Source organism: Plectrocnemia conspersa, unplaced genomic scaffold (genome assembly GCF_051122295.1).
Source record: "Plectrocnemia conspersa isolate PC_06_02 unplaced genomic scaffold, ASM5112229v1 ptg000011l, whole genome shotgun sequence".
NCBI classification, from domain to species: Eukaryota; Metazoa; Arthropoda; class Insecta; order Trichoptera; family Polycentropodidae; genus Plectrocnemia; species Plectrocnemia conspersa.
Genome location: NW_028277175.1, coordinates 22,838,185 through 22,960,080, shown reverse-complemented (window position 1 = coordinate 22,960,080; position 121,896 = coordinate 22,838,185). Strand labels below are relative to the sequence as shown.

Genomic DNA, 121,896 nt, shown 5'->3' with positions numbered 1-121,896 from the left:
ACAATTATGCATCGGAACGAATTTCACCACTCAGAGGTATATAAAAGAACATCAATTTTTCACGCTGACTTATTACAAACTAACGCACAATATTCATACAAAATCTTATCACTATTTACATTGGTTGAATTTTCAAGTTCCGAATTGAAATGAAACGAAAGATTTTCTTTGAATAAAGACCTAAATAATTTGTACGTCTCTGCAGTATGTAAAGTTATATATATTATTATATAAGCGTATCATAAAATAAAGGCAGTATTATACGGAATGAAATTCGGGATTGAACGTATAAATATTTACAATGCCTTTATTTTTTGATTCGCAAATATATCACTTGACCGGCGATCGTTTATCTAAAAAGTTTGGTCGGTTCCACTAATTTACATTTATATAATCTAATCTAAAAAAGTTTTACATAGGACGTTAGGTTGACAACCTTTAATTGTAAAAATATATTATAACTAAAATTTCCACATACGATAAATATATATAAGCTATATTTATGATCCGGACTTTTTCTTGTTCACGTACATAAACTAAATATTTAATTTTGATGAGATAGATTCTTGTATTAAACAGAATAGTCCATGAGTAAATTCAATATTAAAATTACAACAATACTGACCAGTTCATCTCATGCTGATGCTGATGCTTATATTCATATTAGGAATTTAACCTATTCAACTAGCGATACATGGTTAGGTGTTTCCAGCATCGGTGATTTGTCACAGTTTGTCAACTTTAATTATAAACAACCAAGAACGTTCACATGAAAAAATATTGCATATCCTGCAATGGAGAATAGCATCAAATTAGAATGCAGTTATTAAGGTATATATATTTTGCTTGAACATATAGGTCAATATGTCCTCCAAAAATAATTGCAACTGTTTTTATCCAATCAATAAGATGATAATCTCTAAGCCGACTATATTTGTAAAGCAGCAAATGAAATCATTTACACGAGTAACTAAATACACATAATTACATTATTTTAATGTTAAAGGTACTCATGGACCATTTCTTATATTAATAATGAACAATGAATTTAAACTGAAATTGGGTACAAAATTGAACTTTCATTACGATATCTATGGACACTTGTTTTTAGAACATTTTGGCACACAAAATGTATGACTCACTCGCAAGAGCTTTGACCATTCAAAAGTTTAAGTTAAAAAATTACAAAGGCTTTCAATACAGTAATTTTAGTTGATGATACTTCTCGATTAATCGTGAAAAGGCATGTCATAAGACACGTAGAAGATATATTTTCTATTTAACCGCTAGACCTTTGCAAACCGTTGCAAATGTTCGTATCCGATTTTGAATCGAACGTTAAAGATCGTGACTATGTAGGCAAATATGCAGTCTTATGGCATTGTTTTGAATATAGATAATAATGATCATTAATCTTCTTTTGTATTTTGTGATAAATATTTGATAAGATCCCTTTCGTTTTTGCCGACCCACGCCACGTTCAATGCTATCGTTTCCAAAGATCTGTTTAGAGCCGGCCCGACATCAATATCGGCATAAAACTCGGATACTTCTTTAAAATCGTCCGGTGATGCCATGTGTTCTGCTACTGCCTCTAACAATTCCGGCGGTGGCGGAGATGCTCTCGCTCTCAAATGTCTCCACGCTAACAATCTTCCTGGTTGTCTGCGTGCCGTTGCAGCTAGTACAGTTCTAACATCAGAAGCCGCTACTAATCTGCTATCTAAAGTAGCTTGCAGATATCTAAAAATAAACATAATTAAATATATATTTCTGAAAAAGCTACTTTGTCGAATCAATAGAGAAAGACGAGGAAGAATCAATACAAAAAACAAACCTATTTAATAACCAATGATCCGGCGTAGAAGCCATTGCAGAAAGCAAAGCAACTCTTTCAGATGGATCTTCGCTCTTCTTGTAAGCTTTCCAGCATTTCATCCATGCTTCCTCTGCTCCGTGTCTCACTCCCGCACTATAGACAGCCTGTAAAAATAGCAAATTAATAAAATACTCGCCTATATCTGCTGAGAAAATTTTGATTCATTAAAAATGAGAAATAAAACACAATAGATTGTTTAGGCATTTAGTACATATGTGATTGAGGCATTGTTACCCACCATCTAGAATCTCTATATTGATAGAATTCCTATGATCCCTAACAATTTACTGTGGTGTTATGGCCAAGACGGTGTAGGAGCGACGCGCACGTGGACGGGAGTTCAGTTGGTCGGAGACCGCGGGAGTGAGAGGTCCCGTTACAAGCTATTTCGGCAGCCGTGTCATGGCGGGCGAGATAAGATTCGTGGACGTTGTGAAGCCGTTTGACGGCGAGGGCGACGTGAACGCGTGGTTCACGAAGCTGGAGATGGCCGCGAAGCTGCGCGGCGTGCTGGACATCGCGCCGATCGTGCCGCTGTTCCTGGAAGGACGCGCGAGCGTCGTCTACGCCCAAGCGGTCGAAGGTGTGCGAACGGATGCCACGCAACTGAAGGCTACCCTGGTCAAGGCGTTCGGATTGGAACCGCTTGACGCATATAGGAAGTTGCAGGGGATGCGGTGGGACGGGGAACCGCCCGAAGTGTTCATGGAGGAGCTTCGGCGCACGGCCGCGAACGCCGGAATCACGGACGGGGCGTTCCTGATGCGGCATTTTCTGTTCGGGTTGCCCGCCGAGGTAGCGAACGCCATCCGAGTTCGCGACCCCGACTGGAAACTGTCGACGGCGGAGCTGATCAACGCGACGAGACCGTTGCTGAGGAGTACGTCTAGGGATCCTCGTCGCGAGGGGCCGCCTTCGGGTTTCCGCGGCGATATCGTTGAGAGCGCCAACGTGGCGGCGGTGGTAGCGTCGCGAAGCAAGCCGGGACGCGACGTTGCCGGCGGGCAGGCGCGGCGAGCGAGCTTACGGTGTTACCGGTGCGGCGGACCGCACATGGCCCGAGTGTGCGGGGACGCAGATAAGGCGCAGTCGACCGCTGAAGTGATCCGGTGTTGGCGTTGCGGAGAGGAAGGCCACGTCTCGAGAGGTTGCAAGAAGCCGGGAAACGGGCTGCGGGGGGCTGGTGCGTCGGCGGCCTCTTCGGTGCGGGAATAGCGGCGTTGCCGATCGTTGACGCAATTGTCGGTCGACGGCGAGTGCGGGCGCTCATAGACACTGGGTGTTCGCGAAGTGTGATGCGCGCGGGACTCTGTCGGGCGACGACGCAGGGCGATGTGTCAATCATTGCGGTGGACGGTTCCCGGGTTAAGTGCGTTGGGACAGTGCGAACGGATACACAGGTGCTCGGAAGAAGTGTTCGTACGTCGTACCTAATAATCAGCGAATTGTTTGCGGGGGCAGACGTGGTGCTGGGGATGGACGTTATCGCGTCGCTAGGAGGAGTGACCATCGACCGGGACGGCGTACAAGCGCTTGAAGGAAGGGATCGGCGATCGGCGGGGCAGTTCTGGGAGGACCGCCCGAGAGGGAGACAAATATCCGCAGCCGCAGTGACGTCTCAGAGGGCGATAATTCAAGACGGCGATTTCGAAGCGGAGTTTGACGGCGACGCGTGGACCATCAAGTGGGAGTGGAAGGACGGGCCGGCGCTGCTGAGAAACAAGGTGCCGAACTATGGAAGCACTGACCGACCGGAGCTGCGGGAGCAGTTCGACGCTGAGGTGAGGAGATGGATCGACGATGGCCTGCTGCAACCGTGGAGAGGGCAAGAAGGCGGAGTTCTGCCGCTTATGGCCGTGGCGCAGCCTAATAAGGGCAAAGTGCGACCGGTTCTGGACTACCGCGAATTGAACGCCACGGTGAAGTGCAACCCTGGGATGGACGCGCCGGCGTGCGACGAGACGCTCCGGAAATGGAGGCGTATGAAAGGGCCGTTGCAGCTGATCGATCTTCAAGCGGCGTATTTGCAGGTGCGCGTTCACAAAGATCTGTGGAAGCACCAGCTCGTACGATTTAGAGGGCGCACCTACTGCCTAACAAGGCTCGGTTTTGGGCTAAGCAGCGCACCAAAAATTATGTCGAAGATCGTAGAATACGTGCTGGCGCAAGACCCAGATGTGCGTCGGGGAACGGACAGCTACATCGACGACATAATTGTCGACGAGAGCGTCGTGAAGGTCTGCAAAGTTGAGGCGCTTCTTAGTGCGTACGGCCTTAAGGCCAAACCTACCGAGAGCCTGGAAGGAGGGCGAGCGCTGGGACTCCGCATCGAGAGAGACAGAAGCGGACGGCTGCAGTTCAGGCGGGGAAACGCAGTGCCAGATGTAGAGGGAGGACCTTCAATGACCAGACGAGAATTGTTCTCTATATGCGGAAGGCTGGTTGGCCACTACCCAGTAGGCAACTGGCTACGAGTGGCGTGTAGCTACGTTAAAAGAGCGTGCGAAGGGGAGGCCTGGGAAGACGCGATCGGCAAGAGGGCATATCGTATGCTTGGCGAGATTGTGGAGCGCGTGCGTAAGGAGGACCCGGTGCGAGGACCGTGGGGCGTAGTGAACACGGCCTACGCCAAAATTTGGTGTGACGCAAGCTCCATTGCGTTTGGCGTCGCGCTTGAAGTAGGTGGAGAAATCGTCGAAGACGCAGCATGGTTGAGGAAGCCGACTGACGCGAGCCACATTAACGTTGCGGAGTTAGACGCGGTCGTGAGAGGCGTAAATCTCGCCATAAAATGGGAAGTCCAGCGACTGGACATCATGACAGATTCCGCAACCGTTGTGAGTTGGCTGCGGTCGGCCTGCGGAGCGGGATCGAGAGCGAAAGCATCCGGCGCAGCGGAGATGCTGGTGAAGAGACGTTTAGGCGTGCTGCGAGAGCTCTTCGACGAGTACGAATTAAAAGTGACCGTCTACCACGTCGCATCAGAGAAAAACAAAGCGGATGCACTGACGCGCGTGAAGAAGAGCTGGATAGAGAGAGCGAGCGAGACAGTCTGTGCTGCCTCTGTTAAGGATCTGCACGAGCTGCACCACTTCGGCGTAGATCGCAGCCTTCAACTTGCCCGGATGGTGGACCGCACTATAACGCGCCGAGAAGTGGAGAAGTGTGTGCGTGAATGCGCTAGATGCCGCATGATCGATCCTCATCCGGTCACACACGAACCTGGAGCGCTCAACGTGAACGAAAATTGGACGAGGCTGGCAGTCGACGTGACGCACTACGAGGGTCGTCGCTTCTTGACGATCGTGGACTGCGGTCCGTCCAGATTCGGCATTTGGAGAGAACTTCGATCGGAGTGCGCGACGGAGATAGTGCAGCACCTTGAAGAAATATTCTTGGAGAGGGGCCCCCCACGGGAGCTGCTGATGGACAACGGTACGTCGTTCAGATCAGAGAAGATGGCGGTCATGTGCGAGAAGTGGAATGCACGGCGTCTTTTCAGAGCGGCGTACCGACCGCAGGGAAACGGCATCGTAGAGAGGCACCATAGGACGATAAAGAGGACGGCAGCTAGGAGCAAGATATCTCCACTCCAGGCCGTCTTCTGGTACAATATAGCAGCTAGAGATGCGGCGGAGGAGGACTCTACCCCAGCGAGGCTGCTACACAAGTACGAATGGAGACACCCCTTAGCACCAAGGCCCGAGCCATCCCCAGTGCAATCACCTTTCACGGTGGGCGAGAGAGTCCTGATTAAGCCTACGCGCCCGTCGTGCACGGAAGAGTGGACTTCAGGGTACGTGACGGACATCGCATCGCGGAACAATGTAGTTGTCGATGGCGTACCGCGGCACGTATTAGACCTGAGACGGGCTCCACCGGAAGACACTAACACGACCCGAGGATCCTGGCTGCAGTGGAGCGCGCCGTTCCAACCCGAATCCGAGCAACCGGCAATGGAAGATCCAGCAGCGGAGTCCACGGCGCAGTCCGAGAAGACAGAGACCACCGCTCGACCAGCGAGGAGTCGAAGACGCCCACACCGCTTGGAAGACTTCGTGATGTAGACATCAGGAGGGCGTGTGGTGTTATGGCCAAGACGGTGTAGGAGCGACGCGCACGTGGACGGGAGTTCAGTTGGTCGGAGACCGCGGGAGTGAGAGGTCCCGTTACATTTACTTATTTGTTTAAAATAACGATAGGTATATAAATATATGTATGTATATTACCGCACATGGAAAAGTTGAAATCATATAATTTTATTAACACCTGCCAGATAAATTATATTGTCATTGGTAAAAATATATATCTACCAGTGAACATGTATTATTCCGATATGATTAAACTGAAATGCCATATTTAAATAAATATTTATGGGATTGATTCGAGACTTTTTTTTAGATTTTCTTTAAGGGATAACCCGAGAATTTCTGGTTTAGAATCAGGGACATCAGGATTTTTTAATACTTATATTTCATTAATATTCATAGTATCTAATTAAATGACATCCATTTCTAAGGGGGACCAAATGCCCATCTGCCTCTCCCCCTTAAACGATGTCCCTGCATCCAAGATTATATGTGCTGACATGAGAATATTTCAACAAAAAACTTTGAAGATGCAATATTTGGGTTTGAAAACTAGTATGTATGGGAACGTTTATGTACATGTAATATAATAATACATTAAAAATAGTCATACCTGTCTTAACTCGACTGCTACTGTTACATTATTATCGACCCAATCGTCAAACATCTTCTTAGCTGCTGCAACAGCATCCGGTAGCTCAAATTCAACTGCAGCCTCAACCAGTTCACCATCAACAGCGCTGATGTTATATACAATCATTATTTTATTGTTGAAAATGTGGCTGATATATTTATTAACATACCCAGATTTTCCGGATAAAACTCTTCTAGCGGCGGGAGCTACTAGTCTATAAGCTAAATGTTTCTTCAACGGTCCACCAGCAGCAGCTCCTGCTAATAGAGCAGTCCATCTTTGCAGATGCATTAAAGCGGCTTTCCACGGTGCTTTGGCAAGCTCGGCCTCAGGTTTAGTCCCCATATATTCGCAGAGGCTCAGAGCTACAGAAGCATTCAATAGACCTGCCCTATAATATAAAATATTAGTATAATATAATATCATCACATACCAAGACATTAGTAAACAAACAGATATACCTGCTCAGTGTAAAAGCATCGTCTAAAATAGACGCTCTGTCTCCAGCTGAAGATAATGCACCGTTACCCAAAGCCTTCTTCAAAGCTTTCCATTCAGCTTCTGGATAATTTGCCCTATAAAGCCCTCGCCCACCAACGTTTAACTTTACCCATGAAACGCCAGCTGGTACTTTGAATTTAACTGAAATAAAACTATCACTGAAGCACACGAACATCTTTCTTAATATAATATGAATCATACCTTCAGTCATGTTCATCCATATTAAATGCGTGCCATTGATTGATCCATTGTATTCGTGCTTCTTTTTTCCTTTGTGTTCATCGCTCTTCTGCGTAGAATTTTGCGCTTTCGCATCAAGAGGACTCTGCTTCATATTCTTACCACCACTTTTAGGAGATGTCGTAGTTGTTACATTTTCTGAGCCGCTAGCTTCCGTCATGTTATCGTTCGTTACATTTTCAACAGGACCTAATATATATGTCAAAGGAACGTACCATCTGTATCTGTATTTAGATTTATCTTTCTTATGCGGAGTAGGTTCTTTGTGAGGAGTGGGTGTAGTAGATGTTACTTTTTCACTTTCTGAAACGTTGTGAATATCGCCGAGTATTCCACGAAGCTCCGTATTGTTCATTCCGATTTCAATATCAGAGGACGGGTCTATCAATCCTTCCAATGAAAGTTCCAGTAATGATATCGAAGTTGTTATGTTGGTCTGTGGTACTTCGGCTGATAGCAGAAATCTTTCTTGTTTCACCGTTACAGTGTCTCCATTTCTCGATAGTGTTAAAAGCGGATAGCCTGCTTGTTCCGTCCAACTCTCCATCACAACTTGGAGATCAGCTCTGGCTTTTCTGCCGAGCAGCCGCCACAGATCGCGAGGATCTGCAGCCGATCGAGCATACAATGAGAGAAAATCTCTTAATGCGATCCTCGCGCCGCTACCGGCGGCTGACCAAGCCATTCCTACCAAAGCTGCTCCCTAAAATATAATATTTATTACATTTACAATAATAGCAAATAGCAATAAATTATTTTCTGAGAATTGGTCACTTTAATAACATTTAAATATAAATTACTAGTGATACATTTAAAGATTTAACGCAAACAAGCTTGTGATTAGTTGTGGAAACGTGCCTAGGCCTTGAGCAGGGTCATAAAAAACAACTACGTAAAATTTAATTTTGCTTAATTTATGCAAATATAGAGAAAAATCATGATGATGATATTATACATTTTCTAGTATTAACTTACTTTATGGTAAGAGAGTTCATCTTGAACTGCTTCAATATCTTCCGGATCCTGAACACTGATTGACACAGGATGCGCATTAGGCAATGCATCTAATCTGTTCAACATATTATTATTAATATAAATATATAAATTAATAATTATTTGCTTAATTAAAACTTACCTCAAAGCTGGTACAGTATGTTCCAAAAGCAACGTATCATCTTCAGGCGATTCACTTTCCGAAGGGCCGTGTTGTAGCAAAGCTACAAGTCCTTCAGTCAACCACCGCGATCCCCACCATTTTGGTGTAACCAATCCGCCCAGCCACTGAATTGATTTATTGATGAGTAATATTGACTTGATATATTGAGATAGTAAGTATTTTTAACTCACTTGATGTGCTAATAGTTTCTCTAGATGTTTCTTGTCCGGTAGTAGAGATGAACCGATTCCGAGAAGACCCCAACCTTCAGCCGTATCTTCAAAACCTTCCATGATTACCATATCTAAAATAATGAATAGAAAATAATCCACACATTGGTCACAATCATTATATAGTATATTATTTTACCTAATTTTGGCAACGGGAAAGTCACATTGAGAAAGTTCTCATATCGGTCTATTATATTCACCGCGTTTTCCAATATTGAACTGAAATTATTAAATATTGAATAGAGCGTTATATTGTTTGTATTTAATATTATAATGCTACTGACTGAGCAGCATCAGCGTGTCGTTTATCAGCATAAACGCTGACACTAGTTCCTCTCGGTGCCAAAGCTGCAGATCTTGCAAACTCACAAACAACAAGACCTACTAAGTATGTGCTCATCTCTGGCGATTCTTGGAAATCATCTTGTAACTAATAAAAATATATATAAACAATCAGACTAACTTATTTATTATAATATTAGATGCAAACATACCAATCTATGTCCCAAATAAAAGCCAGCTTCTTCAGTTGCGGCTATCGGCATGTTAGTCAGAGAAACATGAAATCTAAAAATTTAAAACCAATTATTATATACTGATTCTGAAATGTATGGTTTTGATATAAAATACCTGTCTCTCACGATTGTAATCTTAAATTTTGCTTTCAACTGTGGCTCATCGAAGCATGGAAAAGCAGATCTGGCATGAGTTAATCCAAAATTTGTAGCAGCTAATTGTCTATAAGCGTTAAAATATTATTTACAACACTAGCTTTAATTCTATTTCATGATGTGCTTGACATACTTTTTCTCTCCGTCGGCATTAAAGTAATCTGCAATGAAGAATCCTTTCGGCTTCTTTGACAGTTTAGTGTTGTAACGCAAACTTAACGTATAGTTTGCTCTTTTTCTAAATTTGTCCTATTTGAATTATAAAGGTTGCTTTTTAATACTATATTTTATCTAAGGATATCTCATTGAAGCAGCCTGACAAATTATTCACAAATAAACATAAAAATAAAACTCACTTTTATCTCAAAGTAGATTTGATCCGCAGGTTTGTATTCTAAGAATCTCATTATCTTCAGCGAGTTTCCCTTAGGTCCAGTGATCATTTTATCGGTGATGTTCAAATCTCGAGCGTTCAACACTACGAAATTTGTCTCCTTTTCTATATGAAACTCGATTATAACTTCGCCTTTAACTTCTTGCGTGGTCAAATTTGGATGCAGCCAGAGGGTGTATCGAATCGGTTCGGCTGACATTGGAAGTCTAGCTCCACCCCAAGGATATGAAGTGCCACCGACGGCCAGACGAGGTGTGGGAGACGGAGTTGGAAGACCGACTCCTCTTTTGGCACCCGGTGGAGGCTCTCCGGCACATCCACATTCTGTAAAATATGTTTGAAATGTATTTAAGAAAGAAAAGAGAAAATATATTAATGTATTATACATACCAGCTTGAGGTCCAGCATAAGCCAGGACTAAAGCAACAGTTAGCAATACTACTAATACTGTCAGGGATAATATAAGCGCTCTTTTTTGCGAGCAGACAGCTACTGCTCTTCCGGTTCCACTGCTTGAGCCGCCATAAGCAGCACGCTCTCTTGCCAATCTTGAAGACTGTGAATCAGGACCTGTAATTAAAAAAAATCATTCTTAAAACTTGATGTGAGCTATCCAGTTATTTAATATAGAGTTAATAGCCTTATTATGCAGCTAAAGAATATTTATCCATCAAAACTATGCAATGGAAGGCGGTTGGATATGATCGAGGTAACAATCCTGACTTTAATACATGATAATAAAAGACTGTAAATATGAATGTTTTACTCATATTCAGTTGTATGCAGCAATATCTCAAGCAGTATGTGTCAGCAGATATAAATGATTTAGCAAATGTCATTGTTAATGATGAAATGTTTTAGGATACGATATAACTACGAACAAAACGTAAACTAAGTCATAAACAAACAAGTATTATATAATTAAGCTTTTCCTATAGCTCATGATACTTATTTAGAGTTTTCTTGTATAACAAATTAACAAACATTTTAATTATTCTTTAAATAAGCTTAAGATAAATCATTGGAGGAGAGATAAGCAACTTTTTAACACTTTAATAACAATAAGAACCTCTCCTAATGAACTTAATAAAATACATATATATGTACTGTAATCATGTTATTATTAAATCTTATGTCATCGATAAGATTCTATAATGAAATAAGATTAAAATTAGGAATCTAAAAAGGCAAAAAGATGATTTGAACTTTGCTACTGTTCTTATACATATAATTATATACAATAAAAGAGAAAATAAGCTGCATTTGTGCCTTAAATATCAGTTTTGTGTTGGTAATATTTAGATCAATTGAATTCTTTGATTGTTTTTATAATGAAATTATTATTGGTAATAAATATTATATATAACATAGATACAGATAGCTGATCTTACGAAATACACAAAATACAATGCCAATTGAAAAGATAGTACATTATTATTAGCTATAATACATTAAATTATTCATATTTTTATTTTTATAAAATTTGTGAAACCTATCTAAACTTTAAATACTATCTGTAGGTTAAGAATCGGTCTGATTTATACCAAAATATTATTAGAAAGTTGATTTTTATAATCTTTACTTATAATACACACATATAATTTTGTGACATACATGAGTCATCATATAACTATTGAAACGTAACCAGTATATGATATGTGATAGGTTTTCACCAATATTTGATGGTGTCATTATTAGATGAATCATTACTTCTCTATAATGCGCATATCAATTTTTATTTAATTATAATTAAATATATATGATTATTATTATTCGTGTGTTTTCGACTACCTATTTTTACTGTCCTTATTACAGATAATGTATAATAAATGTATTATATATATAAATACCTGTCAGAAACGCGACATCGTCCACATCCTGCTCGGACATATTTCCAGTATGAGATCTCCGCCAGGAGTTACCGTCTTTGACTCCGCCACCTGAAGATGCCATATCTTTTACTGTAAAATATAATTTATTTGCACGTTTTCGTCGGTATAAGTTTACCCATTATTGGTATCGGTTGGTAAGTCCTATAGTTTGTTTCATAATAATCCAGGGTTGATATACTCCTAAGGATGTATCAGCACTTAATAATCACACACACATGGTTAAAATGGACGAGTTGACTATCAATCACAACGCAAATCGGTTCGACGCGAGGCGCGCGAGCCTTGGACCACTTCTTAAGGGTTTTTCACAAATTTTATGAATGAACACTAACGTCTGACTAATCAAATGTTATTGGGGTGCTAAATAATAGTTATGGGGTCTGATCGGAAGCGAATTTTGTGCTTTTTGGCGAATGTGATGCGGAATGCGAGATAGGCAGGTTGGCCATGTTTGGAGTTGCGCACGCAAACCACCCCCATTTACCACCCCAACGGGCGGCGTGGGTTTGAGGGTGGACATGTAGAAGGTAACTGATATGACGGAAATTTGTTCGCTGTCGAGATGAATATAAGATAAAAATGGATTTGGAGAAAAAACACTACCGTTCTCCATCATCTTTATGTGAGATCGTAAAAATACAAACTGATCCATTACATAAGGTCGCATTTAAAAAATCAATAATAAAAAAGTACTTACTTTTACGAGATTTTATAAAGATAAACATTTTAAAATATTCTGTTAATATAATTTGCTATAAAAAATTGAATAAAATGATTAGTGTTTCAGCGCTGATACTCTTTAAACTGTAAAATCATGATTTATTTTATCGTTGTAAAAAAATCTTGATTCCTTGAGGAATAAAGGAAAAGGTATTACCTAAAGATATTGTTCGCAGTTACCTCCACGAAGACGTGCACTAACGACCAATTCAGATGGACTTGGATATTGTGTGCAACTCGAATAAGATGTTGTTATAAATAAGAAAATAGTTTGATAATCACTGATTTAAATTATAGTTAATGCTATATTTATATCATAAGATTAGTTCTACTAGATTCGTAGAACATATATCGTCAGACGTAAGATGAAAGCCCATTCTTTAGTAGGGTTTTCTCCCCTTTTCACGAATGGTGTTTTCTGAATCATAAGTTATTGAAGCACAAACATGGGGTACGATTTTTAGATTAGAAATCTGAAATTCAAATAAACGAGTAAAGGGGAAAATCACATTTGAACACATAGTGTTGTAATCTGTTTTGATTCCCTACTTTTATCATTCCTATGAAATTCTTTAGTTTCTCAATGTATTAGTCTTTTTAAGCGAACTTTTTATTGAATATATGTATGTATAGTACAATATTTTTACCTAAGCTGTGATATATTATGTTAGATTATAATAATAAATAAATTACCTTTTGCGCTTCCGTTGTGGTTGTTCTTGAACTTCCCCAAGGGCTCCATCTGAATGATTTCCAAAAGTTCAACCGGTGAGCCTTTGGCGCCAATTTGAGGCATCTTCAAAGTCGAACTCACTCGATACACACTTTGTTTATAAATAATTGCATTTTAAGCCTAGAAGTATATAAAAGAAACGAAAATTCTGATGTGTTGCTTTTTATGTTAGGAGTAATATTATTTTGCCTTTTAACAAAGCACTTTGATTAAAATTCTTAAACAAATCGACTATTGTTTTTGAAGAAGAAAAAGGTTTTTTAATATTTGCACGTGCTACGATTTCTTTATTATATCTACTACCAAAATTTTCAGTTTGAAGCATATACATATATTATTATAATAAAGCAAGGTTAAAAACGATCAAGACAATATTTAAAAAAATAAATAATGTTCTATCAATGTATAATTCATAGAAAACACTTGCTTATATTTTGTTTTAAAAATAAGCAAGAAAAATAGATAAAAAAAATTGTAGTTGAACTATGAATTTTTCATATAATTGGTGATTACATTAACACTAATTTTATAAATTTGTTTTTATATTTATAGTAGTAAAAAACTACTTAACAATTAATATAATGTCTATTTGATTACTCTATCGTAATTAGCAATATAAATAATTATTTTAATCTAACATAATTATGTTATTCAATAATAATTATGTTTTATTAAAGTTATTTAGCGATAGTGTTAAATACGATAAAATAATCAAACGCACATTACAGTAAGTTTGATTTTCAGAATATTTATTTGTGATTGTATTTATATAAATATAAAACACGAAAAATGGGATAATTTTATTATGAAACTATTCTGTATAAAAATATATTTGAGAGGATATTTAGTAATATTGATCTATAGAAGAAAATTTAATACACTAATCGGCAACGTATTTTATGACAGCGTTTCACAAACAATGCTCCGCGGAACACTGGTGTTCCGTGAAAAATTTATAACAAAAATATTCTACATATTAAAAAAATAATTGTTTTTTGCCCTACATATGTGCTGGACAAATAAATTCTAAAGTATACAAGGAAATTTTTAGTATTCAAGGACATTAAAATCAAACTTTTTCAGTATTTTCCAAAAACTTGTGATGACATATTCTGGGATCGAAATGAATTTAACGTGAAATTACAGAGCAGTGATTATGAAAATCTAATTGATTAAATTTGTGACACTGATTTAAAACAAAAACACAAGGAATTACAGGAACATTGCTTCTCGAAACCATATAAGAGCTGTTTTTCAAAAAAGATACAAAGAGTGATTTGCCGATAGAAATTGCGTCTACTTCAGCGAATACCCTAAATACCTTGGTACACTAATTGAAAGAAAACTTTATAAAATACATCACTTATTATTAAAAATTGTTATTTTCACACTAGCAACACTATAAAATATTTCGCATAATCACATTAATCGAATGACTGTCGAAGACAAAAAAAAAAACAAAAAAATTAAATTAAATTAAAATGCCATGTTGCTCTAGAAGCAGAAATATGCGTTTCTGTAATTTCCCCACTTAAATTGTGATCATTTACTTTTTTGGTACTGGTCGATTTTATACCGGCCACCGCCGCGATTGCACGCGTATAAGAGCAAACATATAAAGAAGTAATTTGGCGCATGCGTAAAAGTCGTCTTAATACTCAACCGACCGACGGGACATTTATTCATTGCCTAATGTGTGAAAACGGCTGTTTCGCGAGAACTTTGCGCAACAAAGAGTTATAACAAAAAAATATGATAACTTTTGAATTAAAAGGAATTAAAAAAACAAAAAAGTATCAAATACTGTGACTTATATTAGTACATATTCTAAAATGATTTAATCGGTGGTTTTTATTATGTGGGTCGCATAAGATCAAAATTAAAATAATAAAATTTGTTCTATTCTACTTTGTTTTATTTCTAGTTTAAACAAATATTATATTTACAAAGAAACTAAATATAAATAAAATCAAAAATAAAAAAAGTTGCGTTTTGAGGATTATTTGACGAAGTGCATTGATTTTGTTTGGTACTTGTTTATTATCACGACGCCACGTTCAAAAACAGTTGTGAATCGTCCATTTTCTAATCAAAGTAACATCAGTGGTTTTTAATATGTGGGTCACATAAGATCAAAATTAAAATCATAAAATTGGTTTTATTACTAGTAAAAAAAACAGTTTGCAACGCAATATAAATAAAATAAAAAAAGCGATTACGATAACAGTAAAATGCTTAATTTCTTTAGGTTAGGTTTGGGTTTGAACCGCAAGCAAACGTTTCACAACTGTCAAATTCAAGCGTGGTGTCGTGATAATAAACAAGTATCGAAAATTTGATTTAAATAAAATAATTAATAAGTTTATTTTTTGTTACTTTCCTGCTATTAGGAATCAAATTCATTCTAAAAAATTATATTTATTTGTTTATACATTATATTTATTTATATACAATTATAAATTACATTTTTAAGTAGATTCGTTAAAGAGAGTTATTCCTGGGGTGTTCACTGTTTTGACCAAAGCTCACTCGCTACCGCTCGTTCACATCTAACTGGCTTAAATTTTGAAACAAACACGTATTTATGTGGCTAAACAACCGTTTTGCTACATCAATACGACGTTTAGGACCCACCGTGTAACGCATCATTTTTCGTGGAAGCAAAATCAATGCATTTTATCAATTTATCCTTAAAACCAGTATTTCAAAATATTCAGTTTCTTTGAAAATATTTTTATAAATCAAAGTAAATTAAACAAATGTTATTATTTTAATTTTAACTTTATGCAACCAACGTGTAAAATACCACTGATAAAATAATCCTAACATATGTACTAATACAAGGCAAAACATTTGATAATATTTAATTTTTCAAATCCTTTTGACTCAAAAGCTCATATTTCACGCAGCGTAAAAAGACACGTCACTCGAAGGTTAACTTTCGCGCATGCGTCCAATTGTTACAGTGTATGTGCAAGCACAGCGGTGGCCGGTATAAAGTCGACCAGTACCACTTATTCTTTACTTTTTCATTATATTGTGTTAAAATAACACAATTTTAGCCATATATCATTATAAACCAGCAACATTTAAAGTATGTTTGTAAATTTAAACGCCTTACATAATAGGGAGAACCGATTATTTTAACCAAGTGTAAAAACTAAAAAAGCGCGAGACTTACTACCTAATATTACTGAAGTTTAAAGTATCGCTACAATATTGATTTAAAAAGTATCATTTTTATAATAACATTTTATAGTTTTTTATTATTGCTAGTTTTATGACACAGAAATTTTGGTGTATCATCATTTTTTTCACAAGAATAAATGTTCTGTAACTAAAAACTGGACCATTTCACGCTGTTACATTTTTTATTTTGATTTATTTAATAATTCTTTGTTTAGTTATAGGTGTAAAAAAAAAAAAATTTTAGGTTAAAAAATATTTTTATTAAATCTTCCGTTGTAACCTGACAGGCGTAAGCACAATGCGTTACAACGGGGTATATCTATACCAATCAGATTTATGAATACATACAAGTAAGTATTAACCACCGGACTACTGAAAGTCTGGGAATCGATGACATCTATATTAATAATAATAAATTATTAGGTGTAATATAATTTATAAACAATAGATGTCACTGCAGTTGGAGCCGGTTTTTCAATAATAGCCCATTTTTTTAAATAGGAAATCGAGTGCTGCTGTCAGGGCTCGAACCCGCAACCTCAGAGTTATTATTCTGAGAAGTTACGGACCACGCTATTCCGTCCTTTAAATTGTATGTTGTTATCATGTATATTGCTGTTGACTTATAAGCTACATAAATAAAATGCAATATAATATTTATTATCGTGAACGGTTAAGTAACTATTTTCGCAATTTTCATAACGTAGCTGGGACAATCTGTTTCGTGAGATAAATAAGGGTTGCTGGGATATCAAAGAAGAGCAACATTCAGTTAGAAACTTCAGCACCGGACAAAAGCTAGTGTAATATAAAGCAATTATACCGCAGAGAAAATTGGTTTCAAAAACTTTACATTTGATGCCACAAAAAATAGATTTCTCAATACTAGTCAAATAAAATTCAACACAGTGAGGATAAATAACGTAAAATACCTTATATTTCCAAAATATTATATTTTGAGTTAGTTAGTTAGTATAGCAAACACTCGCAAATTAACCTGTCCCGGAAAAGTTTTTGAAAGAGTCGACAATCTTATGATTAAGGCGAAGCCTGGTTTAAGCAACACAAATTCAATACGATTTGCTCGTTAAATTATAATTTCCACTGGATTTACACAAACACACCCCTTTATGAGAGTAGAACTGAGCGAATGACGCCTTATTCACTATTCACACACACACACACACACGAACCGGCGTATCGGCGATCAATCGTTAATCACCTGTTACGTTTTACATACTACACTACCTCCGTATTGTAATTCATCGCTACGAGCTAGCCAATTTGGATTTCAATCAAAGCCCTCCGCCCGTAATCCGACACTGCATGATTTACTGCGTTTTATTATGCGAGTGCACACACGGGAGGCACGCTGCGATGTGTTCAAAACGAGACGTGGCAATGTTTTGGCCGGCGTTGTAGAGACTGTTGCTCGCTTGGGGGTATCCCCAAACCCAGTCTGCCCTGTGGCAGGGGTGTGTGTAGATGAACAGGGCTGAAATTTCATCTCGAATAAAGCAATCGATTAGTTGGGTAAATGTCGAGGGTTGTTCTTACTCTATGAACGTTGGGCTTATTACTTTTGAATAGACGTTTTGAAAACTGTATTGTTTAGTGTGATACGAAATAATGACATATGTAGGCAATCAAAAAGTATTAATTTATTTATCAATATTGACAAACCTTTATAATCGTCCCCATTAGATATTAATACACTTATGCCAGCATTTCTTCCAATGCGCAAATGGAATGAACTCAAATCGTTGTCCATTCAATGTTTTATTTGTCTGCGGGAAATTTTCTGCGAGAACTCAGTGAATCGTATCCCAACGCTTCTAAAAGAAAGGCACTGGGATATAAGAAAAGATATTAACCAAATATCCTCTTATAAAGCTATCGAAGAAACATTTTCTGAACCTTTTCGACTAAAAGAAAGTATTTAGTTATTCGGGGATTCCCAAGTAAGTAAGGCCCAATGACGCCACCTGGCCATAATGCGCACCAAACATTCACTTTTTGGACATGTAATAGCCTCTTGTGAATCACATGAGGATTTCCCTCATTTCATATGCGCCAATTTTGACTATTAACATTCACAGAGAGGTAGAAATGTGCCTCTTCAGAGAAGAAGATTTTATTTGAAATATCAACATCAACTTCCTGCTGCTCTAACACCCAATCTGCGTAAATTCTTCGCTGTCCATGGTTTCAGGACTTCAGTTCTTGTGCTATATAAATTATATACGAGTGTAGGTGCAAGTTCAAATGCGCCAAAGGGAGGCATAAGAATAGCCTAGAAGCTACGAATGTCGACGAATCGACAGTTCCGGTTCTTTGGCCACACTTTCACTTACAGCAGCAATATTCTCAGCTGAACGGGTGCCACGATGATAGATAGACCTTATCCTATCACTAACGCTTCCAGTCTCTTCAATTTTTTTTCACTACGTTGCGAATTGTTCGCTCAGTAGGACGATGAAATTGACCATAATCTTCCTGTAAATTTCGATACACAGTTCTTACAGACTTGTTATTTCTGTAGAAAAACTGAACAATTTATCGCGTTGAGCGGTAGTTAAGCTATCCATTTCGTAAATATATGGTTGCAAACTAACATTTGACCCTTTGAACACGCATGATTATTGACAGTTGTCTGATTTATAGTGCTGACAATATAGGAAGCTTTAATTGGATCAACCTGTACAAGCGGACGTGCCGATTGAATATTTTGGGCGGAATATGGCCACCTGTAAATAAACCTTAACAAAGGACTCTTTGTTGTCTATATAAATACTATCTGAACAAGTATCGACATAGACGGAGAAATGTGCTTAGTATGTAACAAAATAACATGTTCCTAGTGGGAGCGTTGCCAAATATCCAGCTGAATTATGGCTGTTTCGCAAAGAGTATTTATATAAGTATATTAACATACAATAACAGTCTGCTTCCGCCCCGAAGCATTAAGCAGAGTAGGAAAGAACCAAATACCTCGCCTAAAATTCAATAAAGCTTATAAACGCGAACATAGCACTTTAAAACACTTCTATCTGGAGAATCTACCAGATACATCATTCTGAATAAACTTATTTTACTGCTTTGTTTTTAACTTTTTAATAAAAAATCGAAATTTTATTTTAAAAAGTATAAAATAAAATACTTTCAGGTCCCTTATCCACGTCATCCAATAATTTTGCCACCATTTTAACACACAAACAAAGAGCGGATTACATTAACTGCGCAATTCTCCCATGAGATATAAACCGAATTTAGATTGAGGTTCATAGGTTTAACGATGTTCAAAAGGGATGCAAATCCACTTTTTACTCCGTTCTCTCGCCATCTTGTTCTGTACATTGTATTGTATCTTGTGACACGTTACCGTGACTTGCTGCTCATTTATTTTTATAGAAAATAATATAAATTAACAAATTGCATTCAGCGCTATGACGAAGCCCTCGATTAAAACCCACCCCTTGGTGAAAACGATCGATCGCGTGTATTCTAGGGGGTTGGTGGCGGCGTGGGATGAATGTCAGAAAAGGTCAAGCCGTGGTTCGTGCACTTTTTGTTTTCTTTTATCTGTCGCGTGATCGCAAACTATTAAAACCGTTGAAAGTCTGGTGATTATTTGTGTGCGATTTAATTAAAACTACTGGGTAGTATAAATTTGCGCATGAACTTTGAAGCTTATTGATTTAAGTCGCTAACAAGCTTTGAAACCACATGAAAAAATCATATCGATTTAATACATCATCCTACAAAAACAGAAGCGTTATGTAAGATTAAAAATATGTCTATTTTAAAGTTATTCTGATCTTTTATAAATAAAATGTGGTCGCACAGCGAATTTTTTATGTGATAATATTAGATAAGTTTAAAGAAGTCTCAAAACTTGGCTAAAAGTCTAGATAGTTGCTTAAAGTCAATCATTATTGTTGAAGACGAATTAGGGCTAAAAAAAATAAACTTTTTGTATTATTATATATTATTGACAGCTGTCTCACTTACAGCGCTTGTTTCAAATACCAACAACCATACAAATACAGTATATTATATTTAAAGCAAAAGTTGAAACTATGTAAAAGTAAGCCAAATCTCTCCTGAATCTCTCTCGAAAAATGAGAAGCTTAAAAATAATAAGTTTATATCTAATATAGTAAATAGCATTATTTTAAAACGATATAAACCTGTTTTGTTTTACCATTTTTACGTCCTCTTGAAATGCTGCGAATGCTAAAGGTGAAACGGACCATTTCTACCTGTAGTAGTATTTATGAAACACTCGGAATGGTCCGTCCTTAACGCTTTTCTTAAAACAGTGTATCGCAAAACACGTGAATCATGTTTGTTATATTCTTCTCGTTTTTGATCTACGATGTCTATCCTTCTTTACAGTGGGCACTCCGAATAGTTATTTATGTCATGTTGTTTGGGGCAACCCAAACAACATAACAAGAGCGTCGGTATTATGCTAATGAAAAATAAAAGATTTTGTTTAGTCAAATAATTCTTGAAAATAAATACTATCTAGTTTTCCATTACCTTCTATGTCCATTCCCATTTAGATCTGGCCACTTGGAGCGAAACCCCAAAGTAACCCTTTCCCATTGTGCATTTGACAATCATAGGCACCGTTTTAGGGATGTGGGGTGTAGCACCCAATATCCTAACTGCGTCAGTGTACGTGGCCATAAACGCGCGTCTGTGTGGGTGGGGCGGTCGCCATGGAAACGCCGGAGAGGGAGAGAGACCGTTTTGTCCGTCTGCAACTTTTCCCCGCCCGTTTTCCGGAACCTAAATTATTAATTTAACACCCTCTGTTGCCGCCTCGACGAAGCACCAGCGCGCGATTCAACAAGCCGCAATTGTACGACACAACAACGAAATGAATTGCATTTTTAAATGACTCTTTTTTAATTCATCTCGTTCGTAAAAGGGAGAGATTTTTTCATTTATTTTCAGTATTATATTTTGAAACATAATATTATCATTCGACATATGTATGTGAAATGTATGCATGACCTACCTCCAATTTCAAGACTATTATATCAAATTAATAATTATAAATAATATCCATGCCGTTCAAAATTCTTAATATTTATACGTATGGAGAGGCTTATCTTTAAGTCAAATCTAAAATCTATATATTGCTCATTTATATTTATAAATACAATAATATTTTTTTTAATTCACGCGATCGTCCTATATTTTTATTCTAACCGTATGTTATTTTTATTCTACCATTTGATATTTATTCTGACTCTAAATAATATAATTATGATCAGACTGTTAATAAAATTCTGACCGAGATTTGATTTTTATACTGACCCAAAGCTGATTTAATTTCTGACCATTTAATTTGTTGCCTAATATTATTACGTACACTTTTAAAATTTTTCCTTTAAAAGCTACTAGTTTTTGCTCAAGAAAATTAGTCGCGAAGTAAAAAATTCCTTTAATAAACAATAATTTGTATTTTTTATTTTTATTATAATCCGGTGACCCCACAGAAAACTCTTTTCGAAAGACCCACAGGTTTGGAACCAGTGATGTAAGGGGTGTAAATAATACTTTAATGTAATAATATATGTTATTTATATATATTTAAAAGTGCAAAAATATTCAGGCATGTACGAAATCGACTAAAACACGTGAAATAAAACAAAAAACATTAAGTATGTTTAATGTTTCTTTCTCAAATATTACTTTCGTGGCTGTTTTTTATTCACATTCTATATCTGCTTTGAAACCGGAGTTGTAAATCCGAATGCAAACATGCAGATTTTTATCAGCCAGTACGGAAGAAAAAATATTTTTTCTAAAACTCTTTGCAGAAAATCTGGTTGTAATGCCTTTTAAGCCATATAAACTAGCCATTTCTGTCACTGTCACTGTAAATGCCTCGAAAAAATATTATCAATTGTGCAATGTCTGTTATATCAGTACTTTCATCCATTGCCATTTCTTCCAAATTTATTGTTTAAATAATTTGCAACTGGGCCGCATATTATCAAATATGCCCAATCGCTTGTAGGCCGTAAAAAAATCCAAACGGACCGCAGGTTGCCTACCTCTGATACACATCAAAATAACTGCGATTAGATCTTTTTATTTGAAAGTCTTTCATATTGTTCTTAGTTACGTCCCTTTAAATAGTATAGTTTTAAAATAATTAATTTCTGCGCATTATGATTGTATTTATTTTTTTAATTGAACAAAAAAAACAGGAATTCTAATTAGAATTCTATAAGAACAGATTAACAATAATAAAGTAGATAATTAAATGAATTATTATGGCCAAATGCGCTAGTGTATCATAAAAAATGAAAATGATGAATGAACGAAAAGCGGCGGCGGCCAGAGTGCGTTCCGATAGTAACCGTCGTCCGAAGTAGTTACAATTCGTTCGGTGGTGCATGACGTCGTTGTCGGCGTTGCGCCATCCCTAGAGCGGCCGCTGGTGGTGGCTGTCGGCGGTCGGCGGCGGACGCTGGGGCGCGGCGGTGGGGCGCTGGGGCGATGCGCGGGGGCGGCGGGGGATGATGGGCCCCGAGGCCCCGCCTGCGCCTGCTCGCCTTCGCCGGGTCGCCTTCCCCGACGACGACGAGCTCGTCACCTCTTTCCTCGACCCTCCGCAGCCCTGGACGCACGGTCGGTACCCTCGACGACCTCGAGGCCTCTCCTCCTTTGTCCGCGTTATATAACGAAACCGCTATGTTGTGCAAATGTCATCGCGATCGATCCGATCGCATTGTGCATTGCTACATTGCTACATTGCAAGGATATGGCCTTCGATCTACTTCTTTTCCGTTTTGTTCGCATAATCATAATATGGTCACTATACTTTTTGACGTTTGACAGACCGGATAAATAATCACACTGCGACATCGTCCTTGTTTACGTTCGAAAACAATGTTCGTTTTAACGCGCGCTCATTTTTTAAGCCGTAATAAATAAATAAATCAAATTTCAAATCGACGTATGTCCAAGTTTCGCTCAAAAAAATACTGAACAAATATGGCCGCTATTATTCGTATAATTTATATGATAAACTTTGCTTAGTTAGAATCTTTTTTAAATACCACTAAACGAAAAAAAGGACGCAAAAAATCTCCAAACCCATTTTGTTCAACAAAAATATTAAAATAAAATTCATATTTTATAATACTGAAGCGCCATTTACATATTGTGTACTTCATCATCCACTATTTATAAATACACTTTTTCATATACGTTACAGGTTTTAGTAAAATGTAAACGAAGCAAATTACAAAAAATCACGACAATTTTTTTTTACATATCTATATATAATTCTCTATGAGCTGAAGTAGCTCATTATTAAAAAAATACGATCTGAATTATAATTATATAATAATCGCTAATTGCGATCTCCCAGACACGATGGAAATGGAAAAACACTGATCTATCATGTTGGTAGAATAATAATTTTAAAGCAGATGTATCAGAAAAATAATCACAATCACATAAAGATGTGTAATCCAATGCAGGGATCAACAGCATAATTTGGATGCTGGTCATTTTAAAACCTTGGGATTCATAGGATACATATTATTTTTTAATATAAAATAATTCAAAATTATTTTTTATGCATATTTTATTTTTTTAATTTAATAAGCTGTACAATTATTTACACTTAACGATAAATTTAGTGTTTTTGCATTTTTTTTACCAATTTATTAAAAATAGTGGTGCTAACTTGAAGCGTTGAAAAAAAATGTCCATCTGAATCTCATTGTAGAAAATGTCTGTTCACAAATATATATGCTGGCAAATTTTAGCAGAAAACTTTTTCAGAATATTGATAGTCCATTATAAAATTCTATTAATGACACTGATTTGAAAGAGTCTTTTAATTTGTTATTTGTTTTCAATCTCTTGAAAATTTGTTTTGCTAAGAATCGTTAAGAAAATTTGTTATTTGTGCTGAATCGTCTTGAAAATTTGTTTTGTTAAGATTCAATGCAATTCAATTTACTTATTGGCAACACTATGTTCTTTTATTTTTCAAATATTAACTTATAATATGGGAAATTATAGAGTTTCTTCTATATCAAGTTGCTTTTTAATAATTTGAGTTTCATTTTAAATCCTTTTTTTCTGAAAATGTTTCATGAATTAAATTTCTTATGCCCTGGAGTTTTAAATTTGAATCTTTCATGAGAGATATGATGTATACCAAGAACGCTAGTTGAAAAAAGCCATTATGCATCTTTTAGCCTAAAGAAACGCCTCATTTGCCTCTCCCTTGAATTTGGCCAAGAAAATGCATATCATCTAATGAAATACTATGAATCTTAATGAAATTGAAATACTGTAGATCCCCCAATAATTCGGTAAATTGGGGGTGTGCTATTTGGGTGCGTATAGTTGGGGGACTGGAAAATATAATTTTTTGCAATACGTATGTACGATCCCACAAAGTAACGGGCATACAAATAGCACGTCCCCAATTTACGGTGTTTAATTAGAGGGTCTATGTATTAAAAATACGACCACCAACTGACCAACTTTTGTCGTCGTCCCCTCTGAAAAAATCTGAAATGACGTCCCTGATCCTATAATATAGAAATTCTCAGGTTATCCCTCTAAGAAAATCTAAGATAAGCAGTCTCGTATCTATCCCGAAAATATTTTTTTTAAATATGTCATGTTAGTAAAATTAAATCATTTGAACTTTTCTATACATAATAATATATACATTTACATATTTATCATTATTTATATACATGCGATGTATAAATGTTACAGTGAATGTGTATTTTTTGTTAATGTTGTTATATGTTCACTAGTAAAGTCCAAATACATTTTCACCAGTAGATATATATTTCTACTAGCGAAAATATAATTTAACTGATAAACACTAGTGAAATTATATACTGCTCTAAAATGTCTGCAACTCTATTTGACAGTTGCGAAACGTTCATTTGCTGTTCAAACCCAAACCTAACCTAATATAGGTTCTAAAACTAATTATAGTTTTAGAACTTTCGTTAGGTCAAGTCAAAAATATTATAAAAACTAACACAACTCATTTCTAATGGGACGTTTCATATTACACTATGTTTTAAAAATATGATAGCTATCCTTACCGATATTACTTTAGACATTACATTTTTACATTAGGAACGTTCGGTAACGATCTTAATTTGTTTACTTTGATTGCTCTTAAATTGCCTACAAGGCGGTCAAATTTTTTCTTATGTTTCATTTCGTAGTGTTGTTTTAACTCACAGCTATCGGTTCACGACATATAAGACAGCATAGTTTGAAAAAATAATCGTTTGCCCAGCAGTCATTGAATATAATACAGTACCAAGAGTTGGTATTTAGGTAAAGAAAGTAATATATTTTTTAATTTGTCCGACGTGATGTTACACAATAAAAGACAACTTAAATACATTTTGAGGTAATGTTTGAATAGATTGAAACAAACCCCTCACTGACCACTTTTGGCCCCACGGTACATCTATTGGCTACTCCTGATCTAGTGTCAACGTTTAAAGCCTAAAATCAATATGTTGCGAAAGCAAAAATATCAACATTAAACAATGAATGTAATTGCAAAAGACAGGTATAAAAGACCGTCTCCAGAGCCCAAAATCAATAATTGAGTATTATTTAACGCAGACCTTGAATTACGAATACAATTTAACAAAAAGATTTAATCGATAATAAAACTTAGGGGTTAAAAAAAATTTCAATTTAAAAAAATTAACAGTAGCAATGTTTTGCACTAAGTATCAATATATCAAACTAAGGGAATAAAACATGTACTAGTTTTACATAAAAAAAAATTATGAACAAATATAGTCAGTGCTATAAACTCATTAAAATATTATGAATTAATCATTAATTAAATCTGCAATAATTACTCAACATAAATGGTATTTACTTATATGATAAAAGCAATAATTTTATATAACTAGGTAATGATAATCAAAATTTAACTCGTTTAGTTTGTTTGTATGGAATTTTCATTACAGTTCGTTTAGTGATTGTGCCATATTTTTTTTAAATATACGAAAACAAAAGACTGAAATAAACAAAGCATTTTGATTACGCCAGTGTTTTTGCAATTTTCTTAACATTACGACAAAAGTAAATAATATTCTGCATCATTATAAGTTGAATCTGAACTTGCAACTCTCAAAGGACTATGTTATCGTTCCATTATTTAATTAATTGAGTGTTGTTACAACTTTGCTTTTTGTTGCATCCAAACATTGCTCGATATCAAGTCCATGTCAAACAGTGGCCAGGAGCGACGACCGCACACAAAGCGATTATTTTTGTCACTAAAAAATGAAAAACACTGATGCAATGCATTTTTAATGTGCTTTGCAAAATATATTTAAAGGGTTATGTCATGTTTTACAAAATAAACATGGATTTTATGAATAAATTTAAGTAGGAAAGATTATGAGTCTTAATTGTACAGTTTTATTTGTAGTTTGATTTAATCAAATCATAACTAAAAAAATCTAAAATTCTTAATTTTATTTGCTCATTGTATATTTTGTCATATTAAATATAATTATGGCAAAAAATTCAATGGTCAGAATAAAAATCAAATCTCAGTCAGAATTTTATTAACGGTCTGATCTTAATTATATTATTCAAGGTCAGAATAAATATCAAATTAGAATAAAAATAGCATTCGGTCAGAATAAAAATATATAGGATGATTATGTAAATTTAAAAAATAATATAACATTTATAAATGGGCAATAAATCGTGTATTTTAGAAAATCTTATAAAATATCTCACTCATACGAAAATTGCTGGACAGGCTAGATGTGAGCGAGCGTTGGTCAAAACATGAATAACTCCAATGAATCTATTTAATTGTATGTAGGACGCGAAGGTATTCAGAGCGACAAACGAAGTTGGAATAATGACAGGGGGTCTACTGTACCTACCAATGAACTGTAAAATATTCTGAGAATAAATATTTCTCACCATTTAATATAAATTCTGTCCAGTCCAATTTAAATTCTAAACATTTAATTTGAATTCCGACCAATTAATATAAATTCTGATCACAACCGTAATAAAATTAACCCGAAAAATATGAGCCTATAATTAGTTTATTTAAATTGTTGCTAGATTAGATTGATTATGATTTTTTTTATTGTTTCTTATTAAAATTGTTTTCTCTTATTCGCGCTCAAGAATAATAGCTAGCTTTTTCCCATATTTATGGTTTTTTTCCTCATTGTTCGTAATTGCCAGGAAAACGATAGATCAAAGTGCCACTGCATATTGTACCATTCACTGCCGTCAAGGTTTCGATCTAATAATTTTCCATGTAATGCCTTTGAAAAGCATTATCATCGAAAGATGATATAATGAATGCATTTATAATATGGTTGAATAATTGCGGTCAGTAGTTCAAAATAACAACAGTTTCTGCATATACTAATGATGTCATCTTTATAGCAATTATAATTAATATGAATAAAAGAATAGTAAGCAGTTTTGGCGATGATATGCAAAGAAAGTATGATATTTTTATTCTCAACTCATTATTTTTTGCATATATATGTATATATATATATATGTATATATATATATATGTATATAAAATATAGTACATTTAAAAAACTTGTTATTTCGTAGTGCATAGATACTTTTTGCAAAGTAATTATAGTGTATGTCTAGAGAATTATCGGATCTCGTTTATTTCTTGTTCTACTGTCGCCACGCAGTCTCTTTGGCTCCTAATGACTTTGTCCTCATTTTGGCACAAATTTCTTCTGAGCTTGAGCCAAATGTATTGCTACATTATTCACGTCCGGTCGATACGGCATTTTAAGTCACGTTGTGCAAAAGCGATGGATAATTAGCAGGTGATTCAGGACATTATCTTTGAGTTTAAAGCTTTCATGTGGTCGGCGAACTGTTTGTAGACAAACATATATGTCTATTTGGCTAAAATAAGTGTTTGTTGAAATAAAACATGAAAAAGTTTCCGTACAAGTTTCTCGGAAAAAATATATTTTGGTTCAACAAATTAGATACGGTAAATTGGCATAGAATCTCGATTCTTTGTCAAATTAAAAATAAAATATGGAAACGTAATGATTCTTAAACATCATCAAATTGATCTGAATATGTATCGGGTGTAACCCAATTTTTTCAGATAATTCGCTTATGAATCTTGGAAAAGGCTTTGCGAATTTCATGGCGGATAGAGGAACACATCATTTTCTATTTAGAGTGTGTTTTGTGTTCATCGTGTTAACACTTAATAATAGCAAATTTACGTCCATCCTACATAAATATCGTTGTCGTATATTAGCTCTGTTGCCGCGATTTGTTGACGATAAATTTAATTTACAGCCACCTACATAATATTTACGCTTATTATTATAAACAATTTTATCTTTATGCTTCTATTTACTAACGTTTTATTATACATTTTTTCTTTCAGTTGAAGAAATATCCGCAGAAGAAATACTGATAGCGTATGAAAATTCATGCCTGAGACACAATACGGAGCCGATAAAATGTCTCATTGTTCAGCTGAAGGTATTTTTCACACTTAATATTTTACCATATAAACATAAAACATTATCATGCTAATTGATTGGTTTCGTCGGCTCCACAAAGGAACGATGCTAATTTTTTTGTTCAATTTTAATACGAATGGTTCGTGTAATCTTTTCAGCGTTTGTATGTAATGAGCCGCATTTCATTCTTTTTTTGATGATTAGGAAATGGGCACCCTTGGGGGACCCTCGCGGTCAGGGACGCTGAACCTGTCGGGATGCCACCTGACGCCGGCGTCTTGCGAAGCTCTCGAATCCATCCTCAAGAGAGCTCGCTTCCAACGAATAGACATACACAACTGTAGTCTAAATGATGATGCCGCCGTGAGTCGATTGAATCGAATCTATCGTATAACTCTGATGACAATAATTAATTTTACTTTGTATTTTAGATTGCTTTATTTGACATGATCGAGTACTATGAGAGTGCCGCCGAATTGGATATATCCGGCAACAAGAACCTTGGAATATTAGCTTGGCAAGCGTGTTCCAAAATGATCAATAAGGTGCTAATCATTTCTGCAAAAACTCTCCATGTGTAACACGCTGTAACATTTTTTTTTCTCCTACTTTGCAGTGTCAATGGCTGGAGCAGATTGAAATCAAAGAAACATCATTGGGCGAAAACACCGCTCCTGTTTTAGGGCGAAGTCTGCGCCCTCCGTGTTCATTGCGCAGTCTCCGCTTGGAACAGTCACACTTGTCAGGTCCGCCGTTGTTATGTTTGGCCGGATTCCTGAAACAAAACAAGTCCGTTCGCGAACTGCACCTCGGAGATAATAACCTTGTGACTTCCGACGCCAAACATCTGGCGTACATGCTCAAATCTAATTCAACGCTACAATTGTTAGATATTAGCAATAATGATATTCAGGTTGGCAATAAATCTTTGTGTTCTATAAGTAATATATCAATAAATTTGAGTTACACTTTAAATTTTAATAGGATTCTGGAATTGAACTGATTGCTGACGCTTTAGCCGAACAATCCTCGGCTCAATATTCTTCCTCGTCGAGCGGCTCTAGCAGCGAATCACCAATGTCTTCGCCGCAATCTGGTAGTTCAGGTAATCATGAATACCATATTAGTTATTAGCTAAAGATTATTTTTATTATATTGAATAATCGATTACTTCAGGATCTATTCAAGAACGAGGATTAGCAGTTTTGATTGTGTGGAATAACAATCTAACAAGAAACAGCGGTCAACATTTCAGTAAAGCATTGGTATGGATATTTTAATTGATTGATACAATTCTTTAAATAGAATAAATCAGTTACTTATTTTTCATACAGTCACGCTGTAAATCTTTAGAAGTACTTAACATTGGTCAGAATCCGCTTTGCGGCGAAACCATCAATAGATTAAAGGCTGCTCTTCAGCAGAATCGATCTTTGCTCAGTCTCGGCATGCAGAGCACGAGATTGGGAGCGGAAGCAGCCATCGCTTTGGCTGAAGTGATTGAAGATAATCCAGTCATACAAGTAATGCAATTTAATTTGTAACATACGCCATTTGTATTAAAAAAATATATACATTTATATATGTGCATTATTTGATATAATTGTAGAGAATCGATTTGAGAGATAACAAACTACAAACAGCCGGATTGTTAGCGTTGCTCAAAGCTATCAAGAAAAATCAATCCGTTACAAGAATTGATCTCGACGACGGATCGCCACCTCTGGTATGTTAATTAATAAAATTGTACAAAAATTTCACACTTTTTTTGTTACAAAAAAAATTTGACTTTGTATATTAACCTCTGGTTGCCGAACTTCTTAAGTTTACTGTCTCGATATAGATGTATTACATATAGATGTATATAGATGTATTACATAATCAAACATTTTCTAGCCTTTGCTTTTCTCGTTATTAAATTATGACAAATACGCCAGTTACAAATTCCAGTTTTCTTTTATATGTCGATGATTACGGATTATTTTTTTCTACAGAGTGATTGAGATTCTCTGTGGAGATAGGCTTCCATTAGACATCTACCTTTTAGTGTTGGAAAATGCCATATTATGTCATTTTCCCAATCTCATTCACCATCAAAATATTTCTACAATCTCAGTGATTCTGGCTAGAGAAACTTCCATTAAAGATCACATGCTGTATTATATAAAAAAAGTCACCGCCTCGACACAACAAGTAGCTGCATCACAAACCATTAAATTTAATGTATGAGAGGAACACGGTAAAAATAATGCTCTCTGATGCGGCTTTGAACCCCATTTTGTTTTCCTTGCATATTGGAGCTGTTATCATATCCTTGACCCCTTAGATCACATAACAACAGATTATATTTCTGTAACGTATCAGATATTTTTTCTGTCTTCCCTTAACCTATATGGTTATCATCTATGTTTATGAAATCTGGAAAACATTCTTATATTTCTACATATTTTCCTGCTCTATTTAAAAAAATGTAATATATTTACAAAATAGACTATTATTGTCATTTGTTCAGTTTGCAATCGACAAATATAGAATAATATTTACTTGTTTTCAACCTTGTTAAAATATTTTCTTTAATTGCAGTATTTAACATATTAATTATTTCATTTTGAATGTTTTTTTCCAAATAATATTGCCGAATTTCATTATAAGTGGATATATACTGTTATCTTATTCATAATGCAATATTTTGGTTTCTGTGAAACTGTAGTTTCTCCACTGTCATATATTTTCGTTTTTGAAACACTGTTGATGGTTGTACAACATTCAATTCTTTTTAAATAGTCTTTCCACCTAGTATAGGCTATCGATTATAAAAACTTGGTGTAAACTTTCTATTCCTATAATTTGTAAGATTATCTTGTAAATTCTGCTCTTCAATAGAAGTTTACCTAGAAATATTTGGAATACTTTTATTGACAAGGCTAAGTCTGATAGAAGTTCTTCTCGATAGTTTATTGCTACAGTCAATAATAGAAGTTGTTATTTCTGTATGAACTTCTCAGGGAATTTTTATTTGCATGTAGGTAAAAAGTTAGAGATATGACGTGATAATCACAGGCAGAACATTGTTTACAAACGGTGATATTTCGATTTAAACATGTATAATTTTACTAGCATTTTTACTGGTAAAAAGATATATTTACAGGTGAAAATATTAAAAAAATATTTTCAGGATAGATTCGAGACTTGAGGAATAACCTGAGAATTTCTGGTTTAGAATCAGGGACGTCATTTCAGCTTTTTCCAGGGGGGGGGGGGCAATAGTTGGCCAGTCAATGGTAGATTTTTGAATATTTCGATTTCATTAAAATTCATAGTATTTCATTAAATGATATGCATTTTTCTTGCCAAATTGAAGGGGGACAATGCCCCCAGCTGCCCTTCCCAAATGACGTCCCTAGAACTTCGAGCAGTCAAAATGAGACATTCTTTGTATTAAACCAAAGTAGTATTTTTTTCTGCTTTTCTTCTTCGTTTTTCTGCTCCAGAAAATTCTAAAATAAATTTAGTATTTTTTTTATATTTTGTTTCAATTTAAAAAATATTGTTTTTAATTTGCAAGAAATATTTTAAAGATATATTGATCAAAAATTAGGCGCCCTAAGCCGAGGCCTACTTGGCTCCACGCTAGAGCCGGCCTTGATCTTTTCTTAAATCCCAGCGCCTTTCTTTTAGGAGCATTGGGATACGTTCTCGCAGAAAGTTGTATATCGCTAAGCATTTATTCAAACTACTAAAGAGTGCTATTGACAATCTAAATATGTTGGAGGAATTCCAGTTTTGGGCTTCGAAATGTCTTCAAAAGTAACGATCGCATCTTTTCTGATGCCAGAGCCAAGAGATCGCACTAACTGACTCGCCTGTGGCTGTCGACATTCAGCTTCTTAATACGTTGGCATTACATATTGATATAGGTATTAAATGTCAGTTACAGGGAAGCTGTTCTGTATGATTTATTTTCAATGTTTTATGATTTATTCCTTTTTTATATATATATATATATATATATATATATATATATATATATATATATATATATATATATATATATATATATATATATATATATATATATATATACTATCCCACCATTCTTGCATTGGGGTAACCTGTTAGATGATTTTAATTTTTTTAAATAAATATCAGATTTCGGCAATCAAAGGGTTAAAAACAAGTTTTTTTTTACCTCTTCCTTGTGGTAAATGCTTACAGTTAAATTTGTTGCTTTATCAATATATATGATTATAAATATAAACTTTTAAATTTCAGACTGATAAGGATCAACCCTTGGAAGAAACAAGATTGGTGGTGGAAATCAGAGCATTTTGCATTCGAAACGAGAAACAAAATCGTAATTCTCTTCTAAGCGACGACGACGATTCAATATTATTGCACAGAAAACGTATGTCAACATTCACAACTAGGAAAATAAGTCTTACGTGTCAGACGCTACATACGCCTCCAGAGCCTATATTATCACCGCCAAGAGCAACCGTTCGGTTGAGATCTCCTTTGCCTAGTCCAATACCATCGCCGATCGGCAGTCCGATTCCGAGTCCGTCTCATCGGAGTCGCTTTCAAGTGTCCAGAGTCAACGATTCTTCATCGGGAACGTCTCAGAGTCCGAGTCCAGTGACGCCGCCTGGGTCTAGACCTCCTCCACACGCGGGAAGTTCGAGATTTCGCGTAGTTTCAGTCACAGAACCGCCTTCGATATCTGTGCAAGGACCCGAAGATGCTTTGCCTATGATCGACGTTTCGAGCCAAACCGACGAGAGCAAATTCGTGAAACTCGGCAATAGCAGATTCAGTATTGTCCGAAACGTCGGAGTGGCAGTCGGAAACTATGCCATGCTTACCAGACTGGATCCCCCAAAAAATGACGCTTGCGTTAGATCACCGAACTATTCTTTCGACGACGATAAAAGTTCATCGCCTTCGATCAACACCGAAATCAAAGATAGCTCGGTCGATACCAATATCAAAACTAGCAAACATAACATTATCAAGAAAAGTGCGAACGAATCAAGCTTGGATAGTCCCGATCTGGAAGTATCTAGATTGATGCAGAACGTGGAGAAAAAGAATAATTTCGGCAGCTGTTCTAGTTTAGACATATCCGAGGGCTCTTTAGAGTCTTTGAATACGTTGGAGGTGAACGTGAATCCAAAAACAATAGACAACTTACAAAACGTGAATGATCTCAAATTAGAAATTTCGACTGATTATTCTATAGATTCGGAAGAGAGCGACGTTTTCGGCTCGATTGACGAAAAACCACCGAGAAAACGGGGCAATCTATCCGTATCCTCGAACGAGAGTAGTTTAGACTTAAGTGCACCCGTAGATGTTCCTCAAGGTACAATATTTCAATTTTCAAATCAGTCCTTTTTGAACTCGTCGGTGTCGTCGAACGAAAGCGTGTCGCCGAACATCTTCGGTAAACACATGAAGCTTCACGGATCGGTCACCAGTTTAGAGGCGAGCGTTAGCTCGTTAGATTCTTTCAAATCTGGTAGCAATGCTTTAGTCAGTCCGACGACTTTCGTATCTGATCCAAATCGTTTGATCGATTCCACTGATTCGGGAATATTCCAATCGGAGAATTCGCCGAAAACGCTCAACAGCTCGATGTCGTCCAACGAAGGAACCCTCACGAACAATTCCAATTTGTCGAAAGTGGCGCAGGCGATGGTTTCGCCGCCGCCGCCAGAGTTGTACGGGAACATTATTCCGTCCGATAATATTACCAACGTTCCCAAAAGAACGTCGAGTCTGTTGGATGTGCCGTCGTCGGAATCGAAGCAGAGGAGCCGGAAAATATCTTGGGTCGCACCCAGCTCGACCTGTCCGAAAAAAGATAACGATGAGACTCAATCTTCGAAGACTCCATCCAGTCTGGAGAAGTTACTTAATCTTTTTCAAATACCTTCGAGTATCTTTTCGCGAAACATGAACGACTCCGCGGATAAGAAAGATTCTAACGCCGGTAACTCGCGCAAAGACATACCTTCTTCTATGTCTAACACTTCATTTTGGCCGTGGAGCAGTGGCAGCAGTTCGTTTTCAAAGTCGATGTTCAGCGAGAAATTTTCCGGTAGTAGTGAAAATTTAGGGAGCGACAGTGAAAAAGCATCGGTCAAGTCTGCACCGTCTGTTTCGGCTGAATACACAGTTAAATTAGCTGATAAAAAGAATGACGTCATGAGCGGTAGCTTATCAGACGGCAGTCCTGAATTATTGTCTGATACGTCGTTCGAGAGCGAGATCAAATTTTTGCCCACCGACCTGTTATCGGATTCGAGTAAAAAATCTACGGGTGAAAGTACAGATAAAGATCACTTCTCTTTAAACAATTTAGAGAATGATGACACTTGCAAAGACGGGTCTCTAAAAGATACATATAGTTTAAGTAAAGAATGTGAAGTATTACACTGTGATAATTTAAGTGAAATTGAAACTGTTCGCGATGCGAATGTTGTGGATTTAGAATGTAAGTCTGATAATATTGAAGAAACAATTATATCTATTGGTAATTGTGATAATGTAAATGTACAATCCGATGATGGTTTTGCCGAAACTAAATATACAGATGATGTTACCACGCTTTCTGATAACCGCCGCGAAAATAGTATTATTGCTAAGGATACAGTACAAAATAATTTATTGTTAAGCTTATGTGATAATAATTTGAGGTCTGAAGGTGCGATTAGTGGATCTCAAGACGATGAGTGTTTAAATATAAAAGAATTAGATAAATTAAAAGGCGAAGAAACTTCCAATCTGCTCTCGTTCGAAGACGCCATTACTCCCTCTCTACTGTGTAACGTCGAAGTTTACGGTGGGATCAGAAAAAGGGATCCGTCTATATGCTCGGTGACGAGTTCCGTCGACACCACTGACACCGATAACTCTCCGAACAACATGGACAATTGTCTGCTGGGAGAGCTAGCCCAAGCGGCTTTCGAAGAATACAGTCTCGACGATGTCGTCTTACACGATTCGCAACAAGCTTTGAACGATAATTTAGTTCAAAACGTTGACGAAAGCAATAACGTAACAATTGCTTCGATTAAGACCGATATCGATCAAAATGATAACACACTCAATGACAATCCAATAGAAAGAGAGCCGGTTCAAATCCCAGATTCTGATGAATCATTCTTCGATATTATGGATGAAAATAGCAAAACACATATATCTGAATATCTGATCGAAGAAAACTTGAACAAGTCGGATTGGTTAGACAGCGATATCTACAAAGAAAATGTTAAGAACAATATATTGCCATTTTCGCTTTTAAAATTTGACCAGGCGAAACCGCCGACGCCGGAGATAATAAATTACGTTACTGACAAATCACCGCCCATGTCGTCTATACTCAAGCAATCCATAGGGTTGGAGAATAAGCATTTTCCTAGCGATAGGCAGCTGAGTCCAGAATCTGGGCCTTCCATAGAGAACTTACCAAGTAATATTATCAAGCGCATCAAAGAGAACATAAGCCCAGAAAATACGCTAACATCCAGTATGTCCAACACTCAGGCTTTAGCTCAAGAACTTTCGGAAAGGCGAAAACTTTTCTCTAACAATACCATCAGAGATAATTTCGAATTGAATCTTGGCAAAAAAAACGAAGATTTCAACTCCGCGAAGTATAAATATTTCGATTTTAAAGACGATAGTCTCGATACTAGAGCTGAAATCCACGAATTGTCTAGTGCCAATGTAGTAGATAGCAATGAAGGTATTGCTAAAATGAACATACCAAGCATCATTCCTAATGAATCAATTTTCCAATTCAAAACTGACATTATTTCGAGCAATCCGAGCATTGAAATCGTTCATTTTGATTGTGAATATCCTTGTTTGTGTAAGGATGAGGTTATCATTGACGATATTCACAATTATTCCGATGTGGTCGTTGAAACTGGTATGAAAGAAACGGGTTATGAAGGATTGGACTCTGACGCTCATTCATCTACCGTCGAAGAAGCTAGAGACGTTCTAACGCTTGTGGACTTATCTTGCGATCAAGAAGCACAATCGCGAGGCGACGATGAACAATTAAGTGCCTTAAAATGGAGCGACAGTTCCATTGTTGACTTAGAGGAGAGCCGCGACAAGGACGAATTATTCGACGAAAGCATCCAAGAGAGCTCCACGTTCAAACCTATCTCGATCTTGAAACCGTACAATCCTGAAAGAGTACACCATTCGTCACCAAAAGACATACCAGAGAAGAGTTTCAATTTTCATTCGAGCACCAAATCGTGCGATTCGTGCGAGAAAACAATGCCAGTTCGGTGCGGCAGCCTACCGGAGTCCATCTCTGGATGTAATCCGAAAAACTTTACAGAGAACATGACATCTAAGAGCAAAATTAAATCAAAATCTCCAGTTAACACGTTGGGGAAGCTCGCACGCGATTCCTTGTATGGTCTTAATATGAGCGAAGACGAAATGATAGAGATCAATAAGAAGATATCGTCTTTCGAGAGAGTCCGTTCTTTGGGTTCTGTGTCCGAAGACGCCGGAGACTTTCCTCTTAAAAGAGGTTATTCGTCTAGCGAGTCGAGGAGTCTAGGTCCGTTCACGTCGCAAGAAAGCTTAGCTTCTTTGGCGTCGATATCGGAAATCGCAGGAGAAAACGATGAAATCGATGTTTCTAAAAATTTTGAAAAATAACTACATATTATCACGAGAAATATCTGACAATAGTTCGATATATAGACTATGTTACAGAAAAAAGAGAAAAATAATTTTTAAAAGCCTTGTTGCTGATGATTAAATGTTTTTATAAATAATAATTTTAAAATTTAAAACCATTTCAGAATTGTCATGTATGTAATTTGAATGAAAAAAGAAGATCAATAAAAAAACTTTATTTTTTGATATATAAAATATATATCTTATTTCTTAATAAGAATTTATATTTAATAAAAAGAAGTGTGCATCTGAAAGTTTTTTCGTATGCGTGTGAATATGTTTTAATGCGTGTGTACGCATACATTCTACGTGTGAATGTGCGTCAATGTTGAAAAATGTGTATAAATCTAAGTTTAATATAGCCTATTTATTATTATATAGACACTGTTTATATCGTCTGAGGTATGGATTTTTAAATAATATATACGTATGTATGTATATGTTTATACGCGCATATAAATATATGTATACATCATAATATGATATTTATTGTGAATTGTGTAAATAAAACGGTTTCTTCAGTTTCGAGTTTTTTCTTTTTCGTTCATCTTACGATAAAAATAATGTTATCTGTCGTAGTTAAAGATAGAGATCAATTGATTATATAAATGTTATAAATAAATACAGATGATATAGGAATAAAGATAGATAAAGGAAAAACTTGTAAATATATAATACACACATTTCGATAATTGATTCTGTAATATGTACATCTTCATAAAAAAACATAGATAACTAAGACTAATATTCATCCTATACAAAATTTGACATTTGAAGAATACATTTCGATAAGATCGTATTTTTGTGTAAAATATATAAGTATATTTTTTTTATGTGGTTAATTTCTTGATAGTTATTAATAAAATTATAAATAATAATATAAGCATTTTTAATGATCATTTATCTATAAAGATAGAACGATTTTTATATTGTATGTTGATATATCTTTACGATATACTAAAATTTCATACTTGGTGTGAAATGGCATGGAGAATTTTATTTTTCACCTATTGTAAATGCTTGAAAGAGACCGTATGATTGTAATTATTAGGTGTCATGTATGCAAGAGCAAAATGGAGAAGTTCTTGTAAAATGGCGGTGCCTCTCAGTGAGTATAATGAGCATCGTCAGTCACGTCAAGCTATCTAGTTGATGATTTAATATGTAGTCAGGAGGATAATCATCAACATCGTAGCCGCTGCTATTTATTTGTTGCCATGCCAGCATGCATAAGAAATTAAGGGTTCGCCAAGTCTGCTCACGATAGGTGCCGCATGTATAAAGTAAAAAAAAACTTGCATTACAGCATTTCATGCGCTACTGGGATAAAAGGAGTGTCAGACTAGCATTGGGTACATTATTACGCAACAGTGCAATGGAAACAACCCTCGACGCTAGTGGACAAAAATTTCAAGTCATTAGCGAGATAAATGATGTTGTAAAGGCGTTAGAATCATTACATTACATAAACACCGTAACGTTGTAATCATTCTGAATTCAACAGAAGCCACCAGGACTTCTCAAAATGAATTATATAAACATAATCAGAAGTTTTCAAAACTGAAAGGATATGTACTGTAACACTGTAAATGAAAAAAGTCGATTTTGTCACGCGCTAAACTTTATGTATTTTGTGAAGTAAATGTTAAGATACATTACCTTAAAATTTAGAATATCAATAGCTTTAATATTTCATGATCTTATTGGATCGCATAATGTGTCAAACTAGTGAATAAAAAATAAAAGTGATGACTTCAGCTCAGCATTCCATAGCGTACGGTCAATGCAACTATGCGATAAGCTGAAATAAAGTTGTATTTTAAAAAACTGTTGAAGGTTGAAAAATCAACTAGAAGACCTAAGAGGAATCCAAAAAGGAAGGCTAACTTCCTAATATACATAGATATATTGGTTTAACGTGTAGTAAGTATATCATAATCATTATCTAACATCGTTTATTGCTTATAATATAATTTACATAAATTTCTTTTTATTGATATTTTTTAGTGAAAAATGTTTTATCAAATAAACATTTTTATATATTCGTTTATAATGTAGTACTATTTTAAATAAAATATATTTAATATGTACATACACTGTCCCAAATACACGAGGACTGTTCAAATAACAAATATAAGACGTTTGTTATTCTGCAATATTATATTAATTTATTCAAAATACACCCCTTCCGAGTCAATATAGCGCTAGAGACAATTATAGAATACACCAAAGCCTCGTATAACGCGGTTTTGATATAACACGGTTGATGAATTGTGACATATTTTTGTACAGCACGTTTTATATAACACGGTTTCAGAAAACAACAACATTTAAAAATTAATTTACTTCCTGATTTCGGTTGGTTTCTTAAATTTCTGTCGCTGTTTTTAAATATTTTAAACCAACTTTGACATTTACGAAATTTTAAAATATCGCCGTAAGTTTCACAAACACTCTCAGTAGCTTCTTTGAGTTTTATCCCCTTGTCAAATAAAAACAGCAAAACACATTGCAATTGCATCTCGTCGATTTTTGGTCGTGAAATTTTTTCTATGGGTAAAAAAAATGAAAACCGTTACAGGATGAACAGAGCTTCAAAATAATAACAATATCGATGTACTTACGCAACGGCAAACTGACTTCAAAAGAGAGCACATAAAGGTCATTTCTTTCCGCTTTATCTAATATTATTTAATTCTTTTATTAAAAATCATCATAAATAACGCATATTGCATTATTTAAAATTGTTTTTTTTATGATTTATAAGATCTTGCAATTGTATAATATATTTTGCTTCTAAATCTATCCCCCCTTGAATTAAATTTAAATCAAAATATTTGTATATCGCGCTTTGAATAAATAAATTTGAATATATTTTATAATATTTATAAAACCCGTTTGCATCGAATACTTTTTAAATAATATTAATGGTCGATTATTTGGCGTCGACAATTTTTGCCGACTGGCAATATTATCCGCCATTTGTGTTTGCCCGGGCGGCGTCTGTGAGTGTCACCTTAATTCATCAAAATCTCTGTTATTAAATCTAATTCGCCAAAAATTTAAACGCGAATACGACTAACAAACACACAATCTATCGTAAGATACACTTTCATTTCAAAACCGAGCCTCCATTGTGTCAGAATAGTCTAGCATTATTGGCGCTGTCATCACATGGAACGTTTGGCATTCGTATTATTTACACCGTCTTGAACAACATACACAAAATAGTGCATTCGGCGATATATCTCATTCCATATATTGATGCGCGTGTTGCTTCATCGTTTAATATAGTCTGTATATAATTTTTCATTGATGTATTTTTAGGTTATGGCGACTATGGCTTCTGGGGTCAACAAGACTGGCAGCGGTTGGCCGAGAAAAGTGAGCGGTTCGTCCAATGCTGGCCCGCTCCCGGGCGTCGCCGGGGCTCCGGCGTCGCAATCCGCAAAAACCGAGCAAGGCCACCCGAATTTAAATCGGACCATACATTTATATCCGCTCACAAATTATACCTTCGGCACGAAAGAACCGTTGTTCGAAAAGGATCCTTCGGTGCCAGCGCGTTTTCAGCGTATGCGGGACGAATTTGATAAAATAGGCATGAGAAGATCGGTCGAAGGAGTATTGTTGGTATGTATACTAACTAAAATTGTATTATAAAATAATTAGATATTGTCGATAAAATTTCCACCACTACTTTGATAAAATATTCAAAAATTCTTGGAAATTGTCCTTACATACTTTTCACATATTTAAGTGGCAGCTTATCTCAAATTGCCGATTAAAGTTATCTATAAAGCTCACGTTACAAATTAGTAATTCAGAAGCAAAAATGTTTATCTAATCTAATTTCAATTTACCATGAATCACGAAAAGGTTTAATCAAATTTATCAACTATATTAACACATTGTTGTCGGGACACGGATTTTTCCGTTTTTGCGAAACTGCTGCTGGATTGCGGGACCCGTAAAAATCCGTTTTTTGTAGTCTGTTGCTAGAAGTCGGCTCACGTGTTTATCCGTGTAATTTGAACTGCATTTTTTTTTTTGTTGTCAGCAGCTAGATGTCACTGCTTTGATATTTAGTAAAGACATTATTTTATTCGTCGTCGCATTTATTACATTTCCACCAAATGTATTGTAGTAATTTTGATATTGAATTTTTATTCCGTACAAAAAATTAAATAACGAACTATAAACAATTCCTGTTATCCCAAATATCTTCTATTATGTTCAATTCTATTCAAGATACTTCGAGGAATTACTTTCTACCTGATGTAAAAGAAGGGATGGTTGGGAGTGAGAAAACAAAACAAATTCCAATGAAACTTGACCTGGGGTAGATAACAAGCAACAGTCATTGCGACATCTGTGACTTGTTATAAAAAAAAAGACATCATTACTAAAAAATAGTTTTACACCCCGAAATGTTTTCACCCGATAAAAATAAATCTGACGATGAATTTTGTGTGGATAATTTATCTGATTATTGATAATTGGGCCAAAAGTGTAGCTATGTATCTTTTGACATACCTCTACACAGAGGTACGTGTTTTTAGAGATATCATACGTTGAAAAACTATTCATAAAAACAGATTGTGCCATATTTTAGTTTTATTTAGTGTTGAATTCGATTTTTTATTACATACATTTTTATAGTACTTTTATGTGCAAAATAAACGCAAGTTTCCAGTGAATATAAAACTGTCAACCTCCATGTTTCTTCTTCATTTGATAGTACTGTTTATGGTAAGTCTATGTTTAAAATTTCATAATTTTATATTGTATAGTATAAAAGTTATGGCGAGTTTCCGAAAAAAAACGCGGAAATTCTTCGTTTCCGAAAAATTCCGCGGCTGCTAAAAAATGGCCCGCGCCAGGCTTGAAACAATGCGCGAAATCACCCGACAACAATGTGTTAAGGATCAACTTTTTATCTATTATTTTGATCGTTGGGTCTATTGTATAAATTAATTTACAAATATTTCATTAGTGTTATTTTTTTAAACAATAGGGTAAGTGATGTATTTTTTGCTTTTTACTTAATTGTATTTATTATTATTACATTATGTTGTATTATGTTTATTATCAATAACAACCCTAATATTTTAAGTTTTAAAATTTAATCAGCTAAAAGCTGGTGATCATTCTTGCATATATTTAATTTTATAAGTGTTTCACTAAAAAAAATTTTGTGCTTTTAATTTACATTAGATTAAAATTATTATTCTTTATTATTCACCATTTATCGTTCAAGTAAAAAATATAAAAATAATGCAGTAACAAAATAATTAAATTCTTCAAATATTTCCGGCTAATCTATATTAGTATCTATAACTGGGGTGGGCAAAATGTCAATCGTGGTCTACTGTTGGATCGCTTACACATTTTGAGGTGGACGTCTATGAGTTTTTAGTTATCTAGAACCAATTGTTACCCGTTTGAAGCGACCTGTTTCTTTTTAGGTGACTGTGTCATTTCACCCTTTAAGTACAGCATGTTTTTTTGCAAAGTTTTCTGAGTGTCAATAATCCACTAAAAAATAAAGTAATAATATTTTTTATTGCAATTTATTACTTCTAATATAATCATTGGTATTTTTCATAATCATCAGTATTTTTCATTATAATTAAGGAAAATTAGTAAAAAAAATTCTTTTGGAAAAATTAAAACATTTTTTTGAGAATTTTTAATGGGCAGTTGGAAAAATAAAAAATATCGTTGATAATGTATGCAACAAGACATATTTAGAATGTATTTTTATATCAAATAAATAAAATACATTTCAATAATAAACAGTAAAAAGTGGTTAATAAAATATGTACATAGCATAGAAACACAAGCAGGACTGCGGAGTCGTCGTAAAAAATCGACCGACTCTGACTCCATTTTATAATTTTATTTAACATGAGTGTGTTAAAGAGAGTTTATTTTCCATGCTTAAAATAATAAAATTTGATTTAAGAGCTTCCATTAACGCTGACTTATTAGAAGCAATTATTTTTTTAATATCTAATTTAGTTTAAATCAAGTTTGCATTTTTCTCTATAGCTTTTTTCTATGAAAAATAATATATATGACTAAAGTGATACAGTGGTACCTAGGTTTTTGTTGACATCGGTTATTGTAGATTTTTTCTGCGAAAAAATTGTCTGTTTTCATCGGTTGCCTCGAATTTTGTCGGCGTACGCGATCTATATAATATATGGCCTTTATTTTCAAACCTTTCTAGTAGATTGGTTACAACTTTTTACACAAGTCCGTCTTTGGGATTTGGTTGTTGTTCTTTCCCAGTATATACAACAAATTTTAATAAAAACTTATCTCCGAATCACAGAGTGACCACGGATCACAGCTTTACAACCACTGCCCTTTTTATAACGCTGCATAAGTAAAGGCAGGTTCATGCTTAATATGCATACTTCTTGGAAGGTGTAAAAAATTGTTTACAAATTTTTAACACTCAAACTCATTTTTGCTTAAGTAATAAAAGAAACCTTTCTGAAGGTGTTTATGCCAGATGTTTGAAATTATCCATAGTTTCTCAGAAGATCGAAAGCATTTGCTTGACCAACAATTTTTTTTGAGATTTTCTGTTACTCTAACCAGCCAGCGGCTTTATCTTTACTCCGGTGATTTAAGAACCCGCTCCGATAAGACGAAATTACGCAGAATACAAAACGATTTAGGGATATTTTTCTTTTTTGATATTCCAAAAAGGTTTTTTTTATATATTTTTTTTGTAAAGTAGCAACAGCAATTGTCTCACGATTATTATTGACAGCCGAAAGGGTCTTCTTTTTTTGGTAAAACTTTTGTTTTTTTAGAAAATTTTTGTTAAAACGATAGGAAAATATCAATTCTGAGCTAAGCTCGAAATTTCAACGGGCAATTAAAGAGCAATTATATAATCGAAGAAACCCTGAAATTGATATAATATATTTGAAGTATCTGAAGTCTCTTTGTTAATTAAACCAACATCAACACAAAACGAGAGCAATTTTACCGCAGCCGAAATATTTTTAACAATAAAAAAGAATGAGGATGTTTGATTCTACTTTAGATAGCATGTGCTTTTTAAATGTTTATTTTAAGAATAATATGTAATACATACATTTTTTCATTCATCAAAATTTCTCGAGAAATTTGAGAAGTGAAGTCAAGAATTCCCATTTTTTAAGAAAAGAAAATCATTGAGAAATCAGAATGCCTACCCTCATGTTATTTATTATTTCAGTTCTTAACTTTCTAATAAATACGTATTATAACTTTCTAATATATTTTCTATTTAAAGGTACACGAACATGGCCTGCCACACGTTTTATTACTACAACTTGGAACAACATTTTTCAAGCTGCCTGGAGGAGAGTTGAACACCGGCGAGGATGAAATTGAAGGATTGAAACGATTGTTGAGCGAAACTTTGGGTCGACAGGATGGCGTTCGTCAAGATTGGGTCATTGAAGATACGATAGGTATTTTCTATTTACTTTTAAATCAATACAAAATTCACCATAAAGCTAAATTATAGTTTTAAATTAACCGAGTTAAATTCGTCTGATCTTCTAGTGTTTAAATTCGGTGCTGCTGAGCCCATTTCAGATATATTTTTTATTTATTTTCTGAAAGCCATAGATTATGTAACTCATTGTTTTTGATGAAATGTTTTCTAATTGACTCATGATGCTGTTTAACATATAACATGATCCTTTTTTAATCAACATATAAGCAAAATTAAGTGACTAAGAATTGTTTACTGTACAAATGTAAAGATATACCGGTCTGAGTATCAGGCGCCAGTATCGAATAAGGAAGAGTCGTAGAGCCTCGCAGTTTTGAAAATGTCTCTCTGGTTCCTTACGATCAACTGAGTCTTGAGAGTGTGATGTTCATTCTTGAATCCTCTGCGTGAGCAAGTGCAAGATGAACTTTTTTTTCAAGATCGATGAACATTTAACATTTTAAAGAATGACAATTTATTATGGCTATTTCATGAATGTTTTATTATTATTATTAAGTGAAATATAATCATTTTTATTTTTACACCATTTTTATAATTTTAGGTAACTGGTGGAGACCAAACTTTGAACCGCCGCAATATCCATACATTCCACCGCACATCACCAAACCAAAAGAACACAAACGACTATTCCTCGTTCAGCTGCAGGATAAGGCGATATTTGCCGTGCCAAAGAATTACAAGTTAGTGGCTGCTCCGCTTTTCGAACTCTACGACAATTCTCAAGGGTACGGACCTATTATATCGTCGTTATCTCAGAGCCTCTGCCGTTTCAACTTTGTTTATATGTAGTCATACAATACTTTTTTTAATCATATATATTATTATAAATTAAGAGATTGCGGTACATGTAACTGTGTGATTTCATGTGACAATGTAACGAACGAATTGTAAGCGGCCCATTTCTCAAACTTATGTATATTTCTCATAATAAAAGCGATTACCACAATTCTAGTGTGAAATTGTATTGACGATGTTTCTGTACTAACAAAATATGACATTCCTCTCTAACCTTTTTTATATATACATGTAAAAATGATTGCCTTTATTATTATTAATTTTTGTTACTATAAGTTCTATCGTTTTATTGTATATATATAGAACAAATATATATAATATTTATAAAATACAAGTCTCGCAAACTATATAACAAAGTATTTATATTTGTATTGTTTAAGCAAATATATGTAAAACTCATAAATGTGTACTTTCAAGATTTGTAAGAATTTTCGAATAATTTAATTGTTAGGCAAGAAGAATGGTAATTTATTATTATTTATTATTATTGCAAACGTGATGCGTTTTGTAATTTATACTTTGTGATACTTTACAATCTCACTCTGTAATATCCATATTGATTGCAATTGTATAGTAGTTTAAAAGTATTCCTGTTGCGTACATTGCGTGTTTGGAGCATAGTTTCTATTATTTAACATATCAAGCTATGCAATGAGAAGACTGTTCAATCTGTAAATATAAATTAAAGTATATATTTTTTTATTTGATGTCTTTTAAAATTTTCATTGAATAACATTCAATATCTTATTAGTTTTGGCATCTTCGTTTTGATGGTAAGTAAAACGATCTAAACAAGTTTTTAATCATCGAATCAAACAATTCAAAATGCAGTATAGATAATAAAATAAACACTTTTTTGAAGTTGAAAAATATAACGAAAGCTCTTCAGACTCAACCACTTGTCCGTTTTCTAGAAATAATAATTTTATTTTTCAAAGTTACTAAATGTACTGACAAAAGTTTCATGTACATATATATTTTGAAAAACGAATCGATCTAAAATAACGCCTTATAAAATACTTCAGTATATTCTTAATGTAATCAATCAAACATGAACTACACTCCTATGAGCTTTGTAAATTTCAAACACGTGCCTTACTATCTTTCAGAGAATATATTGTGAAACTAGACTTTTATTTTAACAAACACTCATTATGATTATGCCATTTTTATATTTAAATTCTTAAAACCAAATGCAGTAAGTCCTCAACTAACATAATTAATTGATTTCAAAGTTTTTCAAGTAAGTAGAACATAACTTAAATTCGGTCAATTTTCGTTATAATACTGTTTGTTTCAACAGATAGGTGAAAATAAGACGTTCCTGCATACATATACTTCAGAAAATAGAACATAAACAAATATTTATACAAATACTTGCATATTATAAGAAAGTATGTGTATACATCAGTGGCGTACGGTGGGTGTTAATATTGGGTGTGCTATAAAAAATAAAAAAAAACGTACATTTTTTCATTTTTATTAGCCGAGGTTTTGGCATGCCTAAACTGCCTTACAGCTTTTTCCCATATATAAATAAATAAATAAACATCAAACCTAATCTAAAATATTATTATATAAAAATATCAAATTTCCAATAAACATAAAATTATAATTATTTATACATAAAATCTAATCTTCTTTCTTTAATCATAAATTTTTCTATCACGCTGTCATAAAAAGTGCTCTTCTTTTTAATGTCCATAAGGATCCCTTTTTCTATTGAAATCAAGCTAAGGCCACATAGCCTTTCTGGGCCTTGGGTACTTCGATAACAATTATTAATTCGTTTCAGAGCAGAAAATGAACGTTCTGCTGAAGCAGTACTGCTTGGAAGAGTTAATATTAGTTTGCCTAATTTATCTATTTCCTGAAAACCTGACTCAAGATTATTTGTGTTCATAAATTGTACAAGCTCATGAACAGATTTCTCTGCAAATTCAGGCAAATGATAAAGAACAACAAGCTCATTTTTTAAACTTATATAATCAAATAATGTTCCATAGAATTGTTGCAGTTTGGTAAGTAATTCATTTGGAAATTTTCCTTTATATTGCTCATATTTTTCTTTCTCCAGAAGGTGAAAATATTCCAATTTGGACATTGAAGAAAAACGGTATTCAATTTGCTTACATATATTAGCAACTATTGTATTAAATAGTTGGCTAAACGCGTGCTTTTCTTCAACAAGCAAATCATTACTCAGTCTTGGATAATTTTCTTCCGTTACATAAGAATCCCATAATGTTTCATAATTATTTTCCTGTTCATGTCTGAGTTGTTGCAAAATTTCGGTAACTTTCTTACAGAAATATAATATGTCAAAAGATTTGGATTGTAAAATGTTGTATAACACATCAGTTTTTCCAAAAAGGTTTGAAAATATGTGGAGAAGTTTTCTTGTTTCAAAATCTTCCAAAAAGCTAAGAAAACCTCGTGCTTTTATTACAGTGTCGGGGTCCCATAGTTCACAATTTTTCACGACGTTTCGAAAAAAGTCCGTAAATTCATTTCTGTATTTTTGCACTGTGTTACTTAACCGTGATGTGTATTTTATTATTATTTCCATTACTTCAATTCGTTGTTTTCCAAACATTTTGAGAGAAAAAAATGATTGAACGTGTGACTGCGCTCTTTTGTGTTTTTTCAGTGCCGTTATCAGATGACTAAGGTCAGCAAATCCACTTTTATTCCACACGCTTCTTTCTTTGGAAAACAATAAACATGGCCAACAGAACAATCTAGATCGAAGTTCGCAGCCTGTTAACCACTCAGTTCGTTCATATGACGAAAATGAAAAATGTCTTGTATATTCACATTTATTGTCTTTATGCTTCATAAATAAATTGGGAAGAGGTGGACGTGGTTTGCCAATTTTGATGATCTTCAATTTAATTTCATAACTTCTTTTTGAAAATGGATTATTCAAAATATCTTCAACAGTATTCTTCATCATTATTGGGATAAATAAAAAAATATAATCTAGAATAAAAAATTAAGTATTGATCATATGTAAATAAGATAATAAACTATTTTACGCCAAAATATAAAAAAATGAGTGACCTGTTATTGTGATATAATGTAATAAAAAAGCAGCGACGGACGCAAGAGTTTTTGAAGTACGTGCACCAAATTCGAGACCAATTTTACTACTGAGCGCTGCCAGCCGACAGATCGACTTCAGCCGTTAAATCTCGGAACAATTTACTTTAGTCGGCCGCCGCACTCAAGGTCGGCGCGCCACATGAGTAATACATAGCGTGTCGGTCGCGCGGAAACTTTTAGAGCGACTGACAAATACCAATGCATACTATACACTGCATATTAAAATTTTATAATTTTGCATACTACTGTATGCAAAATGATGTCGCTTTATGCCCTAAATTTTCTAAATTTCTAAATTTATATTTTAGATGGTTCTGTGGGTGTGCGCCGCACACCTAGCACACCCTGAATATACGCCCCTGGTATACATACTTATTAAAATATGTAGTTTGTAATAAAGTTTATGTAGTGTTTGCTTTAAGCTGCTATCTTACCAGTACGCCACGGCGAGGTAGCCAACGGTGTCTCCAGACACAATGTATATAATTGTATGGCATGTATCTGACCTAGCGACGGCTTGGCGATGTCGCCAAGTCCAAATCATCCATACATTTTGTCTGGAAACGCTGCTGGATATGTGGCCGTGGCGTCCCGGTGAGATAGCGGCCTTATAGCAAGGCCTCCCAAAAGGGGGGGGGGGGGAGGAGAGAGGAAAAATTCCTAGGGCCCGACTGGAAAAAATCATAGCAAGAATATATTTGTAAAAAAAGTAAAAATCGACCTCAAATAATGAATCTGAACTAAGCTACAGCTGTTTGAGATTACGTGTGTACTTCAGGATTTCAGATACAAGTTCCTTCAGTCTTTTTTATACATACAAGAAATAAGGAGCGGAACATTGCCTTCAAAGCACCCACTTTTTTGGTAGTACTTTTACAATAAACATTATTATTCAAAGGGACAGATTGTAGTTTTTTGACGCCCAATATACAAACTAAAGCAACTCATCTCTCAGGGGAAATTAAGCGGAAGAATACCTAAATACAGACGGACATCGCATCTCACATATTACTCCATATTTTGTCTGCATTTCGATATTCCACTATGTTTTTAAAATATGATAGCTATCCTTACTGGTATTACCATGGACTTCTAATAGAAAAGGGGTGATCAAAGTATATTCAAACCGAATTTTGGTCAATAGGAGAGCGCTAAAACAATTATCACTTCTCAGAAGTTAAAAATTTACGTCAAAAGCAATAAAATCGTGTCGGCACTGTCGCAGTGGGAACGCTCGGTAACGACCGTTTCATCTTCAAATCTTTCATAATATTCGCCCTTAGATTTTTACTCTGGTAAATTAGACATGGTTTGAGTTTGCAATTTCCTGCAACATTTTCACTAAGTAGAAGTATTAATCTACAAACATAGAAGTATTGATCCAGTTTGTCGTAAAAAACAGTTAAAATTTGAATTTGTCTTTCATTCTTAGATTAGATGTAAAAGTATTGGAAATTTAGAATTTTTGCCTAGACTCACATTTAGGAACAGCATAAAATGCACTAAAATGATTTCGTATAGATTATGATAGGTAAAACTAAAATAATTAATGATGTAAATATATCAGACAAAAAGCTTACATAAAAATGTCATTTGACATAATTATTAATAGTAATTTAAATGTTGTTTCAGTCTGTCTATAGTGCAAAAATTCTCATTAATTATACGATAATTTATTTTAGCAATTTATTCTGTTTGTTGTGCATTATTGTCATTATTTATAGTTAATATTCTCATTTTTAATTTTAGCAAATAACATGGTTTTTGCAACAAAGATATAATAACTTGATCATTAGTTTTTCCTTGTAAGGGCAAATTTTTAAAGATATGTCAGGATCACCACAATTGTTTGTCTTAACTATTTCTATAAAAGGTTCATTTGTGTTGCTTAGAAATACTAAGACTCGGCGTAAGTTATATTGGGTACCTGAAGGAACATCTAATAGCATTTTCAAAGCACATGCATAATGGTAGCAAATATCTCAGGGAAAGGGTACCTAAAAACAGTTGTACAGGATAAATGTTATGGGGTCAGGCGTCGCGACTAGTTGTCGTTTCCGCAATCCGTCCCCACTGTTCAGTATTGCCATTCAAGCCGCATCCGTCCCCACTGTTCAGTATTGCCATCATAAATCAAACTTTCACATTACTCCCCACTAGCAATATAGTATTGTGAAATTTAACTAGAATGAAAGACGGAGACATTGGCATTCACCTGAATCTTATGATGCCATCCGATTACACCAAGACAACGCTCCGTGACATATTTAGCGAAAAAACAGATGTTGGTTTGCATCAAAATGTTTGACGCTTTTAGAATGGCCTGCACAGTCACGAGATCTAAATCCTATAGAGCATTTATGGGCAAAATTAAAAAAAAGAAAGTCCATATTTATATAGATGGAATGGGGAAAATTGTCTCCGTCCACTGCAAGTCATTAGTTGACAGTATGCCAAAAAAGATTGCAGCTTCAATTCAAGCTAAGGATGAGTCTACTAAATATTAAAAATATTCTTAAAATTAACACTGTAAACAACCTCGATTGGTTTTTTACTTATATTTTCACGATTTTTAAAAATACAACACATTTATTAAGGTGCCCCATTATTATGGCCAAGCCTGTATAAATGTTTATATATTTATTTTAATAAGTGTATATAGGAACTTTATTCTAAATATATTATATTTTAAACTAGGTTTATTAACATGATCAATGATAACCAGTGTGTTAACATTATTTTTTGTAAATACGCATAAATTATAAAAATATGTATAATCATTTCGCACAAAGCAAATGATTGATTTTGTTTAAAGTAAAAATAAGGCGTAATACAATACTATGTTAAATGTTGTCATTATACATGTTTGATCAAGTGGCTTATCACTCATTTAAATTCGAAATATTCGTGACTTATTTGCGTCGTTTAATATACACTAATACATTTACCATTTTATCAAATTGTTAGACTTGAAGTAATTAAGTTAATTAATCAAAGAATGATCCAACTTCAGTTTCCGAACTTTTTTTTTTTTAAAAAAACATATTTAATCTTCGGAATTTTTTATTGATCGAACATTTGTCGTATTTCATTAATTATGAAAAGTAATATCAATTCGTATAAGGACCTTTTGCAGCATGATGACTTTTTCATACATTTTGGTCGGTATCTTGGCTATAACATTTTGGCGGATGTTGGTATTTAGGCGCTCCAACGTAGACATCAAACTTGACGTAATCCCACGTAAATTGCATGATCTTGGCGGCCAGTTGACGTCATATAATGCGACCTGGGATCTTTTCATGCAAAACATGCCATCTTGTTAGAACCACATGTATTCCACGGAAATATCTTTGATTTCGTGGCAAAAATAATCGGTTGTCATGCATCTATAGAGCTCACCAGTGATTGTTACAATCCGACCATCATCGTTTTCAAAAAAGTAAGGCCCAATGATGCCGCCTGACCACAATGCGAACCAAGCAGTCACTTTTTGGACATGTAATAGCCTCTCGTGTATCACATGAAAAATTTCCTAGCCCCATATGAGTACGTGACAATTTTACTTATTAACATACCCAAAGAGGTGGAAATCTGCCTCATTAGAGAAGAAGATTTTCTTTGAAACATCAACATCAACTTCCTGCTGCTCTAACGAACAATTTACATAAATTCTTCCCTGTCCATGGTCTCTAGGCTTGGTTCTTGTGTTATCTGAATTTTATATAGGTATAGGTACAAGTCCAGATGCAAAATCCGCCAAAGAGAACTATAAGAATAGCCGAAAAGCTGCGAACGCCGACGAATCGAAAATTACGAGTTTTTGGTTACACTTTTACTAAACTGCTAAAAAAAATCAATCCATATACCTCGCGAATCTCTTGGGTTTTCCTGACAACCTGAAATCTCCTAAAATATATTATTAAGAACGTAGAATGCAAAATTCATTTGAAATTTTAACTAAAATTTGTACATTCACTGATGTACGCATTAATAAATATGATGAAAAATAAATTATGGGGAATAGTGCTCATCTATTTAAGATGTTCATGATAATTGTATTTTTTATGTTATGTATAGTGCCCATAATGTTACATTGGTCATGCTGATATGTCAGTGAGAGTAGTTTTAAATACAGATAGATTTACTAGTTGTAAAAGTAAAGGTGATCCATATTTTTTAAATCAAATGTTCGAATAATAAAAAAATCCGAAGATATTCTTGAATTTGTATTTTTTTTTAGAAAGTTCGGATTGTACACAAATATTTAAAAAACACTCAAATTTAAGGATATTTAATCTAACATTTGATTTTAAAAAAGTTCGGTAACTGATGTTGGATCGCCCTATATGATTGAAAGATTGCAATGGTTTAATATTCAAGAAATATTGAAGATTAATATTTTACTATTTAAATATAAGTTAGAAAATAAAACCGGAGTCACCGGAGTATTTAATAAGAAATAAAGAGTAGTGTTAGGTATTAGAAAGTGAGTACGGCCAAAGAAATATTGTACGGAGGTGTGAATTTGTATAGTTATATTCTTAAAACAATCTGCAAAAATAAAAATGTAGCGGGTTTTAAAGTTTTTTATTATATTCTGTTTATGTTTATATTATATTTTATATGTATGTTTTAATTATATTTGTTTATTGTATAAGCAATTAGCTATATTAGTTAAATAAATTAATAAAATAAATCATTATATAAGCGCACATGCCTATTGCCTATTCGGACGGGTTAAAAACTCTCGCAAAAATTCACTTTGCAAATAGACCTAAACAGTAAAACAGTCGGTGCCATTAAAAAGTTAATTATTAAATATCTGCCTTAAAGAACGCAAATATGTTTATAAACTATTCAATGTTTTTTCGAACATTGGCTACTTTCCCGCGGCTTGAAAAACTGCCACAGTTTTTCGATTCCAAAAGCCAGAAAAGAACCTACTGTAGCCTCAAGCTACTTACTGTAAACCCTAAGTAGAATCTTTAATCGTTTTATTTTGAAAAAAAATACTTCTTAAAACTACTAAAATGATTCTAGATTTTTGCCACAGAGAAACGCTTAACTTTTATAGAAATATAAAAAATAAGAAGATAACTAACATCTGATCTTATAAAATATAATTTGTATGACATATTGTTTAGATACAATCATAAGTTATCTAAGTACATCTTAAGACAAGAGTTGTCTAAGAAGTTTAATGATCTGCAGCCAGGCGATTACTGCTATGACACTGTAAGAGTCTGGAAAAAGTGGGAGCGGCAAATGTACGGTTTCAAATCTGCGCTGGGGTCGTTCGCCGTTAGCTCTGGCACTGTTTTTAAAACTTTTTTACAATATATATAAGTATATAGAGTTAATCAAACACACTCAATAAGTATTAACCACCAGACTGAAAGTCAATGAATCGGTGACATCTATATAATTAATTATACAAACTACTATGTATTATAGTTTACAATCAATAGATCTCATTTATAACTTCATCCTGAAATTTTACGAACAATTACAATTATATATTACAAAATAAAACCGGTAAAATAATTAGGATATCAAATACAGATGGCCAATTTTAAAACCATGAGTAATATATTTTTTTTATTCAATCCACGATTAACTTCATGCGTTCTACGTAAAACTAAGTGCTTGATTAAATAAAAAATAAAACTTAATTAAATAAAAAATATAAATTAACGTAAACGCAGTTATTTTTTGAGGTTTACTTTTATGACATTTATGTTTTTTCTGCGATTTTTTTTGTTGGCACTACAGTTCCGAACGACTTGTTCTTTCTATCGGCAGTATATTATAGATATAACTTCCGATACATTTACAGACATACGCGATTCACTACCCTACGACAATAGCTTATCGGCCATCTATGTAAACAAAATGAAAACATTTCTTTCAGTTCAATGTCGACACGTCGTTCGTTTTCATCTCGAAGAAATTTACAGGTGGGTAAACAACGAACTACGTTCACTTATATATACATCAGTGACAAGCCAAATCCTTTCCATGCTTCTTTCGGGACTCAACGGGTAAGGATCAACACATTTCGTGTAAACAACAAAATGTATAAAACAAATTACGCACTATTTACATGTACGTACGTCATTATTATACAGGTGAGTAAATAAGTTTTATTAAGTTATTTCAAACATTGGTATGTTATAGTTTCTCAAAAGTTTATGTAATAATTATACTAATTTTTCAGCAAGTGCACAGTTATGCAATTGCGCCTGGGATAACTTTATGCGGAGACTATGAAAGCGACAATCTCGTTAAGGAACTTCACGATGCCATGTTTTCGTTTGACCCTGAACCTGTGCCACATAACATTTGCAAGAGAAACAAAAGAGATTTGAGTGAAGTGTTACAAGCGATTGAAGAAAATGTGGAAGCACCAGAACTACTACCAGAGCCTCAGTCTGTTCCAACCACTGAACAACCCAACGAAACTACTACTACGAGTGAATCAGATGAATCTGCACCTAGCACTGAAGAAACTGCGACTAAAGAATCACTTCCAGATGCAACTAAAGAATCTAAGACTGAAGAAACATTAACTATAGATTCTTCTTCTAGTGAATCTAATGAACATACAGATCAATCTGCACCGATCACTGAAAAAAATATTACAACAAAACCACTTGAAAATGAAATAAAAGAACCCATTGAATATATTACAACTAATACAGAACCAGAAAATACTACAGTTATAGAAGCTAAAGAATCTAAAGATGAAGAAACATTAACTACAGATACTTCTTCCAGTGAATCTAATGAAGATACAGATCAATCTACACCAATCATTGAAGAAAATATTACATCAAAACCACTTGAAAATGAAATAAAAGAACCCATTGAATATATTAAAACTAATACAGAACCAGAAGAAACTACAGTAATAGAACCTCCTCCACGCGAATCTGATGAACCTATAGATCAATCTACACTAATAACTGAAAAAACTGAAAATACCGCAACTACAATATCACTTCTAAATTACACAAATTCAATCACTGTCGAATCTACAGATCGCCCTACATCTATCACTGAAGAACCTAAGCATACCATAAATAGACCACCACTTCTAAGCGACACAAATGAACCTAATGAAGCTCAACCTATAGTTATAAATGAATTAGCTATAAAACCTCTTCTAATTGAAAGCGAACAAACTACTACTACGGATATATCTGAACATAAAACTGAAAAAACTGAGGATACTATGACAACAGAACCACTTTTAAGCGAAATTAAAGAATCCAAAACGGCTACAAAGCTTTCTTTGAATGATTACGATGAGCCCACAGATCAATCAGAAACTAAAGAAATAACGTTTAGACAAAGTGAAAGTAAAGAACCAATAGAATTACAATCTATTTCTGCTAATCAAGAAGAAACAGAGCCACTTCCAAGTGAAGCTGAAGAACTCATTGATGAAATTACTGACGAAACAGTACCTCTTTTTAGTGATTCTGAAAATGCTGTGAAATCTTATTCTGTTCTCTTTAAAGAACAAGAAGAAGACACCACAAATGAAATAGAAAATACAGAAACTACAACTATAGAGTCCGGTGCAAATGAAACTGATACATTTACAGGTGCACAACATGAAATAACAACTGAAGCAATAATAAATATGACGAATTCGAGTGAAAACGTTGAGTCAACTTCCGTTCTGCCAAATGTTGACGAACTACAAACGAGTGACGATGGAAATCCAACCGAGTCAACAATTGTTTCCGAAACTGAATCAACGCTTACTAGCGAAGAAACTACGTTAGAGAAACCGATACTAGAATTAGCATATTCAAATAAAGAAGAGTCGAAAACAGAATTTACAGAGAAATTAGAAAATGAAACAGAATCAAATGATTCAAATGAAAAGGATGATACACCAATTGTTGATGAATCAACAATCGAAGAAATTGAGACAGAAAATCTTTCAACTACAAATTCAACGGATGAACTGCTTGAAAAAGAATCCACTCCTAACATTGACGAGTTTACGACCGAAGAATATAAGGAAGAAGAACTGTTATCTTCGTCTGATAAACCAACGTTGATATCAGATTTAACATCATTCGTAAGTGTACTTGGAAAAGCGTTTGAAGACGGTCTTGATGAAATCACCAGAGGGTTAAACAAAGCAGTGGATGAAGCTTTTAAAAACAGCCCTACAGGCCAACTGACATTGGAAGATATTAGTATTATAGCGAATAGTTTTAATTTATAGTGAATCGTAACATATTAAAGTATTGTATGTTAGTAATAAAACCATTTGTGATTGTATTTGATACATCAAAATTTGTGTTAATAACACCAAGGTTTGTGTACAAACAAAGTACATAAGTTATATCGAAAGTACTCCAGATGTACTTCAAATTAGTCGTTATACAATAAAGAGAACGATTATTTTTTATAATAGCTTTGTTATAAGTAAAGCGCTGTGGCGTGTGCTGGTACATTATCGCGATGAAGCGAATGATTGTTTTTATTAAATTTTGGTTCGTTTCTAAATATCGGTATTATATTATACCGAATTATGTATTATTGTCTGCGTATTAAAGTATAAAGATAATTTAAGATATAAATTAATTGATGAAAATTTGATAGTTATGTGTTTCAGAATATGCAATTTATTTAATATTTATTATTAAAAATGTTTAAAAATGGATTTTTTTATTTATATACTTATAACCATAATATAAAATATTTTATTATTACATATAGATGTTTTACATATAACAAAATAACGAATTTAAGCTATGTCTTTCAAGAACGTGTCTTCAAAATTAGAATGAAAGTCATCGCAAAAGTTTAATTAGAATCTATTCAGGACATGCCAAGCAAAACTTTTGCTATGGCCAAAATACGACCCCAGACGCAAGTCTTCTACGTATTATTATATTATTGGCCGTAAGATTTGCTGGTCCTTCGAAGCTTGATTAGATGGCTTTAGACGGTGGACGAAGGAACGATTTAAACAAAACTGCTGTTATAAAATATTATGTAATAATTGCCTTATGTTTGGCTTAAAATATCCCAACTAAATTGTTTATTAACTTTGCATTGAACAAATGTGTAATATTTAGGATAATTTCAAATGTAAGATATTTTTAAAAATGTTCAATGATAATATTATATCACAGCGCTTCTCTTTCACTTTAAACGTTTTACTTTTGCACATACTTTAACGTAACACAACTCAGTTGATTATTAACAACTGTCTGTTTTGGAAGGTGTTCCCCAAATGGTATACATGAAATTCTTACTTTTCTGGGGTTAAGAAAGATAAAAGCTGTAGTACCTGAAAGTAGTGTACTGGTACCGGTGTTTTATATATTATATATGTACGCTCAATGGTAGCATAATTTTCGGATGGTACGGCTATTTTTACAACTGGGGAAATGATTTAAGATTCAACATATTGATTTTACAAATATAACAATCGATCTGTTACTTTAACAAATTTCAATTGAAACACTGCGTTAAGAACTGTATATTTTATTATATAATAAAATGTAAAACTTTCAACGCAGTGTTTCAATATCCGCGATTCAATCCTCATATATTTTTGCAAGAACAGCGTGTATGCAATATCGTGGGTCATTCGATGTATGCAAGGATGGACTTGGATTGTTGCGACAAAAAGAATAAATATTCTATTCGATTTAGCATCTGAAGATGATCCCCACATTGCGTTTGAAAGCGTTCGTGCATAAAAATAATTGCCGTAATGAAATCTTATTCTCAATATATATAAGGACGGAATAGCGCAGTCCGTAACGTTAGGCCCAATGCGTTACCCCATTGTAACGCATTGGGCCTACGCCTGTCAATTTACAACGGAAGATTTAAAAAATAAATAAATATATAATATTGTAGATTGGCATGGCTCAGACTAAAAAACAAAAATTAAAAAAAGTGGATGCAAACAGGAATTTCTCAATTATATTATGAAAACTGGTATGATGAACTCACACAATAAACTAAACATCACAAACGTAACAATCATATTATTTCTATTGCTAGAACAGAAAAATACAAGTGAATAAATTGATTATTGTTTCAATTAGATTACAATAATTAAATTATAAATAATATGAAAGAAGATAGATGTTCAAAGTCAGCACATAGCTATTTTCATCAGCGCTACACAAATATCCAAAGTATTTCCAAAGCATGAATATCCTAATCTTTGCGGACTAAAAAATAAAAAATCTATTAATACAACACAATATAAATATGAATATGGGACAAATTTATTTTCTCGCTCTTTATTTTATTTTTCATACATGTCTACAATTACTCTACTGCTAATTCCTGAGATGATTGCATCCAAACGTTGAAAGATAAAAATGAAACAAGTTTTAGTCATTTTATTATCTATTGGTCGGTAGGTATTATTAATTATAATTACTAATAAAAAATAATAGTAACCCTTATAGATATATTGTCAATATGGCAATATTTTTTAAATAGCCACTAAATAATTAAGAAATTTATTAGTTTAAATGATCGTTCTTACTATATTAAAACTATAAATTATTATATATCTTATAATTTAAAATAAATATAATAAAATATTAAAATAGATTGTAAAACATTTTTTCACTCATCACAATTATATCGTTCATTAATCAATTTCGTTCAATGTGACAAACTATTTAGTAACAATTTTTTGATTGGTACAGAGATATTTAAATATTGAATGTATCTTGTAATCAATTAAAATGATTCAATACAGATTTGACGTGTTTGTATAATTGACAATCGCAGATGCTCATTAATTAGGAAATGATGATTTTTTTCTCATCCAAAATTATATAAAAAGCGTTGGAAAAACTTATCAATATACTTATAGCAAGCAGTAAGCAGAGCAACATAAGATGACGAGCAAAATACTTTTGTTATTCTTGGTCTGTTTCGTGGCAGCACAAGTAAGTTATAATTTAATAGTATTAAAAAATTTGTAATATTTTAATAATTGCAATATTAAAAAAAACATTATCTTCTTTGTAGGTTATAGAAGGGTGTACTGTTCGAAAACCATGTGGAATCAAACCACTATGCGGACTCAAACCGATACTCGGAGGCAGTGGCAGTGACAGTGACAGTGATGAAAGTTCAGGAGATAGTGCAGCATGCACTAAGGCTAAAGCTGCCGCATCTGCAGCTGCCGCAGCTCAAGCAAAGTCTGCGGCTGATGCTAAAGCTGCCGCCAGTGCTCGAGCCACCGCTGAAGCTAAAGCTGCCGCAGCCGCTAAGGCTTTAGCGGATGCTAAGGCCGTCGCTGAAGCTAAAGCTAGCGCAGAAGCAAAGGCCGTCGCTGAAGCTAATGCTTCTGCACAGGCCGCTGCTGATGCCAAGTCTTACGCCGATGCTAAAGCAAATTCGGCAGCCAACGCGTTAGCTGAAGCTAAAGCTACCGCTCAAGCTAAAGCAGACGCAGACGCTAAGGCTGCCTCTGCTGCTCAATCTTCTGCTAGCGCTGCTGCCAAAGCCACTGCTGCAGCATCAGCTGCCGCAGATGCAAAGAGCAAAGCTGATGCAACAGCTAGCTCTTCAGCTAAAGCCAGCGCTTATGCTACGGCTACAGCTCAAGCCGGTGCTGATGCTAATGCCAAAGCGACTGCTACCGCTCAGGCGGCTTCAGATGCCAAAGCAACAGCCATTGCTCAAGCAACTGCCGACGCTAAAGCCTCCGCTGACGCTAGAGCTACCGCTCAAGCCAAAGCAGATGCCGATGCTAAAGTCGTCGCTATCACTGCAGCTTTAGCCGAAGCTAACGCTAAAGCCAACTCGGCTGCAATGGCCGCCGCAGATGCAAAGAGCAGAGCTGATGCCACGGCCAGCGCTTTAGCCAAAGCCAACGCTAACGCTTCGTCTACAGCTCAAGCTAGTGCCGATGCTAGTGCCACAGCTAGTGCTGCCGCTCAGGCCACTGCCGATGCTAAAGCTTCTGCTACTGCTCAAGCCTCCGCTGATGCTAAAGCCGCAGCAGATGCTAAAGCTGCCGCTCAAGCTAAGGCAGACGCTGACGCTCAAGCTTACGCAAACGCCCAAGCATTCGCCGACGCAACTGCCAGAGCTAACGCTGCTGCATCGGCAGCCGCAGATGCAAAAAGCAGAGCTGATGATAAGGCTAGTTCTGTATCTAAAGCCACTGCTAGCGCCTCTGCTTCAGCTCAAGCCAGTGCTGAAGCGAGTGCCCGAGCTAGTGCTGCCGCTAAGGCAACTGCTGACGCCAAGGCTACTGTTTCCACTCAAGTCTCTGCCGAAGCGAAAGCTTCCGCTGATGCAAAGACTGCTGCCTCTGCTCAGGCTTCGGCCGAAGCCAAAGCATCTGCTGATGCAAAAGCCAGCGCTGACGCCAAAGCTGCTGCACAAGCGGCATGCAACGTCTCTGGTGGTGGTGGATCAAATTCCGGCGCAACAGGTGGATCTAACGCTGGTTCTGGCTCGGGTGGATGGGGTAGTGGTGGATCAAATTCCGGCGCAACAGGTGGATCGAACGCTGGTTCTGGCTCCAATGGATGGGGTGGAAGTGGATCAAATTCCGGCGCATCAAGTGGATCCAATGCTGGTTCTAACTCTGGTTCATGGGGTGGAAGTGGATCAAATTCCGGCGCATCAAGCGGATCTAACGCTGGTTCTAACTCTGGTGCATGGGGTGGAAGTGGATCAAATTCCGGCGCATCAAGCGGTTCTAACGCTGGTTCTAGCTCCGGCGCATGTGGTGGAAGTGGATCAAATTCCGGCGCATCAAGCGGATCTAACGCTGCTTCTGGATCCAATGCATGGGGTGGAAGCGGATCAAATTCCGGCGCATCAAGCGGATCTAACGCTGCTTCTGGCTCCAATGCATGGGGTGGAAGTGGAGGAAATTCCGGTGCATCAAGCGGATCTAACGCTGCTTCTGGCTCCAATGCATGGGGTGGAAGCGGATCAAATGCCGGCGCATCAAGCGGATCTAACGCTGCTTCTGGCTCCAATGCATGGGGTGGAAGCGGATCAAATTCCGGCGCATCAAGCGGTTCAAACGCTGCTTCTGGCTCCAATGCATGGGGTGGAAGCGGAGCAAATTCCGGTGCATCAAGCGGATCTAGCGCTGGTTCCAACTCCGGTGCATGTGGTGGAAGTGGATCAAATTCCGGCGCATCAAGCGGATCTAACGCTGGTTCTAGCTCCGGTGCATGGGGTGGAAGTGGAAAAAATTCCGGCGCATCAAGCGGATCTAACGCTGGTTCTAGCTCCGGTGCATGGAGTGGAAGCAATAGTCAATCCAGCTCCTGGAGTGATTCCGGCATATTAAGCGGTGGATTAGTAGGATGTTTAATATAGTGAAACAATATTAACTTAAATATGCTATATATGTATATATATGTTGAAAAATATTTAAATAAATTACCAGTTTGCTTATGAAAAAATATAAAATATATTATCATTTACCTAGCTTTCGTAACCGAAAATTTTCGTATATCATATTCTTTAATAGTTGGCTACTAGCACATCAATTCCTATAATTAATTACTGTTACGTTAAAAAATCATATAGTGGTAAAAATAATAGTTTATCTCTATTTTTACGTAGAGTTTTTTTAACACACTATTACGATTTATTGGGACACCCAATCGCGCTTTAGACAAGAGAAAATAAGTTCAGTCGTTATCAAAAATACACGCTTTAATTATAGTATGTATTTTTAATATAAAATTACTTAAAGAATATTTATTATAAAAATAATAAAAATTGCAACTGTTTCAGAAAGAAGAAACCTTTCTCACATATTACATCAAAAGATCCGATAACGAGAAAGGTCCTGAATATATTTATATCATATCAGTGGTCATTGAAACAACAATGAAAGAAATTTCCTTAAGAAATCCGTTTAATTGACGAGTCAACTTACGAACTGCTTTAAAAATAAACGACTCCTAACATTGAAGAGTTTACAATATATTTAAAAAGTGAAGAAGAAAAATATTGTCGGTTGAACTAACGTTGTTAAGGGATGTATTATTATAAGTGAACTTAAGAATCCCTTTGTAGACTTTCATATGACGATTTAATCAAAGTATATGTTGAATGAAGTGTTTCCAGTCGAATTTTTAAGGAAAAGTTTGCAATAATATTTTTATAAATAAATATTTGGTACGTTCAATTTCTGAATTTATTACAAAATAATTGTGATGTCTAATGCATTTCAAATAACAATAGCAATTTTTATATGTACACAATAAGCGCATTGTAGGTGTGATTTGCGATTTACTAATATACATATATGTATATATAGGTAGTAATAAACACGCAACATAAGATTATGCTGCCAGTTTAGTCTCAACTCATATAAATTGTTTTAGAGCTGCTTCCAAGAAACAGCGATTTATTCGAAAGTGTGCTGCCATTAACTGGACAAATTTCATGTTGTAAAAAATAGAAGCGTTCAGAATTAGTGAATCGTAACGTTGTTAAACCACATATAACTATATAGTTCTTGGATTAAAAAAAAATATGGTGCACACCTAAAATATATGAGCACAATTCCACATTTTTTTCAACTCATCATAGTTATTGCAGAAAAAAATCTTCTGCTTGGCTAGTTCGTTGAGAAGCTAGATGATTTGTGCAATAAGGGCGTGCGTTCTCAAGTATTGCCATCCTGGTCGCAACAGCAGAATAAGGGACGCGATCGCGACTTTTTAGGGCATTCTAAAGCTCGCAGTTGAATGTGGCAACTTCGGCTGCGTCCTTAGCACCTTTAAAAGTGTTTCATTGAGTAGATGCTATACTGAGACAACAATGAATTGTATCACAACTCTTTGTGCGAATACTCTGAATCACTAGTTAAATAATTGCCGAATGCACAGGTTATTCCATAAGTATTTGAGTTTTTAAAAGTGTAGGTTAAATGAGTCAAAAAATAAAAGTGTAAAACTTTTATTGAATTATATAATCACTATTTTTTTCTACAATTTTTCTCCACTTGTTAATATTTTTTTTATATATGATTCGAAAAAAAAAATTCGTAAGCAATGAATTCTTTAATGTAGTTTTATATTTCCATTTTTGTAAAAAAATCCCTAAAAACCTGTTGCAGGGATCTAATTAGATGATTCGTTTGCAGCAATGTCTGAAGAATACGGTGTGTGGGAAAAAAAGTTGAGAAAACCCATTGATTTTTTATCGTCTTCCTGGATACATGAGGACTAGCGCTGTCTTATTGTTACCCTTATTTGATTCATAAGGAAAGGACTTTTTAGAGTCAGAGTCACTTTTAAATATAATATTTTGGTTATCGATTATTCCAGGTATGCAATCACATATTTATAATCATTTTAAAATGTTTATTAGATAACATCCAAGAAACTACACATATGAATATTGCGAGTCGTCACTCGGAACGGAACGATCTAGGTGATTTTTTTTACTGCAATAATGGTTTTAATTTATTTTGTTGTAACCAAGTTTCATCAGCTAAATAACCGATTGCATCACAATTATTGTCACGAAAGATAGTATCCCCAAATAGCAATAGATAAAAAATACGTTTTAATAATATTTATACGGTTTGTTCGACATTAACCTCAATCTTCATACGTACTAAGTATATATTACATGTTTACGTTTAAACCGTACCTAGTCTAGTCAAATCTAACGTATATGTGCATTAAATCGGAAGCAATGATAATGTTTATATATAATATTATAAAAGGAAAAACTCACTTTTCGGCCTCGGAGCCCATCGACGGGAATTCAAAATTTGAAGATTTCATTACGAAGATTGTTTTATTCTTATTCTTCTTATCCTCAACACATTATGTATATTAAATTTTAATAGTTATAATACACCTAGCTAATTTGCAATCCGATTATTTATATTCAGTCAAATGGAACAACGTACATGACGAAATAATGAAAATTATTGTCGCATAGCAAAATTTTATTTATAAATATTAATTATTTAAAACTGTTGTCACGTTACTATCGGTCATTTGTTTTATATTTGAATGCTTATTTTTTATTGGTCGGCAACAATAGAATAAATTAGCGGAGGCTCGAAAATTATTGTGCCAACTCTATTTTTATTTTTATTAATTATAATTATATATATTTCCCCTTTGTTTACGTGTATTATACACCGTTCATACAAAGCGATACGATTTACAAAGTAGAAAATTGAGCATAGAATGTTTCATTTGAATTTATGCGCGTCCGGAAGCGAAAGCGGCTTAGAACAATTATATTATAGATTTTATTCGAGTTCTAGATTTAAAGCTTGATAAAAAAGGAAGTTAACTTTATTTCTTAGCGATATTTAAAGTTACTGCTACAAATTATTTTAAAAGTATTTTTTAAATATCATAGAAATTATATTGTTTTTTACAAACGAAATTAATTTGTGACTGATATAAATCATTCGAAATGGCAAAGATATCTTGTATTTTATTTAGGATTGATATCACAAAACTAACTCACATTAAATATACAATTACAATAAAGAACCTTTGTTTTTTATTTATTTATAAATCTCGTAAACTCAATCAACATCTATAAGTAAATAGTGAGACACAAGACTAAAAGCAGAATGTAAATCAATGACACCTATTGTTGCGACCTCTCCCCTTTGGAGATGGCCGTCTTTTCTTTTCGAAGGACCACCGTCTCTCGACGGAATTAAACGCCTCTAACCATAGAAATGCTTTATTATCAGAGTTTACATCCTCAGAATCCTTGCTGACGCACGACCATACGCCGTGACAGCTGAGGCGTCTTCAGGTTATTTATACACAAAAAACCACGCACGGCCATAACACACTTTTATTCGGCCATGCATAAATATATGTAAAATTGTCAGAACATTCTCCCCCCTTGAAGGAACGTACATACTTTGAACAAGGGAGAAGTATTGTTCTTTCAAAACACTAGTTGAACAAACTTATTGAAAAACAGTTGGCTGAACGCAATTATATTAACTCACTCTGCCACATAGGCGCAGAAATTATAACACATGAGTATTCCCAACTGAAAAACAATATCAAAGTATACACAACAAAAATTATAATACACAAGTATACAGAACAGATAACACGTACAAACATCGTAACATATGAACATTGCAAAAACTTATGTTTGGAACATTTTTTCCTCCCTACACTTCAAGTAGCTTTGTATCTTATTTTGAAACGATACTTGCTTACTCACTATCTTCTAATTTCATCGCCTGAGCGATGTTTACGCTCATTTGTTTTATTACACTGTGTCCTGTTGCTGCTCCACTGGTAAAAGTGCTAGCCTGCTGACTGCACGTTTGGTGATGCCGCTAGGCGTTTTTACCGAGACAACGCGTACAACTCCATCTTCTCCTGGCTGCAACCCGATCACCCGTCCAAGTTGCCATTGAAGAGGAGGCAGATTGTCCTCCCTCAACAACACCATGTCGCCAATGTCAGGATTGGAGGAACCCGATCTGAAGCTGCGCTGCTGCATCAATGTCACATACTCCTTGGACCACCTGGCCCAGAAGTGCTGCACCAGCTGCTGCAAACGTCTGTACTGAGACAGCCGTGACTCCGGCACGTCGTGCACGTTTTCCTGGGGACAAGCAGTTAGTGGCTCGCCGATAAGGAAATGACCAGGAGTCAATGGAATGAGGTCATTTGGATCATTGGAACTTGGAGTGAGCGGACGCGAATTTAATACTGACTCGATCTGCGCAACGACGGTACTGAAGGCCTCATATGTTAAGGACGCGTTTCCCACTACCCTTACCAGATGTCGCTTGGCTGATTTGACAGCCGCTTCCCACAGACCGCCAAAATGCGGTGACCGTGGTGGTATGAATCTCCATTTAATCCCTTGTTCAGCTAATGAAGCCGGAACTTCCTTGAAGTCGGCAGATCTTAGAAGCCTTCCTAGCTGACGAGAGGCTCCCACAAAATTGGTGGCATTTTTGGAGTGCAACTCGGCAGGTTTGCCCCTCCTCGCGATAAATCGTCTCAAGGTGTTCATGAACTCATTTGTAGTGAGTCCCGTGACAACCTCCAGGTGCACTGCCTTTGTCGTAAAACACACAAAGACACACACATAGCCTTTCACCATTGATCGGTTCCGATATGCTTTGGTGGACACATCGCAGAATCCGACCAATTTGATCTTAGACAGATACTGCGCAAACCCATGGCGTGGGACAACTGTTGCCTTTAGGCCATTTAAACCCCCGTACAACAATTGCCAGGAGCTGAATAAAGAGCTGGGGATTTTATAATCCCAGCCAAGCTTCTCCTTCCACAACTGCTGCATGTATATTTTTAATATTACAACAACGAGACCGACGAGACCCAGTGGATCAAAAATTTGTGCGATCGACTTGAGGATCTCCCTTTTGGTCACTGGGAGTGTCTCCGGGAACGCTGCCATAAAAAAGAACCTATCTGTTCTCGTTTCCCAGCCCATTCCCAGTGTCGTTGACTCATTCGTCTCAATGATATGGTGAGAGATCTGTCCCTTTGCGTCCTCCTTGAGATCGCTTATCACCCTCGGCTCGTTTGACAGCCATTTTCTCAGGGTTAAACAACCCTTTCTCAATATGACGTCAATTTGAGACCGTAATGCCTTAAGGGCCACAATGGAATCTGCTCCGGTGAGCAGGTCATCAACATAGAAATAATTTTTTATGACTGCAGAGGCTGCAGAAAAATCAACCTCTGCCTCAGCTGCAAGTTGATGCAGGCAACGCACCGACAAAAATGAAGCTGGAGCTGTCCCGTACGTTACTGTGTTCAGCTGGAACGATTTCACGTCGTCCCGTGGGTCAGATCGCCACAGGATTTTTTGAAATCTCCTATGGGAGGCGTGAACCTGAACCTGCCGGTACATTTTCTCTATGTCAGCCGTAATGACATACGTGAACCGACGAAAACGAATCAACACGACAAAAATATTCTGCTGTAGTTTTGGACCAACCATCAGTAGATCATTGAGCGAGGCACCGTTGCTGGACTTGAACGATGCATCGAAAACCACTCGGAGCTTGGTTGTGAGGCTACTTTCCTTTATCACAGCATGGTGTGGAATGTAGTAACCCTCGTCCCTTATGGACGGATCGGTGGGAAGCTCAGACATGTGACCAAGAGAGATATACTCTTTAAGAAAGTCAGTATACTCATCCCGAATCTTTACAGACTTCGCCAGCTTTCTCTCTAAAGCAAAGAACCGCTTAAGCGCTGGCTCGTATGATACACCCAAAGTGCGGTCATCAGTTTTGAATGGAAGGCGTACAACAAATCTACCTTCCGTTGTACGACTTGTTGAACCCTTGAATTCTTCCTCGCACTTGTCGCTGTGACTAGCTCTTAGGTCATTACTGACCTCTTCGAGCTCCCAGAACTTTTTTAACTGCCTGTCCATCTGCACCAAGCTAAGATTGCAGGCAGGATCTTTAGCGGCCGGTGCTAAGATGCTACCCGACACTATCCATCCAAATGTGGAATTTGCCAGAATTACTACTGACCCATCCTCAAGTTTGATTCTTTTGCGCCCATTGCGCATTGATTCAAAGAACCAACTTGCGTTAAGGATGACATCCACCTCTCCCGGCAAGTCAAATTCATTGTCTGCCAGTTGGATATATCTAGGGATGGCCCTACGTACATTGCTGATGGCCATGCTTGGAATTTTTGCAGTCAATTTCGGCATGACCATAGCGTCAATTACCGACCACTGCTTTTCCTTCCTCGAGGCTATTTTTAGCTTTACAGAGCCTTGACTAGCAGCCACAGACTCCGCTACACCCACTATATTAGCGCTAGATTTGCGGATGTTCAAACCCAGCCTGTCAACCAGTGCACATGATACAAGGTTCGTCTCAGCGCCAGTGTCAAGAAGGGCACGGCAGACTTGCGTGGAATCATTTCGACCCCGGATGGATAATTTTACCGTCGAAAGTAAAGCTATTTGCGATACTACCTTACCGGTTTGACCTGGCCGGCAGGCCATTACAGCGGACATTGTCGCTTTTGGAGCTTCTGCTCGATCTCTATCTTCATGGAGCAAAAAGTGATGCCTTTTTGCACACACTGAGCAGCAACTGCCCCTGCAATTACCAGCACTATGACCTTTCCGCAGGCAATTAAAACATAGTGCGTTTCGTTTCACGATGACCCACCTTTTATGGACATGCAATTGTTTGAAACTGGGGCACTCACCCAGCTTGTGAGTCCCCTTGCACTGAGGACATACCTCGCGCAACGGCTGATGGCTCACTTGGTGAACAACTTTAGGCTCCTTAATAGGAACCTGAGTCGGGATAATTGTGTTTTCCAGCACTTGATGTTTCGTTTTTAGGAATGTTAACAACGCCTCGAACGTTGTCAATTTGATTGTTAGTGCTGTCGCTTCCCATTCACGGGCCAGCACCACTGCCAATTTTGACACGATGATCTGCACTAGGACAAAATCCCAATGCTGCACTGGCAGCCCAAGACCTTCCAGTGCTCTTACGTGCAACGTAGCCGCATCGATCAGCTTCCTTAACCCCACATGGGAGCTGGCGCTAACCGTCGAAATACTGAGCAGTGCTCTCCAGTGCTCAGTGGCCAAAATTTTCGGGTTGTCGAACCGTGATCGCAACAACTCCCATGCGAGGTCAAATGACTGACCTGCGGACTCTATACCGCGAAGGACCTCAGCGGCTTCTCCCTTGACCGAAGTCAACAAATAGTGGACCTTCTCTTCATCTGATATGTTTGCCTTTCGGCAAACAATATTTAGAAAAAGGCTAGAGAAATGCGGCCAATCTTTGTAGTTACCTTCAAATGAAGGCAACCGAAGGGCAGGTAATGAGACATTAGTAGGCGGCGCGACTGTTGGGAGGGGGGGTTGCCCCCGTGCATATCGCACTATTAACTCTTTCGCGGCGTAAATGGTTTTGTAATAATCCCTTTCGAACGCCGAGGTAGCTTCATCATCCACCTTACCTATGGTGTATTCGATGTCCTCCTGGACCTGCCTAAAGGTCCTTAAGACATCCACAACGTCATCAAGATGTACTTGAAGACCCGACGCGTCTCTTCTCGACACGCAGCCCTCAACAGCGTCGGCAAATCGCTTAAGCTGCGACTGCAGCCTAGAACGCTTCAGTATGTCGCGTTTTGACATATTGACTCGAAGGAAAAGTTTGAGGTTAGGAAATAACAAGTGGGGAACGGCTAACCACTAACCTAAATGTCCTCTCCTCCGTCTGCGCAGCTTCTCGACCCGGCGGCTTCCCTGTGATGCCCCGCAGTTGCTCAGCTGCTGCTGCCCCGAATGCTTCCTCAGCGAAGCGCTGGTGGTCCATCCGGCTCGTAGGACCAAATGTTGCGACCTCTCCCCTTTGGAGATGGCCGTCTTTTCTTTTCGAAGGACCACCGTCTCTCGACGGAATTAAACGCCTCTAACCATAGAAATGCTTTATTATCAGAGTTTACATCCTCAGAATCCTTGCTGACGCACGACCATGCGCCGTGACAGCTGAGGCGTCTTCAGGTTATTTATACACAAAAAACCACGCACGGCCATAACACACTTTTATTCGGCCATGCATAAATATATGTAAAATTGTCAGAACACCTATTTTACTAATTATAAATTTTTATATGATTATACTATGCGCGACTTAGCTCAATTTTATTTTAATTATCTATCTGTGAGCTTAGTAAAATCTGGGAACACCTAATCTGTGCCTATCGATTAAAGTAGTTCACCATTTATGACCCAAATAAATTTATTTTACTCTCATCACAAAGCGTTACTTTTCCTCAATTTGTAGTCATTTTGATTTTATGAATGTTAGACGCATTTATTTGATCATTTATGTTTTTGCCAGGTATACGACTGCGTAAGCCACATATTATTATTTATTTATATATCAAATGTTTCGCAAATACTCACTGGTAAAATCAACAGTAGTTTTAGTAGCACATTCACAGTAAAACTCTATCATTTATAAGAGTAGTAATTTTTACCCATTTTAACATTTACAAATATTTGAACTAATGATTAGTTATAACCGACAAACTATGAAATTGATATTGCCTATATACTTATATATTAACTAATACATAATATAGCATTACTCAATCTCAATTATGGACGATTTAGCATTATAATTTTTATAAATATTTTCAACGCGAAACTGACGATCAATTGGCTGGATTAAACTACTGAAAAACAATAAAGATATGGCAAGAACCAAAATGAACAATACAATAAAAAGTTCCGAGAAATCCAACTAAGGATTCTTATGATTTCTTTTAATCAATTACCAAATGTCGTCACGCAGTTGGGTTTTGTTTTTATTATTAACATATATTTAAATAACGAATAATAATTTCTGCAAGAATTAAAAACATGGTTCTTGATTATCAGTTCAGAATCTCTGAGCCCTTATAAAGAATTTAAATACATATGTTGTTTAAAGTTTTAAAATACGGTATAAATGATATTCCTATCACGAACTTTCGTCCAGGCTGTATCTCACATCTTCAGGCACTGAATTAAGTGAGTATTGTTCTTCTTTGCTGTCGCAGCATCCCGTCTTAAGCTTAAACGGATCGGCTTAATATGTCCTAGAAATAGTACGATTGCGAAAATTGGTGCAGAATACGACACGGCTATTAAAACACTGTTGTTATTATTCCATTTAGAAATAGATTGTAAAACGTAAGTAACATCGTTTTTTCATTAATCTCGTTAATGCATTAATCAATTCCAAAGTGTTCAAAAAGACAAACCAAATATGAAAAACAATCATTTTAGATTGGAGCAAAAGATATTCAAATATGTATTGTGTCTGCAATAAATTAAAATCATTAAATATATATTTGACGTGTTTGTATAATTGACAATCCCAGATGCGCATTAATTAATTAGTCGTGATTTTTTACTCATCTAAAAATATATATAATGCGTAAGAAAATCTCATAAAAATCAGAGTAGATAAAAAGCTTAAATATTAGTACCACACACGGCAAAAGCAGACGAGCAATATGACGAGCAAAATTCTTTTGTTTTTCTTTGCCTGTTTTGTCGCAGCGCAAGTAAGTAATATATTTACTCATATAAATAGTATAGACATTAAATATAATTTTATCGCTGTAAATTTTTGACAGGTTATAGACGGGTGCACTATACTTCCAGTGTGCGGAAGCAAACCACCATGTGGAAACAGTGGTGAAGACACTACGGCATGCGCAAGCGCTAAAGCTACTGCCGCTGCAGCTGCCTCAGCCCAAGCAAAATCTGCCGCTGAAGCTAAAGCTGCCGCTAACGCTAGAGCCAGCGCTGACGCTAAAGCTTATGCAGCCGCTCAGGCTTTAGCGGACGCTAAGGCTATCGCCGACGCTAAAGCCTGCGCAGAAGCAAAGGCTACCGCTGAAGCTAATGCTTCTGCACAGGCCGCTGCTGACGCCAAGTCTTACGCCGACGCTAAAGCAAACTCAGCAGCTAATGCGTACGCTGAAGCTAAAGCTACCGCTCAAGCTAAGTCAGATGCTGACGCTAAAGCTACTTCTGCCGCTCAATCTTCTGCTGATGCTGCTGCTAGAGCCACCGCTGCAGGATCAGCCGCCGCAGATGCAAAGAGCAGAGCTGATGCCACAGCAAGCGCTTCAGCTAAAGCCAGCGCTAACGCTACGTCTACAGCTCAAGCCAGTGCCGATGCTACTTCTAAAGCTAATGCTGCCGCTCAGGCTGCTGCCGATGCTAAGGCTTCCGCCGCCGCTCAAGCCGCCGCCGACGCTAAAGCCTGCGCCGATGCTAAATCTGCCGCTCAAGCAAAGGCAGACGCCGATGCTAAAGTTGCTGCTATAGCTGCAGCTTTAGCCGATGCTACCGCCAAAGCCAACGCTGCTGCAACGGCCGCCGCAGATGCAAAGAGCAGAGCTGAAGCCACGGCCTGCGCTCTAGCTAAAGCCAACGCTTTGGCTTCGTCTACAGCTCAAGCTAGTGCTGATGCTAGTGCCCAAGCTAATGCTGCCGCTCAGTCCGCTGCAAGCGCCAGAGCTGACGCCGCCGCTCAAGCCTTCGCTGATGCTAAAGCTTCCGCCGAAGCTAAATCTGCCGCTCAAGCTAAAGCAGATGCCGATGCTAAAGCTACTGCTTCGGCTCAAGCCTACGCCGACGCTACTGCAAGAGCCAACGCTGCTGCATCGGCCGCTACAGACGCAAGCGCCAGAGCAAACGATAAAGCTAGCTGTGCGGCTAAAGCCGCCGCTAGCGCTACGGCTGCAGCTCAAGCCAGTGCCGAGGCTAGCGCCCGAGCTTCTGCTGCTGCTAAAGCCTCCGCCGACGCCAAATCCTTTGCCTGCGCTCAAGCCATAGCCGAAGCTAAAGCCTCCGCCGATGCAAAAGCTGCCGCCTCCGCTCAAGCTTCAGCTGAAGCTAAAGCCTCCGCTGATGCAAAAGCCAGCGCTGACGCCAAAGCCGCTGCAGAAGCAGCTTGCCAAACCTCATCCGGTTCATCCAGTGGAAGTGGATCATGTTCCGGCTCTAAAAGCGGAAGTCAATCTGGCTCCGGCTCAACATGCGGGGCTGGAAGCAGTGGTCAATCCGGTAGTGGATCATGTTCCGACGCATGTACTGGATCTGGCTCTAAAAGCGGTAGTCAATCCGGCTCTGGCGCATCAGGTGGTAGTGGATCATGTTCTGGAACAAGCTCTGGAAGCGGTTGTCAATCTGGCTCCGGCGCAACGAGTGGTAGTGGATCATGTTCCGGTTCATTAATCGGATCAGGATCTGGATCTGGATGTGGAAGCGGTAGTAAGTCTGGCTCCGGCTCAACAACCGGAGGATGTTTAAAAATTATAAAATAATAAACTTATAAATATTTTATACAACTTAATTTATAAAATGCATATTTATTGATGTACATAAGTTGTTTTAAATCACAATAATTATAAATATATTTTAACGACAGCTACTATTTATTTAATAAATTTATATCAAAGTTATTTAGATACAAGATAATATGTTTAAGTATAAGTTAAAACTTGCGTATTCGCTTAGTGTACATATGTCACTGTGCTGTGTATTCTTCACACATGCCAAAATGAGTAATTACAAATCGGAAAAAATAAAATTCATTGACATCGCTTGAATTAATTATTGCTAAAGTCAATACAGTATAATTATAATGGACTAAAAAATATTTGCTGAAAATAAGAAAGAACATTGGCCGACGACCACAAACGGCTTACTCAAACGGAGTTTACTCAGTGGCGTGGCTATGGGGGGCGGATGGGGTGGGCCGCTCCGGGCGGCGCTTGCTTGGGGGCGGCATATTCGCGATGGGATCGTCTAGTGTTGTTCTTAACCCTGAATGCACTAAAACATATATAAATCCACGAATAACAAGAGCTTAATAATAACCAATTCATTATTTTAAGAAATGCTGATTTTATGACCCTACAAAAAATGTATGGGGGGAGGGGGGCGGCCATTTTAAGGATCTCCCTGGGCGGCACATACTCTAACTACCCCACTGAATTTACTCAAACGGACAACCGAGAGCAACTGGCCTCCATTTGCACACTGTAGGTCGCTGTTAGCAACGGAATTTGGCATAATCACCAGCAAACTGGAGACTGGTGGTGTCTTTTGAATATTTCCTCTCCTCACAACAACAAAAAAGGTTAAAGGGTAGCCCCAGTTGAACTAAAAATTTATATAAATATATTTTTTTTGGAAATATTAAATTTTTTTTAGTACCATGTGCATAACTCAGAGTCTTAGTCGCTTGTACCTGCAGTGACGTCTTTGCAATTGCTTCTATGTGTACATGAATTCATAAAATTAAGTACAAGTGCACTTAAATTTATAATATATTTTACATATTTAATAATCTTTTTTTGAGTTAGTCTTAGTTATTTGTGTGTGTTTAGAATATTTGGTAACTTCGTAGTTAAATTCGTATTGTTTTACGAAAACATAATTTCTTTGAAAAAATTGCATTCCTTCTATAACCCCAGAGCCTCAGGCATCCAGCCTTGCAATCGCAGCACCGTCTTTGTAACTGTTTCTGTGTGTGCAAAAATATATAAACAAAGTACAGGTGAATATTAATTTATATAATAAGACGAAATAGCGTAGTCTATAACGTCTCAGTTGTTCGAGGTTGCGGGTTTGAACTTCAGCACTATTATTAAAAACTGACGGCACTAATAAAATCCACTATTATTAAAACTGGCCTCCAGCTGCAGTGACATCTATTGATTATAAACTGTATTTTACATAATAATTAATAATTATTAATTAATAATATAGAAATCACTGATTCTCAGACTTTCAGTTTGGTGGTAGGTATTTATTATTTCTGATTGACTTACCAAGTTCGTACATACTAACCCCGTTGCAACGTATTGGGCTCACATCTCTCAGGTTACAACAAAAAATTTAAGAAAAAATAAAATAAAATAAATATATTTTACATATGTTTGTATTTAATATTATAATACTTTAGGTTTGGCTAGGTTAGGGTACAACGTCGGTCCATCCGCGTACCGCCCCCTGTGCATGCTGGACGGTTGTGGCAAAATTATGGAGAGAATGATCCTGCAGCGCCTCCACGCCACTCTAGAGGTCGAAACGACCGGACTGTCGGAAAAGCAGCACGGTTTTCGCTCCGGCAGATCCACAATAAAAGCTATCGAGAGCGTCGTAGCGAGAGTAAGGAAAGCGTGGGAAGGCAGCGTTAAAGCTAGCAGCCACGCTGTGCTTATTGCTCTTGACGTCCGAAACGCCTTTAATTCGGCCAGATGGCAACTAATATTAAAAGCGCTTACAGAGAAGAAAGCTCCAGCGCCCCTGGTAAGACTCGTCGAGAGCTATTTCGCTGATAGGGTGCTGGAGTACGGAAGCGGGGTTGGTAAACGCCTCCGCCGAGTGACGGCAGGCGTTCCGCAGGGGTCGGTACTCGGACCTACACTCTGGAACGTTATGTACGACGAGCTGCTGCGAGTGGCCATGCCAGGCGGCGTGGAACTCGTCGCATTCGCGGACGACGTCGCGGTGATGGCCACCGCCAAGACGACCACGCAGCTGCAGACTGTCGCAGAAGAGGCGCTACATGCGATCCAGAGATGGATGGACCACGCCGGGCTCACACTAGCGACTGAGAAGACCGAAGCAGTCTTCTTCACTAGGAAGCGGAAGCTACCGCCGCCCAAGATAGCTTGGAATGGCAACGAAATAGCTTTTAAAAGAGCAATACGCTACTTGGGCGTGCATATTGACGACAAGCTGCGTTTTGCAGCCCACGCGGAAGCGACTGCGGCCAAAGCCGCCAGAGTTGCTGAAGATCTCGCCAGGCTGATGCCGAACGTGGGTGGACCCAAGCAGAGAAGAAGAAACCTGTATAATGAGGTGGTCCACTCAGTCCTCCTATACGGCGCCCCGATATGGGCGCAAGCAACGAAAATAGAGAGGACCCGGCTCACACTGGCGAGAGTCCAACGCAGAAGCGCTCTGAGGGTAGCTTCCGCCTACAAGACAGTGTCCGAGGATGCCATCTTAGCCCTGTGCGGCATTCCACCGCTAGACCTACTCGCCTTAGAGAGGCAGTCGGTCTACTACGGACAAGAAAAAGCAGCCGCCAGAAAGGCGACATTCACGGAGTGGCAGCGAAGATGGAACGAGTCCACTAAAGGCAGGTGGACGCACAGACTAGTCGCCGACCTGTCTGCCTGGACGGGAAGGACACACGGCGGCGAGCTGTCGTTCCATCTTACGCAAGTAATGACCGGGCACGGCTGCTTCGGTCAGTATCTCAGAAGAATCGGCAAGACAGCAAGCGCCGCGTGCCTCCACTGCGACACCGCTGAAGACGACGACGCAGAGCACACCGTCTTCAAGTGCACAGCGTGGACGGCGAACAGAGCGGCGCTGGAAAAGGCCATAGGAAGAACTGCAACAGCAGACACTATGGCCCAATTCATGCTGGAAAGTCGAATAAACTGGGAGGCATGGACAAATTATGCGTCCGACGTTATAAAAATAAAAGAAGAAGCTGAAAGAGAGCTCAAGATAGCGGCCCTGACGGGACAGAGTCTCTAAACTGGACGAGCTGAAGTGCAATATCGGAAGATAGTACCGGCCGTCCAGGAGAGGGCTGGGGAGAGGTTTTAGCCGGTAGGTGGCTGCTTGCAGCGGAATCCGGCACAATCACCAGCAATCTGGACGCTGGTGAAGTCTTTCGAAGATTTCCTCTCCTCACAAAAAAAAAAAAAAAAAAAAAAAGGTTAGGGTACAACGTAGCCTAACATAGCCTAACTCAAATTGTTTTATGAAAACACAATTTATTAAAAATAATTTTTATGTTTATATTTATATTTATAAATTTAGATGCACACAAGGGAGTTGGTGGAGCGGGTGTAAGGCACTCCGGGTTATGCAAAGGGTCTAAAATAAAAAATATGAAATATTAATAAAAGGTAATTCTGACAAAACTAACAATAATAAAATTAATTAATCTCATGTTTTTGAGTTAAATATGTATATAAATAAAAAAAATTAGGAAGAAAGAGATATTTTACACTTTCCTCAATAAATTTAATTAAAAAAGTAAAAATTAATTGCATTTGTAATTTCAAATGGTCACCCTATTATATTTTCTCACCAATACTGTGACGATGAGCGTTCATGTCTTGGATGGACTGTACATATATATTGGCACTCCTCACTTAACGACCAAGCTTCGTTACTAGGTCGTAAAGAAAATTGGTCGATAAGTGAGTGGCTTAATCGATTTTTTTATTTATTGTTTATTCTGAATAGGTATAAGCAAACGAATTACCTATTATTAATTATTATTAATTAATTACCTAAAAAATGCTAAGAAAATACAAAGCTGATTAACGAATAAACTGCAATTATTAAGTGAATCTGTTCAAGTTCAAGTGGTTGTTAAGTGAGGAGTACCTGTAACTGTGAATTTTAAAACTTTTGTTATTAAAAAATAATATATAAGAAAAATGTTTTACTTATCATATTTTATATAAAAAAGGCAATATTCACGTGTATGTACTCTATAGACTCAAAAACTACTGGCTCGATGTTTGTTTTTATTAGTGCCTAAGTGTTTAGAGAATGGTTTGAATGAAATCCGACATATAACGTTGTTGTTTTTATAGTGCTGTCGGGCTCAAACGCGCTAACAATATTACGTCATATGATGTCACATCGTGGCCATCGTATTTTTCTTTTTAACACCTAAATTAAATTTTAGATGCTTGTCGCCGCACTGTGGGGTATTTGCCCGATCTGGGCGGCCAAAATTATTTCTCCACTTTGGTTGATTCCATAATTTTTTCATGAAATAATTCATGCAATTTTATTTTAATAAGTATTTAAAATATTTCTAAAATTGTAGGCCCGAGGAAGAGGAATTCCGTGTTAAACAGTCGTGCGAATTTCGCCGCGTCAAGTGTTAAAAATAAAAAATAAATTGTATATGTCACAAAGTTTGATATTTGATGTTTTTTACCAAGAAAAAGTATTTGACTAGTATTTGATCATACTCGATATCGTTTTCATTTTTAAATGTGTGTATATTTGGTGATTCTAAACCAGTGATTCCCAAAGTGGTCTATATCGACCCCCAGGGGTCTATGATAACCTGCAAGGGGTCTACGTCAGCGAAAAAAAATTTTCGGGTCCATGAAATAAAAATGGGGGTCCACTGAAGTGGATCTCAACAACCACTGATAGTACCTATCTACGTACATTATAATCTTATAAAATAAAGACATATACGTTATTTATAAAAGTACCTATGAAGTAAAAAATGTATTATATATGTTTATAAAATTGTGTAAGTTGTAGGATGTAGGCATTCTCTTTGTGGTCGCAATACATTTTGAACTTGTAAAAACCTGCACATAATGATATACCACCGTGATTCTCAAAGTGGTCTATATCGACCCCTAGGGGTCGACGACGACCTGCAAGGGGTCCATGTCAGTGAAAAATAAAATTGGGGATCCATGAAATGTAAATGTGGGTGACTTTATTTTTGGCTTTCAATGAATGGAATAATCCACATACACAGATAGTAGAAATCTTTCAAAGTGAGTAGCACGATACCAGCTGTCAAAAACACATTTGAAGTTGATGAATTTGCAAAAAATCAATATCAAGCAAGCAGGGGGTCTACCCAAAACCGAAAAACATGGCAAGTGGTCTACGAGACAAAAAAGTTTAGGGACCTCTGTTCTAAGCAAATTTTTATTTTATTTTATTTGATCCACAATTTGAGGTTTACTGATTTTACCATGGTGATCATATTATTAAAAAATAACAATCATTATAAAACTGTATTTTAAATTTGACGCTAACACGTCACCTAATTAAAAAGTTATAATAGTTTAAAACGTTTAGGTCCTAACTTTCGCGACTAAGCCCCGTCCCATTTTTAAAAATAATGGTTTGCAATGTGTTAAAAACCGCAAAAATCCGCAGCCAATTTTACATGCATGATAAAGAGAAAGACCTAAGCTTTACATTTTATATAAAATATACATTAAAAAGTGGTGGGAAATATAACTAATGAACTCAAAATTAGAAAAAAAAAATAGGAAAAAGTACTAAAAAATGGTGCTTATTCAAAACAGTATTGTGTGTTTAATATGACAGCAACTGCAACAAAGAGCTATGAAACGTAGAAACAACTATCTGATTTATCACAATCAATGGATTGGATTTTTAACTGTTCTCAAATAAAATTATAATAATTGTTCAATGTACGAGTATTTTTTTTTACCTGCGCTTAAATTTTCATAATCGACTTTTGGCCGCCCAGATCGTGCGCCGTGCCACCGTGCGCCGTTCTATAATTTTTATGACGTCATAGCATGATGTCACAGCGCCGCTTTCGAATTTTTCTTTGTTTAAACATATCTTAAATGAATATTAAATAGCCGCATCCTGTCACCTATAACCCATAAATTAAGTTTTAGATGTCACTGCCGTTCTAACTATTATATAAATGTATCTCAAATTCCTGGTATAATGACATTATACCCTTTCATCTTCACTTAGGTCAAGCCCGTGTAAAAAACGTGTAGCCAATTGTTAATTTTTAAATATGAATTGTGATAATTGAGTGTTTGTTGTTATGTTGTCGTTGTTGCATAGCAATGCCAATGGCAGCAAAACGACAAAATATTGCTTGTCAAACATCTAACAATTACATTTGATCGAACATTGCAAGATTTACGTGGAAACGAACAGCCATTCAATGGTGCGATAATATTATTATCAGGTAATTTTCGTCATACATTACCAGTTATACCACGTTCAACACCAGCTGATGAAATAAATGTGTATTTAAAAGCATCAAATTTGTGGAGAATCATTAATAAATTTACATTGACAACAATCATGCGGGTTCAATTGCAAAATGATGCTTCTGCAGAACGTTTTGCAAAATAATTATTGGATATTGGAAATGGCAAAATTACGATTGATAAATTAACAAACCGCATTAAATTACCAACCGATTTATATAGTGTAGCGCAGGTCTCGGCAACCTTTTTTGGCTGCGGGTCAAAATAATTAAAATGTAACTATTAAAAAGACTGACGGGCTAGTGAATATTTTTGGTCCTAACAACCATATATGTGGTCTAGTCGTGACATCGTAACACGTTAAAAAAATGATATTTGCAGAACTGAAATGGGTCACTTCAAATCATCAAACGGGTCACTCGGTGACCCGTGGGTCACAGGTTGCCGAGCCCTGGTGTAGCGCATGTGGTTTTTGAGGGCTATTTAATTAAACGACCTTTTTTGGAGAGGTGGCGGGGACGCGGGGTGTTAAACCGTAGTCAAGGCGAGAGAGAGGGGAAGAATGTATATATTACCAGTTGTTAAAAACCACCCGCTTCACAAGTTGAGCGGTGGTGTGGCAACACTGGGAACTGTCAGAACGCCGCCATAATAATACCTATCACAATTTCAAGAGAAAAATTGATTCAATGCGTATTTCAAGATATCACACAACATTACAAAAGCCATCAATGGTTAAGTGAATCATTCAACATGTGATACTAGGCGAAACATATACATATAAATCAGTAGATACTGTTATGAATCAAGACGAAGCAGTCAATTATCCAAATTAATTCTTTAATACAATTGATTTAGCTGGATTGCCACCACACGTCATAAATTTGAAGATTGATGTTCCTGTCACTGTTCATAGAAACGTTGATCCGCCCCATCTTTGCAATAGTACTAGATTGACAGTCAATAAGTTGTTAAAAAATGTCATTGAAGCAACGATTTCAACTGACAAATTCAAAGAAGATGTGCTGCTACCACGCATACCAATGGTTCCAACAGATATGCCATTTCTATTCAAACGATTGCAATTTACAATTAAACTGGCTTTTGAAATAACGATAAACAAATCACAAGGTTAATCAAGGTCAAATATGTGGATTTAATTTGGAGAATCCATGTTTTTCTCATGCTCAAGTATACGTTGTTCCCGTGTAAGAAAATCAAGCGATTTGTTTGTATATGCACCAAATGGAATCACACATCTTATATCCCAGAGCATTGTAATGATCTTCAAGGTAAATAATTCATTAATTTAAATTTATTTAATTAAAATAAAATTAATAATGAATTGAAATTGTATATTTTATTGTTTTCGTAAAATATTCAGATAGCGCTGAAGCTGAAAAAAAAGAAAAAAAAACAATATCAAAAACAAAACAGCAATGAAGCAGAATAAAAAATGAATTATTCCACACAATTCAATTCAAGTGATTTTAATTGAATAAAGGAATTGATTTCAAGCTTACTAATTTAGCAATAGCGAAGCATTGCCGAGTCCGATGGTAAGAAATAAACATGTTCACCGCAAGATACCGCACATCACCTTCTCGTTATGTTATATTATATACTATTAATTTTATTTTGAGAAACGTTAATTTCTGACCTGACATTCTTTAGACTATTCACTCATTAGGTTGTTCACAATATTTCTTATTAAAAAAAAAGTTTTAAAAAAAGTAATATTGAGCGAATTTAACGATAACAGAATACAAAATGATGTATCCAAAGTTTATTATGGTTTATACCCACTTTATTGGTGTATCCAAATAAAATATAAATTACTTAGTAATTCTATTTATGTTTGATAATTGTTGAATGGACTAATAATTTAATCTCAATTTGATTTTTTGTAGAAATTTGACCGAATTTAAACAATTTGTTCTCTGTTTCCATCATCATAAATATTACCAAGAATATTTTTTGATCATCAGTTTAAAATTTTGGATTAAAGTGTGATGGGAAGGGTATCAAATAATATTCCTTTAAATGTTTTAATTTTTTAAATAGCAGTAAATTTACATAAAATATAAACATTAAAAAGTCCATACGGTTTCTTAGCTCAATTGTATGCGTATGAATGCCATCTATTGTATATTAAGTATACAAAAATATTTAAGTGACAACTGTGTGATTAAAATTAATATTAAATTTTACCATGTTCAATGAGTCTACAAAATAAAAATAAATATTTTAAGAAAGTACAATTATATTATTTGTAAAATTTAATGACACTTTTTAGGCTCATTGTGTGTGTTTTTTTTAATGTTATTTGAAGAATGCTTTTCCGAACTATGACTATGGTTTGATCCTTTTCCGATGTTATTATTAGTGTTTCCAGGATGCAGTGATTTTGATTCTAAACTGTGAGATTTTTTAGACACCGTATGTGTATCCGCACAGTGCTTTTTCTTCGATTCAGAGCTATGATCATTGTGTGATCCTTTTCCGGTTTGATTTGCGCTAGATCTAAGATGTAAAGTATTTGATATGGAACTGTGACTATGACTGTGAGATTTTTTAGGCTCATCGTGTATTTCCTTCTTAATGGCGTTCGCAGAATGATTTATTTTAGATTCAGAACTATGGCTGTGGGTCGATTTTCTTCCGGTTTCTTTGATATGTTCTGCTTTTGATTCAGAACTGTGACTTTGATTGTGAGATTTTGTAGCCCCTTTGTGTGCTGTATGTTTGTTGTTACTTTTACAATGCTTTTTATTAGATTCAGAACTATGACTATGGCTAGATTTTCTTCCAACTTTATGACTATTGGTTTTAGAATGCGCTTGTTTTGTTTCCGAGCTATGGCTATGACTGTGATTTTTTTTAGTTTGCTTGTGATTGTTTTTCTTAACATTTTTCAAAGAATGCTTTTTAACACCATGCTTTTTCTTAGATTCAAAACTATGACTGTTTCTTGATATTTTTCCGATTTTACCTGTGTGTTTACGATGCAATTCTTTTGATTCAGAACTACTGCTTCGACTATGTGTTTTTTTAACTGACTTATGTGTTGTTTTTTTACATGTTTTCACGGAATGCTTTTTCACAGAATGCTTTTTCTTAGATTCTGAACTATGACTATTGCTTAATTTTCTTTTAATTTTATGAATATTAGATTTAAAATGCGACTCTTGCGATTCAGAACTATCACTTCGACTGTGAGATTTTTTAGCTATCTTGTGTCCTGCTTTTTTAATGGATTTCAAAGAATGCTTTTTTTTCGATTCAAAGCTATGACTGCTACTTGATTTTCTTCCGGTTTTATGAATAGTGTGTTTGTGATGCGATTCTTTTGATTCAGAGCTATCACTTCGACTGTGCGATTTTTTAGCTATCTTGTGCACAGTTTTTTTAATGGTTTTTACGGAATGCTTTTTTACGACATGCTTTTTCTTGTGATGTTCAGAACTATGACTGCTACTTGACTTTTTTTTAATTTTATGAATATTGTGTTTGTGTTGCAATTCTTTAGATTCGGAACTGTTGCTTCGACTGTGAGATTTTTTAGTTATCTTATGCATTGTTTTTTTATGGGTTTTCACTGGATGCTTTTTCACTGCATGCTTTTTCTTATGTTGTTCAGAACTATGGCTGATGCTTGCTTTTCTTCCAATTTTATGATTGTGGTGCAATTCTTTTGATTCTGAGCTATTGCTTCTGCTGTGAGATTTTTTAGCTATCTTGTGCGTTGTTTTTTTATCAGTTTTTACAGAATGCTTTCTCACTGCATGCTTTTTCTTATGTTCGAAACTATGACTGCTACTTGATCTTTTTCCAATTTTATGATTGTGATGCAATTCTTTTGATTCCGAACTATTGCTTCGACTGTGTGATTTTTTACCAAATTTATGTATTGATTTTTTTGAATGCTTTTTCTTCGATTCGAAACTATGACTGTTGCTTGATTTTCTTCCAATTTTATGGATATTATGTTTATGATGCGCTTCTTTTGATTCGGAGCTATCACTTAGACTGTGAGATTTCTTAGCTACCTTGTGAATTACTCTTTTAATGTGTTTTACGGAATGCTTTTTCTTAGATTCAGAACTATGACTATTACTTGAATTTCTTCCGAATTTCTTAGTTATTAAATGTAATTCTTTTGATTCGGAGCTATCGCTTTGACTGTGGGATTTTTTAATTATCTTATGCAAATGTTTTTTCTTTGCTTCGAAACTATGACTGTTATTGCTTCTCAAGTGCGATTCTTTTGATTCAGAGCTATCGCTTTGACTTTGAGCGATCTTGTGTCTAGTTTGAATGATGGTGTTCACGGAATGTTTATGCTTTGATTCAAAACTATTACTTATGCTCGATCTTCCTCCGAATTTATTTGAATTGTGTCCGAAATAAAATTCTTTAGATTCGAAACTAAAGCTATGACTGCGTGATTTTTTAACAACTTTGTGTATGGCTGTATTATGCTTGTTCTTCGATTCAAAACTATGACTAATGCTTGATCGTCCCCCAAATTTATGTAAATTGGGTCTGAAACGAAATTCTCTGGATTCCAAACTAAAGCTTCGACTGTGAGATTTTTCAGCAACTTTGTGTATAGTTATATCAATTGAATTCACCATATGTTTTTTCTTTGATTCGAAACTATCACTCAAACTTCCGCGTTTATGTATATTGTGTCTGAAATGCGATTCTAAATTATGGCTTTGACTATGAGATTTTGTTGCCACTTTGTGCATGTTTCCATGAATGTGATTTCCAAAATGTTTGTTTTTCGATTCAGAACTATGACTCGATCTTCGGAACATATGAACATTGTTTCTGAAATGCGATTCATTCGATTCTAAACTATGGCTTCGATTATGAGATTGCTTAGTGTGATTAATGCTATTCACGGAATGTCTATTTTTCGATTCAAAACTATGAGTATTGCTTCCGAGCTTATGAACATTATGTCTGAAATGCGAATGGTTTGATTCTAAGCTATGGTTTTGGCTGTGAGATTTTTTAACAATTTTGTGTACAGTTGTATCACTGGTGTTGATGAAATGTTTTCTCTTTGATTCAAAACTATGACTTTGAAGCTTATAAGCATTGTGTTTGGAATGCGAGTCTATATTATGGCTTTGAATGTGAGATGTTTCTGCCACTTTGTGTATGTTTTCATTAATGTGATTCACGGAATGTTTGTTTTTTGATTCAGAACTATGACTTGCTCTCCTGAGTATATTATTTCTAAAATGTGGTTCCTTAGATTCTGAACTATAGTTTCTACTATGAGATTGTTTAACCCCCCTATGAATGGTATCCGCAGAATGCTTTTTCTTTGATTCAGCACTATGGCTATTGCTATTACTAATATGAATATTTATATCGAAATGCGCATCTCTTTGATGTATTTCTTTAGATTCAAAATTATGGCTGTGGTGGTTATGTGAGATTTTGTTGTTATTTGATTCAAAACTTTTACTATGTGACTTTATATAATTATGTGTATTGCCAGTATGTGCGTGAATCGATTTTGAACAACCATGATGATTGTCAATGTGGTTTTCTTCTCCAATTGGTTTGGTTATAACATGATGTAATGGTGTGGTTTCTAATCCATGAACTGATGGATGATGGATGTGATGGGGAGCATGGGATGTAGCTCCAGAATGTGCTACAGCGTGTGTTTCAACGTGTGCTCCAGCATGTGCTCCACCATGTGCTCCACTGTGTACTCCACCGTGTGCTCCAGCGTGTGCTCCAGAGTGTGCTCCAGAGTGTGCTTCATGATGATGTAAGACGGAAGAATTCACGTTCTAAATAAATAAATTAACACTTATGATAAAAGACTCAATAACGTATTAAAAATATGTGTAAAAAAACGTACAAAGCACGATGCCCGATATTGATTCTTATTTTTTTTATATTATCTTATAAATATTTCTGATCTTAAAATATTTAGAGTTCAGCAATATTTAAAAGATTTTGGTAAAGTACATAATAAACAAAATAATCTCATCTACATATGTTTTAAAATAGAAATTGAAAATTTAAAATATCTGCCTAGTCAGCCTATTAGAAAGGTTAGATTGACCACTCTCATTTTAAAAGTAAGCAACTATGTACGAGTTTTAAAAAAATAGTAAAACTCAAAACTTACTCTTACTACTGCCAAGCACAAAAGTAACAGTAAGTCAATTCTGATTTTCATCGTAGCTGATCTTCTTCAACTACCGAAGTTCAATCAATGTGTGTTGACTCGCACTGATTTCTATGGCTATATATTGCCATCAAATTGGTATGTCAGAATCTTTCCGAATAAAAATAATTCAAAGGAATCAATGTACAAACATGTAATGAATTAAATTTGCAACAAAACATCTCAAGCATTTGGTGAGTTATTGTGATATGCTACATTTTGTTTGTCATGTGGAACGTGAATATTGGATTCAATTAGCTCTTTTGATTTATAGGAATGTTTTCAACGAAATCAGTGTTTAACAATTGTAAATATTATAAGTGTGCGTGCTTTTGGCGGACATTTTTTGATTGTATTTTTAAGACTGGCAAAACACCTAAACCATTTTTGTTATGTCATTGTTTCTTTTTAACTCTTTGTTAATTATAAACGCAAATATAGAATTCAGTTAGGTATTCAATAATTATTTAAGATAATGTGTGTTTATTTTGAATCTATTGAGTTGAAAAAATACAGATTTTTGTTTTGCGTCACGTTTTCAACTGTTTGTTTTCTTACATATTTTGGGTCTTTTGTTTGCAAATCACACCGTAGTACATTTTTTTTGCCATAAAGACTTAATAAATGATATGGATTATTATGAAGAATATAACGCTAATATCATCTGTAGTAATTGTAGTTTTTAAATACGATTTTCTTTTTAGATGAATACACTTTTTTGCACTGACATCCTTAGATTATGGATAGAATGAATGTTGTTATTATCGATCGTTGCATCATCCCATACAAATTGCAGCAAATATGTCTTCTCGCTTAAAATCATAAGTAATACAATATATATATATATATATATATATATATATATATATATATATATATATATATATATATATATATATCGATAATTAAATACACGAAATCTTCTAGCAAACATTTTATTATCTTCGGAAATCGAAAATTAAATATTCTCATAATATGCGCAAATGTAACGATACTTCTTTTAGTAAGAACTTTTCAATAAGTAAGGTTCTTCCTTATTTTTAGTATCTATAAAAAAAACATTTAAAATATACAAATAACACAGTAAAAATAATAACCGTAATAGATACACCATTGTGATAAAACCAGTTCTTCAAATAATATCATAATAATCTAGATCCCAGAATAAAAATTGTTAGATTATCTAATTATCTATGTAATTTGACATCTTTTTATAAAATATATTGGTTTAAACAATAATGATTTTAATTTATTGTGACCATGTAAATATATCACCATTTATCAATATAATACAATATGCAACGTCACATACCATTATATAATTTTCAGAATAGAACAGATAAATCAAAATTATTAAAAGTACAAATATTGTAGAATTCATTGTTTAAATTTCTGTACAATGATCACATTTGTGTATTGAAATATACAATGTTGTATCAACTTAAGATTAACAAAAGGTTTATTATATTATATTTGCTGTATCTGTAAATATTCAAAAACGCCTATCAAAGGAATATTAGCATAATTCGCAGATGCTCATTAATTAGTAAATAAGGTATCGTTTCGATCAATTTGAATCAAATAAAGTATGGCTATAATAAATAGTTTTAATATTAATAATTAATAAAATTATTAAGCTTAAGATTAATAATATCTTTTTATTATACTTAACTTGGGACATGAGCTAGTAATAATTAAACGTATTCCTCTAAAACCAGATGTGCTAAAGCTTTATGTTTTTTTTTTGTCGTAGTCACTGGCTCAGAAGTGTAATATTTTATAGAATATTTAGATATTATTATGGCAATGTTTTATATTTATGTATTATTATTGCAATATGGCAATCTACTATAATTTTTTAAATGTAAGTAGTAAAAGCTGTTAAATATATATTATTTTTTTACTGACTGGGAGTTGAAAAACAAATTGAAATACTGGTGTTACTCATATAATATATTTTTTTATTTTAATAATTATTTGTAATATATTTTTATATATATTCTATTTAATGCGCTTTTTGTTAAAAATCTGTTTTGCGATGTTTTGTGAATTTAAGCTTGGAATCCAGATGTATACTCAGGTACTTGACACTCGGCCACCATTAAATGCTTATTTTTAATTCATGTTTAAATTTAATAGATAGATGCCTAGATTATCTGCGTCTTGTAAAAATTATTGCTATTATTCAGGTTTGGTAACTTTTTTGCAATTAAGATTGTAGTATTAGTTATGACAGCTGTGTTGACAGCATACATTAGTATTCATTAAAAATATTATGTTAATTATATAGAAAGAAGAAGAACGGTCCAAGCAAAATAGACTGTGGGACTCCAGCTGGAATTTTTCGCGGTATCGATAGTTCATTATTAGCGAAACAAGATAGCTTCGACCTTTAAGGTATGAGCATATTATGGGAATAATATAATTAAGGTCCTTATATTTAGATAATTTTTAGGATAAGAATGCTTCTTATACATCTAGCATTATTAATCCAGTATTTTGTTCACGTTTTAATTATCAAAAATAAGTTGATTTTTCAGCCTGATAAGTTGAATGCGTTCGTTTTTTATGTATCATTAAAAAAAAATATTCTTTAAATGTAAAACTGAGAAGCATTAATAATCGCTTTGAAAGTCGAATTTGTTAAAGGCATAGTATTACTATAAAATCATTATAACTAAAAATATAGTAATAATAGATTTAAATTTATTATTATTATCAAATATCAATATATTTGACCAGCAAAATGTACGTTTACATCTTCTTAAAAATACAAAGTTCTATATTTTAATCATCCCTATTTTTATTATTGGATTATTCACATAGTCTTTACAATGTCGGAACAAAGGTTTCAATATGTTTATTATCAGCGTATTATCAAACTTCTGCTGTACAAATTAATTATATATGCGTATTTGATTTTTACACATGCTCAATAGAATTACCGAAATAGGCATATGTGTGAAATCATATAAAATGCGGTTAAAAATCACATCTATCATTAATTGAGTTGAAGCTTCAGTAGTATTACCATTAAAGCAATACAATACAGTAGCAACATGTCGAGCAAGACACTTCTTTTCTTCTTCGCCTGCTTCGTCGCAGCTCAGGTATAGTTGTTTTCTAAAAATACTTTTTTTAATTTTACATATGAATATATAGCAAATAATATAATTTGTTTAATTTATTAGGTAATCGAAGGATTGGGAATTCCTCCACCATGCGGTACCAGGACAAGTAGAATTAGTGGCTGCAAAGGAAGCGAAAGTCGTGAATTGATATCACCGCCATGTAATAACGCTTGCGCTGGTGCAACAGCTTCAGCTGCAGCCAGCGCCTCCGCTTCGGCTACATCCAGTGCAGCAGCTAAAGCAGCTGCATCGGCTAAAGCTGCTGCCGCAGCTACAGCTTCCGCATACGCTCAAGCATCTGCAAGTGCTCAAGCTTACGCTTCCGCTCAAGCTTCAGCATTAGCTAAAGCCCAGGCTGCTGCCAGTGCTGCAGCTAGTGCTACCGCAACTGCTCAAGCTAGTGCAACTGCCGCTGCAAGCGCTTCCGCTACTGCTAATGCTGCTGCCAATAGCGCAGCTTGCGCTGCAGCCGTAGCTGCTGCTGAAGCTAAAGCTGCTGCCTCTGCTAAAGCCGACGCTGCGGCTAAGGCTGCTGCCGCCGCTCAGGCCTGCGCTGCTGCTGATGCCAGAGCTGCTTCCACTGCTCAAGCTGCTGCTGCTGCTAAGGCTCAAGCGTCCGCCAAGGCTTCTGCTTCCGCCTCAGCCACCGCGGCCGCCAACGCTGCCGCTAGTTCATCGGCTGCCGCTAGCGCTACAGCTTCCGCGTATTCAAGTGCCTCAGCTGATGCTGCTGCTGCTGCAACCGCCAGAGCATCTGCCGCGGCAAGTGCTTCCGCAAGTGCTCAAGCTGCCGCCAACGCCAGTGCCGCCGCTGACGCGAGTGCTTCCGCTGACGCTACCGCCTCCGCCCAAGCCAGTGCTACCGCCTATTCAGCTTGTTGCAACTCCGGCCCTGCTCCTAGACCTCCCAGATCTGCAGGACCTTCTAGTGCCACAGGAGCTAATGGTGCCGCCGCAGCCAACGCCGCCGCCGAAGCTAGCGCAAAGGCTGCCGCCAATGCCGCCGCAAACGCAAACGCAACAGCTGCAGCTAATGCCGCTGCAAATGCCGCCGCTAATGCCGCTGCTAATGCCTCCGCCAATGCCGCAGCTAATGCCGCTGCTAATGCTTGTGCTGATTCTAGTTCCAACGCTTGCAGTGATTCTACCAGCACCGCCGCATCCGATGCATGCGCAGATGCTGGCACAGTTTCCGATGCCGGATCGATTGACTGCTAAACTATCATTCGATTAATCAGCTTTTTCCTCAAATTCTTTCTTGTGACCTATTATTGCCTTTTTCTTACCCTTTTCTCGTTTTTTTTATAATGATTAATTATTAAAATAAAGACCGATATTAATATGCAAATATAATTTTACTGACTACTCTTTCTAACAACATTTTTATTTCACAAATATGATCTGCATTAGTCTGCAGCGGCTCTACTCTGTGTATGATCCATCCGTCACTACTAGGGACTGCAACAAAACCGGAATTTCAAAACCGGTATTACCGAAAGAAAAATACTGATTTTACTTTATTTTTATTATTATTATTATTTTAATTAATTGCCATTAAAATTATTATTTTAATTATTTGACCGAAAATATAATCCGAGTACAGCTCGCATGATTCGCCATGTTTATTGATTAACAAAACCAAAGCATCACCTAAAATAGCCCAGCAACTACACATAAGGATTCCGTTTTGTGAATGTATTTTATACAGGTACATATATGAGAGGGAGAAGCGATATAAGCGCGTATGCCATATGTACCTATTGACTTTGTTGTCTCACTTTCTTTTTAAAGGACATTCATTGATTCGTCATCGCTGTTATTCATTTTTGAAGTACAGTGTTACACGGATAGTTTTTGATTTTATTATCTAGGATTTATTTTAAAAAGAAAAGTAACAATTATTATGAAAATTAAATTTATTGTATTATTGTTTTTCGGTTAGGTTAATTAATTATGGTTCATTTAATATTTTTAGAATAATGTCAAAACTTAGAAAAAGAAAACCACTTTCCGCCCAATCAAAGGAAATAAATTTATAATGTCTACCAATTTATAGAGGACTCTTTGTAATATCATAATTGTGTGTTTTAAGAATAAAAAAATAAATAATATTCTGAGCGAAATTGTTTTGAGTCACATTCTACACGCATACAGCTACAAACCGGAATCCTTATCCCGAGCGTACTCTACATACATATACATATATGTACATATATACTTTGGTGGCTGGTGACAATTGAAACAGATGGGGCCAGGGGTCGAAATAAATGTTTTTTATTTTACAAACTGAATTTTTTTATAAAAGTTAAAAAGTTAAAAAACGCTAAATGCACAATACTGGTACCATGGCTCCCACATCCTAAAGCGGGCTTCCATGTCAAAATGTTTATCGGACCCCCTCCTCTTACCGAAATGCCGATATTTTTAAACTAAATAGTTATACTGTTCCTTTTTATTTAAATAAAAGAAAAAAAATATTTTTCAAATAATTAATTAATTAAAATTAAAACATACAACTTTTCTGCGTGAACCGGTGTGAAAGAGTTTTAAAAAAATCATGTTTTCACAATAAGCACTTGGGAGTAATTGGATGAAGAATTACCTAATAATACACAAATTTTAAATGAAATTCTTAATTAAGATAAAAGCATAATATTTATATTATTGGTATACGTCGTAAAGATAATTAAATAACTTATCGATCTCGTAACGAATAGGGAAAAAATAATTTTATAAAATCGATCGCTGTCGGGCTTTTTCGCCAGCCCCACCCATGAGTGGTACATAGCCATTTTCCTTGTTTACAATTGGTAAAGTTATACAATAAAAAAATATCCGCAAGTATAATAAAATTCAAGGAAAAATATGATAATAAAGTATACATACTTATATAAAATATAACATATACAGAATTTAATAAACCTAACCCTGTAGACCTGAAATTATTGACATTGCAGTAGACTTAACTGCGTCAAAGCAATATGTGCTTAGGCGTTTTATGTTTGTATTTGAATTTAAGTTTTGTTTTGTTGTAATCACCGATCCTTGAGATTAGTGGATTTGCAAAGTCTCGCAAGATACTTTTGTAGTATTTTTCAGTTTGATAATAACAATATTCTTTAATGGTAGGAATTAAATATCTTGTGTGGAGTTTTTTAAGGTTAGTATAAAACAGTGTATTATCATATTTTTTATGATTTTATTTTATGTATTATTTTTTATGTTTTATTTTTTACGTATTTTTTATTTATTTTTATGTATTTTTCATGTATTTTTATGTATTATTTTTATAGTTTTATTGTAGATAACTTGAAGCTATTTAAAATTAGTATTACTCGCGTTATTCCACACTGGACAAGCGTAAGCTAAAACAGGTCTGATTAATTGTATATATTGACTAGGATTTCATTTCTTATAGTTAGCGCGCTTTTTCAATTAAATATTGCGTTTGAAGCCGCAATGGGGCCAAATCCTTTTGACCGAATCCAGTTATATGTTTGTTGAATTAAAGTCCAAGTTTATGTAAGTATTTAACGCTTGCTCTCCATTCATTGTTATGCCCTTGTTCACTCTTAATGAGTGCAGGCAAGGGTTGTCTACGTTTGGTGAATATTACTGTTTCTGTTTTTCTTGATTCATTTTAATTCTCCATTTAATAAAAAAATATTTAAGTTTTCAGGAGATTTTTTTGAAGTTTTTTAGACCATAATAACTAGTTAGATCATCGTACACTGATAGATTAGTATTTTTTAAATTGGAATATTATAAGCATATAGAATGAAAAGAAACGGCCTAGGTATACTTCTGTAGTACACCAGCTGGTATATACATGTAGTGACAAATCATAATAAGTTTTTTAATAAAGAAATACTGAAGAAACAAAGATACAAACATAACTAAGAAAATAAATAACGTATGTATGTATATGTATATGTATATGTGTATGTGTATGTATATGTATATGTATATGTATATGTATATTTATATGTATATGTATATGTATATGTATATGTATATGTATATGTATATGTATATGTATATGCATATGCATATGCAAATGTATATGTATATGTATATTTATACGTATATGTATACGTATACGTATATGCATATGCATATGTATATGTATGTGTATACGTATACGTATTATTTTTTTCTTACAATAGCTGAAAAAACGATCGAAAATAAATTCATAAATAAACCACAAAAGGTCTGAGAACAATTAATTAATCAAATTGGCAATAAAAATTTAGAATTTCTCACTGTAAAACTCTAAGATCAAGTATTCTTTTGATTTTAAAAGTTGTGAAAACGGCTCATATTATCAAATTACCTATTTCTTTGATGGAAAATTTTGCTGATAAGAAATATTTACAATCCGATGAAACTTTTTTTTTTTAGATTAAGAAAAGTGTTTTTTAAAATATAATTATATCCCTTTTATGTGCTTTTGTTTTTTTCCTGAGAAACAATGTTTATTCTCGGATAAAAAATTGTACAAAATTACAAATACTTCAAATTGCACTGTTTTAAAATATAACCTATGTAAACCTTTAATTATTGATTATGTTTTACTTAGGATATTGAAAATTATTATAAAGTGGCAAATTTAAATTGTTCATTTGTAGGAATGTTTGAATAGCCATACCACGAGAAAGAAGAGTAGAATAAAGGTTCAATTAATTTTGTAGAAGTTTTTAGATTTTGGACTTTGTCTGTTATTGAAGCTGTAGTTTCTACTTATATTGTGAGCTACTTAAATGATGTACGTATAAATCTTTTATATATTTAACAACATCGGCTTATAACTTACATAATTATACCAAGCAACTAGCTGTCGGTACTTCACTGTCGTGAGGTACCGAAGCTAGCAACTGTGCGAATACCGGAATCTCAACTTTTTGGGTTTTAAATATTATTTTTCTTCGTTCTGATTTTTTAACCCATTTTTATATTTAATGGTTGAAATTAGACATTAAAACCACTGTGTAGCTGATAACAAGGATATAACATTATATCCTTGTCTGTATTGCGTATTGCAAAGCATGACAAAATAAATTGTTTTCTTCAACTTCACTATCTTACCAATAGCTCGCAATAGCAATTAAGGGGCACCCAAAGGGGCAATGGCGTTTTATGAATAAGTACAATAGCATACAGACACATTAAATGCACAATACTGGTTCATAGCTATTTCCAATGTTTACAATCGGTTCAGTTATACAATTGCATAAAAAATTTTATAGTATTCTAAATTTAAGGAAAAATAGATAAGACCTTTTACAAATTTAAAAAAGAAATAAAAAAAAAATGAAGAAAAATAAATATATACAATATATAAAATATAACACATACAAAATTAAATAAACCTAATCCTATAGACTTAAAACTAATGACATTGCAATTGGCTTAACTGCATTAAACAATATGTTCTTAGGCATTTTATGTTTGTGTTTAAGTTTTGTTTTGTCGTAATCGCCGATTCTTGATATTATTGTGTTTATATGGTCTCGTGAGATATTTTTATTGTATATTTCAGTTTAATATTATTTAATGGTAGGAATTAAATATCTGGTGTGGAGTTTTTTAGGGTTAGTATAAAACGGTGTATTATAAATTATTTTAAGGATTTATTTTCAATTACTTGTAGTTTATTAAAATTACAAGCTGGACACGCGTAAGTTGAAACAGGTTTGATTAATTGTCTATAGACTAAGATTTTATTTTTTATTGTAAGCGCGCTTTTCTATTAAATATTGATTTTAGAGCCACAATGGCGCTAAACACTTTTGACTGAAGTTCAGTTATCCTGTTCAGGTGTATACCCTGGAACATACCAGGTGTATACCCATTTATTTATTTATTTATTAAAATTATAACCATCGTCACGATAGTCAAAAGTACAAATACATCATAATACATACAAATATAAACAAGACAAAACAACAGACACAAATCACCTCAACATGTGTGCATTGTCCCATACGAACTGAACCAAAACTCCATATGTGCAAGAGAAAATGTCAATATTTCTATGGACAGAATTGAGCAGATGAATAGCCTTGGCCAGAGAAGAGTTGGCAAGTGCTCCAGTTCTAGACTTTACAGGCAAGAATAGTGGACGCGACCGAGAACTATAACCACCTTCAGGAGCCCACATTTGAAGCTGCTCGAGCACTGAAGGATTGTCTACGATGCCCTCGAGCAATTTCCAGAAGTGTTTAATTACATAAACACTTCTGCGAGTCGACAAAGAAACGTATCCCAGGGCTCCCAAAATAAAAGCACTGGGAAACAAGAATGGATAATACCCGTATTCCTTCAAGTATAAATATCGAAGAAATTTACATTGTACTTTTTCCAGCTTCAATTCATTACATTGATTCATTACGCCTGGGATCCAAATGATGGAGCTAGTTTCTAGTATGCTGCGGACTAGAGTATCATAAAGAGTGCGCAATACTAAAGTATTCTTGAAGTAACGCGCATTTCTCAAGATAAAACCGAGCATTTTTAAGGATTTGCTATGAGTCTCTGCAATGTGCTGGCTAAATTTCCAACGTTCTTCGAAAGTCACTCCTAAATCCTTAGTTGAAGAAAACCTTTCCAGAAAATATCCGTCTAGATGGTATTAATATTTTGCCGGTGTTAACGACCTTGAAAATGAAATTGTGTGACATTTATTTACAAGCCCATTTCCATATAGAGTTGAGATCCTCCTGTAGGTCGAGGGAATCAGAAATCGAATGCATTTTCTTGTAAATTTTCAAGTCATCTGCATATAATAAAAAAATCTGAATGCTCTATTGCTGTGTCTATGTCATTAATGAACAATAAAAACAACAATGGACCCAAATTGGATCCTTGAGGTACTCCAGTAGGGGTTGTATATTTTGTTCTGAAAAAGAGTTATTATACTTGACGAATTGATATCTATTGGTCAAGTAACTTGAGAATAGATTTATGAGATCTTCAGAAAACTCGAAATTAGATAACTTTTTTACAAGTAAAGCATGGTTAACTTTATCAAATGCTTTTTCAAAATCTGTGTATATGACATCCACTTGTACACCAGAGTCCAATGATTTTGAAACATAGTTAGACAAAATCATTAGATTAGTGACAGTGGATCGAGATTTACGAAAACCATGTTGTTGGTCGAGAAGCATACACCTGCAATGATTAAAAATGTATTTATGCAAAACAATTTCAAATAATTTTGCAGGTGATGAGATCAAAGCTAATATTTGGAGATGTAATGACAAAACTGTGCGCCTGTTTCTAACCATACGCTTATTATTTAGATATTGGAAAATTTAATGATTTTTTTAGGCAAACTAAGCTGTTGTAGACATCAACAGATACTTCATTAAAATTATAAGTTGAAACAAACAGTTTTAAATATTGACTGTTTCTGCGCGCATCTCAAGTAAATCTATCAACGGTTTGACATATTTGCAATCGCTGACAGTTTGATATTAATTATACAATTAACTAGATCTTCCCTCGTTCCAAAATTTATAAAATAAGGTCGAAATATTTTATTATTTATGATATTTTTTGTCAAAGCCAACTTTAATCCTGCTAAAAAAAAAATTTAAACATTAAATATTAAATATTGTTTTAAATTATCTCGTAGATTAGAACTATCGTTTACACACGGATGATCTCATTTTAGTTTACAATATTTTATATTAAAATGGCGATGACTAAAATCGCTGAAATACATTTATTGTTAGCTCATATCATTCTGCAGATGAATAAATAAAATACATGTTTTACCTGAAACATAAATATGTCAATTATGTACAGAAATTCAAACTGTTTTAATTTATTTTAGATGAGATTACATAAAGTTCTGATGAACGTCACTAATTTTTCTAAATCTAAAGGAAGGGTATGCAACTGCTTTCGTTTTGGCTTCGATCAATAGTACTATCTAAGGAAAGCGTGTTTTAAATATATTTACAAAAAAAAATCTCAATCTTTTTAATTAGCCTGTGGAATGCGATTGAGATTCGTACTTCTGCGGTGACGCAATTTTTGTCTTATTGTGGTTATATGTACACTCAAGCGAGCAAGTCTTTAAAAAATATTAATCTTATGACTTTCTCTTTACTCTTAAAATTTTAGTGTCATTGCTACAAGTAATAAATATTGTGGCACATTACTTATTTGCAGAAATAAGAAGATTTTGCGATATTGCTGTTAATATTGCAATAATTATTCGAATAATATGAAATCGCTGCACAGTTTTACTCAACCGATGCTGCTCTTCACAACAATTTGCGTTTGCATCAATCAATTTGTTTAAACATAAATTACTTAGTTGTGTCAATTTTAAACTTAAGACAAAGAATTAAATATTTACTCTATACAATTACATCTAAAACAATATATTACTAATTTGACGTATTTGCTTGATTGGTATACAATGGTAAATACGCAACTTTTTCGCACTAATCTGAAATCATATAAAATGCGGCCGACAGCGATCTCATTCACAAACACTTTAGGTTTACACTAATTAACTCCAAGCCAAGATGTCGAGCCAAATCGCATTGTTCTTCTTAGCCTGCTTTGTAGCAGCACAAGTAAGTAAACCTACACGATTTAATCTATAATGCTACATTTTAATCAATGACTATCTTGCAGGTTGTAAATGCGAGTCCCATCGGAGACTGTTCTTGCAAGGCGGACTCAATGTCTATAGTAACTAGTGTAAGCAAATCTAATACCGATAACAAAGGGGCTGGAAACAATGGAAATGATGGAAACAATGGAAACGATGGAAACAATGGAAACGATGGATACAATGTAAACTACGGAAACAATGGAAACAATGGGAACGACGGAAACATTGGAAACAACGGAAACAATGGAAACAATGGAAACAATGGAAACGGTGGAAACAGTGGAAACAATGGAATTAATGAAAACTATGGAGCTAATGCAAAAGACGCTGCTAAATCGATTGCTGTTAGTGCATCTAAAGCTGTAGGTGAAGCAAAAAAAGCAACTAAAATTGTTACTGGCGCAAAGAGCGCTGCTGAATCCATAGTAAACTCCAACAACGGAATCAGTGGATTCAGTGGAAACAATGGAAACAATGGAAACAATGGTAACAACGGAAACAATGGAATGAATGGCAACAATGGAAACGGTGGAAACAATGGAAACAATGGAAACAGTGGAAACAATGGAAACAATGGAAACGATGGAAACAATGTAAACAGTGGAAACAATGGAAACGGAGGAATCAATGGAAACAATGGAAACGGAGGAATCAATGGAATCGATGGAATTAATGGAATCAATGATAACTATGGTGGTAAAGCAAAAGACGTAGTCGAGACCTGTAAAGCTAAAGCTGCTGACGCTAAAAGCACTGTCGAATCAAAGGTTTCTTATGCAACTAAAATTGTCGCTGGCACAAAGGACACTGTTGAATCCATAGTAAACTCTAACAACGGAATCAGTGGAAACAATGGAAACAATGGAAACAATGGAAACAGTGGAAACGGTGGAAACAATGGAATGAATGGAAACAATGGAAATGGTGGAAACAATGGAAACAATGGAAGCAATGGAAACAATGGAATCAATGGAATCGATGGAATTAATGGAATCAATGATAACAATGGTGGTAAAGCAAAAGACGTAGTCGAAGCCTGTAAAGCTAAAGCTGCTGACGCTAAAAGCACTGTCGATTCAAAGGTTTCTTATGCAACTAAAATTGTCGCTGGCGTAAAGGACACTGTTGAATCCATAGTAAACTCTAACAACGGAATCAGTGGAAACAATGGAAACAATGGATCGAATGGAAACAATGGAAACGCTGGAAACAATGGAAACAATGGAAACAATGGAAACGGTGGAAACAATGGAAACAATGGAATGAATGGAAACAATGGAAACAATGGAAACGGTGGAAACAATGGAAACAATGGAATGAATGGAAACAATGGCAATGGTGGAAACAATGGAAACAATGGAAACGGAGGAATCAATGGAATCGATGGAATTAATGAAATCAATGATAACTATGGTGGTAAAGCAAAAGACGTAGTTGAGGCCTGTAAATCTAAAGCTGCTGACGCTAAAAGCACTGTCGAATCAAAGGTTTCTTATGCAACTAAAATTGTCGCTGGCGCAAAGGACACTGTTGAATCCATAGTAAACTCTAACAACGGAATCAGTGGAAACAATGGAAATAATGGAAACAATGGAAATAATGGAAACAATGGAAACAACGGTAACAATGGAAATGGTGGAAACAATGGAATGAATGGAAACAATGGAAATGGTGGAAACAATGGAAACAATGGAAATAATGGAGTCAATGGAATTAATGGAATCAATGAAAACTATGGAGCTAAAGCAAACGACGTAGTCGAGGCCTGTAAAGCTAAAGCTACTGACGCCAAAAGCGCTGTCGAATCAAAGGTTTCTTATGCAACTAAAATTGTCGCTGGAGCAAAGGACACTGTTGGATCCATAGTCAACTCAAACAACGGAAACAATGGATTAAATGGAATTAATGGATTCGATGGAATTAATGGAAACAGTGGAAACAATGGAAACAACGGAAACAATGGAATGAATGGAAACAATGGAAACAATGGAAACAATGGAAACAATGGGAACAATGGAATCGGTGGAATCACTGGAAACAATGGGAACAATGGAATCGGTGGAATCACTGGAAACAATGGAAACAATGGAATGAATGGGAACAATGGACTCGGTGGAATCACTGGAAACAATGGAAACAATGGAAACGGTGGAAACAATGGACTCGGTGGAATCACTGGAAACAATGGAAACAATGGAATCGGTGGAAACAATGGAATCAATGAAAACTATGGAGCAATTGCAAAAGACACTGCTGGATCGTTTACCTCTGGTGCGACTAAAGCAGCTGGAGATAAAGTTGCATGGGCAAGCAAATCTGCTGCTGACGCCAAAGGTGTTGTCGTATCCAAGATAGCTGGAGCTAGAGACATTGTTGAATCAAAGACTACGTATGCAACCAAAGTTGTCGCTGGCGCAAAGGACACTGTTGCATCCATAGTTAACTCCAGCAACGGAAACAGTGGAATCGGTGGAATCGGTGGAATCGGTGGAATCGGTGGAATCGGTGGAAGTAATGGAAACAATGGAAACAATGGAAACAATGGAAACAATGGAAACAACGGAAACAATGGAAGCAATGGAATGTCTGATGACTCTTGTAGCTGTTCCTGTAACAGTAATGCTTCGGCATCACCTAAAGGAGTATTTTCAGTCTTTTCTCTATAGATGATGATCTGCTCACGTTATAAATATGTCTTCTGAAAAAATATTTAATTCCGTCTTTGTCATCTGCATCAATAAATATTTTTTTATTACTGTTGTCTTTAAATTATTTAATTGAAGTATTACAGCAATTAAATGTAATAACTCATGAATAGACAGAAAACCGTAACAATAATTACCACGAAACTTAACCTTCTATAACCATTTATTACCACTAAGTAATATGTATTATACTTATAAATATTATTATTTGTTTCGTCAAAACAATAAAAATATTGTTTCGTTCAACAATCAGTTATTCTAATGCGTGACCTCATGTGACCATCGAGATGCAACCACAGTAGTGTCGTTTGTAGAGGATCACTCGAGTTACTAATTACAGAAGCGGTGTTTTACAGTACAGCCTATGTGATTCAAGTAAGCCTTTTCTAATTGGTTTAAGGTTATATGAGAGAAAGTTTTAAAGCTTGGGAGAGATTCACTTCGACACATATCAGTAATTCTACGACTACTCTGTAACTTCAAAGACTACTCTGTTTTGAACTCGACTACCTACTGCTTAATACTGCTGAATTACATCTGTATAGTTGATATACGTCAGTGAAATTCACAGCGTCCAATATGTACACACATACGTTCGCGCGTGCTAGAGCCCAGTCACAAGAATAAAGTCGTATACGTCGCACGAAAATACGATTGTGTGTTCTTTTTGCTTCTACCTGCGCTGCAATAAAGGTTATTATCGGGAAACTGCAGCGTATCGGCATAGTTTGAAAAGTTTAGAAGAGATCGTGAACTTTTACAAAATCTAGTTTTAAGTTTTAGTCACTCGAAAGCTTAGCAAATTCCTCTTGAGCTTTATACGGCAGGTGATCAATCTTACTCAAGGCAATTAAAAATAATTTTTGAATCCAATATAATCAATATTTTAAATAAAATATTTACGAAATTGTGTTTCTAGCGCTTTTAAGTGACCTATAATAATTTTTGCGATAAAAGTTTTACAATGATTATAAAATTGTCGATACTAGAAAACATTTCGAACGAATCCTTTTCTACCCTACTTTTCCAAACGTTGATTTTCTAAATAAACTTTCAATTTTTTCCTTGAAGAGACAAGCTAAGGTAGTTTATTATCTCAAAAATATTTGACAGATAACGCAGCTTCGATAGATATAGGTCATTTTGGAAAAAAGCAACAAGATCACATTTTTGTTCGGTTAAAAACGTTTCAATTTCGTCCTTTAATAACAACAATCTTCTTAAACTTTGACCTTTTTATATCTATCTTACTTCTGCATGTAATAATAAATTTGTGTAGTGGGAATCCGTATCCTTACAGAGATTTGAAAATAAGCGGCTGTTAAGGGCATGGCTCTTAATAAAATTTATAATCTTCTTCCTGAAGCACATTGTTCAATTCTGCTGCTATTTTTCGCTCCAAATGCCTTCCTATAAGGCAGTAAATAAAAGTTATATGATCATAATGAACGGCTTGAAAAAATGATTTAAAACATTTAATTTAAATATTTTACATTAAAATCTCGCGACCCCAAGAAGCCCTGCTATAGAGTATAGAGTAATGAAATATAATAGAGAGGGCGATGCAAACAAATCCATTGTGCCTAGAAAAATCATATTACTAGTCTCTAGGTAAGGGGTTCCCAACCTTTTTGTATCCTAGAGCGCATTTTACAATATCGGTAGGGCGGCGGGCACCACCTGACTCGTCAAAGATTCCTTTTTTGCCACTTACAGGACCTATAATCGGAAAAAAGTCGGCGATCTCGGCTGATTTCAGTTGTAGTTTCGGTTCGGATAACTTCGAGAGAGTGTAGTAGAGACATAACAAATAATTAAAGATAATTTAAATTTTTAATTAGTGTTTGTGAAAAAAATTCTATTGCGGTCGAATAGTGGCGGGCGCACACAAATCGGTCCGCGGGCGCCATGGCGCCCGCGGGCACGGGGTTGGGAACCCCTGCTCTAGGTTATTCAACTCGAGCACGTGGTCGGTGAAACGTCGGTGAAATATGGCTTTCTGTTCGGTATTATCGTGTAAAAACAGAGCAAAACAGTAGAGGAAATGCAATTTATCATTTCACAGGTTACATTTTGCAATCATTTGTGTCATTTTAGGTTTTTTTATTAAAAGTGACACGTGCAAAACACGTAATTATACACGGCAGGCAGTACAGGCGACCGCATGGGGCGGTGGATCTTGTGGGGCGCCGTGATACCAAATAAAGGCGCAATATTCACTTAAAATTATCAAACAATAATGTTATAGAATATAATCTGATATTATTTGCCGAGCTAATACGATGACCTAAGCGAGATTCGCTCTAAAGCAATAAAAACATGCATATATTATTTCTATTTGATGCGAATTACGTGGTCATTTGTATAGAATACAATACAACCAATTCATCTACAGACCCGATACATAAAACGTGTAAAATGTTCAGCCTTTTATATATTCTTAAAAAAATATTAAAAATATATAAGAAACGTGTGTAAAAAAATAAGCAAATCGAGTCGATGGTTTGTGATCAACGCAACACATTATGACTCATTTCCTTTCATAAAACATCAACTTTTGGTATATCTGAGTTGATTATTTTTACATCGGAGTTGGTAGTTATTTCTAAGATTTAAAAAATGTTTTCAATCTGTGTACAGAAAGAGATCGGACAACAAAATCTTGACCTTGTGTGAATTTTGACCTTTGGATCAGTGTCGGTCGGTGAAATACTTTCCCTCTCGATCGCTCGCGTGTTAGTAACTAGAGTGAAAGAGATGTAGAGGCATGCATGTATTTAAGTATATCGAATGATTCGATCTGCTTAAATACATCATCAGTAAGGGATTATCGTTTGGGGAAAGCGGTACTGCAAGATAAGAGATAAGATTTTTTGTTAATAATTATTAATTGTTTATAATATTCTATTTTCATATTTCATTTTATGTGTTACCACAGGTTTTGATATCATCATTTTGTACTATCACTTGGCATTTGACATTTCTCATTGTAAGTTTCACCAAGGAGATTAGTTTTTTTGGTACACTCTACTGTCTACTGTGTACTCTATTTCTATTTCACGCGTAAAAAATCGCGACAAAAAACTACAAATTTTTAAATACCCACAATCGCAAAAAAGAGTATCGTGTCAAATACACTATTAGATTACTTTAAATTAAATTATACTTTTAAGCTGATGTAATGAGTTATAAAAGTATTAATCGGGGGGGGGGGGGTGCGCAAATTTAGTTTTTGCCTGGGGCGCCAAATAACCTAGGGCCGGCCCTGGCTGCGCATTCCATTCTTCGAGATTATATTTAATTTATATTCAAATTAAATATAAATGATAAAAATAGTATATGTCATTAATAAATATTTTTGCCACATATTAAGATTAGTAATATTATACACGTTTTTTAGATTTCCTTTAGAACCATAATTGCGGGAAATATGACTTGAACATATTTTACTTCCTTGTATTAGGTATAAGGTACAGTAACCTTCATACGTGCAATAAATCATTTATTCGATATTTTCAATTCAAAAAATTTAAAGCAGGTCAACTTTAAGAAACCTCTATGTAAAGCAAACTATTTAGAGATTCTTTTGAATATGTTAAAAAATACATAATATCTCTTCACCATAATGGCGAAAGAGTAGTCTCTAGTACAGTGATTCTTAACCTTTTCAAAGTCACGGTGCACTTTTGATCATGGGAAAAAGTGGCGGTGCACCAGAATTAAGAGGTTGAAAAAAATATGTGGACATAATTTTTATTACATATTTTAAAAAAATAATAGTTACATACAAAATTACATTACATTACAAAATTTTTTTACATATTTTTTAAATTAAATTATATAAAAAAGTTTAGTATTGGAAATAAATTTAGTTAGTTAATTTTGCCCTAGAAACAATTTTTAATTACGTATTTTATTAAAAATATCTGTATTAATATTTAAAGGTGCTCTTTGGGTGGCAAATCTAAGTGGTGCATTTTCCCTCCTTTGCTTACCCAAAATGACGTTCCTGCTTAACATAATGGTATTTATATGATCAATAAAAAATTAATTAATGTGATACCTGAGCTTGTTGGCTTTTGCAGATATCAGAAATATTAGATCGAATATTTTATGTAGTTACCCTGAATTCTTCATTTAACTTTTTTTCTGTCTTTCTCGTTTTTTAGTTTTCATATTAGTTGTTGTTGAGAAACCAAGCTCACACAAATATGATGTTGAAAACTGTAACAAAATTTTCAGTGCCTTCATGTAAAGAACCGAATATTTTTCTTGGACAGTAATCCAAAAATTCTTCATAGTTATTTCGGAAAATTTAATTTTTAGAGTACGATCAGTCGACAATGAGACTAATTTGATGATTTCGTATCCAGTCATAATTTTCTATATTTAAGAATGGAAAGTGCAATCTTTTCTTCCAATAAAGTTAAATGTTCTATTATTGCTGAAATAACTTCCTCGGGAATGTTTTCGTTAAGTGAAGGAAACATATCTACTTTTTTTTCTATTATTCGATTTTTCCAAAGAGTTTTTTTTTTCCGAAATCCTGTCAATTTGTCAATGGATATCATGAATTTTTTGTTTTTTCCTTGAATGCTTGTGTTAACGTTATTTAAGTAATTAAAAATATCTGCTAAATATGCCACTTTAGCAAACCAATCATTATTCTGAAGACATTTTACAAAATCATCCATACCTTCGTTTCGAAAAAAGATTAACAATTCATTCTTAAGTTCTATGAATCGGCATAAAACTTTACCCTTAAATAATCACTTGACTTCAGTGTGAAAAAGCAAACACTCGTACATAGCTTTCATAGAAATGCAAGTTTTTTAAACATGCGTGTTTTTAAAGGTCTTGATTTTATGAAATTCACTATATTTACAACTTGATCTAGTACAGGTTTTAGTGCTGTTGGTAATGTTTTCGAAACTAAAGATTCTCTATGTAAAAAACATTGCGTAGATATAATATTAAGTTTTCTTGTCTTTACAAGGGTTACAAATCCTATAAATGAGCCTACCATTGAAGGAGCACCATCCATACAAATTCCTACACATAGCTCCCATGATATTTTAAATTGTTCTAAATATGCATGAATAAGATCAAAAACATCTTGTCCTGTCGTATGCTCGGTAAGTTCTTTGCAGCATAGATATTGATTCCCTATTTTGTTTTGATTTATGAAACGAACGAATCCTAGTATTTGTGCTTTACCGCTAATGTCAGTAGATTCGTCGACTTGTAAATCAAAATATCGCTTGGAAATTTTATCGTTAACTGTTTTCTCAATATCATCAGACATATTTAATTATTTTTTTTATTGTATCGTTTGAAAGAAAAATTTTCATAATTTCCTTTTTTGCTTCATCACCAAACATAATTTTTCCTATTTCACAACATGCAGGTAAAGTTAAAGACTCTGTTATAGTATGTGGTTTTAATTGTACAGCAATCAATTTAGCAATCTTGTATGACGCCAGTTGTGTCTTATCGGAAATTTTAACAATTTTTTCAAAATATTTCGCTTGTTTCTTCTGCATGCTTAACAATTTTTTGAAGTAATATTTACTTTTTGATGCAAGATCGGAGTGCTTCGTAGTGAAGTGGCGATTTAACTTGTCAGGATACATCGCGCCATTGGACAGTTTTTCTCCACACACAACATATAGTGGAATGTGATATCCTTCCTCATTGATGCTAGTAAAACTGAAACGTAAATATTCTTCAGAATACTGTCCATTATTTTTTTTATTTTACTGGATATATCTTTTGTATGAGACGTATGATGTTTAGTAACATCGTCACTACTTCTTCCACTTGTACTCCCAGTGTCATTAATATTTTGGTCTGATTCACAATTTCGTTTGGTAATAAATTTATCCATTGTGGGGTATCACTACTATAATAAAATATAAATTGATTGAAACATTAAAATTTTACTATTTTGCGGATTTTTTGTTTATACCAATTTTCTCGCGGTGCACTTGCAATAAGCTCGCGGTGCACTGGTTAAGAACCACTGCTCTAGTAGAATAAAAACAGGATTTTTAGGATTCTTAATTTGCATGGTTAAAGCTAAACATTTATATAATAATTTGGTAAAACAAGGAGTATTAAATTATATACCATTTTATAAAATAAGTAAGGACCATATAGAACTTTTTATTAGTAATAATAAATCTCACGGAGGGCATAATAATAATCCAACGGCATGACAATTTAGGGCTATCTACAAAAAACTTCTTTCTCACTTAGAATTAGGAGACTCGTTTAGGGGTAATTGCATCCCGTTAGAAAATATTAGCATATTGTCTCCTACCAACCATATTAATATAACATCAGATAGGCATAGAAATACTGAAGTCAATAATACTGATTAAAAATTTGACGATTTAAAATTATTATCAGATGTTTTAACTGCAAGTTCTCGCGAAATTGTGGCATACATAGCCGGCTGTGTAGTAAAAAGTTTATCTAAAAAAACTGTTTGCGAAATTTGCATAGATTCTCTTTTAGGTTCCAATAGTAATAGTTTTATAAATCATAAAAATCAGGGAAGCTTGTTGTCGCCGTCTGATGACGTTAAGAAAATTGTTTAAAATGTGAAACATTTATAAAATACTAACTGTCGGTACCTCACTACCGTGAGGTACTGAAGCTAGCAAGTGTCCGAATACCGGACCCTCAACTTTTTGGGGTTTAAATATTATTTTTGCTTCGTTCTGTTTTTTTAAATATATTTTTAAATTTATTGGTTCAAATTAGTCATTTTTCTTTAGGATTTTCAATGATAGTCAAAATGGTTCAATCTATATAAAAAAACTACTTAGCATTTTCAATTCATTTGAAAATAGGTTTACAAGTTGACTAAATATTTCCAGAAGAAAACATTTTATATTATTTAATGTTAAATTTAAAACTTAAATATTTAATGATAATTTTAAATATTGTATATAATTTATGAATAAGTAATATAACTTAGCTAGATAATAATAAATTAAACATTATATAGTGAAATCTCAATATAGCGAAGCTCGCGGAACCAATGATTAAATTTCGGTATACTGAAAACTCGTTATATTGAATGTAAGAAAGATGATATATTTTTATTTTATTTTCAATTACCATATTACTACAGCATCAAAATAACCTCTTATAAGGTTGACAGATCGTTTTTAGTCCATTTTTAAGGATACTGTATGAAACACAATAAAATTTGTAAAAAAATGTTTTATAAAGAAAGTTTGAGGGTCAGCGTAACACCTGTAATGTCACTTTTGAACACATCTAGCACACGCCAAGTCATGGGCGAACTGAATTTGGAAAAGTATTGTGTCAAGTTGTAACGTCATTCTTAAATTTGGATCAAAATATTTCGTTATACTGAGAGCAATCTTAGTTACAATGAAAACATTTTGTATGAAAGTTTTTCTGGGACAAATTGAAGATTCGTTATACTGAGAATTTCGTTATTTCAGTATTCGTTATAAAGAGATTTCACTGTATTAATTTTAAAAATAGGTTTGTAACTTAACTAAATATTAATAAAGCAAATAATACCAAAATGTTTTCAACAAAAAAATGAATATTAAAACGTAACATTTATTATTATTTAAAAGTAGATTTACAGTTTAAATAAATAATAATAACAAAGAGGATTGGTTACACATCCGCCCAAAAATATTACTGATATTAAAAAATACATTTTTACACCTTACTGACGCTACAACACAATCTATAGTTGGTGCAATGTGAGCGATTATATATCATTGATTGGGTTTTGAAATCTTGAATTTTTTTTTTTGAAACTTCATAATTTAAAAAATATTAAAATTAATGTTATACAATTTTGTGTAGTTTCCTTTCAAAGGCGTCAGTAAGAGGGATTTTTGCAACACTATGTGTTTAGTAGTTGGTTGGTAATGAATAGTACTTATTTTGAAACTTTGCCCCTTTTTGTTGAAAATGGTTTTTCAACCGAAATTTCAAAATTCTCTAAAAACTATAACTTTAAATTGCCAACGTTCGCCAAAATTTAAGTACATATTTTTTCTGTATAGAGAAGCTAATACAAATCCACATTATTTATATTTTATTTTAAATCCCGTATAAACTAAACATATTTTTTTAAATATTTTTTTAGAATTTGATGATTTTTATACATATTTTGCTATGTGTTTTACAATTTAAATCGCTAAAATTAATTTCGCTGCTCGCTGCGCCCATTTCTGTGCAATTAAATAAACAGTGAAATATGTTATAATCACGACGTTTTTCTTACAAAGTGTCAATTGAAGATGATTCAAAGTGATGTAGCATTGGAATTATAGACAATATAATTAAAACTATAAATTATGAGTTTGCCAGTAAGTGTTTGGTTATATGAATAATATATTACGGTTATTCTAACAAAATTACTATTGACTTTCCAGGATCTAATATTAAAAGACAAGCAGCGGTGATTTGGCAATTAAGAGTATACATACCAAAATTAATTTAAAATATTACAATGCTAGTAATAATGAAAAATCTCGTACTAGTGTAAACAAAAAGTTACATTTTACCCACTATACAGTATCGCTTACAGTTAATTTTCAGAAGTAAAAATAGATTTAATAACATTTACGCATGGCAAACAATTAATATATGACATATTGCGACAATTTTGAAGAAAATGAAGAGATGCCAATCTACGTGTTTAATCCTCTACAGTAACTTCCATCAATTTTGTTCTTCGGTTGTCGTTTAAATTTAATTAATGGATTATATTAGTAGTAATTATGTGTTCAATGTTTACTCTTGATAAAGGTATTATTGTTTTTAATTATTTTTCAGAAGCAATGATGAAACAATTTAATGACCTATACGGCTACAGCGTAGAATTGGTATATATAAACAAAGAGGCAATCTTCTCATGTTAAAGTCACTGTCAGCAATTGTTATCTTTTTATAAAGAACATACTACATAAGTTTGATGTAACTGAATATCTTGAATTTGGCTGTTCCGAAAGAGGAATGATGGCACAGAACAAAAATTGAAGAAAAACTATGACATATACATATTTTGCCATATCGAAATTAAAAATAAATCAATCTTAGATATTTTGCCTATCGATTATTCCAGGTATGCAGTCACATATTTATAATCATTGTAAAATGTCGTTTATTAGATAAGATCTAAGAAACTACACATTTATAAGCTGTTCGTTGGCTGATATAATATAATATATATATATCGTTCCCACTGCAACAGCGCCGATTTGATCGACATTAACTTTCAATCCTCATACATACTAAGGATATATTACACGTTCACGTTTAAAATGTACCTGGTTTATTTACAATTCTTAAAATCTAACGTATATGTGAATTAAATCGGAAGCAATGATAATGTTTATGTAATAGAAAAAGAGAAACTCACTTTTCGGCCTCGGAGCCCGGCGACGGGAATTCGAAATTTAAAGATTTCATTACGAAGATTGTTTTATGATTGTTTATCTAATTTCATCAATGTATTATTTTTATCCTAAACACATTATGCATACATTTTATTTTCATAGTTATAACACCCCTAGTTAATTTGCAATCCGATTATTTATAAAAGGAAAAACTCACTTTACGGCCTCGGAGCCCGTCGCCGGGAATTCAAAATTTGAAGATTTCATTACGAAGATTGTTTTATGATTGTTTATCTAGTTTAATCTATGTATTCTTCTAATCCTCAACACATTATGTGTTGCGACCTCTCCCCTTTGGAGATGGCCGTCTTTTCTTCTCAAAGGACCACCGTCTCTCGACGGAATTAAACGCCTCTAACTATTGAAATGCTTTATTATCAGAGTTTACATCCTCAGAATCCTTGCTGACGCACGACCACACGCCATGACAGCTGAAGAGCCTTCAGGTTATTTACCTATTATATTAACCTTCAGGTTAGGTCACACAAAAAAACCACACACGGCCATAACACACTTTTATTCGGCCATGCATAAATATATGTAAAATTGTCGGAACATTATGTATATATTTAATTTTCATAGTTATTACACACCTAGATAATTTGCAATCCGATTATATTCAGTCCAATGACGAATTAATGAAAATTATTGTCGCGTAGCAAAATTTTATTATTAAATAATAATTATTTAAAACTGTTGTCACGGTACTGTCGGCCATCTTGTTTTGTATTTGAATGCTTATTTTTCATTGGTCGAAACAACAGAACGCATTACCGGTGCCTCGGACAAATTCAATTTTTATTTTTAATATTATTTATTACTATAATTAAATATATTTCTTTTGTTTACGTGTAATATTATACACCGTTCATACAAAACGATACTTTTTACAGAGTAGAAAATTGAACGGAGAAGAATTGAATGTTTCATTTTAAGTTATGCGCGTCCGGAAGCGGCTTAGAACAATTATATATAAGATTTACTTCATCAAAATTGGCAAAAAATTATTGCCTAAATATAATAAAGATTAAATTGTAAGAAAAATTTTAAATCATTAGAAATTCATACGTTTGAACAAGCCCCTACAAGTAATCATTATTTGCATTTAATTAGAGCTGTTGCTGATAAGTACGTAAATATTAGAATTTATTATTTAACTAAAATTAGCAATAGAGAAGAAAGCAAGCGATATTGAAGAATGAAAAAGTGCGGGAATGAAGAATGAAAATGTCTATAATGATATCATAAATATTGGTGACAAAATTGAATAAATAAAGAAAAATATATATTAAGAAATTACAAATGTGACGTGTGAAGATATTCGTTTGTCAAACGTCACAAGTTCATTTTGTCCGTCGGCGATCCAGAATACGCTACGATTTTTAATATGCGTCGCCCTCTCTACTTATTTTATTACTCTATGTTAAATATAAATGCGAAGTATGGAGTGCACAGCCCTAAGCCTGAGCGTTACAAACACTGCCGGCCGCGCAGGCGCACACGGCGAGGTGAATTACCGCGAAACTAGCATACATATAAGAATTTAATTTGCACGATTTTTGATATACGTCGCCTTCTCTATTTATTTCTTTACTCTATATGTTATACACTCAAGTGAGCAAATATGAATCTTATGACTTTCCCTTTATTCCTAAAATTTTAGTATCATTGCTATAAGCAATAAATATTGTGGCACATTGCTTATTTGCAGAAATAAGAATATTATGCGATATTGCTGTTAGTATTGCAATAATTAATCGAATAATATGCATTCGCTGCACAGTTTAATTCAACTGATGCTGCTCTTCACCTCAATTTTCGTTTGCATCAATCAATTTGTTTAAACATAAATTACTTAGTTGTGTCAATTTTAAGCTTAAGACAAAGAATTAAATATTAACTCTGTATAATTATATCTAAAATAATTTATTACTACTTTGACGTATTTGCTTGTTTGGTAAATACGCAACTTTTTCGCACTAATCTGAAATCATATAAAATGCGGCTGACAGCGATAACATTCATAAACACTTGAGGTTTACACTAATTAACTCCAAGCCAAGATGTCGAGCCAAATCGCGTTGTTCTTCTTAGCCTGCTTTGTAGCAGTACAAGTAAGTAAACCTACACGGTTTAATCTATAATGCTGAATTTTAATCAATGACTTTCTTGCAGGTTGCAAATGCGAGTCCCATCGGAGACTGTTCTTGCAAGGCGGACTCAATGTCTATAGTAACTAGTGTAAGCAAATCTAATACTGATAACAAAGGGGCTGGAAACAATGGAAATGATGAAAACAATGGAAACGATGGAAACGATGGAAACAATGGAAACGATGGATACAATGTAAACTACGGAAACAATGGAAACAATGGGAACGACGGAAACAATGGAAACAACGAAAACAATGGAAACAATGGAAACAATGGAAACAATGGAAACGGTGGAAACAGTGGAAATAATGGAATTAATGAAAACTATGGAGCTAATGCAAAAGACGCTGCTAAATCGATTGCTTTTGGTGCATCTAAAGCTGTAGGTGAAGCAAAAAAAGCAACTAAAATTGTCACTGGCGCAAAGAGCACTGCTGAATCCATAGTAAACTCCAACAACGGAATCAGTGGATTCAGTGGAAACAATGGAAACAATGGAAACAATGGAAACAATGGAAACAATGGAAACAATGGAAACAGTGGAAACAATGGAAACGATGGAAACAATGGAAACAATGTAAACAATGGAAACAATGGAATCAATGGAAACGGTGGAAACAATGGAATGAATGGAAACAATGGAAATGGTGGAATCAATGGAAACAATGGAAACAATGGAATTAATGGAAATAATGGAGTCAATGGAATTAATGGAATCAATGAAAACTATGGAGCTAAAGCAAACGACGTTGTCGAAGCTTGTAAAGCTAAAGCTGCTGACGCTAAAAGCGCTGTCAAATCAACGGTTTCTTATGCAACTAAAATTGTCGCTGGCGCAAAGAACACGGTTGAATCCATAGTAAACTCTAACAACGGAATCAGTGGAAACAATGGAAGCAATGGAAACAATGCAAACAATGGAAACAATGAAAACAATGGAATGAATGGAAACAATGGAAACAATGGAAACAATGGAAACGGTGGAATCAATGGAAGCAATGTAATGAATGGAGTAAATGGAATCAATGGAAACAATGGAATCAATGGAATCAATGGAATCGATGGAATTAATGGAATCAATGATAACTATGGAGGTAAAGCAAAAGACGTAGTCGAGGCCTGTAAAGCTAAAGCTGCTGACGCTAAAAGCACTGTCGAATCAAAGGTTTCTTATGCAACTAAAATTGTCACTGGCGCAAAGGACACTGTTGAATCCATAGTAAACTCTAACAACGGAATCAGTGGAAGCAATGGAAATAATGGAAATAATGGAAACAATGGAAATAATGGAAACAATGGAAACAACGGTAACAATGGAAATGGTGGAAACAATGGAATGAATGGAAACAATGGAAATGGTGGAAACAATGGAAACAATGGAAATAATGGAGTCAATGGAATTAATGGAATCAATGGAATCAATGAAAACTATGGAGCTAAAGCAAACGACGTAGTCGAGGCCTGTAAAGCTAAAGCTACTGACGCCAAAAGCGCTGTCGAATCAAAGGTTTCTTATGCAACTAAAATTGTCGCTGGAGCAAAGGACACTGTTGGATCCATAGTAAACTCCAACAACGGAAACAATGGATTTAATGGAGTCAATGGATTAAATGGAATTAATGGAATCGATGGAATTAATGGAAACAGTGGAAACAATGGAAACAACGGAAACAATGGAATGAATGGAAACAATGGAAACAATGGGAACAATGGAATCGGTGGAATCACTGGAAACAATGGAAACAATGGGAACAATGGAAACGGTGGAATCACTGGAAACAATGGAAACAATGGGAACAATGGAATTGGTGGAATCACTGGAAACAATGGAAACAATGGAATGAATGGGAACAATGGACTCGGTGGAATCACTGGAAACAATGGAAACAATGGAAACGGTGGAAACAATGGAATCAATGAAAACTATGGAGCAATTGCAAAAGACACTGCTGGATCGTTTACCTCTGGTGCAACTAAAGCTGCTGGAGATAAAGTTGCATGGGCAAGCAAATCTGCTGCTGACGCCAAAGGTGTTGTCGTATCCAAGATAGCTGGAGCTAGAGACATTGTTGAATCAAAGACTACGTATGCAACCAAAGTTGTCGCTGGCGCAAAGGACACTGTTGCATCCATAGTAAACTCCAGCAACGGAAACAGTGGAATCGGTGGAATTGGTGGAATCGGTGGAATCGGTGGAAACGGTGGAAACGGTGGAATCGGTGGAATCGGTGGAAGTAATGGAAACAATGGAAACAATGGAAACAATGGAAACAATGGAAACAATGGAAACAACGGAAACAATGGAAACATTGGAAGCAATGGAATGTCTGATGACTCTTGTAGCTGTTCCTGTAACAGTAATGCTTCGGCATCACCTAAAGGAGTATTCTCAGTTTTTTCTCTATAGGTGATGATCTGCACACGTTATAAATATGTCTTCTGAAGAAATATTTAATTCTGCCTTTGTCATCTGCATCAATAAATATTTTTTTATTACTGTTGTCTTTAAATTATTTAATTGAAGTATTACAGCAACTAAATGTAATAACTCATGAACAGACAGTGAACCGTAACAATAATTACCACGAAACTTCACCTTTTATGACCATTTGTTACCACTAATAACCAACAATACTATCACTTTCTAATGATGTAGAAGATTGGTAGTTTATTTTCAATATTTAAAAGGTCACTATGAAAAATTGTGAGTACTGGATCTAAAAACAGTTTGCTGGTAACAGATACGTAAAAAATTCGTACTGCAATAATTTTGTAAATGCGTTGTCTATGTATACAGACGTATGCGAGAGAGAAGCGATACATGCGCGTATGAATATTCGTGTTCTCGCTTGTTCTTGTTGTAGCGGCTTATGCTTATTTCAAGGATTTTGTCTTTGTCGTATGTGTGTTTTTGGATGAAAAGTGGATAGCGTGATGACCACTGATATACGTTATAACTTGTACTATTTTATCTTTATATAAATGGTTGTCGATAATTTCTTACGAATTCTATTCTACGCTAAAGTCTTTAATGTATAGATTTTAAGGTGCACAACTTTATCTTTCAAGCAATAAAAGTTACTATTGAAATAATTTTAAAAGTTACATACAAAATAAATCTGGTTAAGCGTTATTAAAATATTTTACTTTATAAACAAAACCATTTTATTTAATACATTTTTTTTGCACATATGTAAATAATTAAAATACAATACATGCACCCATTTCAGTGTTAGTTTATTATATGTTAGTATTGTTAGCGTGCATAATAATTATTACAGATGGCGATAAATCAATGTTTGTAAATTGATCTTTTTACGATAGAATTGTTTTAAATCTTTTAGGTTTAAAACAAATTTATCGTGAATATTTTTTGCAAAAATTTTGACAGATTGATTTTATTTCTTTGATATTTTTTTATTTATTGGTGCTACATACAAATCATTGTATTGAAAAGTTACGGAATTTTACGGATTTTGTATATACTTATAAATATATATATATATTTTATAATAAGAATTTCGAGTAATAACTTACATGATTTTCTAGTATGTACTATATATTTCATATTTTTTTTTATATTGTTTATCAAATACGTAGATATTCAGTGAATTTTACAGGAAAAAATGTGACGGAACTCACACTAATGTAATTTTTATTTTTTTAATTTATTGTATTTAAACTTAAAATTGTTTAAATTTCCATTAGTATTTGCGAAATCCACGAATCATTTCTCTTTCGTTTAAATGTAGTCTGATGGACATGTTCCTATTTCATCTCTTTAAATATCAACTGAACATCAATATAATCAGGCCAATATTTTTGGTCAAAAACGCGAGCCCACACACAACATTCTTGATATCTAGCTTCCTTTTTTAAATTTACTCTTTCAACGTAGAATAAAATGTTTTCTAGTAAATTGGAGGATCATTTTTTTATTTAATTTATGGTGTGAAAAGTACAGCAGCTGCAGCACATTTTTAATAGGAAAAAAAATCAGAGACGTAATTCCCCCCCCCCCCCCCGCTATGTTATTGACCAGAAAAATGCATGTTATTTAATGAAAAACTATGAATTATAATGAACAAATATTAAAAAAACGATCACTCACTGACCAATTTTTATCTCCCTTTTCCTGGGAAATGGGAGACAAAAGTAAGAGAATGGGGGCCTTACTTTTTTTGAACAAAGGCGTACTTTTGTTATGAAAAAAAATACCTTCTACGTATTACGTGTTCCTAGTAGCTCGATTGCATAATTTAGAACAAAGTTCGCGCTTGTTCGCAGCGGGCAAAACACGGTAGAACTTTGCTTTTCCCAATTCAAATCTATATTTTTTTCTACTAATATTAATTCTGTAATCAAGTTTAATAACATTTGAAGCGCCGAAAAATTAAAATAAAATAGAATACGTTGTGTATAATATTATAGCCCAGGGCACCAATTTTCATGCGATGGATCTGGAAGTTCTCATGCTTTAAAAATAGTTAACAAATAAAAACACCTTATGTAAATCCATTCCATTAAAAAATCAAACAATATTTAATTAGATATAACAACACAAGCACTTTCTTTGTTTTATGATTTATGCAAATGTCATTATTCCAACTGCATAAACTAAACGTTTATATCTAGGTTTTAAAATCAAAAGAATTTCACGATCAATTGACTATTTTTTACCGCTTGACAATAAAACCATACTTATTTTTAGAAAAAAATATTGTTTAACGGTCAAAAAAATAGTACACAATATATTTTCAATAAATAGTGTTTGAAAATTGAAACATTCACGATAGCTTAAAGAAACTTCAAGAAGTGCAGCTAAGAAGTGAGCTAACAGCAAGATGAAGTTGACTTTCTTATTCGTTTCTTTAACGGCAATTTTATGGGTAAGTAATATCATTTCTATTTTTGTTTTTTATTGAAATAAGTTAAGCTAATTTTTTTATTGTATTTAAATAATCACAATGTCTTACTAAAACTATAATACATCAAAATGAAATATAAATTACAAGAAGAATCAATGCCGTAAATAATATGTATAATACATACATATGTATATATGTATATACATACATTTTATTTAAATGCCGGGATTCATCGCGATTGAAACTTGCAATTCGATATTTCGACAGTGATGCTACTGCCATGATCACAAATTCTCAGATACATCAGCTTCTGAGTATTTATGATCATTTTGAAAGAATCTCGGCATTTAAATAATATATACTATGTATTATATATTTGCGAAGCTTTAAAGAAATACATACATGTATTTATATTAAATAGCAATTTTTCCACACAGCAATATATTTTAACGTTTACAACAATTAAAATAAAATATTTCAGAGAGTCAATTCGTGTACATTACCATGCCGTGGAGGTAGCGTTAGTTCATCCAGTGCCGTGACGTCTTCGTCGTCAGCTTCTTCTGCCTCAGCTTCTCCAGCGTCTGCTTCGTCAGCCACAGCATTTTCTGCGTCTGCTGCTTCAGCAGCGTCGGCGCATTCTGGATCCTCAGTATCTTCAGCATCGGCTTCATCTGCTTCGTCAGCCGCAGTATCTTCAGCGTCTGCTGCTTCAGTAGCATCGGCTTCATCAGCCGCAGCATCAGCGGCATCCGCAGCATGTGTTAAATCGACTCATAAATCGCATGAATGTCAAGAAACGCATCTTAAATGCTGTAAATCAAATTTTAGCAAATCACACTCACATGAAAACGTTCATCCAAAATGTGACCATATAAAACCGAACGAGTCTCACAAATGTCATAAAAAACACCCAAAATCCCATGACAAAAAATATCACGAATCTGGAGAAAAAGCTCCAAAATGCTGTAATCGAAAGAATCTTAAATCACATGAATACGCTAAATGCCATGGCCAAAAAACTCGAGAATCTCAAGAGTCGGTTGAAGAACGTACAATATTCCACATACATCGGAAAGCCCACAGTGAAAAGTCTCATAAAGCACATAAGCACCCAAAATGCTGTCATCACAAGACACCACACAAATCTCGCGAGACTCATATTTCCGGTGAAGAACATAAAAAATGTAAGTGGCAGAGAAAATGCCACAATGGAAAATCGCATGAATCGCACGAATTTAATGACATCCATCTAAAAATTAATATTAAAGAATCTAACGAGTCTAGTGAAAAGCATCCAAAAAATCATGTACATAAGTGTATTCAAATCCACCCATGTAAACCTCATAAATCTCATATGTCAAAATGCCAAGAAGGTAGTAATTCTCAAGAGTTTCATAATTGTCAAAAATACGTTATAAAAAAACATGTACATGTATCTCATGAGTCTCATAAACTACACAAAAAATGCCATGAAAACATTTCTAATGAAATTCATATTCACAAGAAGTGCCATAAGCAACATCATAATAAAGCAATTAAATCATAATCTGAAGCACATAAACATATAAATTGAAATCCAGACCTATTTGTACAATAACGATTAAATTAAATAGAACTTATCTTGTGCTTGAAGTATTTCTGAAACCAAACCGAGTGTCGCTCGTGCCTTTCTCACACCTATTGCGTATTTTATTATGAATGTTTTTAATGAATATTGTAAGCATGCGTCTCTTAAAGCTTATTTTTTATATTTTTAGAACTGTTTTTGCTTTTCGCTTCTTAGGCAGGGTTATGAAGATGGATTTAAGAGAGTCATTTGCTATTTAATAATAATACGAATAATATTTCAAAATTATGAATCAAATGAAAATTATTATTTAATTTGTTTATATATATATGTATATAATAAAATGTAATTTTTTAACGCAATGTTTCAACACGTCTACAACATCGTAGGTCAATCGATTTTATTATTTATTAAATTATTGTAATTATTACAAAAAACATATTGTTACACTTTTATGTCACCTGAATTTCATCTTATTAACCTAGTTTTATTATAGGAAAATGATTCACACTCAATATGTATTAATAATATTTAATTTTATTAATCCTATTATTACAAATTTATTTCAATACTTGACTATATACAATAGTTATCTTGTTGATCATCGGCAATGATCCATAAATTAATAACAATGTTAAAAGTTCAACGTTAAAGCTAACCTAATAATGGCAGCCATAATGATATGTGCAAATGTCATGCTGCTACTGTTCACCGTTTGCGAGGAGTTCTTGTGACAGACAGGTAAATATACATAGACAGACGCATGTATTTTCTGTTTATTACTTATTTATAAGAACATTTGTAGATTACTCATTAATAATAACATATTAAACCAAACTCACTTAAAGGTAAATCAACGTTATCAAAGAAATCATATGTCATAGAGCGCCACAGGGAAAGACTAAAAGAGACTTTGACACACGCAAGAATAACAACTTACCACTGCAAAGAATCATTGCTACTTCTACGCATATAATTTTTAAAGAAAAATAATTATTAATATGGGAAGCGATCACAATGGTTTTAAAAATCACTCGTTAAACTCATACTCGAGCTTCATCTTCATTAATCTGCTACTACTGCTACTACTACTTTTCCACTGCAAGGACTACTCAATATCGAGCTCGACCCCCTGCTCGATATGACAAAGTATGTTATCTAATTTATATCCATTTGCTTTCGAAAGGTCGGTTTTTTATATAGTTCACGATTTATATGTCACAAAGTATGTAATTAATACATTTAAGTTTTAAATTATTCTGAAGCAACAAACTAGTGGAAAAAATACTTTTATGAACAATAATACTTTATGTTATATGTACCTAATACATACGTAGCTATCCCTTGGTAACTACGCATATTTTTTGCGAACAATAGCCGAAAATACGTATCAAAATATTGATAAACAGTTCAAAACGTGACGTAAAACCAAAACGCATATTTTTTTATTCAAATGATCTAAAATAAACACGCATTGTCTTATGAACTATTGAATTCCATATTTATGTTTGCTATTCACAAAAAGTTTAAGCGGAAACAAAGGCACAACAAAAACCGTTTAGGTATCTTGTTAGTCTTCAAAATATAATCAACGTCCGCCAAAAGCACGCACACCCTAATATTTACAATTGTCACATATGGGTTTTGGTTTTGTTTAAAACGATCTCATAAATCAAAAGATTTGATTGTGGCAAATTTTTAAAGTCTGTGTAACAAACAAGACATACCATATCACAATATATTGGTAAATGTTTACTGAGACTTTTTGTTGGGAATGTTATTCAACGTAGGTCCGTTCAGCGATTCCTTAGAAATATTTTTAATTAAGCAGATTTTCAATTACAAATCTGATCGCAATAAATAGCCATTGAAATCTGTGCAATACAGCACTCGCCGATTGAAGTTCTCGATAGTTGGAGAATAATATCAGCTGAGATGAAAATCAGAATTGGCCTACTGTTCATTTTGTGCCTAGCGGCGATAGGTGTAAGTTAATTTAACTATTATTTTAAACTTAAATCTTTATATATTATATAATCTAAATATTATTCAAATTAACAGAAAATATAAGACACAGATATTTATATAGATATTTAACTTAAAACCAGTATAACTTTAGACGCTATTTATAAAAATAAATGATTATGTTACTTATTTATTGTACCTCGAGGATATGACTTAGATCCTATATAATTAAAGAGTTAAGAAAGCAAACGCTTAATTAATTATTTTCCTGGCTAATAACACATGGACTTTATTACTCTTATGTTTAGATTAATGTTTTTAAATTAAAATATTAGAGTTTTTTTATTAAAAGTAAACTTAAATACAACACCTCTCTATATAGTCACCTTATATTAACATTTATTTTAATTAACATATAAAGTAAAAATTAAACATGCCCATTGGAAAACCTTAACTTTGTTTGCTTTCTACATTAAATTAGTGGAGCGCGTGAATAAGTTGACAACTCGAAATATATTAAATTAATTATTTTTTAGTTGTCAATGCTAAGAATAAATAATTATCTGGATAAGTTCAAAAACATTATTTTATTACACTTGTGAAGAACATTACTTCCTTAGTTGGGACTAAGCCAGCAAATTACATTAAACTCTAGAGTTTCAATCCATAGGCAACAGCGATCGGTCCAACCTCCTACCTAGATGTCGCGAGACCGATCACGATCAGATTAACCTTTGCGAAGCTACTAGTGGTCTTCGGCATATATAACGGAGCTCATTTAGGACAGTAGTAAACATAATAAATGTAGACAGTATTACTAATGCTTGATAGTGGCTAAAGCATTATAAAATTATAATATATGCACGTCA

At 34.8% G+C, this 121,896-nt stretch overlaps 11 protein-coding genes and 3 long non-coding RNA genes across 21 annotated transcripts in view; 9 read left to right on the top strand and 5 right to left on the bottom strand.

Moving 5' to 3' along the window:
- Nucleotides 1–513: 513 nt before the first annotated feature.
- Nucleotides 514–20,889, bottom strand: LOC148230006 (leucyl-cystinyl aminopeptidase). 5 transcript variants are annotated; one of them, XM_088197339.1, is made up of 19 exons: nucleotides 20,532–20,889; nucleotides 13,099–13,147; nucleotides 11,644–11,754; nucleotides 10,184–10,363; nucleotides 9,756–10,117; nucleotides 9,533–9,648; nucleotides 9,359–9,466; nucleotides 9,223–9,295; nucleotides 9,013–9,158; nucleotides 8,868–8,947; nucleotides 8,690–8,802; nucleotides 8,478–8,623; nucleotides 8,318–8,411; nucleotides 7,304–8,045; nucleotides 7,063–7,243; nucleotides 6,771–6,992; nucleotides 6,581–6,707; nucleotides 1,838–1,983; nucleotides 514–1,743 (listed from the first exon to the last, which is right to left on the bottom strand). In XM_088197339.1, exons 1-19 carry the CDS (start codon nucleotides 20,532–20,534, stop codon nucleotides 1,410–1,412), a joined length of 3,333 nt encoding a protein of 1,110 aa, XP_088053465.1. In that variant the 5' UTR covers nucleotides 20,535–20,889; the 3' UTR covers nucleotides 514–1,409. The 5 variants fall into 5 exon arrangements, with proteins under 5 accessions (XP_088053465.1, XP_088053467.1, XP_088053463.1 ...); XM_088197341.1 differs by lacking the exon at nucleotides 20,532–20,889 and adding an exon at nucleotides 17,576–17,730 and having other exon boundaries at nucleotides 11,644–11,733; XM_088197337.1 differs by lacking the exon at nucleotides 20,532–20,889 and adding an exon at nucleotides 17,576–17,706 and having other exon boundaries at nucleotides 13,099–13,258.
- Nucleotides 20,890–22,771: 1,882 nt separating this feature from the next.
- LOC148230005 (uncharacterized) lies at nucleotides 22,772–37,625 on the top strand. Its single transcript, XM_088197336.1, has 10 exons — nucleotides 22,772–22,981; nucleotides 28,785–28,882; nucleotides 29,068–29,226; nucleotides 29,295–29,408; nucleotides 29,480–29,776; nucleotides 29,848–29,968; nucleotides 30,040–30,128; nucleotides 30,198–30,386; nucleotides 30,473–30,589; nucleotides 33,136–37,625. Exons 1-10 carry the CDS (start codon nucleotides 22,870–22,872, stop codon nucleotides 37,552–37,554), a joined length of 5,715 nt encoding a protein of 1,904 aa, XP_088053462.1. The 5' UTR covers nucleotides 22,772–22,869; the 3' UTR covers nucleotides 37,555–37,625.
- A 2,879-nt stretch (nucleotides 37,626–40,504) lies between these two features.
- Cpsf5 (cleavage and polyadenylation specificity factor subunit 5) lies at nucleotides 40,505–46,064 on the top strand. 2 transcript variants are annotated; one of them, XM_088197334.1, is made up of 4 exons: nucleotides 40,505–40,580; nucleotides 40,903–41,208; nucleotides 44,873–45,053; nucleotides 45,642–46,064. In XM_088197334.1, the coding sequence occupies exons 2-4, from the start codon at nucleotides 40,906–40,908 to the stop codon at nucleotides 45,887–45,889; spliced, it is 732 nt and encodes a 243-aa protein (XP_088053460.1). In that variant the 5' UTR covers nucleotides 40,505–40,580; nucleotides 40,903–40,905; the 3' UTR covers nucleotides 45,890–46,064. The 2 variants fall into 2 exon arrangements, with proteins under 2 accessions (XP_088053460.1, XP_088053461.1); XM_088197335.1 differs by having other exon boundaries at nucleotides 40,533–40,674.
- LOC148230003 (uncharacterized) lies at nucleotides 45,670–50,068 on the bottom strand. The gene is made up of 2 exons (XR_015811361.1): nucleotides 49,435–50,068; nucleotides 45,670–46,564 (listed from the first exon to the last, which is right to left on the bottom strand). It is a non-coding gene; the product is annotated as an uncharacterized LOC148230003 (long non-coding RNA).
- Nucleotides 50,069–52,050: 1,982 nt separating this feature from the next.
- Nucleotides 52,051–53,196, bottom strand: LOC148230002 (uncharacterized). Its single transcript, XR_015811359.1, has 2 exons — nucleotides 52,870–53,196; nucleotides 52,051–52,769 (listed from the first exon to the last, which is right to left on the bottom strand). It is a non-coding gene; the product is annotated as an uncharacterized LOC148230002 (long non-coding RNA).
- Nucleotides 53,197–54,550: 1,354 nt separating this feature from the next.
- Nucleotides 54,551–57,689, top strand: LOC148230001 (uncharacterized). The gene is made up of 4 exons (XM_088197326.1): nucleotides 54,551–54,587; nucleotides 54,915–54,960; nucleotides 55,002–55,131; nucleotides 55,221–57,689. The coding sequence occupies exons 1-4, from the start codon at nucleotides 54,566–54,568 to the stop codon at nucleotides 57,246–57,248; spliced, it is 2,226 nt and encodes a 741-aa protein (XP_088053452.1). The 5' UTR covers nucleotides 54,551–54,565; the 3' UTR covers nucleotides 57,249–57,689.
- A 2,180-nt stretch (nucleotides 57,690–59,869) lies between these two features.
- Nucleotides 59,870–73,972, top strand: LOC148230000 (uncharacterized). Its single transcript, XM_088196964.1, has 4 exons — nucleotides 59,870–59,955; nucleotides 60,038–62,358; nucleotides 62,514–62,523; nucleotides 72,169–73,972. The coding sequence occupies exons 1-4, from the start codon at nucleotides 59,905–59,907 to the stop codon at nucleotides 73,867–73,869; spliced, it is 4,083 nt and encodes a 1,360-aa protein (XP_088053090.1). The 5' UTR covers nucleotides 59,870–59,904; the 3' UTR covers nucleotides 73,870–73,972.
- A 6,861-nt stretch (nucleotides 73,973–80,833) lies between these two features.
- LOC148229998 (uncharacterized) lies at nucleotides 80,834–91,018 on the top strand. 2 transcript variants are annotated; one of them, XM_088197328.1, is made up of 5 exons: nucleotides 80,834–81,629; nucleotides 81,722–81,896; nucleotides 88,830–88,936; nucleotides 89,479–89,649; nucleotides 89,731–91,018. In XM_088197328.1, the coding sequence occupies exons 4-5, from the start codon at nucleotides 89,599–89,601 to the stop codon at nucleotides 90,886–90,888; spliced, it is 1,209 nt and encodes a 402-aa protein (XP_088053454.1). In that variant the 5' UTR covers nucleotides 80,834–81,629; nucleotides 81,722–81,896; nucleotides 88,830–88,936; nucleotides 89,479–89,598; the 3' UTR covers nucleotides 90,889–91,018. The 2 variants fall into 2 exon arrangements, with proteins under 2 accessions (XP_088053454.1, XP_088053453.1); XM_088197327.1 differs by lacking the exons at nucleotides 80,834–81,629; nucleotides 81,722–81,896 and having other exon boundaries at nucleotides 88,693–89,649.
- LOC148229999 (uncharacterized) lies at nucleotides 82,376–88,491 on the bottom strand. 2 transcript variants are annotated; one of them, XM_088197323.1, is made up of 2 exons: nucleotides 87,637–88,491; nucleotides 82,376–86,156 (listed from the first exon to the last, which is right to left on the bottom strand). In XM_088197323.1, the coding sequence occupies exon 2, from the start codon at nucleotides 85,158–85,160 to the stop codon at nucleotides 82,617–82,619; it is 2,544 nt and encodes an 847-aa protein (XP_088053449.1). In that variant the 5' UTR covers nucleotides 85,161–86,156; nucleotides 87,637–88,491; the 3' UTR covers nucleotides 82,376–82,616. The 2 variants fall into 2 exon arrangements, with proteins under 2 accessions (XP_088053449.1, XP_088053448.1); XM_088197322.1 differs by lacking the exon at nucleotides 87,637–88,491 and adding an exon at nucleotides 86,501–86,700.
- A 7,155-nt stretch (nucleotides 91,019–98,173) lies between the features above and the next one.
- Nucleotides 98,174–101,060, top strand: LOC148229997 (uncharacterized). Its single transcript, XM_088197324.1, has 2 exons — nucleotides 98,174–98,264; nucleotides 98,326–101,060. Exons 1-2 carry the CDS (start codon nucleotides 98,214–98,216, stop codon nucleotides 100,969–100,971), a joined length of 2,697 nt encoding a protein of 898 aa, XP_088053450.1. The 5' UTR covers nucleotides 98,174–98,213; the 3' UTR covers nucleotides 100,972–101,060.
- Nucleotides 101,061–108,701: 7,641 nt separating this feature from the next.
- Nucleotides 108,702–112,369, bottom strand: LOC148229996 (uncharacterized). Its single transcript, XR_015811360.1, has 2 exons — nucleotides 110,629–112,369; nucleotides 108,702–110,539 (listed from the first exon to the last, which is right to left on the bottom strand). It is a non-coding gene; the product is annotated as an uncharacterized LOC148229996 (long non-coding RNA).
- Nucleotides 112,370–112,494: 125 nt separating this feature from the next.
- LOC148229995 (uncharacterized) lies at nucleotides 112,495–115,120 on the top strand. Its single transcript, XM_088197325.1, has 2 exons — nucleotides 112,495–112,585; nucleotides 112,647–115,120. The coding sequence occupies exons 1-2, from the start codon at nucleotides 112,535–112,537 to the stop codon at nucleotides 115,029–115,031; spliced, it is 2,436 nt and encodes an 811-aa protein (XP_088053451.1). The 5' UTR covers nucleotides 112,495–112,534; the 3' UTR covers nucleotides 115,032–115,120.
- Nucleotides 115,121–117,413: 2,293 nt separating this feature from the next.
- Nucleotides 117,414–119,503, top strand: LOC148229994 (uncharacterized). Its single transcript, XM_088197329.1, has 2 exons — nucleotides 117,414–117,513; nucleotides 117,974–119,503. The coding sequence occupies exons 1-2, from the start codon at nucleotides 117,469–117,471 to the stop codon at nucleotides 119,039–119,041; spliced, it is 1,113 nt and encodes a 370-aa protein (XP_088053455.1). The 5' UTR covers nucleotides 117,414–117,468; the 3' UTR covers nucleotides 119,042–119,503.
- A 107-nt stretch (nucleotides 119,504–119,610) lies between these two features.
- Nucleotides 119,611–121,896, top strand: part of LOC148229993 (uncharacterized) — a gene marked incomplete at its 3' end in the record, with an annotated part of 15,033 nt that continues 12,747 nt past the window's right edge. The window contains exon 1 of the mRNA XM_088196962.1: nucleotides 119,611–121,048. Coding sequence (XP_088053088.1) covers nucleotides 120,998–121,048 — 51 coding nt within the window. The remainder of the gene's footprint in view (nucleotides 121,049–121,896) is intronic.

Bases quoted from the DNA above. Each gene is read 5' to 3' on its own strand.
- LOC148229995 (XM_088197325.1), top strand. From the start codon at position 112,535: ATGTCGAGCCAAATCGCGTTGTTCTTCTTAGCCTGCTTTGTAGCAGTA. The intron at 112,586-112,646 runs GTAAGTAAACCT...ACTTTCTTGCAG, and splicing joins CCTGCTTTGTAGCAGTACAA to GTTGCAAATGCGAGTCCCAT.
- LOC148230000 (XM_088196964.1), top strand. From the start codon at position 59,905: ATGACGAGCAAAATACTTTTGTTATTCTTGGTCTGTTTCGTGGCAGCA. The intron at 59,956-60,037 runs GTAAGTTATAAT...TCTTCTTTGTAG, and splicing joins TCTGTTTCGTGGCAGCACAA to GTTATAGAAGGGTGTACTGT.
- LOC148229994 (XM_088197329.1), top strand. From the start codon at position 117,469: ATGAAGTTGACTTTCTTATTCGTTTCTTTAACGGCAATTTTATGG. The intron at 117,514-117,973 runs GTAAGTAATATC...AAAATATTTCAG, and splicing joins CTTTAACGGCAATTTTATGG to AGAGTCAATTCGTGTACATT.
- LOC148229999 (XM_088197322.1), bottom strand. From the start codon at position 86,551: ATGAAAATCAGAATTGACTTACTGTTACTTTTGTGCTTGGCAGTAGTA. The intron at 86,157-86,500 runs GTAAGTTTTGAG...TTATTTATTTAG, and splicing joins TGTGCTTGGCAGTAGTAAGA to AACGTGAATTCTTCCGTCTT.
- LOC148229998 (XM_088197328.1), top strand. From the start codon at position 89,599: ATGTCGAGCAAGACACTTCTTTTCTTCTTCGCCTGCTTCGTCGCAGCT. The intron at 89,650-89,730 runs GTATAGTTGTTT...TTAATTTATTAG, and splicing joins CCTGCTTCGTCGCAGCTCAG to GTAATCGAAGGATTGGGAAT.
- LOC148230006 (XM_088197337.1), bottom strand. From the start codon at position 13,201: ATGCCTCAAATTGGCGCCAAAGGCTCACCGGTTGAACTTTTGGAAATC. The intron at 8,948-9,012 runs GTCAGTAGCATT...TAATAATTTCAG, and splicing joins CGACACGCTGATGCTGCTCA to TTCAATATTGGAAAACGCGG. The intron at 1,984-6,580 runs GTATGACTATTT...CTATTTTTACAG, and splicing joins TAGCAGTCGAGTTAAGACAG to GCTGTCTATAGTGCGGGAGT.
- LOC148229997 (XM_088197324.1), top strand. From the start codon at position 98,214: ATGTCGAGCCAAATCGCATTGTTCTTCTTAGCCTGCTTTGTAGCAGCA. The intron at 98,265-98,325 runs GTAAGTAAACCT...ACTATCTTGCAG, and splicing joins CCTGCTTTGTAGCAGCACAA to GTTGTAAATGCGAGTCCCAT.
- LOC148230005 (XM_088197336.1), top strand. From the start codon at position 22,870: ATGATGGGCCCCGAGGCCCCGCCTGCGCCTGCTCGCCTTCGCCGGGTC. The intron at 28,883-29,067 runs GTATTTTTCACA...TTTGATGATTAG, and splicing joins GTCTCATTGTTCAGCTGAAG to GAAATGGGCACCCTTGGGGG. The intron at 29,969-30,039 runs GTAATCATGAAT...CGATTACTTCAG, and splicing joins GCCGCAATCTGGTAGTTCAG to GATCTATTCAAGAACGAGGA.
- Cpsf5 (XM_088197334.1), top strand. From the start codon at position 40,906: ATGGCGACTATGGCTTCTGGGGTCAACAAGACTGGCAGCGGTTGGCCG. The intron at 41,209-44,872 runs GTATGTATACTA...TTCTATTTAAAG, and splicing joins CGGTCGAAGGAGTATTGTTG to GTACACGAACATGGCCTGCC. The intron at 45,054-45,641 runs GTATTTTCTATT...TTATAATTTTAG, and splicing joins GGTCATTGAAGATACGATAG to GTAACTGGTGGAGACCAAAC.
- LOC148230001 (XM_088197326.1), top strand. From the start codon at position 54,566: ATGGCCAATTTTAAAACCATGA. The intron at 54,588-54,914 runs GTAATATATTTT...CATTTCTTTCAG, and splicing joins GGCCAATTTTAAAACCATGA to TTCAATGTCGACACGTCGTT. The intron at 55,132-55,220 runs GTGAGTAAATAA...CTAATTTTTCAG, and splicing joins CGTACGTCATTATTATACAG to CAAGTGCACAGTTATGCAAT.